This window comes from Pygocentrus nattereri, chromosome 29 (assembly GCF_015220715.1).
Source record: "Pygocentrus nattereri isolate fPygNat1 chromosome 29, fPygNat1.pri, whole genome shotgun sequence".
In the NCBI taxonomy this organism is placed as follows: Eukaryota; Metazoa; Chordata; class Actinopteri; order Characiformes; family Serrasalmidae; genus Pygocentrus; species Pygocentrus nattereri.
The window spans coordinates 3,942,597-4,070,631 of NC_051239.1; the positions used below are offsets into that span (position 1 = coordinate 3,942,597).

Sequence of the window (128,035 nt, forward strand, 5' to 3'; positions counted from 1 at the left end):
CTACAGCCATCCATCTACTGCTTCAGGACTTAGAGCTTGTCACAGGTACTTTTATTCATAGTAACGTTTGTAATGTCGCTGTCTGGATGGTTAGTGTTTCTTTACGTATATTACTACACCTGTAGCACAAGATATTGCTAGTGTTATGTATTTGAAACAACGGCTCACCTGCCTTGCTTTTTTTAACTAGCTGCTGTTCTTTTAGGGTAATTTATGAGATAAATGAGTTATCTTGTGTTTTTTACTAATATTTGCTTATTTTTTCTATTTTAGATGCAGACTTGAAGAATCCACAATCACAAGCTGGCTAGAGACCTCCACGTCTGTTAAGTGCTGAGTATTTTTAGCACTGAAGGGTAGGGATCAGATGTTCATTCTCTGTCTGCCTCTGACTCTCGCACATGCTCTGTGTACACGCTCACTGGACACTTTTCATACACCTAAATTAGTTTAAGTAGCTAAGCCTGTTTGCATATGACCACGTCACTGCACTGCTGTGGCTCGACCTGCAGAGGGAGGTAAGGAAGTGATATTGTACTTGGGAGGCCTGCCGTACTATTTAAGGTGGAACGGGTAAACTGGCGAAAAAGAGGCTATCACTTGGAGCAGAGGATTGTATTCTGCGCAGACAACGTATTAAAGATTATAGTCCATCTGTTTCTCAGCATAATTTGTTTACTCGTTCATCAATTCACAGGACCACAGAATAGGTATCATTTGGGAGGTGGTTTCCTTCTCAGCACTGCAGTAGTATTGACGTGGTAGTGGTTTGTTATTGAGGGATGTATTGATACAACTGGATCAGACACAGAAGTGCTGCTGGAGTTTTAAAACACTGTGTCCACTCCACTTGTTAGTCCTTTTAGAGGTAAAGAAATGTGAGATGTTACTGCTCAGGTTGTTATTTTCTAGTCTTTCATCAGTGCCTACAGGACGCAGTTTATTCTCAGTCCCGCAAATACACTTAAGTGTTAAAAGATACAAGTAACACTATAGTGCGACTCTGTGCAACACCACTGATGGACTAGAATGTGTAACTGTAGAACTACCAAGTGCTCCTATACAGTAAGTGGAGCTGATAAATGGACAGAAAGTGGCCACTGAGTATATACACAAAATCAAGCACAGTGGTGTACTCTACACTCAACTTTTAGTGTGTATTTTTCTTTAATTGTTAATTGGTATATGTTAACCTGTATACTTGCTATTTCACCCATTTTGTCTGTGCAAGTTCTGTATATTTTTGTAAGACAGATCCTTTCTAGTGTTATCATTGAAGTTCGTGAATTCATACAGGTGATCCTTAAGAATCGGTGACTTTTACAAAGTAATACAATTCATACTGGCTTAATTCATGATAATACATCATGTTCTGAAAACTGCAGCAAACTGTTGCTTGTTTAGCTGTGTCCACTTACATTGATCTACTTTTGAGAAACAAACCAATATTATAAGATGATTTAACCTGGATTCACAACATTGACTCAATCATAAATAAATGTTGAAATGCCGGCTGCACTGCCTGACGTACAGCCCATAACATGGCTGATGTAGGAAGTATATGGTGTGGCCCTGATCTGGCACACATCTGGCCTATTTTAGGTTAAGCTTAGGTTAAATCCTTGGCCTTGATTTGGCTCAGACATGGCCCATATAAGCTGAGCATATGGTAAATTTATTTGACCCATAGTTGGTGGACCTGTGGCTGAGTTGAGGCAGCCAGACTCACCCTGAGTCAATGCTAAATGAATCGTGCATCATCAGCACAAACTTAAGAGCAGAACGAGCTTCACTGTGAAGATCATTAACTCTGATCAGCTCTCAGCTTCATTATTAGAGCGAGATGATGGCGAAAAAGGTGAGAGGAGCTGTTTTTCCACCGTTGCCATGGTAACGCTGAATGATGGCGCATGTGCTGTGGACAAAAAGCACATGAATTCCGATCGGAGCGTCACATTAAGGTCGCATGGCCAAGAATCGGATACATATCCGGTCTAGGACCACATAGTTTTCAGGCGCCATGCCGGAATTCCGGCGTACCGACGTGTCTGCGAGAAATAAGAAAGGTTCGCCTAGTGCAGGGGACGGCAACCTTTTTGACTCAGAGAGCAATAAAAGCAAAGTAATTGGAAATGTATTTCAGTGAGAGCTGTGGACGAAACCAGTCCTGCGTGTTCGTTGATGCAAAAAAAATGAGACGAGTAGATCAGACTGAAGTGAAACAAACAGAGTTTTATTACAGAATTCTGGAGAGGTTACAAACAGAGAACATGCATCATGTATCTCCCAAGTAAGCTCTGACCTCCCAATGTGTTCTGACTCCTTTTATACCCTGAAGCTGAATATGTGTGTGCGTATAAGCTAAACCTAAATGTGTACATGTTCCTGTTTAGTGGGTGCAGTGGACATATGGTTTACCATATATGGATGTGAAAACCTCATGTTCTAACAAAAACCTCACGTTCTAACGGTTAAGCGCAGACCTACTTCAGTTTGTGGCCTTGGCCAGTTTCCTGTTGCGTACATCTCTGCATGTTTGTCACAAACTGCCTGTTGTAGCCTGCCCTGCCATGCGAATGTCATAACTCTTTAATGCTAAGCGTGAGTTAATGCCTTCTGATATTAATGGTTAAAAGTGTGCTACTACAAACATTAATGCTCAAAAGTATTCTACTAAAGATGTAAAAATCCATATAATATTAAATGGTTAGGCTACTAATCAATTCCTAGTTTACTTTGCAGTATTGTTATTGCGTCCACAAAGCCCTGAAAACATCAGATCTGACTTGATCGGATTTCTGCTACTTCAACTTGGTAATGTGAATGTTGTGAGGAAAAAACGTCCCCAGAGAAAACTTAGCTTTTTTCCTATTGGCTCAGTTAGCACAGGGCCTATGAACGCTATTGTTTTAGGATAACGTTAGATAGAATTTATTAAATTAATGAATTACTTTAGTGTTCTTCCTTTGAAATAAACAAATTTATTTACCAATTATTACTATCAGTACTAAGAAAGGTAACCACAACCAGCATAACTATTTAAAAACATGTAAGGAGAGGAAAATGCACTGCAGCTAAACAGCAGCTAAATAAACCGGCGACAGACATCGTTTCCTGTCTATCGTGGATGAAATAAAACAAAAAAATTCATGTCAGATGACGGCTGCATATATTAAACAATTATTAACACCAGCAGTAAACTATTAATGTGTTTAAATGGATTATTTTGTCGTTTCTTCTGCACCAGCCTGCCGCAGTGGACAGTGGGACATCTCTCTCAGGTCATCAGTCTGAAGACTCTCCACAAGGGGGCGTTGTCAGCTCTCAAGTAGCTTTGGAGTGCCTGGTTGAAATGGAGGAAGCTAAATCAGCTCTAACAGAATCACAAAACAGCTCGTCTGTTTGCCTCACAAACTTTGTGAATATGAAGGAAAAGGCCAGAAACTCCCCCTGCAGAGTTCAGCTTCACACACTCCATTCAGGCTGCGCTATTTGTTCTTGCTTATGTGGTGAATTTCACACCAACTTTGGCTCAGATAAACAGAATAAACTAAACATTGCATCATTGAGATTGTAGGTTTAATACTTAATTATTGTTTGCTTTAGTCTTATTCCCACTAACGAAGCTGAACTGTGAATAGTCTCCCCTTAGACAGTGGTCACTGTTTTTAGCCGGTTACTTATAAAAATTCAACAAATTAAACCACTTTAGCTGACAAGCATTTAAATGCCAACTTGATATAAACATCAAAAAATAAATGAATTCCATCAAAACATGAAGACGAGTGTTTTTACAGCAGGAATATTTGGTCAGTCACAGCACAGTCTCCTCAGAAAGTCTAATAACTTTGATATTAAGGTTCATCCACTGTTTTATGGACATCTGTGAAGCAGTTAGTGAGTCATTTGTTTTGTAGTTTTTCTTTGCATTATAATTTGTTTATTACTCTTTTAGCTGATGATGTAAACAACATTGTAAAAAGTGTATCATCACCAGGTACCACTGGATGGTAGTCCAGCTGTGCCTGGAGTTGTCTGGGCACTGCTGGGCAGAGATCCAGTTGTGCACCCTTGCTGGAGTTGTCTGGAGAGCAGGAGCCCTGATCTCCACCACAGAGCAAAGCTGGATGCCCACTGCACTGGGCACAGCAGCCATATACCCTCAACTATGGCCACTCCTGTATGGCCATCCAGCCGTGCTCCCCTGCTGAAATCGGTTGATCCTTTGTTTTCTACCAACCATTAGACTGTTTTTTATAAGGTAAGGATTTAGTGCACAAGACCAGATCTGAGTAATATTCCATCTTTTTTGTTGCAGTGATGCTGGGAACCTCATCCCTCATCAATCACAACAAACCTTCAACTCAGGTACGATGGTTCTTTACTCTGTGTGAACCACTGGACGCCGATCCAGCTGTGAACCCTGTCCAGTCCCTGCTGGAGTTGGTAAGACATTAGGAGCGCCGCTCATCATCACTGAGCATAACAGCCCAGCCATCCTGCCGTGCATTTCTGCCGGCTTTTATATTTTATACCATATATCAGACTTTTTTTACCAAAAGGTTAAGAATTGCCTAATTATTTCAGCGGACATGTAAACATCATACTGTGATTTCTTATAATGGATGAAATGAAGAATTTAAATATTTTTCATCTTCTAGATGATCTACATTCGTATTTACCTCTAAAGTCACTCCAAAAAGCCTCCAAGAGGACTCATTCAAAATTTGTTCAAAATAGTTTGTATCTGTTTTTAAAATTATAGATGAATAAATAAACATGAATAGAATAAAATAGAATTACACACAATGAACTTATCAAAAATTCCCAAAAGATCTGGTGAAAGAGTAAAAGCCATTTCTGGACAGTGTAGTTCTGTCCACTTTACAGATGATTTAATGAGAACCAAATTTTCTTGTCCCATGTCCACCTACAGGGTGAGGTTTACTAACTAGGCTCATGTTTGTATGTGGGGTAAAAGCTCCCGTAGCTGTTTTATTGAATGGTTTAATAATCCACTGTTATTGAGTTTTTGTACTGTAGCATTATTGAATCTGTTGATGTTTGCTGCCATGTTGCCTGTTCAGACTCAACCAGTTCAGATTCTGAAGTTGTGTAGTGACTACATTTGTCCACTAGATGACATGGCACACATTATCCGGACACACACCGATGAGGTACAGTGTGGTGGAAAATTATTTGCCCCCTCCCAATTTCTTCTGTTTTTGCATTTGTCACAATTGAATGTTTCAGATCAACTACTTTTAATATTAGACAGAGATCTTGTTTAGCCCAAGTGAACCAAAAAAAGAGGTGAGGAAGAGGGTGCAAGCAGGATGGAGTGGGTGGAGACGGGTGTCAGGGCTGATGTGTGACAGAAGGATAGCAGCAAGAGTGAAAGGGAAGGTTTACAAGACAGCAGTGCGTCCTGCTATGATGTACGGTTTGGAGACTGTGGCTCTGTTTAAAAGACAGGAGGCTGAGCTGGAGGTGGCGGAGATGAAGATGCTGAGATTTTCGTTGGGAGTGACGAGGATGGACAAGATTAGAAATGAGCAGATCAGAGGGACAGTGAAGGTGGAGCAGTTTGGAGCCCAAGTGAACACACAATGCTGTTTTTAAGTGATTATTTCATTTATTAAAGGAAGAATGCTTTTCAGCCCTACCTATATAGGCCCTAAGTTAACCAAATTCAATTCACTACTGGGTTCAGTTTCACCAGCCATGCCCAGGTATGATGACCGCCACACCTGTTCAATCTAAACATCACTTCAACAGAACCAGTGAAGCAGACTAGGTCTGAAGAAGCAGCACATGATGCCACGTTCTGAAGAGATTCAAATCCAGATGTGAAACAGAGTAATTTAAGTCTGCCAGCCTGGAAAGGGTTACAAAGCCATTGCTGAGAAAACTTGGAACAGTGGGGAACCTTCTCAGGAGTGGCCGCCCTACCAAAATTGCACCAAGAGCGCATGGACGGCTCCTCCAGGAGGTCACAAAAGAACCTAGACAAACATCTAAAGTACTGCAGGCCTCACTTGCCTCAGTTAAGGCCGTGTATACAAAATAGTGGCAGTGGGAGAGCTGCAGGGTGCAAATCCTCACTCCTGGCCAAAGAACACAAAGCCTCGTCTCACGTTTGCCAAAAAACATCTCGATGACCCCACAAGGCTTTTGGGATAATATTTTGATGACTGATGAGTCAAAGGATCTCATTACAAAGCTAACAGTGCATTCCATCATAAGAACGTCATACCAACAGTGAAACATGGTGGTGAGAGTCTGATGGTCTGGGGCTTCTTTGCTTCTGCAGCACCTGGATGACATAAAGGCCGAATCCTTTTCATAGTATTTCACACTGCTGCAACAATTGTAATAGGTACTATCAGAGGTGTTGGTCAGAATTTTGGGCTGCTTAAAAATTTCATGTGGGGGCCTCGTTTCATTTTCCATAGCAGAACCTGTCATAGCATTAAAACTTGACAAAGACCCAATCTTATTTCAACCCTTCACCCCTTCCACTGAGACCTTAGCCCTCTGTTCTTTGCGTTCCCGACTAGGGGTGGGGAGTCCTGTTTTTTGTTGAGATAGATGTGTAGGGCAAAGTGTTTGGGCTGCATGACCCTCCAAGCAGAGGTTTTTCAGACACTCAAAATGTGTTATGAGAAAAAAATCATTCGAAGCACGAACGACCCAGAAATGTGAGAATTTTCTCTATTAAAAGTTAAGATAACCACTGTATTATCTTAGTTTAATGTTGTTTCAGTGTATTATGGTCATTTTCTTCATAACAAGTATAAAAATTGCTAAAGGTATGTTAATATCTCTCCCGTCCATCTTAAATAGTCCAGCAGTTCCGATGGCTGAAGCGCCAGAATGTAATTGCTGCACCATTTAAAGAGGAATGAGAAAATTTGAACAAGAATATTTTTGATTCAGCTTCATATCACCAATGAATTAGCGGGGGGTGATAATAAATAATTGTCCCCCTCTTTGAAAGCGTATGTTAGACTAAATGTAACTAAAGCCCAGCAGTGAGGAGCTGAACTTTACCCTCCTCTGCTGTCACTGAAGTCGGGCTGGGTCGCCTACAGAGCAGCACTAGTAGCTGATAATGAAGCAGTGTTTTTATTCATTCATTCATTTATTCATTTATTTATTTATTTATTTATTTTTATTTGAGGGTTTTTTATTTATTTATATTATTTTTATTTAGCCATCTGGCCGTTTTTTCTGTTTTTCTCACAACACTTCATTTGGAGTGTCAGGAAAAACCTCCATTTGCAGGGCCATGTAGCCCTCATACTTCACTTGTACCCCTCCTATCTAAAATAAAATTGAGATATCTTACCCCTAGACATGAACACACAAAACAGAGGGCTAAGGACTCAGTGGTATGGGCAAAGGGTGAAATTGGACTGATTAGTCATGATTAGCCATAATTCTCTTTGCTCAGCCAGACAGTTTGTAAATAAATGCTATGTTGGCGGTTCATTGGTGCCAACCAAGGAAAGCTTAAGTATAAACGGGCAGGAACAAGATAACCCTCAGTATAATGAAAACAAACACCTCTCTGTGTTCTGCTGAGTGGCATTACTGATACACTATATTTCCAAAAGTTTTCACTCACCCATGCAAATCACTGAATTCAGGAGTTCCAGTCACTTCCATGGCCACAGGTGTATAAAGCCGAGCCCCTAGTCCTGCAGACTGCTTCTACAGACATTAGTGAAAGAATGGGTCGCTCTCAGGAGCTCAGTGAATTCCAGCGTGGTGCCGTGATCGGACGCCACCTGTGCAGCAAGTCCAGTTGTGAAATTTCCTCACTACTAAATATTCCACAGTCCACTGTCAGTGGGATTATAACAAAGTGGGAGCCATTGGGAACGACAGCAACTCAGCCACAAAGTGGTCTCTGTCACATAAAATGACAGAGCGGGGTCAGCGGATGTTGAGGGGCATAGTGTACAGGGGCAGCAATTTTCTGCAGAGTCAGTTACTACAGACCTAAGTGATCCTTAGTGTTTTGGCTTGTTATCTCATTTTTATTAGCTGATAAAGTCTTTTCTAGACCATGCACGGTGCAAGGCCGTCTGTCTGAACTCAAAGCAAACTCTGACCTTCCTCCATTGTTAGAGGTGGGTGGTGTGTCGTCGGAGGGCTTTTATGTACAGCGACTGCTCTCAGATCATCAGTTTTGTGGACATCTCTAGTCCAGGATGATGGTTCCTTCACTGATAGCTGCCGTGCTGCTCCTCCTCCACAGCGCTGCAGCAGATCTCTCTGACGAACCGTAAGAACCTTCATTTCTTCTCTTATTAGCTTGAGATTTTTCATTAGCAGAACTGAGCAGAAATCTAATTTCAAGCAAAAGTTTCAATTCCATTGTCAAATTGCATATTTTCTTGATTTTTGAGTAAAAATAAGTTAACATCATCTACAGGGAACAAACACAAAATCGATTTTTTAGGTTTTAGTGCAGTTTTTATTGATTTGCTGGGTTTAACATTTTGGGGGAAACGTAAAAAACGTAAAATGTGTTGCTTTTGCATGGGCTGCATTGCCTGCACCTCTTCCAGCACATAACAGTAATTGTGCATTGGAATATATAAAGTGTGTTCTCTGTAGAGGATGTGTCGACTTATTCACACTCACCACGGGTCATTTGACCAGGGTGCCAAAACCTTTACATAAAAGACTGGAATTTAAACTGAATCGATAATTAGGAGCAGTTCAGTTGCTAAAAAGGAAAAACTGAACGGCTCCTTTGTGGAGCCTGATAGCCAGTCAATCATCATGACTGCATTTGCACAGTGCAAACTGGTGCTAAACGTGCAAGAAAAACAGTGTGAACTGAACTGAACTACTGGCTGTCAGCTTGCGCTCATGGTTTATTAGCCATCTTAACATGTTAGCCATGTTAATTTCTTTGAGCTGTTCCTTTAATAAACACTCTAATTCTTGTTCAGTTGCCAAGAATGAATGAAAGCAGTCGGCTCTTCTGTGGAAGCTAATAATTAGTATGACTACTGATGTAAATTAAAGATTCCCAAAATTAAAATATCTTGTATTATGCAGGATAAAACATAAAGTACAACATGGCCTAGCATATTGGAGCAAGTACCCTAAAACAAGCTTCCGTAGGGCGTAAGAGGAAAGAAACAACACTTTTTAGGAGGCGAGTGAACTTATGAACTTCCCAAGGCCGAATGGTCAAGATGGAAAAACACAGGGTGTGTTAGGATGTGCCTGGTACAATGTCTTTTTTAAAAAATGATGCAGACCGGACTTGGAGATAATGGTTTCTACATGATTCCATATGTTAGACGTATGGACATCAATTTGGACATAATGGTGGTGTCATGAGATTAGGGGTGGGGTGACACCACCCCATCCTTACTGAGGGTATAAATTATGTGTACAAACCCTGTATCTGTGTGAGTGTTGCCCGAGGGCTTTTGGGAAGCATTCTCCATGCTCAAAGAAGAATAAATGACCTGCACTTCTGAAATCCAGAGTCTTCTCGTATTTTTTAGTTTGTTTGATTCTTTTAGTTTTCCTTCAACAAACAGTTAAATTCGTCTTATTTGATCAACCATAAATAATACCTAGGCTTAGTAGTCGAATAAGTGTTGAGCGACGACCATACATATCGCTGCTGTCGGAAGAAAACCTCGTATCTCCATTTTTGTTGTTTTTCAGTTTTTGACACAGTCTGAAAATGCCTGTTGCTTTTTACATTGTGTGTAAATTTCATGATGCACTGACCATAATAAACGGCCCCAAATAAAAAAATTCTGGTTCCGTTGACTTACACTGAAAGGAATGTATGATTTTTCCTTCTCCTTTGAAGTTGTCATTTTGGAGATACGAGGTTTTCTTCCAACAACAGTGACACGCACAATGCAATCTTGTGCTAAACCATTGTTGAAAAATGGCACAGCTTGTCCAGTGCTGGTCTGATACTGGTTTAGCTGGTCTTCCAGTTGGCTAATGCTGGTTGGCCAGTATACCAGCATCCAAAAGCGAGCGTGGTGACCAGCCTTTCTAGTCTATACTGGTTTTTCAAGCTGGGCTGGCCAATCAAAAAAATATTGGATATTGTCTTGCGTTCAATGTCTGTTAGCCACATTGTCATGTTTGTTCAAGCTGTTCCTCTAATAAACTAACTTCTCATTCTTGTTCAGTTGTTAACAAAGAATGTAAGTGAAAAGCTCTTCTGTGGAAGCTTGTAGTCACTAAGTAGCCTGAATTAACTCGCACAGTGCTAAATTAACTATCCATACAATATTAATAGAATTGGATTTATCTAGTGGCTTATGGCTTGTTTTCCTTTTTAGGCATGTTCACGTTTCTTTAAGATGTTCCTTCAATTAACTTCACCTCCCATTTCTTTTACATTAATAACCATTAGTGAAAAGCTAAAAGCCACCAGCTAGCATGACAGCAATTGTATGGTGTCTCATAGTTGCTTGTAGCATGTATTTTTCAAGCTTTTCTATGAATTCACGCTCTTTCTTGTCCCCAATTCAGCATTTACATGTTGGCCGTCACGTCCCAGCCATTAGGGGGCACAACAGAGAGGCTGTGTATTAATGTGTACCCCCTCCGAAAACCACTGTCTTTGATGGTGACGCTGGAGCACAACCAGAACAGCAGGATGCTCCTGAAGCAGGACGCCATCAAAAACAACTTCTTTCAGTGCCTTCCCTTCAAGGTCAGTAACGGTCATAGCTCACTATAAAGACTCAACAGTTTACCAGCGTGCCCTTCATATTAAAATAGAATCAGCTGCAACCTTAGAAAGGGTTCTCCAAGGTTCTTTAGGAAAATTAATAGATAAAACTGCCCACTTAAACTGGATGTGTTAACAAGGCATGTACAAGCCTTTTTGAACAAAAATACACACACACGCACACACACGCACACACACACACACACACACACACACATATATATATATATATATATATATATATATATATATATATACACACACACACACTGACCTGGTGGTGGTGGTGTGTTAGTGTGTGTTGCACTGGTATGAGTGGATCAGACACAGAAGTGCTGCTGGAGTTTTTAAACAACTTTGTGTCGCTGTTGGACTGAGAATCATCCACCAGCCAAAAATATCCAGCCAATAGCGTCCTGTGACCACTGATGAAGGTCTAGAGGATGACCAACGCAAACTGTGCAGCATCAGATGAGCTAATGTCTCTGACTTTACCAGGTAAAACCCCCAAAATCTCCAAAATGGTAACTTTACAGGAGAAGGAAAAAAACCTACTTTACTTTTAATGTAAGTCAGTGGAATCAGACTTTTGTATTGCCATAATAATATCACAATATTGTGATACCGTTTTTGCACTGTCTAACAATTTTTGTAAAAATTAACTTCTTTGCAGTTTTCAATGCCTTCCATATGGACTGTACTCCATTACCCACTCCCATCCCTGCTTTAATATGGGTTTATTCACACTGCATCATACTTTTACTGATATTATTCTTTCATGGACTTTGCTTTTTTAATAGGTCAGTAACTCGGAGTATCTCAACTCCTTAAAGGGCCCTTGCCCTACATTTTTCTTGTGGTTAACTTTCCCCCCTTGAGGTCTGAACATGACGTGTGTTTTATGTACCAAAACAGCATAATTCATTTTTAAACTGCCGCTATGATGCCTTCAAGACTGATGTATGTAAATGAGCTCTGTTTTGATTGGCTGGCATGGTTTATCATTTTTCCATTGTGTTTTTGCTCTTCTTCAGGTTCCTGATGTTACCATTGAGTCGGAGGCTTCCATTAACGTTCAGGTCAGTGAAGGAAGTAAATTTCTGAACGAAACCACGTGGATCCTCATCAGACCTCCCACTCTGTTCACCATCATTCAGACAGACAAACCCATCTACAAACCTGGGCAAACAGGTATCGCAAGAAAACCAGCTGCCTTCATTTCTTTTATTTATTTTTTTGGTCAACTTGAGAGCAGGCAGGTGTTTTTTTACATCGTGTGAATGTTTCATGACGAACAGACAGATCTAAATGCACATGTGAACAAAGTATTTTACAGTAACATGAGTGAAATTACGAAATGAGTTTCCACCAATTTTTCACCTATTTTTCCAAATTTTCCGCATAATGAAATAGTTTAAACATAAACATGGGCTTTATTTGTGTTGTAGTTATTGCGACCCCGGGTTAATATCACCACCACTGTAAAGACACCTGAGCTTCTACAATTTCCACCAAAGCACTCTGAATGACTGTTTACACCTCAACACCGAATTATGCAGATCATTTGAAAAATTGGTGGAATTTCTCTTTATAAACAAGCTGCTCCACCTTCTTTTTGATAGTTATAAGTAATGTATGTATTTTTCTCCACAGTCAGATTCCGCATCGTCTCTCTGGATACCAGTTTTCTCACCTACGAGCAGAACGTACGACGACTCCAGTCATTTCTTTAATTCTAAACTAAACTGTGCGCAGAGAGTAACTCACTATACTGCTGAATATAAACGCTTTTCTTTTCTTTTCTTTTTCTTTCAGTTCCCAACAATAGAGCTGAAGGTATGGTGCAGTCATCAAATCTACGAGCCTACAGACTCTATAATCCATCTATCTAGGTTTCGTTTTGTGTTCCTTGTTTTGTTTCACTTCATTTTATTTTCAGTTTTATTACTATTACTTTTTTTAACCTTCAGATGCTTCAGCACAGTGAGCTGCTACATTTACATGAATATGTACACAAGCTGTTGTGTGAATTGATGATAATAAGGATTAATGTTATTATTAAATTTTCATTTTTATTAATAAAAAATGCTGCAGTTTTCTTCTTAAAGTGCTTCACTGTTTCTGGCAGTTTTGAAGACTGTGGTGTAATGTGTGTGGTGTGGTGTGTTTTTTTTTTTTTTTTTTTTTTTTAGGACCCTAACTCCAACCGTATTGGTCAGTGGCTGAACCAGTCGACGGTCAGCGGCTTCCTGGATCTGTCCTATCCCATGAACGCAGAGGCCGAACAGGGGTCCTACATCATCACTGCCTGGAACACCAAAGATCAGGCGACCAGCCAAGACTTTGAAATCAGGGAATACGGTCAGACCAAGAAATGAGCTTGATTATTCAGATGTTGTGTTTAATTATCACAGTGTCCCATTTTATTATAAGGAATTAATAAAATTTTAATTTGTTATAAATAATATAATTTGTCATAAACTTGTATTAATATTAGTATATTAATATTACTTTTCAATATTATAGTTCAGTATCTTCCATACATTACGCAAAATTCATTTATCTACTATGAACTATTCACTATCTACTGTAAATTATTCAGTATCTACTATAAATTATTCAGTATCTACTGTAAATTATTCAGTATTTGTTCTGAATTACTCAGTATGTACTATGAATTATTTAGTGTTTATTATAAATTATTCAGTATGGACTATGAATTATTCAGCATCTACTAGGACACTTCCAAAATTTGTGTCCTTCCCACATACAAGCAACCACAGCTATACCTGTTGTTACTGAATAATTTAAGAGATTCCTTATGAATGAATATTAGTCTGTTTATTAATCAAGTTTCTTCTTAATTGTGTTTGCCCTGTTTTGCAGTTCTACCAAAGTTTGAGGTGATTCTCAATCTTCCTCCAGTCGTAACGGTTCTGGACAAGCAGGCCACTCTGAAAATTTGTGCCAAGTAAGTGATATTTAAAGTGGCCTAAATGTTCTGAAACACCTGCTATCATAAATTTATTTTATTGCTGTGTTTGTTTGTTGTTAAAGGAAATTGTGGGATGCACTACGCCAGACTGGACTGAGTTTATCTGGGTTTATCATATCATGTTATCAATGCTATTAATGTAGGTATACATAAATTTGAACACTCCTGGTCAAAATACAGGTTTTGTGAAATAGGTCATCCTCTAGAGGGCGCACACAGCATTTTTGGGGTAATTGTAACGCACAATTTGTATTTAACACATTGTAAAAAATACAACATATAAAATGTGCTAGAACTTTTATTATACAGGCCATATTTAATGTTAGATTCCTCCCCTCACCATCCCTGATACCTTTAATTCAGCCAATGTGCATTCAAATGTGCAGAAGTGTGTCTCTACAGAGGACGTGTTAACATAATTTCACCTAGTAAATCAGTAAATACATGAAACTTGACCAGGAGTGTCCAAACTTTTGCATACAACTGTTTCAAGAGTTACATTAACAATTCATAATGCATAATAAACATGACTGTAAAGTGTTTGTTATTGTTTTTAAATTTAATATTTATAGCTAAGTTTAAAATCCCTTCTCTGTGCACTTTAATATGTTATGTATGTGTTCTGTGAGATTCCTATGGACGTGCTAGCTGCTGCAGTGATCAGTGGCGATGTGTTCATTACTCCCATTGTACCTTTTTTGTTTCCTATGCTGGCAGCTATACTTATGGAAAGCCTGTGAGTGGCTCTGTAAAGGCGGAGGTGTGTCGTAAACACTTCATCTTCTGGTGGATCAGGCCTCAAATCAACCAGACAAACTTGGACATCTGCAAAACATACTCCATGACGGTTAGTCAACAAAGTTATACCTGCAGTCAAAATTTCATAAGAGAGCACTGAAAAAATATTTCTGAACAATTTATGCAACTTTAGATATGAATTTGGTTTGAGGAAATCTCTGTTCTTTGTTGTGATGCTGTTGTTGTTATTATTAATATTATTATTATTGTCATCTACTTGATAAAGAACTGAAGAACTCATGTATGTAGTTCTTTTCAAAAAAAGAGTTCAATAAAGCACCAAATACGAGTCATAGAACCTGTTTTGATGCTCTATACACTGTTAGAAATAAAGGTTCTGTGCAGGCACATTTTTTGTTCATTAAGATAAAAACATTGTAAATGTTCCCTCAAAGGTACAACAGTAGTTTTAAAGTCCGTCTATGAACGTTAAATAAGTTTATCCAGGTAAAAAGTTTGTATTTATACATTTTCATAACTGAATGTTTTAAAACAGAACAGTAAAATAAAAGCTTGGAGGCCAGACGGGGTGAGTGGAGTCAGTACATCTTAGAAAACATAATTTCAGTGGGTTATGGTTCAGTTATGTTCCCTGACTAAAGGCACTGAGATGTACCCTTGAGGGTCCCACCCCAGTGACAGAGTAACTACCTTTTTTAACATTAGCATAATTTAATAAGAGTATAATATATTTTAAATTGTATTTTATAGTGTATATGTATGTTCTAGTGAAGTACATACACACTTGTAGTATTGAAAAAATACGATATACGTCAATGTGTTGGACATTCTGCTCTGTTTTTCTCAGACTGATGAGACGGGCTGTGGCTCTACTGTTCTGAATCTATTGGAGTTCGCGGTGACGGAAACACAGTATGAAGACGTTATCAGCGTGAATTGTGAGGTGGAGGAATCTGGCACTGGTAAATTCTCAACATCACTCTGTTTAATGTCAGTGTTGAATAAATGAGCTCCAAATAAACACAGATATCCAACAGTTCTGTGTTCCCTCTCCAGGGGTGGTCCTGAAGGGGTTTGGCAGCATGACTGTCACTAGTAACATTGTCACAATTACCTTTGTGGATGCTCCTCAGGCCTTTAAGCTTGGGATGAACTACAGAGGAAAGGTAATAAAAGAAGATGCATAAGTGGAAAGACCCTTTAAAAACTTGTAATAATGTGGTAAGAAGGGCTGAGCGATAAAACCATAACGATAATTATCACGATAGAATTATTATCTTCGATAGAACAAAAAGATCTGTCCGATAAATTTGACATAATACATTCAATAGAACAATAGTTCTCAGACTCCCATGTTCTTTCAAAAGTGCTGGTTGCGTACAGTGAACGCCCCTCTTTCCATACATGCTAAGCAGCTTTACAGCACTCAGTCATATTTTAGCATTAGTGCATTCCCAAGCATTGAAAGTGAAAGAAAGAAGTGGTTCATGTGAGTTACAGCGCTGATTTAAACGAAAATATACAGAGGAAGCTGTGAGGCACTGGAAAGCAGGAGCGCTATCGCTCAACACAGCGAGTTGAGGATTCTGTAACAAATGACAAAAAAGCACCGTTTTCAGTTTAAACATACTTAAAAGGAGGACTCCTTTTGTCTGGTGTGAGAGATTCACATCGCAGTTAATGCTTTTACACAGTGAGCGGCAGATATACTGCAGTCTGCCTCTCAAACTACTACGATAGAGTAGAGAAATCCAGTCGTCTGCCAGCTGGTGTTTGAGTACTGTGATATGCTCTGATATTAATGTGGTAGGAGTGACGGCAGAAAGATGGTGTGATCCGTCACTGACCTGCCGAACCAGCAAATGTTTGCTGTTCGTACTAATTTGACGTCGTTGAGAAACTAAACAGTTTAGCAGTTTTTGGCTGCTTATTCAGCATTTATAACTGGATAGCTGATAATATGATAGATAAAATAATCTTTTCTTTCTTAAATTATGACTATCACAAAAACTGAGGCTGAGCTTTTCCAGCTGGTAGAAACAGCTCACCAGACACTCTCTCCCACTCTTCCATGACAGGTCTGTGAGACGTTCCACTGTTTGGTGAGTTTTAAAAAATCTGCAAAAATCAGCCTTTAAACTTAAAAGAAATAATGATTTGATGTTTTATCGAATGATCTGTATCGATATCGACTGATATGAATTTTGTTTATCGTGATAACGGTTATGGCCATATCGCTCAGCTGTAGTGGTCAGCTTTAGTTTACAGACATTTAAGGCCTGTGTTTGACAACGCTGATGTTTATTTGATGTCGCAGCTTTTTCTTTCGTCATATTGTCATGCAACTACATGTTGTCATTACGTTATGCTTTTTTATTAAAAAGTCACATGGTTAAAGATTGCTTTGATCTAAATAACTGGCATTTGTCCTACCTTGATTTATTAAAACACCCACAGAAGCTCATCTTTTGGTTTGTTTGTTTTTCAGTCTGTGTTCATGACGTTTGTCTCCTGTTTTATTAGGTTAGCGTTACTGGTCCAGACTCCACTCCTGTCACAGGTGCATCAGTGTTTCTAACTGTGAAGTACAGAGACAATAAAAATGTGACCTGGACACTAATCACAGATGTCAACGGTACTGCCCCCTTCAGCCTAAACACACTTCTGTGGGGCTCAGAGTCAGTTTCTTTGGAGGTGAGGGAAGTCTTTAGGTCTTGTGGCTGAAGTTAATTTTATGGTGTGACTGTGAGATTCAGTATACAGCTTCATTGTAACTTTACTGTGAAAGGCCCTGGCCCCTTAAATGGCCAGGGCCCACCAGCAGGCCCAACGTTTTAGTACACGCTTCTATAACCTAAGAATAGCTCAGCCAGTTTGCCCTGAAGTCCCTGTGGCTGCTGAGATTTAATTCTATACTGTTCTATATGTATCTAAGGTATCTCTACACAACAGGTATCTGTATACAGGTATCTCTACACGACACTACTCTGTACAACTTTTAGACATAATTCTATATTTTTATTTTATATTGTGGGTCAGAGAGGAATAAGATGCTGGAGTCATGCACATGCTCTTTTATTGAATGTCAACTACTCTACAGACCATGTAGCACCAAAAGGGTATCAACCTTGTAACAATGGAAGAACCCTTTCTGGTGCTATATAGAACCCTTTTCAAAACCATCCTATATAGACCTCCATATACAACAGATTTCCCATCAATCTGAAAACCATTTCATTACACAAAGAACCCTCTAAGCATGTAAAGGGTTCTTTGAGTGTTCATGGTTCTACCTAGTCATTTTCTCTACTAATGAGCCCCCTTCTTTTTAAAGGTTTCTCTTAAACCTTATTTAACTGACAAAGGTACAAAGAAATGACATTGAATATCTGACCAACTTGATTGTGTTTTGTAACTATAAGCAAATTTTTTATTTGATTTAACAAAACCTTTCAGAAGTAGTGTTTGTATTTCTGCCTACATGTTTGAGTTAAAGGTAGGAGAACAGAATTGTCCTTGGTGCCTGTAGTGTTTTGCCTTAATGTACGTTTTCTGTCCTTTTTCTAACTGCAGTCTGTACAGCAGTGTTCCAGGGTGCGACCTCTTAACAGAGTTTTCCTTCTGTGTTCTTAAAAAGGCTTCATATCAAAATGTGCAAAAACAAAGTGAAAGCCCTGCTGGGCGCCCACCGTATTATCCCACTGCGTACCTCTGGGTCCAGCCCTTCTACTCAAAGAGCCAAAGCTTCCTGGAGCTGCAGCCTTCATCAGACGCGTTCAGCTGTGCTAAACCCGCCGTTGTGGAGGCTCGGTACATCATACAGGGCAAAGGGACTAAATCAGGCCGGTGGTCCCTGGACTTCTTCTACATGGTACCTGCTAAAGAAATGTTTTTACATATGTCTTCCAAATGTGTATCAAACTGCAGATTTACAGTGTGTGCACCTTTAGTGCTGCGAAGTGTAAATAAGTTAACACATCCTTTACAGAGAACACACATCTGCACCGTTTAAGGCACAATCTCTGATTTTATGTTATGAACATATTTGGGGGATTTTTTTTCCCCCAAAGCTCAATTTTTCACAAACACAGTATCAATCGGCTGAGACGCTGTTGCTAAGCAGCGATTTTGACAGCTGTAGGATTTGAAGGTTTTTACTTCTTATTTTGTGCGCAAACAGAAAACGGACACTTTTAAGAACACATTTGACCGATCAGCCGATTTGGTCCGACTCTGAAGATGAGACGAGACTAAATTCAGAAACTGTCATCACCACTGAGCAGCTGTGACAGAAGAACAGCTAAACCACCTGGAATCAGCCAGAAATGAACCCAATACCATTCGCCAAGCGTGTCATCTGACCAAATCAGACTGAGCTATAAAACTGATGCAATAAAAAACAAAAAGCTGCTCAGTGGTGATGACAGTTTGGGAATTTAGTGTAAGAAGCTGGAGAACGAACTGCCAGCTGTGCTCTGATGTAGCAACAAGCTGCTTGTTAAGGAACTAAAGTTTGCCGGAAGGAATTGAACATTAAAACATATTAACATTGAGAATGTCATGAAGAACAAAGCAATATTGGAAGAAATCATCCTAAAACTTTTTACATGAACTTGGATATGGTCTTTTGTTTTGATTTGAGGTTTGTTGAGATGTGAGGTTTTGTTCCCCCCTAGAATAGCTGTACATTGGATTAACAGCTTGAGTAACTGATTAACCCCATACCTGTTTGTGCAGGTGATGTCCAAAGGCAGCTTGGCTCAGTACGGACGTCTTTCAGTAACCATGAAAAGTGGATCAGGTCCGTTTAACTTACTCTTCATCCACAACAAGATATTATAACATTTAAAATGAATAAATGCTGGACTAATCCAACACTTTATTACCCCATAAACAGGCTTATGTGTTAGCAGGCTTGTGTCTTGTTTCTACTTAGAAAGAAAACATCATTTGAGCATACACACTATACATACTGTGTTTCTCCCTCACTTTCTGTCTTGACAGAGAACAAAGGGAAGCTGAAGTTTTTACTGCAGAAGATTGATGCTTTGGCTCCGTATGCTCAGGTGGTGGTGTACACTGTGCTCCCGAGCGGAGAGGCAGTGGCCGACAGCAGGGATTTCCCCATTCAGCTGTGCCTGACCAACAAGGTGAGGACAGGAAATTCAACGCTCTGATCAGATTATTCATAGGAGTTCTAAAGGGCCATGGAGTTTTTTTTTTTTTTTTACCCAGCTTTTCCATAAAAACAATTTATTTTCATTTGTTTTATCTGGATTTTGAATTATGCACATCACTTTTACAACACGGGATTTTTTCAAGATCACAAGATATTTATGCCATTATAACAACAAACAGGTGTCATCTCGATGTAACAATGTTCGTATTTCTTCCCCCTCCATACAGTCCAAAAATGGAAAAAAGCTGGAAAATCTTTGTTTTGAATGTCCCCGTACATTAAAATCTATTTGTGTATTCAGCCATCAGGAGTTTAGCCCCGCCCACTCACACAGAAGTTATAAGGAGTGTTTTAGAACAGACTACTCTTTGAATGAGGGTAGCCAATCAGAAAAGAGGTTGTTTGCAAATATCAGTCTTAGAGGGAAAGTGACAAAGCATCCCCTTTAATTCTGAGAGATAAGAAGAGGTCATGTTGAAATTGATCCTGATTATTTGTGGATCATAAAACCACCCAAAGTTTATAGGTGGACATCAGGAAAAAAAAATAGGACAAGTTCTATGAAGGGTTGGGATGTAACTAATGCAAGTATTGGGAAAATGTATTCATAACACAAAAGTGTCTGTATTCTATAATCTGTTTTATTTAATTTTGTAAAGGCAACATTCAGAATACAGTTATGTTTTTACAGTTTTAGGATATTTTCAGACTACTTACTGAATTGAAAAGGAAAACATACATTCTTCAAAATAAACACCATTAATGCTTGTGTAGTATTTAGAGGAGAAGCTCAGTGAGCAGCTTCTTTACAAACACTGAAGTTCCTACTAAAGCCTGAGTAGACTGATGAATCAACATGAGCAGCCAGCTATTAAGCTCAGCATTAATGTCAGACCACTTTTGAGGGATGATCCAGTCTCCTCAGTAGTGGACGTGTTTGTGAATGATAAGTTTAGCATCTGTCTTCTACTGGACACCTGCTCAGGGGATTATGGGTGAAGCAGTGGACTGAAGCAGACGATGAGGGAAAATAAAGAAAATTTCTGGAACGTTATTTAAATGATAAGCACATTTTTACTGTAAACGTATTACCAGAATAAATACACACAGATGCTGTGAGGAACAGTGTGCATTAGATAACGATTACTTAAAAAAATAAAAAAAGAGAGGTTTTCTAATGTGTTTCATAAACATGCCCTCTAAATGTATTCTGAATGCATTGTTTTTTATATTTATTGTAACAGAATACAATGGAGAATACATTTAGGACAGTGTATTGAATTTTCAGCCATCAGTACATTTTCAAGGCATTTTGCCCAGCCCTGGTTGTAGCATATGAGTTACCTTAACTAGTCTCACTTTATCAGTCTCAGAACTAGCGCTAAGTCGCTTATCTATTCATTATAAATATTATTTCAATAGTTATGATTGGCGACCTGTCCAGGGTGTATCCTGCCTTTCGCCCGAGGACTGCTGGGATAGGCTCCAGCTCCCCCCGCGACCCTGACGGAGAAGCGGCTTAGAAAATGGATGGATGGATGGATGGATAGTTATGATATTAAATCAGGCCTAGGCTAAATATACTGTTTCTCATTTTGAAATGGTTGTAGGAATATTAGAGCTTTTCTAGACATGTTTGATTTGTTTTAAATTATTTAAGGTAGTTTTTTCTTTTTTTCATTTGCAAATATTGTCACTTATTTCAAGAAATAATGGAGATAGTTGTGTGTTTTATGGAATTATGCTTAAAACAAGTAGTTGTGGTACAGTCTGCTCTTTCTTGTGGTTCCTCAGGTGTCTTTGACGTTCCCCACTCCTACAGAGCTCCCCGGGGGTCAGACGTCCCTCATCCTGAAAGCTCAGCCCAGGTCACTGTGCTCTGTGAAGGCCATCGATCAGAGTGTACTGCTGCTGAAACCAGAGAACGAGCTGAACCTTGACTTTGTAAGTTCAAACTGCAATAAACTTGTTTTAAAGACAAGTAAGCCTGACATCGGGACATTTTTTTAATGACCGTTTGCAAATCTTCACCTCAAGCCTTTTCAAAAATTATTCCACAGTTAGTTTTATTTGCCACCAACCACCACAGCAAAACATGTTTATAGCAGTTTACAGTTCTGTGCGAATGTCAGAGACCAACTTTCATTTATTTAATGTTCACTCAAACCAGCCATTAAAGGGGAATTCCACAGAATTTGTTTAATGTTTCTGCACAATTCAGTGGTTGAGATATAAACAAAGCCATTCGGAGTGGTTTGATTTGACATGATTCACTGTACAGACTCAGTGGTAAGTGATAGGAACCAGGGGTCGCCATGACTACAACACAAATATAGACATTTTATTTACCGTCCAGAACCACCAGAGAACTTACACAAGACTTCTATGAGTTTTTATATGAAATGTTGTTAATGGTAAAATTTTGCCGCACAACACTCTGCATGTAAACTTCTGCCACTAATGTATTCAAATAAATGGATTAAGAAGACATTTTAGGCCACAATTCTGTCAGAAAACTATCGATTAACAGTGTTTTACACATCAGGCAGTTTATAGTTAACCATTTTGTGTAATAGCTTTCTGTGAGGGACCTTTTAGGAGTGTTAAACCCCTCAGACATCTGGTTCCTATCACCACCACTGTGAACAATTCTGACTCAGTAAGTTTCTCTAGAACACAGCGTTTCACACCAAACCTCTCTGAATGACTTTGTTTACATCTTAAGCTTTTCATTATGTGGGACTAACCTGGTGCGCCAAGAAAGCAGAAATCAAAAATGTCAGTATTGAGAAAGGGAAATAATATAACTAAACAAATAAATCTGAAGGGATGTCTGAAAAATAATTTGCAAAATGTAAATAGTAGAAATGCAAATGAGGAAAAGTAAGGACACCACCACAGTCATTACTACTTAAAATGCCTAAAATTAAAATCAGGTGCACGTCATCAGCTGCAAATGATTGGGACATCATTAGAGAGGATTTTGGAGGAGGCGGTCTCATAAAAACCTCAGACATTTAGTTTGATTGGCTCTTGATTGCTGAAGCGAGTGGTATCACTATGGCAAGATCCAAAGGGCTCTTTGAGGCTGTCAGAAAGAAGGTCGTAGAGTCTGGGAAGAGATTTAAAAAGATCCTAAAACAATTAGAAATCAACCTTTTCACTCTCCAGGCCAGGCCAACCAAGCAAGTTCAGCCTCACATCTTAAACAGCCCTAAAATGTCATCACAGGATCTACAGGTACACATGACAGTTGATGTCAGAGTACAGGCATCTACCATCAGAAAAAGACTGCACAAAACCCCAAAAACATCAGGGCAAGACCTTTTCAGATATTTATTAGAAAAACACTTGGAAAAAGACCAGGACATCTGCAACACTGCTGTGGACAGATGAATCTGAGGTTGAATTATTTGGGCACAGTAACAGTAACAGAGGACATGCAAACCAATGAAGAATCAAAACCCTAACTGTACCAGGGGACCAGCCGTATGTCTGTAGAAGTGAAGTTTATTTGTTTGTGTGCAGGTACCAGACACTTAGCCAGCCCGTAACGCATTGGACTGACAGTTTTATAGCGGTGATTGGTTAGTGAGGCACTGATTTGTTGTGTAGACGCCCTCTGCCTTTCACAGAGAGTTGTTGAGAGATCACAGTGTCAGTCCTGTGTCTGAACTCATCTCATGTGATTCCAGGTCTTCAACTTGTTGCCAGTCCAGAGGTTGTCAGGATATCCGTACACCATTTCTGATGAGGATCCGAACCCTTGCTATCGCAAGCCACCTATCTTTATGCCACGGCCTCTTCCTGTCCTGGATGCAGTGCCTCCTCAACCGATTCCAAGATCCAAGCATCGTTTTCTTCCTGTTGTCAACAGAAATGTCGACGTATACGACGTCTTTAAAGTAAGAAATCATTGTTATTTTAACAGAAAACTTTGCTGCCAGAGCCTCATGTTATGATCTTTGTGAAACTTTTTTTTGCTTGTTTTTCTCAGGATATTGGAGTCAAGATCCTCACCAATGCTGAAATAAAGAAGCCTGTGAATTGCAATGAGCCCATCTTCTATCGTAAGTGCTGTCAAGTTAATGACCTAATTGTAATTAATTTAAACTGAGCTAAATGTCTTAACATTTCATTCCATGTTCCATCCACAGCCATGATGGAGGAACCCATGGTCTTTGCCAGAGAAGTGGTTGCATTTGCTGCAATGAAACCTGAACGTGAAAATAAAATTGAAAGTGATGGTGGAAGTGGAAGTGAAGCGGTCCACACTGTCCGTAAATTCTTTCCAGAGACCTGGGTTTGGGATCTTGTTCGAGTGGGGTATGTATATGCAGACTTATGACAGATTTTCACAAAATGTATAGCAGCTTCTGAATTACTTCGTTTTTTATGGGGGATCAACAGGCCTTCCGGAATTATGGGGGTTAAGAAATCTGTCCCGGACTCCATCACTTCATGGACAGCTGGAGCATTTTGTACCTCATCAGTTGGGTTCGGAGTGGCACCAAAAGTTGAGCTCATTGCCTTCCAGCCCTTCTTTGTTAGCCTGACCCTGCCTTACTCCATCATCCGTGGAGAAATATTTGTACTCAAGGCTTCTGTCTTCAACTATCTCAAAAGCTGTGTTATGGTAAGCATATCTCTGCAAATGGCTTTCAAAGCAGTGTAACTTGACGTAGGAACAGGTATTCACTCCAATAACAACTGGCATTTACTCCAACTTGACGTAGCCAAGGGGTATTTACTCTAATATTGTCTGTACTATTGCCCTAATAACTGGCTGTAATCTAAAGTCTTCAAAAAGAATTAAAGGAATCAAAGAATATCAACAGAAATGAAAACAACTTCAGCCGCTGAGTTCTTGTGTAAGGAAAGAAAAGGCCTTCGCTATATTGAGCATCAAATGGCAAGATGGTTCCCGGTCAACCACGATGCGAATGTCATATCAGAACATCCCTTTTTATTCCCCTCTGGGGTGAGGAGGTAATCCCCCCACCCCTTTTACACAATTCCGTATCGTTTTAGTCCCCATCATATCAAGACCTTACATGGTTTTGGTAGCCTTTAAACCCAAACATGTATGATGTGTTTTTTTTTTTAAAAACCCTCTGGTGTGACTTATCAGGCTGTTCACTCCTTTCAGGGCCCTTTTATGCAACTCTCCATAGGGCCATCTTACACAACTGTCCATATAAGTACAAGAGTGAACCTCGGCTGTAACTTAAACGGTCATCTAATCCAGTTCCCTTCTATGAGCTCAGAAGCTCTTCCCCCATTAGATAATCCAATGCGTTCAGGCTCCAAGCTCTCTAGTCAGCCAATGTTTTATTCAGTCATTTCCATCAAAGCCCATTTTTTCAATTGTACTCCACTTGCGTGTCTGGGACACAGTGCCCATGAAGAAACACTGACCGCAGTAGATGAGCCACAGTCTGCCCAAGAGGCTGATTTCTGTCTCTCGTCTCTGGCCAGATCTTTAACGGCACTTTAAAATAGCATTGCTCTTAAAAGTACAAATTGACCCAGTCAAAAAGCATAGCTTATATAACAACATAGATCACGTGATAGTAAAACCGAGCAGAGTACATAAACAAAGCGCTCTAAGAAGAGGATTCTTATCGTCAAGGTTCAAGTCATGCCCTGAGCAAAACTGCAGATTTAACCTTGTAAATGAAACTGATAAAAAGACCATGCATCAGACTTGAAGGAAGGGAAAGAGACAAAACAGGCAGGGAAAAGAGACAAAACAAGACAACACAATCAGCCTCAAGATAACAAAACACAGATGTAGGAATATTTATACATCTTACTATCAATAAGCTACAGGGAGATTTATTCGAAAGCCCTGAATATTCTGTTAACTCTTGCTAGGATGAAGCAATCTGAACAATGTGCAATGAGCTCCTCAGTATATGGAGCTTCGAACAAGCTGGGATGCCCCTGCATCAGAGTGATGAGGTAGGCTCAGGACAGCAGTTGCGACATTTAACCTCTGTTTGCAACTTCCGGGTGCAGACCACCCGTAGCTCTTCATGTGTCTGGCAGAAAATGGAGATCACTTCCAGCATCACATGTAATGCAGTCCATTACACATCACATGATTTTTTTGGTTCAGATTGCTTCATCCTAACTGGAGCTATAACAGAATAGTCGGGGCCTCATTCGAATGAATGTATACTCTCAAATGAGTATACTCTCAAATGAGTATACACTGCTGAGCTTTGGTCTGTTTATTACATGTGTTCCTCACACAGGACACCAAGCATATCTATGTGTACTGAGGTGTTTAATACTGCAGCAACAATTATATAGGTACTTTCAGAGGTTAAAAATTTCATGCGGAGGCCTCATCTCATTTCCCTGCTCTTTATTTTCTACATCTGCACATTTTCACCTACTTTCTTGGCTGTCAATATGAATACAAGCAGGCTATAGCATGATCCAGCTACAGATCATGAAATTTAGTCCTGAAATAATGGAAATATTGTGGTTTAAATCTGTAGTGTACATTAATATAGCTTAATATAGCAGGAGAGGCTAGAGAGCATCCTTAGTTGACAAAATGTTCACAAATTAAACCTTAAACCAAGAAAAAATTGCACCTTAACACAAAAATGGAGCTCAAGGTTTACTATTGATATACGAGGAAAACCTCAGACATGCAAAAAAACAAAAGGTAATGATGTTTAAAAGTTCTCTTTAGACAGCCGAATCCACTACACACATACAAGTGTGATTTATACACCTTTTTTATCAGTTCCTGCACCCTTGCGCTTGGCTATTTACTAAAGACATGGTTATATACAGAACTATGACACCTCAAAGATTTGTTTAAATGCTTTAATGGTTCTTTGCATATTTGAAAATGATGATGTTTGTGCTATACAGGCAGTAATTATGTGTTCTTTGTGCTAAAGGTGAAGGTGACGCTGGCAAAGTCACAGCAGTTCACAGCTCAGCAGTGTGTGGGATGCAAGTACACTCGCTGTCTGTGTGCCGAAGAGAGCTGGACCTTCTTATGGAGAATCCAGCCCACCGTTCTGGGTAAACTGACATTTTGATATCTCAAAATAGACATTTTAACCTAAATTTAAACCTAGTCTTTTTTGCTGTTGTAGCTACAGCCTGAATTAACAAAAGGACACTTATAAACGGAAATAAACTGTCTTAATATAAACTTAAAAGGGTTCTGCGGAGAATGCATTTAAATATGGCATTTTAATGCAAATTTTGTATTGCAATTTTAATTTATTTGTTGAGTTTAACATACAGGTAAAAAATAAAATATCAAAAAATAAAAATCCAAAATGTGGCATAACTTTTCCAAAAGTTACATTTAATGTTTTTTATTTTTATTTTTTTTTGCCCAATATTTTGCACTCAGCTAACAGTAATTGTGCAGTAAAATATGCAGATGTGTGTTCTCTGTAGAGAAAGTGTTGGCTGAAAGCCAGTGACATGGCAGACATTTTAGGGTGGCATCAGATTTTGGGGTAGGGGATTGTCCCTCCGGCCACCCCTTTAAAATCACGCCTGCCTTTAAATTCATGGTTAACATTCTGAGCTGCTTAATGTTTGGCCTATGGCACCATTATAGACCTCACCTGTTGTAGGTGAGTCATATCCCACAATACTGTGTGGTCCAGTTCAATTCCACTATCACTGTTGGTTGTTTTCTAAATCTACCTGTGCTCTGTTACAGTTATTTCCTGAGATAAATTTCTGGTAGATATTGTGAAATTCTTGCAATAATTAACAGTATGTGTATGTACAAGTGTATGTGTATGTTTACGTCTATGTATGTATGAAATAGGGAGAGTGAGCTTTAAGGTGAGTGCAGAGGCCCTGAAGACGTCAGCGCTGTGTGATAATAAACCGGCCACTGTGCCAGATAAAGGACGCATTGACACTGTGGTGCAGACGCTGCTAGTGGAGGTGAGTTTCTCTGTGTTTCACTGTAATGACCTCAGAATTACCTCGAACAGTTCAGCGGTTTGACCACTCTCATGCCAAAGCATTGCTTGTTATTGCTATAACGGTTTCTTAGTAAGTGAAAAATGTGTATTATTACTTCTTATTAGATCAGTGTAACAATATTGTGATATTCTTACAGTGACCAGGTAACTGGTCAGATAACGAACAATATTAAAGATGCTTTCATTTGCCATATTTATTCAGTTATTTTTTAAGACATTATACAGTGCCTAGTATGAATGATTCAAGAAGAACTATAAATTCAGGAACTACTATAATGCATTCAGTCTAGTATCAATCATTCAGAAACTTCCTCAAATTATTCAGAAACTGCTATGAATTGTTCAGTAACGTCTGTGAAATTAATGTATAAGGCAGAAGCCGAAATGTGGACCTACGTACAGACCCTTAGGACCAGTTTCCAAGACCTCGACTAAGCCTTAACTTGGACTAAAGAAAATTTCCAGTGGTGATTCAGCACTGGTACTGTAGTTTAGTTCACGACTAGGCTTAATCAGTGTCTGGGGCCTGGTCCTTAGAGGGTACGAGGTTAAACTTTTCCATAGCATATTTGATTGAATTTGAATATGGCCAGTTCAATCATTTAGTCTGATAAATTACCTTTGTATCTTTCTGACAGTAGAGTTAATAATCAGGTAAACTCAGTATAGTCAGAATAAATCTTGGATGAAGCTCCAGTAGATCATGGCTGCTGGTCATTGCTGGTCTGGTCAGTGCAGTAATGCTCACTGTTTTCTTTCCATGGTCAGGCAGAGGGAACCAAACAGTCCAACAGTTACAACGCGCTGCTCTGCCCAACAGGTCAGACTCACTGCTCTTCTTTTGTCCTTAGCGTCTGACAATTGATGTGTTTTGTTTTGCACATTTTGAACTATTAATAGTGGTGAGTAGTTATGTAATAAATGTAATAAAATGCATTTATTTGCTTTACTTTGCATGAGTTTAAAGGTTTTCATCGGCTTCTGACTTTTTTCATTGGCTTCAGTTTCAAGACAAAAATATGGCAAATGTTTACAGGCCTGTTTTCTTTCCACTGAGCGAGACTGTGTACACAACTTTTCAAATCATAATTGTATATATCACATAAAGCTCACAGAAGTCAAATTGTCAGTGGCCTTTAGGTATACTAAGTTTCATATTAACATTTAAAGGATTTTGTAGGATGTTAGCTTTATCTCACTGTGATGTTCCCTAAGAAATCATTTGCTATATTTTGTCATTTCAAATAAAAATATTTAAAAAGTCCAGTTTTAAAGTAATGCCTGGTGAGGATCTCTGTTTGTTGCCCAACTCTGTGCCTCACTGTAATGTTTCTTTCTCTCCTGTAGGGGTCGCTGTTGAGACTACCATCTCGCTGAAGCTGCCTGCGGTAATTGTGGCAGGTTCTGCCACAGCTTCAGTGTCTGTGCTGGGTAAGCCTGCAGAATACAGAGCAACACTTTTGTACTGAAATCCTCACTCAAGCACTTTCATTACCTCCGGTTCTGTTAAAGGGACACTGTAAGCAGTACTTCAACTCGCCTCCTACAGGGGTCTCTAAAACAAGAGGAACACCCCTACTGGTTATGTTTCCTGTAAGTGGGAGGGGCTTTTGAAAGACTGCGTTAGTGTGGATATTTGAGGCTGTTTTCTCCCTGCTAGCTGCCTAATTAAGAAGCAAGCCAGAGTTTGTTTATGCAGGAAAGCTAAATATCACATCTGTGTTTAGTAGCTTTTACAGTGGCAGTCAGAATTTCTTTATTGTGGACGGGAGGTGGGGGTGATCCCTAGTGGCTATATGGAATATTTGCATAATGTATAAGGAACTCTGTGTTCTTTCTGCAGGAGACCTGATGGGCCGTGCTCTGAGGAACATAGACCGTCTGCTGGCCATGCCGTACGGGTGTGGAGAACAGAACATGCTGCTCTTTGCCCCCAACATCTACATCCTCCTGTATCTACAGAGTAGCGGACAGCTAACTGCGGAGATCCGAAATAAAGCCGAGACGTTCCTCGTGAGCGGTGAGGAACATCTCGGGTTGATTTGAGACCGCATGAGATTCATTTCTGCACTTTCAGCCGCTTCATCCATTCCTTCATGACTGTTATCTAACTTTCAGAAGACTCAGTTAGTAAAATCATTACAACATAAATTAATTTGCTTTTAATAAATTCACAAACGTTTAAATCAATTGATTTGCTTAGTTTGCTTTAATTTGATTTGCTGAACAAAGGTTGTAATTTTAAACCAATACTTTTCTGAGTCATAATTGATTGTACATTTTTAATCCATAACTCAATAGTGGGGATATTATGATTGTGATTAATTTAATGAAAGGTTATTGTAGAGTTTACGGGCTTGTTTAAAAGAAAAAATCTAGGTGATGCTTTATTTAACAGTCCCTTAAGTTCTGGTTATTAATCCAGTAAGTGTGAGAATACTAGATAATTATTTTGGGTGACACATTGGTAAGTTCCAAGTTAATCAGAAGTACCAAAGAGGTTCTAGATATATACTGGTTAAGTGTGGGGTATAAAATTCAAAGTACTAGATCATTATTTTGGGTAAAATAGGTAAGCACCCAGCCAACCTGTCAGGTTCTTGATATTATGAAGATAAAATTGTAAACAGTAAAAGTTCTTGGTATTAATCCATTAAGTGCGAGAGTACTAGAGTACTAGATAATTATTTTGGGTGATATATTGGTAAGTTCCAAACCAGCTATTAGGGGTGTACTTTGTGTACTTCTGGTGCCGGTCCCAAGCCCGGATAAATGGTGAGGGTTGCGTCAGGAAGGGCATCCGGCGTAAAACTTGTGCCAAAACTATCATGCGGATCACAAATATGTTTGCCATACCGGATTGGTCGAGGTGCTGTTGACCAGCAGGGTGCCGGTGGAAATTGGACTACTGTAGGTCGAAGACCATCAAAGAGGAGAGGAGGAAGGTGGGTTAGAAGGCAGCGAGAGAGAAGGAAAGGCAGGAGTGTGGAGGTTAGAGTAGGGACTCTGAACATAGGGACAATGACTGGTAAAGGCAGAGAGCTTGCAGACATGATGGAGAGAAGGAAGGTAGATATTCTGTGTGTCCAGGAGACCAGATGGAAAGGAAGCAAGGCCAGGAACATTGGAGGTGGATTCAAACTGTTCTATTATGGTGCAGAGAGGAAGGGAAATGGAGTAGGGAGAATCCTAAAGGAACAGCTTGAGAAAAGTGTTCTGGATGTAAAGAGAGTATCAGACAGGATCATGAGCCTGAAGTTGGAGGTTGAAGGTGTAATTTTGAATGTGGTCAGTTCATATGCACCACAGGTTGGTTGTCAGTTAGAGGAGAAAGAGGAATTTTGGAGTAAGATGGATGAAGTGGTAGATGGTGTCCCTAGAGAGGAGAGATTGGTGATTGGTGCAGACTTCAATGGACATGTTGGTGAAGGGAACAGAGGGGATGAAGAGGTGCTGGGTATGTATGGTGTGAAAGGCAGAAATGCGGAAGGTCAGATGGTTGTAGATTTTGCAAAGAGAATGGAAATGGCTGTGGTGAACACGTATTTTCAGAAGAGGGAAGAACACAGGGTGACATACAAGAGTGGAGGGAGGTGGACACAGGTGGATTATATCCTTAGCAGGAGATGCCACCTAAAGGAGATTGGAGATTGTAAAGTGGTACCAGGGGAAATTGTAGCAAGGCAGCATAGAGTGGTTGTCTAGAATGAGATTAGAAACAAAGAAGAGTAAGAGATTGAAGAAGAAGGCAGCTAAGAAAAAGTGGGATAACCAGAGAGATGAAGGAAGTAGGCAGGAGTGCTGTGAGGCTAGTCGCATAGTGAAAAGAATGGTGGCAAAGGCAAAGGCTCAGGCCTATGATGAGCTGTATGAGAGGCTGGACAGTAAAGAAGGAGTAAAGGACTTGTATCGTTTGGCTAAACAGAGAGATAGAGCTGGAAAGGATGTACAGCAGGTTAGGCTGATAAAGGATAGAGAGGGAAATGTACTAGTGAGTGAACAGAGAGTGATGACTAGATGGAAGGAGGACTTTGAAGAACTAATGAATGAGGAAAACGAGAGAGAGAGGAGGACAACGGGGGGAGAGATAGTGGATCAGGAAGTGCAGAGAATTAGTAAGGTGGAAGTGAGGGCAGCTTTAAAAAGGATGAAGAATGGAAAGGCAGTTGGTCCAGATGACATACCTGTGGAGGTATGGAGATGTTTAGGAGAGAAGGCAGTGGACTTTTTAACCAGCCTGATGGGTGGAGAAGCAGTGCACTGGTCCCCATTTTTAAGAACAAGGGTGATGTGCAGAGCTGCAGTAACTACAGAGGTATAAAGTTGATGAGCCACACCATGAAGGTATGGGAAAGTGCAATTTTTGTGTTGAGAGTGTTGGTAGAGAAGTACAGAGAAGGTCAGAAGGACCTGCATTGTGTCTTTGTGGATCTAGAGAAGGCATATGATAGGGTGCCAAGAGAGGAACTGTGGTACTGTATGAGGAAGTCAGGTGTAGCTGAAAAGTATGTTAGGGTGGTGCAGGACATGTATGAGGATAGTGAGACAGTGGTGAGGTGTGCAGTTGGAGTGACATGGTTTCAAGGTGAAGGTGGGGTTACATCAGGGATCAGCTTTGAGCCCCTTCTTGTTTGTAATGGTGATGGAAAGGTTGACAGATGAGTTCAGGCAGGAGGTCCATGATGTTTGCAGATGACAGATAATCTGTGGTCAGAGTAGAGATGTGGAAGAGAATCTGGAGAGGTGGAGGTTTGCACTGGAGAGGAGAGGAATGAAGGTCAGTAGAGACAAGACGGAATACATGTGTGTGAATGAGAGGGAGGCAGGTGGAAAGGTGAAGATGCAAGGAGTAGAGGTTGTAAAGGTGGATGACTTCAAATATCTTGGGTCAACCATCCAGAGCAATGGACAGTGTAGAAAAGAGGTGAAGAAGAGGGTGCAGGCAGGATGGAGTGGGTGGAGACGGATGTAAGGGCTGATGTGTGACAGAAGGATAGCAGCAAGAGTGAAAGGGAAGGTCTACAAGACAGCAGTGCGTCCTGCTATGATGTTTGGTTTGGAGACTGTGGCTCTGTCTAAAAGACAGGAGGCTGAGCTGGAGGTGGTGGAGATGAAGATGCTGAGATTTTCGTTGGGAGTGACAAGGATGGACAAGATTAGAAATGAGCAGATCAGAGGGACGGTGAAGGTGGAGCAGTTTGGAGATAAAGCCAGAGAGGCCAGGTTGAGATGGTTTGGACATGTGTTGAGGAGGAATAGTGGATATATTGGTCAAGGAATGTTGGAGATGGAGCTGCCGAGTAGAAGGAGAAGAGGTAGACCTCAGAGAAGGTTTATGGATGTAGTGAAGGTGGACATGGAGATGGTTGGTGTAAAAGTAAGGAGGTCGTGGATAGGGCAAGATGGAGGCAGATGATCTGCTGTGGCGACCCGTAAAGGGAGCAGCCGAAAGAAGATGATGATGATATTGGTAAGTTCCAAGTTAATCAGAAGTACCAACGAGGTTGTAGATATATAGTGGTTAAGTGTGGGTTACAAAATTACTAGTTACTAAGTACTAGATCATTATTTTGAGTAAATTGAGTAAGCACCCAGACAACCTGTCAGGTTCTTGAGATTCTTGGAAGATAAAACAGTAAAATATTTCAAAACTAAGAGATTATTTTAGAGTAATAAAGTAGCAAAAATAAACATCTATAAATGGCATAGCCACCAGTTACAGTCCAGATTTACTTTTGGTTCTAGATGACAGGTTCTTATGTCTTTATACCACCATTTCCCTCCATTACTTTGGTATTTCCCCACATAATTAATCAAATATTAAATATTTTATTTATATTGATCCTACTTATTTAGTTAGACTATCTGGTTACTTTCCCCCCATTTTACTTAAAATAATTATTTTGGAGAACATAACACACATTTCCCTATTGAATATCTAGAACTGTGGTTCTCAAAATGGTAAAATATTTTCTGTCATCCTACGTGCTGCGAGTAGTGTTGGAGCAAAATTGTGGGTGACCTGGGGGACCCTGAGGTTGGGAGCCACTGATCTAGAACCTGTTTGCCATTTCAGTATAATTTTTCAAACCTGTCGACTTACTGTATGTAGAACTTAGCAGACTGTGAAAGAAAGAATCACCAACATCAATTATATTTTTGCCATGTTATTTTAATCTGTTTTTACATTTAAAGAGAGGGAAAATAACTGTAAACCGATGGAATTAATAATGTAACCATGTAAATAAATCATGTAATTGTGTTATTACTATTAAAAGTGCAGCCAAACAACGTAATAACTCTAGATTCCTGAGGGTTAAGCTGTCTGATGCTGAATGAACTGGTTTGCTTGTTTGTCTCATGTCCTTTACAGGCTACCAGAGAGAGCTGAGCTACAAACATTATGATGGATCTTACAGTGCTTTTGGGAACAGCGATCCATCCGGCAACACCTGGTCAGTCTAGGAGAAAGAGAAGAAAACAAAGATGCAGCTGACATAAAATACTTAATACATCAGGCCTTGTGTTGCTTAAAAATGCCTAGACAAGGCCTAGTTCAAACCTAGACAGAAAGCGTTTGTTCTGCTAAAAGTCTTATTCAGGACTAGACTAGGCTCTACACAAACACACAGTGTTCAGTGATGGATGATTTCTTTAAATATAAATCATTAAATTACAGAAAGGTTTAGGATTCCTCTGGTTTGTGTCCTCAGGTTAACAGCGTTTGTGATGAAGTCCTTTGCAAGTGCAAAGCAGTTCATCTTTATAGATCAGCTGTATGTGGACCAGGCCAAGACTTGGCTGGGTCAGCAGCAGCAGTATAGCGGCTCCTTCGCCTCAGTGGGTCAGCTCTTCCACAGCGACATGAAGGTCAGGCCTTAACAGACTTGCTGCAGAGTATTTTTGCCAAAAGTGGGGTTGCAAGGTGCTTTATTAAAGGGGGTTAAATTTCCCCAAAGATTTGCGTAATTGAGTGGTCAGATGTAAAAAGAGTGATTCAGGGTGGTTTGGTGTGAAATGGCTGATGGTAGAGACTCAGATTTCTTTACAGTGGTGGTGATGGGAACCAGGGGTCACAATGACTACAACACAAATATGGCCACTTCATTTACTATCCAAAACCACCATCCCTGTATCTTTCTATCATAACTTTATGTGAGGGAAATTAATTGTAAATGCTATGTGATGATACTTTTGTGTAGAATTTGTGAGTTTTTGGTACCACTTGTAGTAAAATTATAGGAATACTTATTCCTTTGCAATGAAATCACTTGAATCTTATTTAATAAATTTATTAAATTATCTTAATGAAGAATCTTAAAGCAATCTTATTAAATATTGCACTATGTCATGTAATAAATTTGTAGTATATTGTAGGGATGGATTGAAAGGTTTGAATATTTGAAATGGTCAGGAATAAATCAAAAAGTAAATTATATTAAAATATGATTTTTGATACACAAGTTAGCCTCTCTCACACCTTATACTCTCATGTGGACCATGAGAATTAACATCTTTGTATTAACATCTTTGATCTTTATGCTCCACCAGAGAACAGAGTAGAAACAGCTTCTTGTATTTTGCTCAGACTTCCTTTCTGTTCAGTCCAATGAAGGAAGCATAGAAAGACTACAGCAGCCTGCTGAACGCACCACACTACTCTAGGATCTCTGGCGCCGGTTAGCAGATAGTACAAAGTGGAGCTATAGCACATAAGAAGCAGCAAACTGAGTTCAATTTACAATCTCATCATATAAATATGAAAGAACAGAACTTTCAACATCATTTTGTGAATTTATCAGTTGTTCATATAATTTAAATGACTCCTCATGAACTCACTGCTTACAGCTAAAAGGTATGAAGTTACATATATGTTTTGTAAACTGTCCTGTTTCAGTATTCCTGTGTGGTGCTTTGTAATCTCAGGTTTATAGAATGGATGCTATAGTTGTTCTGTCTTTAAATCTCTCTCCTCATCCCCCTGCTCTCTATTTATCTATCTGTCTTCATATCCTCCTTATCACCACCAACCCACCTTCCACCCCCTCAGGGAGGTGTAAATGATGAGGTGACCCTCACGGCGTATATCACAGCTGCACTGTTGGAGTTAGGCACTCCCCTCACAGTAAGTGAATGAATTCACCTTCCACTCAAATTCAGTGAACTGTGTATGTTTTGTATCAAACAAAATGGCTGATATTTTAAATATTTTCAGGATCCAATGGTACAAAATGGTCTGAACTTCCTGAGAAATGCCTTCACTCAGCTCAACTCCATCTATGCCACAGCTCTCCTCTCCTACACCTTCACTCTAGCTGGAGACCAGTACATGAGGATCAGGGCTCTCGTCGTCCTGAACAGTCAGGCCATAGTCGAAGGTTTGACATACTTACATCTTAGTAATATACCTACTCAACAAAATCTGAAGCTCCACACCTTAAAGCCCAAAACACATCTAACCTAACATCAACAAACCCAGATGCTGGGTTGGTGTTTAGTACCTTAGTGACTCTTGTCAAGAGTGATGTCCTCACTTCACACTAGAAGCAGCTGGTTGTTGGAGCATTAAGGTTTGTGCTATGAACTGCAGGTGATTGTTGGAGAATCCAGGTGTTTAGTGGAAAATGAAGGTGTTTGTTGGAGACTGAAGGTGTTTGTTAGAGAATGATGGTGTTTGTGGGAGAATGATGATGTTTGTTGGAGAATGATGGAGTTTGGGGGAGAATGATGGTGTTTGTGGGAGAATGGTGGTGTTTGTGGGAGAATGGTGGTGTTTGTGGGAGAATGATGGTGTTTGGGGGAGAATGATGGTGTTTGGGGGAGAATGGTGGTGTTTGTTGGAGAATGGTGGTGTTTGAGGGAGAATGATGGTGTTTATTCGAGAATGGGTGTCATTCTGTATAAAAGAGGCTGCCATGCCACTATCTGGAGACGTTCAGGGGTCTGTCCCCTCACATGTGACCTGGTAGGAGACGAGCGCCATTTGTTTTAATCAAATGTTCTTCTGGTTTTAAACAGACAGAGTTGGTGGCGTTTTTTATTTCCTTGGGTTTTGTTTTCAGGTTTAGTTTTTAAAACTCTTAGTTGTTTTGTTCACTATTTACTATCCCTGAAGCTACACCTTCCCACCCAGCTCAACCTCTTGTCATTTAGCTCTTTTAAGAAAATGCAGGATGTGGTTTCTTGTGAAAATGGTGTCGAGTGTTTGGTCTGGCACCAGGTCTGGGCAGAGAGCCCACTTTCATTTGATGTTATGGCCTAGATGTGGTTGTAACAGAATTGGTGGCTCTTTCGAGGAACATCAAAACATCCTTTTATAGTGTGGACAATAACGGTGTTAGGTGGAGAACATTTGTGGAGAACATTTGTTCAATAAGGCCTTTTTATATCTGTCTCAGCGGGCGGGCGACACTGGAGAAGAGAGAGTGATCTGAATGTGTTGGACTCTCTGGAGGTGGAGATGACCTCATATGTGCTGCTGGCTCTGCTGTCTGGACCGGTGCTACAGACCTTTGATATGAGCTATTCTGCTTCCATCGTCCGTTGGCTGGTCCAGCAGCAGAACGCCTTTGGAGGATTTGCATCTACACAGGTACATCCTGCCCCCTCCTTGACCACAAAGCTGCAAATACTGCATATGGTCTGTTCCAAATGGTCACCTCATATTCAGCAACAATTAAAAATAAACATCTTTGCAGGTTTTTGTGACTTTGTTGCTTTTGTAGTTTTTAAGTTGTTTTTATGGTAAATGTTACTATATTTGTAGATTGTAGGTCATTTTGAGAAAGATGTTCTGTCATGACTTCAAAAACACACTAACAATATTTCGGTTCTCTTTCCACTCCGTCCCTCTGACCAGGACACTGTGGTAGCTCTGCAGGCTCTGGCAAAATACAGTGCTGCCACCTACTTGCTGACAGGCACAGTTGTAGTCACTGTGACTGGCCCTTCACCTCCAAAGATATTTACAGTCAGTCAGAGTAACAGGCTGCTGCTGCAGGAGTCCAGCCTGCAGGTCGTGCCCGCAAACTACACGGTCAAGGCTGAAGGCAAAGGTTGTGTTTTTGTACAGGTCAGTGTTTGTCTCCGTTTTGTCTATTGGAAAATGATGATTTTCTTTTCTGCTCTGTTGTGGGCCGTTTCTACTGGACAGTTTATCAGGGCTGGTTTGGACCATTTGCAGGACTGAGGATATAAAGTGATGTAAAGAATATTATTATGTATGTTATTATTAACATATGTAATTGTTATTAATTGTGATCAGAAAAAAAAGTTTTTGTAAATGCTAATGTAAAGACAAAACATTAGAAATCACTATGAGAAGTACCATCAAAATGGTACACAAACATACACACTCTCTCTCTCTCTCTCTCTCTCTCTCTCACACACACACACACACACACACACACACACACACACACACATATATATATATATATATATATATATATATATATATATATATATATATATATATATATAAGGAAACACTCAAATATCACGTCCTAGATCTGAATGAATGAAATATTCTCATTGAATACTTTGTTCTGTACAAAGTTGAATGTGCTGACAACAAAATCACACAAAAATCATCAATGGAAATCAAATTTATTAACCAATGGAGGCCTGGATTTGGAGTCACACACAAAATTAAAGTGGAAAAACACACGACAGGCTGATCCAACTTTGATGTGATGTCATTAAAACAAGTCAAAATGAGGCTCAGTGTTGTGTGTGGCCTCCACGTGCCTGTATGACTTCCCTACAACGCCTGGGCAGCTCCTGATGAGGTGGCGGATGGTCTCCTGAGGGATCTCCTCCCAGACATGGACTAAAGCATCCGCCAACTCCTGGACAGTCTGTGGTGCAATGTGGCGCTGGTGGATGGAGCGAGACATGATGTCCCAGATGTGCTCAATCGGATTCAGGTCTGGGGAACGGGCGGGCCAGTCCATAGCTTCAATGCCTTCATCTTGCAGGAACTGCTGACACACTCCAGCCACATGAGGTCTAGCATTGTCCTGCATTAGGAGGAACCCAGGGCCAACCGCACCAGCATATGGTCTCAGAAGGGGTCTGAGGATCTCATCTCGGTACCTAATGGCAGTCAGGCTACCTCTGGCGAGCACATGGAGGGCTGTGCGGCCCTCCAAAGAAATGCCACCGCACACCATTACTGACCCACTGCCAAACCGGTCATGCTGAAGGATGTTGCAGGCAGCAGATCGCTCTCCACGGCATCTCCAGACTCTGTCAGACACATGCACATTGGTGGCCTGCTGGAGGTCATTCTGCAGGGCTCTGGCAGCTCCTCCTGTTCCTCCTTGCACAAAGGCGGAGGTAGCGGTCCTGCTGCTGGGTTGTTGCCCTCCTACCGCCTCCTCCACGTCTCCTGGTGTACTGGCCTGTCTCCTGGTAGCGCCTCCAGCCTCTGGACACTACGCTGACAGACACAGCAAACCTTCTTGCCACAGCTCACATGGATGTGCCATCCTGGATGAGCTGCACTACCTGAGCCACTTGTGTGGGTTGTAGAGTCCGTCTCCTGCTACCACGAGTGTGAAAGCACCATCAACATTCAAGTGTGACCAAAACATCAGCCAGAAAGCAGAAAGGTACTGAGAAGTGGTCTGTGGTCCCCACCTGCAGAACCACTCCTTTATTGAGTGTGTCTTGCTAATTGCCACTAATTTCCACCTGTTGTCTGTTCCATTTGAACAACAGCTGTGAAATTGATTGTCAGTGTTGCTTCCTAAGTGGACAGTTTGATTTCACAGAAGTTTGATTCACTTGGAGTTATATTGTGTTTGTGTTCCCTTTATTTTTTGAAGCAATGTGTATATATCGTTGCTGTCGGAAGAAAACCACGTATCTCCATTTTTGGCATTTTTCAGTTTTTGACATAATTTGAAAGTATCTGTTACTCTTTACATTGTTTGTAAATTTTATGATGAATGGCCTAAAAGAAATTATCCAAAATGACATGGGAAAAATTCTGGTTCCATTGACTTAAATTGTAAAGTTATCATTTTAGAGATACAAGGTTTTCTTCCAACAGCAGCGTTTTAAGGACATTACATCACAGTTGGATCAGCCTGTAGTGTGTTTTTCCACTTTAATTTTGTGTGTGACTCCACACCTGACTCCACTCTTTTAATCAGTCAGTCTTCAGACAACTTAGCATGTGTCCTCCTGCTTTGATGCAGCCACCGGCCCTTTGCAGATAAGACTGGACACCCCTGGTAGTTGGCAGTTGATTTGTCTCTTAAAGTATCAAGCTACACTACAGCCGTTTGGCTTGAGCCAGCTAGCCAGGGGTAGTAGCTGGCTAAGTTAACTGTAACATCAGGTCAGAGATAAAACCGAATCAACAAAAAAACTATCAAATCAAATAAATATCAAATCAAGAGGGGAAAAAAACATTTGAGAGTGGAAAAAAGGCCATTTGAACGCCATATGATGATAAATACACGAACAGGAGTTCTTTCTATGCTCATGAGTTTCACCTTTATGCTTGCGGGAGGGATATTTACACACAAGAATTTTTAAAACTTGCAAGTTTGTATTTTTCATCTTGTGTTTTTGCACCCCTGAATTTTGACATTGATGTGGCACCATACTTGCCATAATGAAATGCTTACAATGTAAAAGTCAGCTGACAAATTATTTAAAACAATGTTTGTTTTAATGTGATGGGAGCAAATGAATGGAGCGTAAATTCAGTACGGATGCTTTTTTTAGTTCTATGTGCGCTACAACATCCCTCCTCCAGCCGACTTCTCTTCCTTCAGCATCTCAGCCAACGCTTCTGGAAACTGCAGCATCCCCATTCCGTCTGTAAGCCTGTCTGTGACTGTCAGGTGAGCTTTACTTCAAAATAATAGTAGTAATAATAATAATAATAATTTTTATTATTATTATTATTATAAGAAGAAGAATACGTTATTGTGTGCAAAAGTTTTAAGCTTTTTGTTGATTTGTGAAAAAAATCAACAATGGCATTATTTATATATATATATATATATATATATATATATAACACAAAAATCTAAGCATATTATTTTAAATAATTTATCTTGGCAGAAAGTGTGTTTGGCAGTAAAAACACCAGTTATTAGAAATGATGCACATAAATACTGCAAATTATGATATAATAATAATAATAATAATAATAAAAATATATTGATAATAATAAAGATAATTAATAATCACTGGGAAAACTTGGCTGCCATGAAGTTTGCAAATGGTTAAATGGCATAACTCACACCTTTTTATATTGATGCTGTTTGTATTTATTCTTATTTAATGATGGTTTTGTATCATAGCTACTGCTATGTTGTATCTCCAGTGGTGTCTCCAGTTTTGTCCCCCCAGATCTAAGATGCTAACTGCCCTTCACATTGTGTTAATATTTTATGCTAAACATATATTTCAAGAATATTTGGGAAAATGTTTTTCTGCTAACTTTCACTTAAAGTTAAGAATGTTTTTGCCTCCTCCTGTAACGTTACCACATTGGAGATGAGTGTGTACAATATTTGTTGCAAAATAGAGCTAAGAGTATTTGTTGTGACAAAACCTTCTATCTCCAGATGTACTTTTAGTGCCACCTGCCATCAACAAAAGCGTGTAGAGCCTGTACAGATCGCAGCTACAGTGGACCCTGTTTGAGTGTTTCACTGTTTATCTGCTGCTCCTCAAACTGAACAGTTGTCTCTCATTTTCATTATTGATCAATGAAGCGTTAGAGTTTGACGGCTCATTCTAGACTTATTAATTATTAGTATTTTTTAATTGCATCCCTGCAGTCTGTAGTTCATCTGTTGATGGATAGTTTGTGTTAGTCATCCTGTAGCTTTTGACCAGTGGTCACTTTCTGACAACAAAGCTGCATCTTTGTACGAAAAATGCTGTAAAATAATGATTATTGCTATTATTGTTCCAGTTACAACGGTAAGCGGCCACAGACCAACATGGTGATCATCGAGGTCAAACTGCTGTCGGGCTTCCAGCTGGACAAGGAGTCTCTGAAACCGTCCAGTGATAAAATAAATGTAACTTTGCTCTTTGACCTCAGTTGAAGTAGCCAGCGTGATGCGTGTCCATTTGTGTGCTAATGATGATCTGTATGATCTGTTTCTGCAGTCGAATGAAGGAACAGTGAAGCGTGTGGATCAGAATGAGGGCACCGTCATCATCTACCTGGATGGAGTGAGTGCACGTTTGATCATTACATCTTAGCAGTAGCACTCAGTGTAGTCTCAACACGTTTTACACCAGGCTAAAACTAATTTTATGTACAAAACAAAAATCCTCTGATTGGCTCTTCCTTAGGCAAACAGTTACTTGTTGCATGTTAAGCCTTCAGAAATGACCGTGTAATTAGCCGTTAGGTTGTTTGTGACGCCTCGTTTGGTCTAGTACATGTTCATTGGGTGCGGCATCTCTGTCCTCTTCTGTAATCATTGTCACCCTTTGGATCACAAATGAATCTGAACTTTGTGTAAAATTAGGCCTCAAAGGGGAAAAAACAAGGCAAAGTCTGTTTCACTGTCACTACTTGTCATTCAGATGTGTTAATAGAGGAAGAAAATGTGGTCTTTCCAAGACACAGTACTACATTTAACACAGAGCAGCAGCAGACGGACAGTAAACGCAGACAAACTATACAAACGCTACAATGATTATACAACTATACAACCAGCTACAGCCACTGAATGAAGGGGTGGTGGAAAGTAGTTCAGCTGTTGGTCCACAGCTGCAATAATAGCTGTGTGTGAATTATTACAAGCCCACTGATAAGTAATAGTTAATCATAATTCACTGATCACTGATAATTATTAATGAAATTAATCTTACTACAGAAATTACTATTACAACAGGTTAAAAACAAAGAAAAAACTGATACAAGCAGCCATTTAAACACTGATTACCATAGAACACAGCTGGTAATAGAGGCTTTAGTTTTGAGAAGCTCAGGCTGGTTTGTTGTCGTGTGTCAGGAAACTAATAAAAAAATACCAACCTTCATTCTGTCAAGGAATTCTGTCAACTACGCAACAAGCCATCTACTGCTTTATTTTTTTTGTCCAATAATCTGATTAAATCAATCGTTTGAAAGCATTGATCGTTTTGCTGGATGTGATCATCTGCATTTTTATTCTTTACGTCATAAAGCTTGTTTCGCAAATGTTGCAGCTGAGTTTCAAGTGAGTTGCTTGGTGCTTTGAATTGTGCAACTCTGATGCAATTTAGTTTCATGTAGGTTTCAAACAACTGAAGTTGCATCAAAGCTTCACCATGTAAAGCCAGCCTTTAAGAGTTTTTCTTTACCCTGTTGTGGTAACACTCAGTAGGGTCTGGACACGTTTCTGGACAGGGTTGCTACAAAAAATGCCTTATAAATAAAAGTGAACAGAACTGAGCATTCTGGGACATTGGCTAAAGGATATGTTTGATGTCAATAAAATTGGATTTTCTTATCAATTGATCTGTCCAGTATATAGAAAATGATTAAAATGTCCATGAGGACAGATAATTGATGCCATTAAAATACTACTAAACTGAGCAAACAAAGAAAATCTTAGTAAACATATAAGATGGTTATTAATAATAATATTAGGCTACAATAACCAAGCCACTATAGAATATGTGTATTATTTTACATGGACCTCAGAACATTCAGCTGCCCAGCTAAGCTCAGGTTTTACATCCAGAACCATTTATCATATGTACCATTATAAACCGGGTATTATAAAACAGATCACTTTGACTTTGGTTGTGCTGCCTCTCATGGATTATTGTAGTATTTAACAGTAAAGTGCATTTGTATGCACAGGTTTGAACTTTCTTCGTTGAAGCTTTTTTTTTTCAATTATTAAGGTAATAACACATCATCAACATTTAGATCTGACGTTTTTCTGCAACTTCTAATATACTGAATTAACAAATTGAAGAAAAAAAAAACTAAAATATCTAAAATGTGCCATAACTTTTAAACAGGCCATTTTATTTGTCCCCAGTATTTTAAATAAAGAGTAATTATATATTAAAATGTACACAAATGTGTTCTCTGAGGATGTATTAACATATTTTCATTTTTTACAATCAACGGAAACCGAGAGTATCCAAACCTTTGCCCACTGTCTGTGTGAGTTGTATTTATGTATGACTTTCTTTCAGCTGCAAAAAGGAGACTCTAAGACTTACACTCTGGTCATCCTGCGGGAGACGGTCGTGCAGAACCAGAAACCAGCCGTGGTGAAGGTGTACGACTACTACGAGACCAGTAAGAACCACTTCATCACTGTTTATTAGCCATCAGAGTTTACAGAGAAGATCTGATCAGCTACGTTTAGCCCACCACAACAAATACACAACAGGGCCCATCCTCCGTTAATGTAGTGTTAACAGACACCCTGCTTTAGGCCCCGGAATAACGCCATGTGCAAAACCGTAGACGGACATACTGAAAACTTTAGAAATGTTACAGTAAACCTTAATAATAAAACACCAACATTTAAATAACTGCAAATAAAACCTTGAAATAAAAGGTTTTAATAAACCTTTTAAACAGCCCAACAGCTGTGATTGTCCTGTGAGTGAAGTCCAAAGCTCTCCTCAAGGAAGTCCAGTATTACAGTTACCGTCCCACACCTGCAAGTTTGCAGGCAAAAGTTAGAACACCCCTGATCACATGACATGATTTTGTTTTTAGGTGAAAATGTTTTGACACGTCCACTGCAGACAACCCACTCCTGCACGTTTTAATGCACACTTTCTGTTTGTTTCCTGAGTTCAAGATTATTTGCAGAACATAAAATGTGGCCTGTGCAAAAGTTATGGCACATTCTGTACTGCATGTTTTAGTTTTTTTTTTTTTGTCCAGCTCAGCAAATAAATCGACACCGTGGGTGAAAGTGCAGGAAAATGTCATATTTCAGTTTATTCCCCGTAGAGGATGTTAACTTATTATCACTGATTTCATCATTTGACCCAGGGGTGTTCTAACCTTTGCATATGACTGTGCGCTTTTTTCATATTTACTCTCTTGTTTAACTGGTAAAAACACTCTCACTGTGCAGATGCTGTATAAGACCTTTACAGCGTATATATTCATCTGTAAAATTATAAGAAAAAAATTCGGAAACATGACGTTTAAAATGTTTATCATGCAGGTTTTGGGTGTCCTGAAGTAAAAGGGAGGGAAGTGTCCAGTTAGGATTACAGGACTCTGCTGATGTTTACTGTAGCAGCAGTAATGGGGGTATCCTGGTGGTTTGAGAGCCTCCCCTTAAGCTCTGTATAATGAGCTCGTGGCAGCTTTTAAAGCCACTCTGAGAGCATCATAAGGACATAGTTTTGCTAGCTTGGCGTCATTTCACAGCTCACACAAACATAAGAAGGAAGAGTTTATATTAAATTGTTCATTAAACACATAATAAGTTTTAATAAGTCCAGTAGGAGTCGAGGAAGATGATCGAGGATTTGGGACTGGTGAAGGGAAAAAACATAGAAACAGGATATTCTGGAGATAAACTGTCCATATGGTTGTTGTTGGAAACGATTTGGTGGCATGTTAAAAAAAAGCCACATTAAAAAAAAAATACTATATATAAATATATGTACTCCAATAGTATAACTACAGGTTTGGCTGTGTGGATTTTAAGAGAGACAGTGAAAAGGTCTTTATTCTGACAGCTGCAGTGAGGAATGTCAGGAGAGACTGTTTTGGAGGGTAAATGGTAAACGGTGTGGCTGTTACATTCGCTGTAGATCACAACTTCCAATATATTTGATTTTAACATGAGTACATTTCTGTAGATCATTTCAGTGACAGCCCATCGTTAAGTTTCCTTAAGTGTCCTGTGAGCTATACATGTAACATCATATGTATGTGTTTATATATATGTGTGTGTGTGTGTGTGTGTGTGTGTGTGTGTGTGTGTGTGTGTGTGTGTGTGTGTGTGTGTGTGTTATATGTATGTATAGTACCTTCTGTACGTTAGAAGACTGAATTCACAGAGATCAGACATTGCATTAGCCGATGTGTTAAGCAGCTACTCTGCGTGTGAAAATGTGTTGTAACACTAATTAAATCATTTCTGTGTTCAGCTAAAATATAACGGCGCATGTGTGTGATTTTCTCTCACATGACTGAAGGGATGTTTTTCTTCTCTTTCTCTCCTGCAGGTGACGTGGCTGTTGCTGATTACAACTCCCCATGCAAATGACCCCACAGCTGGAACAGCGCCACCTAGAGAGACAAGGCTTAGATAGTGTATGATCACAGTGTTTCTGTCTCACCGCCGTCCTTTCTGTGAGCTGAAATCTGAAATAAATCTGATTGCATTAAAGACCTAAATGTGTCTTTCTCTTATTACTGCACTTATTGTTGTTATTTAGATTTTACAGTTGTTGCAGAGAAATCCGTAACACATATTATAAGGATTATATTACAGTCAGTCCTGAGGTTTTTCCCTTTAGATTCTCCAGGAAACCGAATCATGAGCCGTCATCCTTCATAATATCATTTTTATTCTGTAAAACTCTCCAGCTAGGCCTGAAACAGTGAGCTGCCTTATACTGATTTAACTTTTTTTATTATTTAAAATGACTAAATAAAGTTTTATGCAAAAGTTTGGACACCCTCAAACATTTTGTAAAAATAAATGAACTTCACATATATATATATATATTTTTGGTACTAATATTTATTGCATAGTTTTACTTTTGTTTGCTGAGTTTAACATGTTGCAGTGAAATAAACAAAATAAATAAATATACTTTTTTTATGGAAGCCACATGTTATGGTTATTTATGCTCATCGTGTCAAATTAAGGAAATAATCGTCATTTGACCAGGGGTGCCAAAACTTCTGGTTGTGTATCAGAGACGTGTGGTTCAGGTTCAGTCGGGTCTCCTGGTTGCATTTACTATTTCTGTCCGCAGCTCGAACTCCACCGTCCCATCATGCACAGATTTCATCCTAATTTTAAAGGCGACGTTAATGAAGGAAAGTTATTCATGTTACTAGAAGAGTTTGACAAAAACCAGAATCCTTTCATTCTCACTCCGTCACAGTCGGACAGCGAAGACGTGTTTGGTGTCTAAAGTCTTTAGTTTTAGCGCTTCAGCTCTCAGGCTGTTGTATCCGAGAAGTAGCGGCAGCAAAAATGTCAGAAACACAGTCGAGTCTTTGAGGCTTCACTGAACAGCACAGTGTGAAGTGTGTGTGTGTGTGATGACAGGCAGTTAGCACCATGTTAATCAGTGGAACATGCGCTTCCATCACCTGTTCGTGTAGCTGAGACATTTTTTATTATTTATTTTTTCCTGTTTTATTTGTAGCGCTGTCGCCTCACAGCAAGAACGGCCTGGGTTCGATTCCCCGGCCAAGTCCAAAGACATGCAGTCAGGACAAATGGACGTGCTAAATTTTGCCCCTAGGTGTGAGTGAATGTGTCTGTCTGCCCTACGGTGGACTGGTGGCCTGTCCAGGCTGTATCCTGCCTTCTGCCCGATGACCACTGGGATACGCTGTAGCACCCCCCGCGACCCAAAGGGAGAAGCGGCTTAGTAGACACGTGTGTGTGTGTGTGTGTGTGTGTGTGTGTGTGTGTGTGTGTGTGCTTTATTCGTTTTCCCTAATAATTTGGGGATATTTGTAGTGTGAACTTCTCTACAACTTCATTTTGTTTTTAATTGATGTCTTCGTGTAATGAAGAGTTAATAGTTAAACAGCTTTGCTCGTACAGTCTTTGGTTCCTCCCATATGTTCTAGCTGGGGCCTCAGGTTCTGTGACACCCAGAGTAAACAGGAGTCTCTCCACTTCCTATTCGCCCCTTATATCAAAAACAGCACTGCTGACCAGCAGAGGGCGCCCGCGAGTCAGTCCTCAATGAATGGGAGTGAATGGAGCTCAACGGTTAAAAACGAGGAGCAGTTTCTAATCACTCGCCCAGAACTTTCCTTTAGTTTTAGACAGTAGGAGGATGGATTTCACTAAAAAACACAAAAAACTAAGAAATCTTACCTGTATCATTTATTGTTTCTACAGTAAACGGGTTTCGGGCAGCAGGGGGCGGGCTTTACTGCTAGAGCGGGATGATTGATGGGCGAGCGGGGCAGCTCATTGGCTGTTCGCACTCACTGACGTCACGAACGTACATGAAGCGCTTTTATAATCTCCGATAACTCGAGTTTAAAAGCTCTTAAAAAATATAACAGTTAAAATGTTTATACTGTTCAGGAAATGAAGGAATTATTTTACATAAAAAGGTCTAAACATTTATAAACTATGATTTTGGTCAAATGCTCCATATCAACCCATTCATTTTGGACTTGGGTGCGTCCTCTAGTGTTTGAGTGGGAATTCGCTCTACAAGTTCTCTGGTTTTACCGGTTTTGTTAGAAGCATAACAGATGCTTGTACGGGTAAGATGTAGTGAATAGTAGTGATGGCAAAACGAGGCTTCATGAACCGGCGGGGCTTTCCAGCCCAAAGGTTCGCCAAAAGGTTCTTTACCCGAAGCCTCACTGAATCGTTCTCACTAGTGCCACCTGCTGTGCAAAGGGATGTATGACAGACTACATTAATCCTGAGCCGCAGTGTCCTGGGATGTCTACGCATAAAATAAACTGTTTTTGCCGCTCTGTCTCAGTGGATATAAAAGTGTGTTTGCATTGAAGTCTTATACGCTGAGTGCTGTGATGGTGAACACTCAGAATAAATACACCAGTGATGTGCACTGACACTGAATGCAAGAGTGCTTATGGAACTGGGAGTGAGGGACAGTAAACTGCAACAGAGCAGCGAGGAGAAAAGGACAAATAACTTATTGATTATTATTTAAAAAAAAGAACATGGCACTAGCCTATACTCTATAATAATAATAATAATAATAATAATAATAATAATGATAATAATAATAATGATAAAGATATATATAGGTCTTAACTAAACCTACTAAACACTAACCAAATAGTATAATATAATCTAATGCAGTATAATAATAATAATAATAATAATAATAATAATAATAATAATTTTTTTTTTTTCGGCAGCGACACTCAAAATAAAACGATCACGTGTCCCACGGAATCCGAGCCGTCAATCATCAGTCGCGTGATTTTTATGGTGGCTGTGGGGCCGTGTGAGCTCGCTACTGCCCCCTGCTGCTGTCAGTCGGGTATGTCCGTGACTGTGTGTTTGTAACCGGGTTTAAATGGAGTATTTTGAGACCTGTTGGGCTCTTACATGTTAGTTAAGGCGCTATCCGACCACAACGCGTTTCAAGTTGTACTAATGTCGTTTCCCGAGCGCCATCTGGTGGCCGTGTTGTGTACGGCACTTATACTGAAACCAAGCTGCGCAGTTAAGAGCAGCTGAAATGAAGAACTGCAGTACTTTAGGCATTTTACACTGAAACTCATCTTAGACTGTGTTTAAATGGTAAATTAACCCAATTTGTTTCATATATTGTATGCATTTATTACACGTTTTGTGAACAAAAATAAAGCCTAGTGGATGTTTGTACGGGGAGTGGAAATGCAGGAAATGCAGTCTCTGCAGGATCCCAGCAGGTCTCAAAATACTCCATTTAAACCCGGTTACAAACACACAGTCACGGACATACCCGACTGAAAGCAGCAGGGGGCAGTAGTGAGCTCACACGGCCCCACAGCCACCATAAAAATCACGCGACTGATGATTGACGGCTCGGATTCCGTGGGACACGTGATCGTTTTATTTTGAGTGTCGCTGCCGCAAAAAATAATAATAAATATAATTATTATTATTATTATACTGCATTAGATTATATTATACTATTAGGTTAGTGTTTAGTAGGTTTAGTTAAGACCTATATATATCTTTATCATTATTATTATTGTTGTTGTTATTATTATTATTATAGAGTATAGGCTAGTGCCATGTTCTTTTTTTTAAATAATAATCAATAAGTTATTTGTCCTTTTCTCCTCGCTGCTCTGTTGCAGTTTACTGTCCCTCACTCCCAGTTCCATAAGCACTCTTGCATTCAGTGTCAGTGCACATGACTGGTGTATTTATTCTGAGTGTTCACCATCACAGCACTCAGCGTATAAGACTTCAATGCAAACACACTTTTATATTTCCTGAGACAGAGCGGCAAAAACAGTTTATTTTATGCGTAGACATCCCAGGACACTGCGGCTCAGGATTAATGTAGTCTGTCATACATCCCTTTGCACAGCAGGTGGCACTAGTGAGAACGATTCAGTGAGGCTTCGGGTAAAGAACCTTTTGGCGAACCTTTGGGCTGGAAAGCCCCGCCGATTCATGAAGCCTCGTTTTGCCATCACTACTATTCACTACATCTTACCCGTACAAGCATCTGTTATGCTTCTAACAAAACCGGTAAAACCAGAGAACTTGTAGAGCGAATTCCCACTCAAACACTAGAGGGCGCTCCCAAGTCCAAAATGAATGGGTTGATATGGAGCATTTGACCAAAATCATAGTTTATAAATGTTTAGACCTTTTTATGTAAAATAATTCCTTCATTTCCTGAACAGTATAAACATTTTAACTGTTATATTTTTTAAGAGCTTTTAAACTCGAGTTATCGGAGATTATAAAAGCGCTTCATGTACGTTCGTGACGTCAGTGAGTGCGAACAGCCAATGAGCTGCCCCGCTCGCCCATCAATCATCCCGCTCTAGCAGTAAAGCCCGCCCCCTGCTGCCCGAAACCCGTTTACTGTAGAAACAATAAATGATACAGGTAAGATTTCTTAGTTTTTTGTGTTTTTTAGTGAAATCCATCCTCCTACTGTCTAAAACTAAAGGAAAGTTCTGGGCGAGTGATTAGAAACTGCTCCTCGTTTTTAACCGTTGAGCTCCATTCACTCCCATTCATTGAGGACTGACTCGCGGGCGCCCTCTGCTGGTCAGCAGTGCTGTTTTTGATATAAGGGGCGAATAGGAAGTGGAGAGACTCCTGTTTACTCTGGGTGTCACAGAACCTGAGGCCCCAGCTAGAACATATGGGAGGAACCAAAGACTGTACGAGCAAAGCTGTTTAACTATTAACTCTTCGTTACACAAAGACATCAATTAAAAACAAAATGAAGTTGTAGAGAAGTTCACACTACAAATATCCCCAAATTATTAGGGAAAACGAATAAAGCACACACACACACACACACACACACACACACACACACACACACACACACACACACACACACACACACACGTAATGGTCATTGTTGATCCAGTTTGCATTGGACAGCAAAATCATCAGGGTTTAATGGTCTTTTCAGCAGGGCTCACAACCCCCCCCTTACAGACTACGTTGGCAAGTAACTATGGTAACCGTCTGGGCGGCTGTGTCCCAGCTGAATGCTCCATCACACCCACACACTCCTACGCGGCCAAACACCGAAGCAACAGAGCGACTCTGACCTTCATCTCCTGCAGCACAGCGACTGACCGCTGCAGCGTGAAAGCCTGAAGCGAAAAGCTGCTTCTCTGACACGTCAGCTAATCACATTCTATCATGTCTTAGAAACACATTTCATTCATGAACACATAAGCATTTAAGAGTAAATATATCGCTGCTGTCAGAACAAAACCCTGTATCTCCATTTTTGAAGTTTTTCAGTTTTTGATATAATTTGAAAATGCCTATTGTTTTTTACATCATGTGTAAATTTCATAAAGAATGGACCAGAAGAAACGGCCCAAAATGAATTGGAAAAATGTCTGGTTCCATAGACTTGCATTAAAAGTAAAGCAAGTTCAAAGGGTAACATGAGCTTCCAAATCACACAAAAAATTAGAAGAATAATTGAGAACCTTTAGCCAACTGTGTTTGGTACACAGAGGAATCAGACGTCCGCATTGCGTGGTTGGTGTAGTGGGTAACACCTCTGCCTTCAATGCCGTAGACTGGGGTTCAGTCCCACCAGGGTAAGCACCCTACACTATACCAAAGAGTCCTCGGGCAAGACTCCTAACACCGCCTTGGGCTGCCTGTGTAAAATACTCAAACTGTAAGTCCCTCTGGATCAGAGCGTCAGCCAAATGCCATGAATGTAAATTTAACCCATCTGTGCAGTGAAACACCCACATACATGCACACTAGTGAACACACACACTAGGGGGCAGTGAGCACACTTGCCCAGAGCGGTGGTCAGCCCTGTCCATGATGCACAAGGAGCAGTTGGGGGTTAGGTGACTTCAGTCATGTGCTGTCAGCTCAGGGGATCGAACCAGCAACCTTCCGCTCACAAGGCTGGTTCCCTAACCTCCAGCCCACGACTGCCCTCAAAAAAGTAAACAATGACATATTTTTAACTATGTGTGGCAACAGCAACATATTTATAAAAATAAACAATATATGGTAAAACAGTGATAAGTCAAACTTTCCTATATGTACCCCTCCATCAATCAAGGTACTATAAATACACGTTTCAGGTCAAATCTACTGTAAAACAGTGTCTCAGACATCAGGTAGCACATGAGTCATTCTACAGAAACGTCCCTAGCGTTTACAGATATATTACATCTGAAAAACATGTTAGGGTTACAATTCATTTATATTTTAAAATAAAAGAAGTTATTTTAACGATTGCACCTTATTGAGCCTCAATTAAGCAACATTGGATTATAAATCAATCATATTGAATTACAAGCACCACAGAAGAGCTCATCCCCACAGTCATGTGTGAAGGCTGAGGCCATATTTTCAAGTATAAAAACGTTTTTCTGCCATTTTAACTGTAATAATCTCTACATATAAAACCAAAAATCTCTTATTTTGAAATAAAATTCACGGTGATGACGTCACTCGACTTCCCTTTACCTGTTGTCTGAGGATCTATGAAGAAAAGCTCATGGTGAGTCCACCGTGTCTTTCAGTTCTCAGAGATTTTCTCATTCAGCTCATGATCTCATATGAAGCTTCCAGCTAACGTCACTGGTGTGACCGACTTGTGAAAAAACAGAACACAAATGGATTAAATTTCATCTTTTAGTGGATGTTCCCTGATTGACAGCGTGTGGTTTGATGCTCTGTAGCCGTCCTGTAAAATGCATTTTTCATTAAAAGCGTCTCTGGTGTTTCCTCTATTATGCGTAGTACCAATGACAATCAGTAACACCAATGACCCCTAGGGAGAGATAAAAAGTGGCCGCTTCTGTAGAGTGACCCATAATCATAACCATTTCAGACAATAACTTTCTGTGTGGGAGCTTTTACAGCCAATAAATTCTCGAGACGTCTGGTTCCTATCACCGCCGCTGTGAATGTAATCATGCACTTTTAAAAATTCCTGTTTAAACCAAACAGAACAAATGTTGTGACTTTTTTCTTCAGTAAATGTAGCTGTTGGGCTGAACTGAATGGGTTTATATATAAGAACTTCACCTGAAATGTGAACCTCAGAACCTGCGAGCTCCGGTACGCTCCACTGCACATTCTGAACACGTCTGTTGTGGAGAAATCGGATCTCCGGCTGTCGTCCTGCGAGACTAACTGGTTCCTTTTGTTAGGCTAAGCGTAAAGGGTGTCGCATTTATGAGACTGAGTGAACTCCAGCTGCTTTATATGAAACATTAGAATATGCAGATTATAATTCAGAGAATGTAAATGGAGATTAGAACAGCTAAGGTTGTGTTTACAGCTGATTCAGCTAATTATGAAGGTAGGAGTGGGAAATATGATGGTATGATATTGTTATTGTGATCAATTATGGCTCAGTTCTCTCTTCAGAGTATGTAATGTGCACTGCCAGCGCTTGTAGAATACTGAAAAGCTGCATGGAGAAAAGACAGAGCATTTAAACAATTATACATTTATTTATTAGTATATTTTTACCCTGCATATTTTCATGTGGTAGTCAATGTCTGTGCTTTTACTGCCTTCTTGCTTGGGGATGAAATGTATTAATAGGTTGCTATGGCAGTAAATACTGATACATTTGATGATACTAAGCACCATCAGTTAAATTTTACTTACTTTAATTCTCAGAAAATCATTTTATTTCTGACCAATCACTCAAGGGTCTAAAAATGTATGGATTTTTACTTTGTTAGTGTCTCTAGTCATATTAAGCATAATTCACCATAAAATTCATCATCATATAATTACAATAAAATACAATATCAATAAATACAATAAAAAAGACAAAATTTGAGTTGTTTTCCTTCCAAAATGTGACTTTTGTCGTGCCTAAAAGATCTTCTGATCTTTGATGTCACGATTTGCACAGATCAGGCGTAACGTCATGACCACCTCCTCATTTCTCCACTCACTGTCCATCTGATCAGCTCCACTTACTGTATAGCTGGTCTCTGTAGTTCTACAGTTACAGACTGTAGTCCATCTGTTTCTCTGATACTCTGTTACCCTGTACTTCAGTGGTCAGGACCCCCATGGACCCTCACAGAGCAGGTGCTATTTGGGTGGTGGATCATTCTCAGCACTGCAGTAACACTGACATGGTGGTGGTGTGTTAGTGTGTGTTGTGCTGGTCTGAGTGGATCAGACACAGCAGTGCTGCTGGGGTTTTTAAAACACTGTGTCCACTCACTGTCCACTCTATTAGACACTCCTACCTTGTCGTTCCACCCTGTAGATGTAAAGTCAGAGACGACAGCTCATCTGCTGCTGCACAGTTTGTGTTGGTCATCCTCTAGTCCTTCATCAGTGGTCACAGGACGCTGCTGGCTGGATGTTTTTGGTTGGTGGACTCTTCTCAGTCCAGCAGCGACACTGAGGTGTTAAAAACTCCAGCAGCACTGCTGTGTCTGATCTACTCAGACCTACTCTTCAGTGGTCAGGACCACCATGGACCCTCACAAAGTATCAGAGAAACAGATGGACTACAGTCTGTAACTGTAGAACTACAGAGAGCAGCTATACAGTAAGTGGAGCTGATAAGATGGACAGTGAGAGTAGAAACAAGGAGGTGGTCATGACGTTACGCCTGATCGGTGTACCAGCAGTTGAGTTATGTGAAGTGTCAGCAACAATCGTTTAAATGTCTCAGATCAGGCTGGACGATGCGATGCTTCAAAACATTTATTAACCACTAGATAACATAACACAATTCCTTTTAAACTGACCAAAAGACAAATATACAGTAAAGGTGGTTTGTGCCTCAGTACATGTACAGTGTAGAGCTTTTACAACACAGAAACAGAGTGATCGGGGTGCGCGTTGGAGAAAGAAGAAACAAACATACGGGAATATAGAGAACAGAATAAGGAAGATAGAGAGGCAAAAGAGAAAAAAATCTACAACCCCCATGGGTCTCCATAGACGCCACACCTGCTACCTGCCGCCCAGAGAGAAACAGAAGAAAAAAGACTAGATCACTGTTTATCAATCTCAGAATGTGCAAAAGTGGTATGACATCATACAAGCAGTTTTTTTTGTGCTTACAAAGTACTTTAGAACAACATCCTCATAGATACTGTAGTTTATACGTGTTTATACTTTCTGTGCATTATAATCGGCCCACTAGAGCTCGCTAAAGGTACACGATATTACAAATTCAACTGCGGAACGGGTTTTAAAAACGACTACACCTCCTTATCTCCTCTAAGCTTTGGGAATGGTTCGGTATAAATATCATCTTTAAGGCCATTGGTTACTTGTGTAATGTATTTACAGACACAGATATTTACATACAGTTGGACTTCATGTCTACAACTGGCACTCAAGTCCTAAAACTCCACAAATCCACTCCAGGTCTTCGCAGCTGCTGTACAGTGATCCAGCAGGCTTTAAGACACGGAGCTGATTTCAGTGTGCAACTGGAATGATTAACAGTAGACGCAATGTGCTTACAGCAGTGGACTTAACAATATAAAATAAAATAAATACAGAGCCAGAGGGACAATTACTTTAAGTGGTCGTTTGGCCAAATATCGAATTTACACAGTTTTCCTCTCAGACAAAATATGAGCGAATCAACCAAGATGTGTTTAGTATCTGGAGTTTGACTCTTTAGATTTGCACTGGCGCTCGACGGAAACCGCAGTACTGTTACTGTTTTTAGCTGCAATTTTGTCCACGTTTATAAATGAGAAATACACAGAATTTTTCATTATTTCAGAATAATTCAGTGCCAAAGATGTAAACAGACTCATTCTGAGTGTTTGGGATGAAATGGTTCAGAAGTCTTTACAGTGGTAGCGATAAGAACCAGGGGTCGCCATGACTACAACACAAATATAGCCATTTTATTTACTATCCAAACCCACCAGTCAACCTACACGGTCTTCTGAGTATTTATATGGATATGATGGCCATATTACCATCATCAACATATGAAATAACACGATTTCTTTGGGGACTATTTCGTCTCACACAGCCTGTCACAGACGCCTCCACCATGCAAGTATTTTAAAATAGGCCCAGAGCTTCATAAAGCTTTTCCAACCTCTCCGAATAGCTTTGTTTACATGGTTCACCATTTAATTATGCAGAAATTTTAAAAAATCTGTGGAGTTTCCCTTTAAGTGAGCCTATTCAGGACTACATAACAACTCCACGTGGTTCAGGCATGCAGTTAGTGCCATGCTAGCTGCTCCACCTGCTTTCTTGACTTGTCAGCTACATTTGCCTTGTAGCTCCAGTGCAAAAGAAGCCAAGTTCAGACACCGAACACGTCTAAGCTGATCAATTAAACTTAGAATAAGGGGATAAACTATGAATATTTGATTTTTCCTCAAACCACTGGTTTAAAGAAGCGCGCAGACACTGTACAGGCAGGAAAAGTGTCGCTCGTAAGCAGCTCTGATGCAGCGGACCGCTCTCTAAGTGCAGCACAGAATAAAGCAACATTCATACACAACAGTGCAACATAATAAATGAGTAACAGTCTTTAGCAGCTGCGATGTGGGGAAATGGAACTGCAGGGCAGCAGAGGATCATGCAGGGCTGCTCAACTGGACATAACTGGCCTTTCTACCAGCCTCACGAGCACAAGGAGGGGGAATGTACATGATCTGGCCTCCCTAATTTAACCCTTTAAAGACCATGGATCTTAATATGCTTTACAATATATTTGTGACCATCTAAAAAGAGGAATTCCACTGATTTTCCAAAATCCCTGTTTACATTGTACTTACTGAATTACGCAGAGTCAAAGTGGTTTGGTGTGAAATGGCTGATAATATAGACTCAGGTTTCGTTACAGTGGTGGTGACAGGAACCAGGGGTCACCATGACTGCAGCACAAACATAGACAGTTTATTTACCATCCAGAACCACCAGAGAACCTACACGTCTGGTGATGGTAAAACAGTGGAAACATGTCTTTGGGGACTATTTCGCTTCACAACACCATGCATGTATTCCTCCTCCAAGATCAGATTCAAACAGTATGATTTAGGCCAAAAGCTTCTGAAAACTATCATAGAACAACGTTTCAGGTATCAGGCAGCGTATTCAGGTGGACGTCTGGTTCCTATCACCACCACTGTGAACAATTCTGAATCTTGAGTTTGTCTGGAAGGGAACATTTTACACCAAACCACTCTGAACGACTTTATTTACCATTTAATTGTGTAGAAAATGTGAAAAATCAGTGTAATTCCCTTTTAACACAACATTTATTTACTGTTTACCAGTCAAAATAAAACATTTGACACTCATCTGCATATTTTGGTCCTATCCGATTTCAGTATTGCAAAAGCCAATATTGTGATAATGTTTAACAATATATTGCACATCCTTCACAGCTGCTATAGGGTTGGTTTCCTAGACTCAGACTAAGCCTAAACCTAGACTAACACTGATTTTCAAAGCTTAATTACCACTCACATTGCGATGTGGTCTAAAACTGACATTATTATTGTTATTATTAATAACTGACTTTCACAGGGTTAACCATCATCAGCACTTTGTTTTCAGCTCAAACATGCAACAAGAAAACTGATACAGGCCTCAAAGGCCGTTAGAGACGATCAGAAAGCGCCGTGACTCATCATGTTTATGTTTACGTAACAGCGAGCGTAATCCAGCTTCTTTTTCACTCTCTCCTTCTATCCCTCTTTCTCTCTCTCTCTATCCTTCGCTCTCCTCCTCAATCCGCTCCTCTGGGACATGTAATCTGGGTCAATCTGCGCGGCTCTGTATAAATCTGAAGGGATTATGGGCCTATGAAGGGGGAGGAGCTATTGCCGCACTGTCCGGTGCATCATCCAATCCCTTGTCCCACAGCTGTGTTCATGGCAACTGCCAAATGCAGTGAGCATCCTGCCCCTTGGCTTTGGGCTTGTGCATGGAATGATCGTGGGTCACTTTTTATCGCCTTTTCCAATACATCGCCACTTTTTCATATATATCGCCATGGCAACGACTGCAGGCATAATCTGGTCCAGGCACAGATTAAATTCAGGACAGGGCCATAAAAAGCTCTTGGGCCAATCAGGGTTACATTGGTTTGCCAATTGCTGCAAATCATAAGCCATTAATGTTTTATAGCACATAAAACCCCCCAAAATAAGAACAGGACTGAAACCAGCCAATCATGTTTCAGCAGAGGAATATGAAATCATACCACTGTCATAGCAAAACCTTGAGTGTCCAAAAAAACGCAACTATTTTTCAAGTTATTTTATTCTTCTTCGATTGGTCCATTCACCGTGATGGTTTTACACTATGTAAAGCAAATAATAAAGCAAAGAATAAACAAAGACAGAGATACAAGGTTTTGCTCTGACAGTGGCTAAGAAACACTGTTAACGCCGCTACAGCACTGATAGGGTTTCTCTTTGCTGTTATAATTGATTTATGTTCTAATTTACTTCTGTTGCATCATTTTCATTTCCTCTGCTGAGACTTAAGCCACTTCATGTAATTGTCTGTTCATCACTTATTTTCTTATTGAAAAATAAGCTGCTCATCTTCTCACGCTTCAAGCGACAGACGGTCTCTTATGCGCTCACATGAGGATGAATCACAGCCTGAGCGTCCAGATGTGGATTAACAGAGAAAACTGTTAAACACCACCGTAAACAGAGTTAACTGTCCCTTTGTCAGGTTTTGTGAAGCTGAAACTTGGTTAAGACACTCGTCTCAAGTTGAACTCGCATCATAAGACAGGCTCGTGGGTCTGTATTCACGAAGCTTCTTAAACTAGGAGTGTTCAGGATCACATTCATGTCTTACTGACAGGATCAGAGCAGCATTTCTGAAAACAGGCCCTGGTCTACTAGATGAGATAAAGGTGGGGTCCAGGACCAGCCTTTTCCAGCTCTACCAGACCCACTTCAGCGCAAAAAGGGCGATCATACAGAGCTTATTACGTGCTCTTCTATCTGGGACAAGAGTCCCCTGACCCAAAAACAACACTCTGTCAGTGTCTTTCAACTGATAACCTTTGTCTGAAAGGGTCATGTGGTCCAAGGGACCAGACAGAGTTAAGCCTATTTAAAGAATGGTCATTTATTTAATTACATTTGAGAACACATGACCTGAATGAAAGAGACCCCCGAACTGCAGACCAGCTCCATCACATGAGAAAAAGAGAGAGAGAGAGAGAGAGAGAGAGAGAGAGAGAGAGAGAGAGAGAGAGAGAGAGAGAGAGAGAGAGAGAGAGAGAGAGAGAGTCACATAAAAAGGGCCACTCAAGCTCCCTGCGCTAATCACATGAAACGTCTGAGAAAGTGACCCTGAGAGGTGTTTAATCTCCATGGGAACGAGGAATGTCAAAGGAGAGATGAAGGACAGATCCGGCTTTCAGCATCTCACTTTAAGGTGTGTTCAAGTTTGTGTGCACACTGTCACGTCTGAATGAGTCCAAACTTTTACTACATGATATTTCACATTAACCTTTGGTTACAACCTAACTGACCTGTTCAAGCTCCGCCCACAAACAAGCTCTTTGGTAGCCACCGCTGCAATAATGCCAAGCACGCATTTGCATGGTGTCAGCGTATTGTGAGCATTCAATCCCACCAGGTACACAGTTACGGGGGGCTTACAGATTTCAGATCACTAGGAAAAAGTTCTCCGACGCTGAGGAAAACATTGCAAAATGTACGTTTGTTATGGGCAAAAAGTTCTTGCACCCTCAAGGCTATTTTCCACCTTAAATGAATAAGAAACACTGAGAAAGCTCTCCTTAGATCACCGTGGCAACGCTTATATGGCAGCATATCTTCAACGGTCTCACAAAAATTCACAGAATGATCCTTTTTTTAACGTCAACATGTAAACAGGGTGTTAGCCAGTTCCACCGTTTCTCCTAGCGATGTGTTGTTCTTTATGGCTCCATCAGGTGACCGACTCGCATTGAAGAGCATTTTTTTAAAGACAAAACAAATGGGTAGATATAATGATCTATACAATATGATATACCATATTATGACAATGTAACTGAAATTCATCCTTGTTCTCTTGATTTGTCACAGTATCCCCCCCTCTGGATCTCCAGCTTGGTACAACTCTGTCCCCTCATAATCTCCTACACCTGCTAGATGTTGTATTAACGTGGCTTGTGTTGTTTTCGTGTAACTCTTAACCGTCTGATTGTGCCTCGGGTTCTTCTGATTTGTGGCCGTTTTTTGACCTGCCTGTTATTGTTAGTGACTGGTTGATAAATGTGTTTGTATTTGGCTGCCTGGCTGTCTATCCAGTCACCCTGGCTCTCAAAATTGATCCTGTGAAACTGTTTACTGGTATGGCTGATTTTATACAGTACTGTGTGAAAGTTTTAGGCATCTAAGCAAATTTTTAAACACTTTACCTCAGCAGTGCGTTTATCACAATATACAGTAGAATAAAGTCGTATTCATAATTCAAATAAACAGAAAAACAATAAAAAGTAACAAGAATTTCTTGGGTCCATATTTTTCCTTGACACCTTCATAGCCACCACAGGGACCTGTTAATAATAATTATTATTAATATTCTATACATTTTGTTTATTCAAATATTAACACTTTTCTCAACAGATAAACACAAACAACACAAATAAATAGATTTTGAAAATGTGTCTGGGGTGCCTAAGACTTTCGCACAGTACTGTACATGTTGTCACTGTCCAATAGCCGCTTTACAGGAGTGCACAAAAGCATTCTTTACTGTCAGTGTAAGTCACCGTAATGAGATTTTATTCCAAGCTATTTGAGCATTTCTATTTGTCCATTCATCATGAATATTTTACGTAATGTCAAATGTCACCTTACTTAAATGATCTAGAAGAATAAAAAACAGAATAAACAGAGACACTCGTTTTCCTTTGGATGGCGATCATATATGATTTTCTGTTGATTAGTGCGCCTTCTAATGAACTAATCATATATTGAAAATTAAATTATGGACAATTTTACTAACTTAGTTAATTCTGGGGGGAAAACACTGAATGAAGAACTAATCAGGAACCGAAAGAGTCGCCTCTTCTTTGTTAAGCTGAGCTGATCGATAAGTGCTTTAGTGAACAGAGCTGGGAAGCTCCTCACGAGTTTCTCTTAGAAAACGAAGCTCATTACTGTGAAAAAGTGGCTGCGGTCTTCAACCACATCCCGTAGACATTAGTGCTGTAAAAGGCCATCAATCTCACCATAGTCGTGTCTCTGCACCTTAATGCATGCTAGCTGACCACCCAAGGCTGTAACCAGGCCTGCGTAGAATAGCAGGACTGCAAACCCAATATCGTGTAGTGGTCTAACATGAATAGCTCATTTTCTCAGTTGTTTAATGAAGGTTTTGACCAGTGCTCTGTTAAGCTTGTCTAGCCCAGCAACAACAGCTATGAATGGCCAGATCTGTGGGCAGAGCCTGAATTGGTCACTTCAAAGGCTACAGTATAAAAGTTGGTTTATGAACAGGCTTTGAAGCTGAACAGGCATTCCAGCTTAACATAGCATACACATTAAATAATGAGGTCTGACTAAATACTGATATATATAAAGTGAAATAAATATGACATGAGATTCTGAGACTCAGTGAGTATTTCAGCGAAAAGCTTCAGATCACACTGACTGTGACGCGGCATCACGAGTGGATCCACATGATCCACTTTGCATTCCACTAAAGCAAACGACGTGCTTGTGTGTGCGTGATTGTCCTTGCTTGCAGCTCTAGACCAAACTTAAAGGGCCCATATCATGGAAAACACACTTTTCTCAATGTTTTTAAATAAAAGGTTTTATGTAGTATGGAAAATGTTTGTGGAAACCAGGCTGCGCAATAACCAGCCTGTTTTGATTCAATGTTAGTGGGGTTTAGAGAAAAATGTAGGACATGGGCCCTCAACTCATCCTCAAAAGCACATCAAGCAGGCCAAAAACAAAGTGCTAATCAGGCAAACTAACCACAGTCCAGAACCACTGACTGCAAGTCAACAGGAGCACATAGTTCACCTGTCTGTTTCACTCCAACCAGCTAAACAGCGGAAAAAAGCTGTCAACTCCAAAAATTCAGTGCTAAACACACCGATTCTCTCCAACATTAGCAGCAGAGCGCTAAGCTCTATTCAGTATTTCTTCCAGGAGCTGTGCAAACACAACAAATCCACCAAAGAATGGAGCTGAGCTGATGGACAAGAAAGAAACAGCTTCAACGAGCATGATAATGATGCTTACAGTGAACAAAACCTAGCAGCCACCAGCTAGTAGAGGTGTGCAAATCCATCCATCCAGTCCACTTGCAATCAATTATAACTGTTTAGAACAATATTCAATAAAATAAAGTACGTTCTCATTTTTTGTCAAAATAAAATTGTATTTTAGATTTTGTAATGAAAAAAAAAGGTTGGTGTATTGGTTTACCGTTCATATTCAGTTCTCTGTAAATATTCCCTGCAGTTACATATCTGTATTTTCTCAAAGACACTTCTGAATCGCAGCAAAATAACTCAATACACTGAACAGTGGTGAATCGTCCCTTAAGAATCATCACTGAATCGAACTGAGGGGGGATTCATGTCCACAAAGATCCAGAAAAAAACACTCCAGATCGGAGCAATCAGCACGTGAGCGAACTCAGTGACCAGAGAAAACACAAGACTGAATATAATTATATCAGATAATTATACAACAAAAATGGCCTAGTTGGTGGCAATAGTGTGAGCTGTGGAGCTGCAGTTAGCCCAGAAGCTAACATAGGAGCAGTAAAAACACAAGATAATAATAGAGTCTCCTGACTGACTGTATATCATACAGTCTCTCTTGCACGTGGTTTTAATAGCCGGTAGGGAAGAAAGGTTTAATGGTTTTTGCTGAGACTCTGGTTAAATTAGCATTTCCTCCATTTCTGAGTCGATGGAAAAGCAGCATTCCTGGTGAAAGATGCGAATTTGCATTTCAAAGTTCACCAGAATTAAATCTGCCGCAAAATTTACCCTGGAAATCACGAAATAGCCTACAGGGGGAATTTCCCTTGCTTGATGTAGCAAAAACATGCTGGTAAACGCAAGTGTGACTGGGGCTAAATGCAAACCGGTGACTTTTCACTTTCAATCACAGTTAGCAACATTAGCATGGTTCGACTGAAACGCTCCTTCAAGTGGGTCACACAGCCGGCTGGAACAGCGAGGGCCAACAAACCCCAACTGACTGCACACAGTAACCGTATGAACTGAGACTGGAAATGGAACAGTTTCCTTTCAGCTTCGCAGCAGCAGCTAAACTCAGTGGCGCTGCCACTGAGCATGTGAACAAAAGCAAGTCTGTCACAACATAAAACGGGTGGATTTTGACAGAGACTCAGTGATTTAGTGTCTCCCGAAGATCATAAATAATCCCTGATATAGAAACTATTTGTGTTCTTCACAAGAAGAAGGCAGGTGAAAGGCAGAGCAGAGCACAGCAGAAAGAGAGAGAGAGCAATAAAAAAAAAAACTCATACAGACGCACGAACACACACAGGCACGCGCACACACACACACACACACACACACACACACACACACACACACAATAAACATGACTATCTGGCAAATACACTGCTGCACACATGTTCCAGATCAGAGACAGATCATCTGTTGGCTGGCGGGTCGTTGGTGTCTGGTGTGTGTGCAGCGTGTGTGTGCACGTGTCCCTCAGGCTGGACGTTCTGGACGGTCTCCACCAGGCTCCCGCTCGGCAGGACCACGTAACGCGCCGACACATCGTTACCCTGCAGCTCCCGCAGTCCCTCTTTACTGTGCCATATACCATAACCAAAATACACCAGCAGACCTGAGAGAGAGAGAGAGAGAGAGAGAGAGAGAGAGAGAGAGAGAGAGAGAGAGAGAGAGAGAGAGAGAGAGAGAGAGAGACAGAGAGAGAGAGAGAGACAGAGAAAGAGAGAGAGAGACAGAGAGAAAGAGAGAGAGAGAAAGAAAGAGAAAGAAAGAGAGAGAGAGAGAGAGAGAGAGAGAGAGAGAGAGAGAGAGAGAGAGAGAGAGAGAGAGAGAGAGAGAGACACATATTGCTCGTCAGAAAAAAACCTTGTATCTCCATTTTTGATGTTTTTCAGTTTATGACAATTTGAAAATGCCTGTTACCTTTTACACTGTGTGTAAATTTCATTAAGAATGCATTAAATGTAAGGATCCAAACTGACTTGTAAAAACGTCTGGTTCCATTGACTTGCATTAAAAGTTAAGTAGGTTTTTTCCTTCTCCTTTGAAGTTACTGTTTAGTTACTGTTACAAGGTTTTGTTCTAAAAACAGTGACATACTTTATTACACAGCATACAGTACCGTGCAAATGTTTTAGCCACCTAAGCGTTATTTAAAGCCATTTCTCTTGGCAAAATCACCATACACCATTAGAATCCAATCAATGCTCTGGGAAGGAAACCGTGTATCCATTTTTGGAGTTTTTCAGTTTTTGACATAATTTGAAAATGTCTGTTTACCTTTACATTGTGTGCAGATTTTAGGGTGAATGGACCAAAAGAAACGGCCTGAAATTATTTGTTAAGAATTCTGGTTCCATTGACTTACATTAAAAGTAAAGTAGGTCTTTTTCCTTCTCCTGTAAAGTTACCATTTTGGAGATACGAGGTTTTCTTCCACCAACAGCGAAATATAAACGCAGTAAAAAGCAACAAAAATTTCTTTGAGAATTTTTTCCAAAAAAGCATTTGATCTTGTGAACTAGTTTGAAGAACGTTTGCCTCCAGATTTCTCCTGAACACCTCCAGCCATCATATAGACTTATTAAATATTATCAGGATGCTTTATTTAACATAACCAATCACTCATTTGATGAGGGTTTGGAAAAGATTAACAATGACATGCATAACATCTAATTATCTCAGGTGCCTAGAACCTTTGAACTGTATATATTTGTGTTCACTTTCTATGAAAGTTTTATTATTTACAGAGGCTTTTGTTAGTATTGGTGGTCACAGTCTGTGCGAGCTCGAGTACACGCTGTCACTAAAGCAAGAGGAGACAAACACTAAGATATTCTGAAATCCATATTAAAATTTAGGATTTTGGATTTTTATGATATGATTTGTAATGAAATGCACCGTGTTAAATTAGAAAGGAATGAAAAGTAGAAGAAAATGACTGATGGAAAAGAAAAGCTTTTTTGGAGTCAAGTTTGAGCAAACAGTACAATTATTTTAGTCATGAAGCTGACAGACAGGCCTCACTATGAACAGCACTGTGAAATACAATACAATACAGAGCACCAATACTACAGAATACTGAATACAATACAGAGCACCAATACTACAGAATACTGAATACAATACAGAGCACCAATACTACTGAATACTGAATACAATACAGAGCACCAATACTACTGAATACTGAATACAATACAGAGCACCAATACTACTGAATACTGAATACAATACAGAGCACCAATACTACTGAATACTGAATACAATACAGAGCACCAATACTACTGAATACAATACAGAGCACCAATACTACTGAATACAATACAGAGCACCAATACTACTGAATACAATACAGAGCACCAATACTACTGAATACAATACAGAGCACCAATACTACTGAATACAATACAGAGCACCAATACTACTGAATACAATACAGAGCACCAATACTACTGAATACAATACAGAGCACCAATACTACTGAATACAATACAGAGCACCAATACTACTGAATACAATACAGAGCACCAATACTACTGAATACAATACAGAGCACCAATACTACTGAATACAATACAGAGCACCAATACTACTGAATACAATACAGAGCACCAATACTACTGAATACAATACAGAGCACCAATACTACTGAATACAATACAGAGCACCAATACTACTGAATACAATACAGAGCACCAATACTACTGAATACAATACAGAGCACCAATACTACTGAATACAATACAGAGCACCAATACTACTGAATACAATACAGAGCACCAATACTACTGAATACAATACAGAGCACCAATACTACTGAATACAATACAGAGCACCAATACTACTGAATACAATACAGAGCACCAATACTACTGAATACAATACAGAGCACCAATACTACTGAATACAATACAGAGCACCAATACTACTGAATACAATACAGAGCACCAATACTACTGAATACTGAATACAACACAGAGCACCAATACTACTGAATACTGAATACAACACAGAGCACCAATACTACTGAATACTGAATACAACACAGAGCACCAATACTACTGAATACAATACAGAGCACCAATACTACTGAATACAACACAGAGCACCAATACTACTGAATACTGAATACAACACAGAGCACCAATACTACTGAATACTGAATACAACACAGAGCACCAATACTACTGAATACAATACAGAGCACCAATACTACTGAATACAACACAGAGCACCAATACTACTGAATACTGAATACAACACAGAGCACCAATACTACTGAATACAATACAGAGCACCAATACTACTGAATACAATACAGAGCACCAATACTACTGAATACTGAATACAACACAGAGCACCAATACTACTGAATACTGAATACAACACAGAGCACCAATACTACTGAATACTGAATACAACACAGAGCACCAATACTACTGAATACAATACAGAGCACCAATACTACTGAATACAATACAGAGCACCAATACTACTGAATACAACACAGAGCACCAATACTACTGAATACTGAATACAACACAGAGCACCAATACTACTGAATACTGAATACAACACAGAGCACCAATACTACAGAATACTGAATACAACACAGAGCACCAATACTACAGAATACTGAATACAACACAGAGCACCAATACTACAGAATACTGAATACAACACAGAGCACCAATACTACAGAATACTGAATACAACACAGAGCACCAATACTACTGAATACAATACAGAGCACCAATACTACTGAATACAACACAGAGCACCAATACTACTGAATACAATACAGAGCACCAATACTACTGAATACAATACAGAGCACCAATACTACTGAATACAATACAGAGCACCAATACTACTGAATACAATACAGAGCACCAATACTACTGAATACAATACAGAGCACCAATACTACTGAATACAATACAGAGCACCAATACTACTGAATACAATACAGAGCACCAATACTACTGAATACAATACAGAGCACCAATACTACTGAATACAATACAGAGCACCAATACTACTGAATACAATACAGAGCACCAATACTACTGAATACAATACAGAGCACCAATACTACTGAATACAATACAGAGCACCAATACTACTGAATACAATACAGAGCACCAATACTACTGAATACTGAATACAATACAGAGCACCAATACTACTGAATACAATACAGAGCACCAATACTACTGAATACAATACAGAGCACCAATACTACTGAATACTGAATACAATACAGAGCACCAATACTACTGAATACTGAATACAATACAGAGCACCAATACTACTGAATACTGAATACAATACAGAGCACCAATACTACTGAATACTGAATACAACACAGAGCACCAATACTACTGAATACTGAATACAATACAGAGCACCAATACTACAACTACACCCGAATACTACTCTAGTCCTCTTTAGCAGATCATGCAAAATCACCTGTCTAGTTGCCTGTAGCTCACAAACCTGCCACAGTGTGTTCAGAGCAAACAGTAAGTATGTACACAAATGCGCAGATCTGTGTGTGTGTGTGTGTGTGTGTGTGTGTGTGTGTGTGTGTGTGTGTGTGTGGGGCGGCGGGTGCAGTCAGGTTAACTGTTTAAACAGTTTAGGCTGGAGTTAACTGGAGCTCAAGCTAATGGAGTTTTAACTGATCCCGTTTTCTCATTGACTGCTCTATAGCCAAGTATATCTCTCTCTGTCTCTCTCTGTGTCTCTCTCTCTGTGTCTCTCTCTCTGTCTCTCTCTCTCTGTCTCTCTCTCTCTGTCTCTCTCTCTCTGTCTCTCTCTCTCTGTCTCTCTCTCTCTGTCTCTCTCTCTGTCTCTCTCTCTGTCTCTCTCTCTGTCTCTCTCTCTGTCTCTCTCTCTCTCTCTGAAGTATAAAAGGAACAAAGCACACACATTAACTCAAAACTCACAGCCAGTGAAATGATCTACACAAGACAGCAAAACAGCTAGAAGCCTTCACGAAGATAAACACAGAGTACTGAATCTTTCATCCAGTGGTCATAAAGTCAGCACTGCTTCAGTCTTCAGTTGTTTAATTTGCCTTTCACACTGTTTGACTAAGATGGTGTGTCTTTGTTCACCTGCTGTAGTGTGTGTGGGGGTGTGTGTGTGTGTGTGTTAGTGTTTATGGAGCAGGCTGAGCCCCACCCCGGCCTAAAAGGACTAATAGTAAGAGGGGAAGCGTATCACTACAGGTACATTTACATCTGAATCAAACTATTTTAGGAAACAACTTTTTTCCCCCAAGTGTTAATACTAATTACTTTCTGTTGATTAACTTAAAAAACACCGTAAGTCAGGACTTAGTAAGACCCTATCAACATTTGCTGAAATTTAGTGGAATCTATGCTTCCATCTACCCACACAATGCTTCCTCAAAGCATAACAGATTGGCCCCCGTGCTTAACAGTTGGCAAGGTGTTCTTTTCATCAAATGCTGCTCCTTCTTCCCCCAAACATACCTTTGGTTTCCAAACCTGCTGATCTTAATGCTGTTTTACATAGTTTAGATGTGATGAGGTTACAGGTAAGGTTTCTCTCTGCTGACTCTTTCAAGCAGATCATGTTTGTGCAAGCAACACTGCACAGTATAACAGCGCACCACCACTCCTGTGCCAGGTAAACCTCCCTGCAGATCCTTTGCTGTCACATGGGGGGGGTGCTTTGCTTTTTGGGGCAGCACACAAGCAGTTCTATCTGAGAGTATTCTCGGTTTTCTAGATCAACTTAACTGCCATCACTTAATGACATTCTGGACAGTGGAAATTGTGAGGTGACAGCTTCATTATCAGACACAGTCAGAGAGCGTGATGCTGTGGAATTATCAACAGTTCCTAATGACAGTTCTCATCCTGACTAACCAAGTCTAATGTGTCAATTAAGGACTAATGAGTTAAAGCATTTCTGAGACTAAAGACACCTGAAGCATGTCTAAAATTTTGTATGCCACAATTATTTTTTTTTTACAGGCTGCATTTACTCTTCTCACTTCAAAAATCAACAACATACTTCATTCTATGCCCAAATTATAGTTTGTATGTTTCTCATTGTCAGCTCTTAAGATGCTTGTGTATATGCTTACAAATGTAGTATACATACACTATATATTACAACATGTTTTCTCACTTTTACACTAAACATCTTAACTCTTTAATGTCCTCACCAATAGATTTTTATTTATTTGTCAAGTTTTTTTCCAGTTTTTTGACCCCAGTTATTTGACCCAAGTATTTACGTATACCAAACGAGATGGCACTTTGTGGCGTATATAGTGACTAAATGGTTGAGCAGAACATTAAAGGGTTAAAGTATTGTCACATTACATTTTTCACCTCATTGCCCACCCCTATGTGGGCAGAAGTGTGTGCGGATAGAAAGTGGCTGTATGGTACCTGCAGCCAGCCAGATGGTGAATCGGAGCCAGGTGAGAGCGCTGAGCTTCAGCATCAGAAACACATTCAGCAGGATACTGGCCCCAGGAACAAACGGAACCAGAGGAACCTGCAGAACACACAGTCACAGTACAGTACACATTACAGTACTCATACACCTAATGTGATGTACAGGGCTGAGAGATCTAAATGCGATTTTCCTGACCAATCCTGCCTTATACTGTAATTTCCTACTTTTTTCACACGCTTTGAACACCGCTTAAACAATGATGCGGCTAATTTATGATTTTTTACCGGCTAACGAGCTTCATGCCGCCAAAACATTTAGCCTCGTCACATCAGACCAATGAAATTACCGAACAGGTCACAGTGGACCAATGAAACGGTTCGATTGAAATCAAACGCACTCACTCTAAATTCTTCAGATCAGTCATTTTGCGCTTCACGCACACACCCTCATCTTGGAAAACACACGAAGAAATGCATATGATGCAGCTTTCAAGTTGAAGGCGATCGATCTAGCTGTCGAAGATCCAACTGAAAGCCAAAACAATCGCCACCAGAAAGAAGACTGAAGATTGTAAAGGTGGACCATCGTGGTGTCTCAGATTTATGAGATGAAAAGGCCTGTCCATCAGGGCACGGACGACTCTGAGTCAGCAACTCCCCCCCGACTACGAGGAAAAAGTTACAAACTTCCTCAAATTCACTCAAACGAGGATAGCCAAGAATTCCATAAGAATTCCATCGGACCAGACGACATCATAAATATGGATCAAGTACCTCTGACGTTTGACCTGCCTCTCACTAGGACTGTTAACAAAAAAGGTGAATCGTCCGTCACAACGTGGACACCTGCGGCTTACAGACAAGTGCGGCCTACATATGTACATTTTTTTTCTTTTCAAAGTTTGTGGGTGCAGCTTCTATTCAGGCGCGCTCAATAGTCCGAAAATTACAGTAAAGCAGATGAGCAACTCATAGACACACACACACACACACACACACACACACACACACACACACACACACACACACACTTTCTAAGCCGCTTCTCCCTCAGGGTCGCAGGGGGGTGCTGAAGCCTATCCCAGCGGTACTTATTTATACATACATGTTATATTTAATAATAAAACATCACTAAATAATGAAGCACATAATTAAAATTGCAAAAAGTTGCGTCCCTCTAAATTGCTATTTCAATGATTTCGATATGCAACAAATTCCTTAATTAATTGTTCAGCCCTATTGAGGTAAACAACAAGCAAAGGTATCCAGGCACCCCCACAGATGGATTAGTGACCAGGCCAGCAGGACTCATGGGGGGCTCAGACGACTGCGATGGGTCAAAGACCCAGGAAAATCCATGGCCAATGAGATGAATTACAAAAATATATATGTATACATGCATATAAATGACTAAATAACTGAAATAAATATTAGCTATTAGATTTTATTAAATAGATGTTAGCTGTCCTCAGGCCCCTCAGCCCATACGCCGGCTGAAGAGTGGTATTCTTCACAAAAACAGGCCCTATTGGGTTGAAATGTGGCCAAAAACAAGGAGCACTTTTGATTGTTTCATATCAGAGACTCTGTGTCTGCTTTTCAACCGCATGACACTAATTGTGTTTTAGCTTCTAGAACAGGATTGATAATGGACCATAAGTGTTACCAGAGCAGTGCTTTCAGGAGAAAAGCAAAGAAAGAAGGCCTCCAAAGACATGGGGGTCTTCCAAAGACTATGATCTGTTCCTGGACAGCAACAAGTGAATTATTTTACTTTAAGGTGCACCAATTGCTGATACAGGTGTCCAACTGTCCTTGAAGCTATTCTCTCTAAATAAAAGCACTGACCAATAGAACCAGATGCTCTGGAGCAGCTGCATATGGTCACCACGCCCAAGGCCCAGCGTGAGTTAGAGGGGTGTAAAGCCACCCAGCATTGGGCTGTGGAGCAGTGGAGCTGTGTTCTCTGGAGTGATGGAGCTCCATCCAATACTTTTGGGAGTGATGCAGAACTGATTTACCAGCATCAGCACCTGACCTCACTGATGCTCAATCAAATCCTCAGAGCAACATCTAGTCTAAAGCCTTCCCAGAATAGTAGAGGCTGTTGCAGCGGCAAAGGAGGACAAACAGTGGAGGAGCAGGTGAATACAGGCCTTTAGACAGATGGTGGACATATAAAAAAACAGCAACACCTTAATAATTCAGGCAGAAATACACTTTAACCAGCCATATAAGTGCAGTGAGTGTGGAGTGGAATTAATAGCAGTGACTCTATATTAGCCTGTATATTCCAGTGTGTGATATAATGCTGCTTTTACAGTTGCAGGAGAAGTGTGTGCTCCCTGATGGAGGAGATAAAAGAGTCTGCCTCATCACTATGAGTCACTCACAGCTTCTGCCCGTGCACTGAGAGCGGTGAGAGAATGTAAGGGGGTGGTGATGCTGCACCAACAGACAAAACAACTCATCAGACAAAACAACAGTGAAGCACAAACCAGAGCACTCGCACGCTGTCTAAAGGCTGCATGAACAAATGGCCATCCGTATGGATTTTCTGAGCAACTGGCCATTTCTGGATTGTTCCTGCAGTTTTATCTAGGTACACTAGTCTTGTGAAGGTTCATAGGGATGGAAGTATCGGTTAAATTTGATTTTTCATTTTTAAAAAAGCGTGTAGTGATAGTCAGACTTTTTTATATTGGCACTGACATTTCAAAGAATTTTCAAATTGCAAGAGTTGCAATTTTAGTTACTGCCTATATTATCCACACTGTTATCTTAAGTTTTGAGTGGGAAAATTAACCTAATTAACCAAATTTAACCTAAACACAATGAAGAAGCATTACGCTGTGACGCTTCAAACAAGTGGAACAAAAGATATTAAATCTTTTCAAAATCTTTTTGGTAATGGTTTTAAAATCCAGCTTAAACTTTTCTTTTTTTGTGTCTAAAATGGAGCTCACATACTATTTATTCATCTTCACTGAGCTAACTTATGACATTTAAGCACTTTCTCTTTAATATTTCTTTTTAATGTTTTGCACTTTGCTTTAGAGTATTTCCTATTCATTGTTAGTTTTATTTCTTTAAGCTACTGCTCTTTGCATTTTTTCAGCATGTTATTATTCCATTGCACTTATTTTACTCTTATTTTTTCTTTCAGTTATTTATGCAATTATGTAATTGTCCTTGTGTATGAAATGTGCTACACAAACTCTACATAAACTCGCCTTGCCTATTAACACTGAGCTTGTAATCTGCCTTTAGATCACACTTCTCCTGCAGCATCGTTGAGACTGGATGTGACTGCATTTCTCACCTGAAAAGTCTTCGTTTTGGTCTGCTGTTCATGGACCCAGATGAGAATGAGGCCGATGAAGAAGGCCAGGCTGAAGACCACCAGCAGCAGGATAAAGCTCCATGTGGGCAGGTGCAGGTAGCTGTTCCCAAACACCAGAACAGCACAGAGGGAAACGGCGCTGACCATCAGAGCGAGTACAGAGAAGGCCACCACGTCTCCTGGCTCGCAATCGCCCAACAAACGTCCTAAATAGGGCTCCCAGCGAGCCTTGAGCATGCCTGGGGCTCGTCGCTCTCTAACTGCCTTCTGCTTTTCCACTAACTGGAGCTTATCCGAAAAGGACTCGTACTCTTTCAGCTCTCCGGCCTCCTGCGCCAGGGTCTGTGTCTCAGATCTGGTCATGCAGGGGTCTCCTTGAGACCCTGGCTGGCTGGGGGAGGCCATGGACGATGCATCTGTTTTGGTGCCACCACCACCCGAGGCACTGCTGCTTTTTTCGGGCTGGAAACGTAGCACAATTACGCTTGCTGCTACGAAGGTGTAGGCTAGAAGAGTACCGATGGACAGGAACTGGACCAGAGCTTCCAGGTCGAAGATGAGGGCCAGTAAAGCCATGAGGCTTCCAAAGACAAGGATGGCAATGACTGGGACTTTGGTGACAGGGTTGACGCGAGAGAAGATGGAGAAGAAGAGGCCGTCCTCCGCCATGGCGTACACGATCCTCGGCAAGGAGAAGAGATTGCTGAGGAGAACCGTGTTCATGGCTGGAGAGGAATCACAGAAACACAAACTCAACTTAAAGAGCAGCAACACAAAACTGAACTAATGCTATAGGAAAGACAGCCAAGTGACTCTAGGGTGTCTGGCTGTGGCTCTGAATGAGATTAATCGGTTTCTTGTTATTATGAAGAATCCTACCTTTTTTTTTTATTATTATTATTATTATTATTATTATTATTACTGTTTCTGCTCAGTTAAATGGTCAAAATGTAAACAAAGACATGTAGAGGTTCACTGATCAATAAGGACACGAAGTAAAATGGCTATATGTGTGTTGTAGACATCACAACCCATCACTTCAATCACCATGACTGAAAATAAATCTGTTGGTTTACAGACACATCAGACCTCTCAGAGATGCCTACATCTCAGTGATTGAATTATGTTAGAAACTTTAATTTTCCCTTTAAGGACAGCAAAGACATTGCAGGGTTAGGAACCATGACTAACTGCCTCAACTTCTAGTCTCTGATGTGCAGTGACTTAACCACTCAGCTACAGAGCTGACTGTATATTTTAGCATCCTTTTAATGCTTTCAACCTTATTTCACATAACAGTTAATGGTGCTTTCATAATTTTGTATTCTATTCTATTTGCATTTCTATTTTTAAAAAAGAAAACAAACAGAATCTATATTTGCAATGAGAGACATGTTATTTTAATCAGAGTTTATAATTTCTCATATTGTCAATATATGTCCAACATCGCAAACATCAAACAAAAAGTCAGGGTGTCCAGGTCTGGGAGCTTTCCCTGATAAAAAAAACAAACCAAAAAACAAAATTGTTTGTCCACGATTTTGGATTGCCCGAAGCATTTCCACCCTCTAGTCGATGTAATGGTAATGACTGCATTATGAGCTTCAAATAATTTGTACACAAAGCTTTTACTATAAGATGCAGTTTGGTTCCTCTTTTAAATAAGCCAGTTTCTAGTTCACAACATGCACTCCAGGAGGAGCACAGCACTGCAGGATTTGGTGTTTTCTCAGCTTTAATGCTGTCAGTTACCTCATCAGCTAATTATAAAGCCCTTCATTAGCTGAATTAGGGGGGGTTATGCAGTGGCCCTCCAGTGTTTCCAACATACAGACATAAATTGATTCAGGCACAAACACAAAATCACAGAGTTAACAGTTATATTGGGGCAGGGGAAATCATCTTTAATAATATTCATCTAATATTTTTCATTTTATGACTGTTGTAAGAATATATTATGATAATTATATTACATTATGTTTTACTTTTTAAACTAATTTTATCTGAGGAAAGTGTCAGAAATAATATTTTAAGAAATAATTAAATTAGTCTTATAATATTGACAGCAAACATTAAAAATGAGAATCATAATTTCACTATAGTTAATAAATAAATAAATAAATAAATAAATAAATTCCTCACCACAGATCGACCCCACAGCCACTATCAAGCCGGCCCAGCTGTAGCCCCGTCTGAAGAAGGCGTCGGACAGCGCTGAGTTTGGGTCCAGGGTGTGCCACGGCACCATCAACGTCAGAACCGTTGACACCAGGATGTAGGCTGTGGCAGCCAGGCCCAGGGAGATGGCTGTTGCTATGGGAATGGCCTTCTGGGGGTCCCGCGCCTCCTCACTGGAAGCCGCAATGACGTCAAATCCGACAAAGGCATAGAAGCAGGTGGCTGTTCCCGCCATGACCCCCGACAGCCCATAGGGGGCGAAGCCTCCTTCTCGAGCACTCCAGTTGCCTGGGTCAGCCAGCATGAAGCCGAAGACCAGGATGAAGGTGATCACTACCATGCTGACGCCGGAGAAGATGTGGTTGAGCCAGGACGAGACGCGCACGCCAAACGAAATAAACATAGAAGCCACCAGCAAGATGCCTGCCGCAAGGAGGTCTGGGTAATGAGCGAGGAAAGGCACATCCCAGCGCATCACGTGACTCTCTGTGAAGTTCTGGATGCGGTGGTTGAAGATGGAGTCCAAGTAGCCGCTCCACGCCCGGGCCACAGCCGCCCCACCAATCATATACTCCAGAATGACATTCCAGCCAATGAGGAAGGCCCATATTTCGCCGACAGAGACGTACGTGAACATGTAGGCGGAGCCTGTCTTTGGGACCCGTGCACCAAACTCGGCATAACAAAGTGCTGCCAGGAGAGAGGCCACGCCCGCAATGAGGAAAGAGAGGACCACAGCCGGTCCAGCTGTGTCCTTGGCAACGGTTCCCGTGAGAACATAAAGGCCCGATCCGACCATTCCACCAACCCCGAGCAGCGCCAGGTCCAGGGTGGAGAGACAACGCTTCAGAGACGTTGCCATAACATCATCCTCCAGTGTCTTCAGCCGGTTCAGCTTCTGGCAGAACCTCGCGACCGGAGAGCAGGCCGGGACACACAACGCCATGGTGATCCAGTAAAGGGGGCAGGAAGCGGTCAGAGACAGAGAGATAATGAAAAATGGGTCTGCTTCACACGTAATCCATCCTTCTCAGAACCGGACACAGGACCCACATAACTGAGAGGGAGACAGAGAGAGAAACATGCGTTATAACCTCATGCGTTTTTTTCCCACAATTTTATGCATGGAATCATGTCCCAAAAACAGCCGTAATTAAATTTTACTTTACCTTTTTATGACCTCTCTCTATCCCTTACGATTAAACAGGCAGGATTTGTTACTATGAATTTAAGATTGATTTATGTAAAAGAGGTCTGCTCGGATTGGCTGCCTTATATTATGGCTCATTCAATAGCCAGCCTGGGCTCCTTATAATTTCAGCATGAATGGACAGAGCTTCTCTAGGCTGAATAGGGGGATGTGTTTGCTCTCTTGACATCACAGAATCCATGTCTTTTAAGCTTATTTTCCATATATATGGACTGCATGGACTGGGCAGTGAATGGTATGTTTTGTAACTTCAGCAATGTTCACATATAACATCACACTTCTCATGCCAAAAAAGCAAGGCAATTTTTTTCCCATGATATGGACCCTTTAATGTAAACAATCAGATTTACACAATATTCCCTTTAACCCACATGTAGTCAAATATTCCCGCTTCCCGAGTTTTGCACTGGAGCTACAAGGCATGGACGTATAGACAGTAAGTAATGAAAGAATATCAGGTTTTAGTTTAGATAAAAACAGTAGTAGTATCCGTCTTTAAGTCAGAACTTCGTCTGTACCAATTCACAGAAAACATTAAGTCATGGAGCCGCAGAAACCACAAAAGCAAATCTATTAGATTACTGAAAGCTACACAGCAGATGTCACTAATAGGAGGACCGCGCTCCGAGTCGGGACCCAGACGCTGTCCAATGTGGACCTGGACCTAAAACCGATAAACTATTCATTAAGAATTATTTAATATCAACTGGTTGGTCATATTTTAAATCGGCATAACTTTTCTATCCTTTCAGTGGCTTTAGTGGCCCAGGAGACTTACAGACCAATCGCATGCATTGTAAATATTACACATGACACTACTCAGCCAATCAGATCTGTGCATTATGATGAGCACTGAGACTTGAGTGAGTTTCGCACACGAAGAAGAGGGCCGAGGCGAGAAACAGCAGTCAGAGAAGAAAGTGAGTCAGTGGGAAGCTAGATCACATGATGTGATCTAAAATGAGTCCTCATGCAAGTCAGACGGTACGATGTTCTGGGCCTTTGCTTGAGGATATTTTCTCCAAATGAATTTTAATCAAGGACCCCTGCTATACAGTTTAAGTTTAGGGGATTTGGATCTTACGGATCTCCCTTCAGAACGACTCTCTACAACAACACAACATAAAGTCTCACTTTCGCCTTCTCTCAAATGGCAAAAGACTGTAATGCAAATGGGAGTAAAATATACCGATAGCAATATTTACTACAGAGCACCACCTGAATTGGGTTCTTTTTCATTGTACCTGGTGATCCCACCACCAAAATCACCTCAAGACAACTTTCTCATCAGGTACCAAGGCTTACAATACAAACAGTAACACAATAACCTGCTGACATGCCTGTTCTAATAATAACCTCAGTGTTTCTAGATAAATAAGAGCTCCAAATGATCTACTTTGACAAATAATATGTTATTCCAGGTATAAGATGTTATATAATATGTGGAAAATGCAGTAATTCACAGATATACATGGTCTATGGGTGAACAAAGTATCTCGCTATTTATATGTGGATAATAAATAAATTATCTTTTTAGTGTTGTTCCAGTTTTAAGGCGACTATGTGGTCTCTCTGATCCATCACTCCCAACTCTACCTTCAGCAAAGGCCTGGGCCTGAATCAGGTGTGCAAGAGCAGATAAAACACTAGCTAGAAAGTCCAAAGCAGAAGCAGAGCAGGCAGATCCTCCATCCTGGGCTGCTCTCATTCTGCTTCCCTCAGTTTAGACCTACTAGACTGGAAAATCATCAGACTAGAGAGATTTACAGACCATTCCTCCTCCATACGAGAAGATATACAACGTTTAAAAACCACTAGGCTGGAACTGTTCTTATTCCCCAGCTAATTTTTCGAATTCTCCGTTCCACCTTAAATGGTGCGGCGGTTACATAGGACGCCCCAGAGCGCCACAACGCAACTGCTGCACTATTTAAGGTGGACCGGGAAATTCGTGCTCCATAGGTGATGCAGAATTAATAATTCACAACAAAATGGAGATGGGGCGGTATCGACGCCGAGGATATGCGAACAAAGCCGCATTAGTGTAATAAAAGACGCGTTTTATGGTGTTTTATCCGCCTCTCGTCGTCCGTTATCAGGATGAATGTGATCACAGTGACAGCTGCTGCTGCTGCACCGCCGCGGAGACGGGCTAGGCTAGGCTAGGCTAATGACACACACGTCTACATTACCGCTGAAATACAGAGCAACGCGAGTAATAAAGCGAGGCATCACCTGTAAAGAGACGAGTGGAGAAGGTAAAAACATCACCTGCAGGGAAAGACGGGTCCGTCTCGGGCTGTTTGATGGAGCTCAGTGACGGTTAAGGCGGAGGGAGGCGCGCGAGCTCCCAGCTCTTAAAGGGCCAGTGCACCCGAACCTGCCTCGCCACTGCACAGGTGGCATCCATGCATTTACATTCACAGCGTTTAGCAGACGCTTACGGAGATGTCAGTATAAATAAAAATAATGCGTGGCCACGCCTTATTAACGCGTGGGAACGAGATCCTAAGGCATGGGAATGAGATGGTTAAGTCATGGCCATGACTTAGTAAGGCGTGGGAACGAGATCATGGTTTACTAAGTCGTGGCCAGTCATTTGGATCTCCTTCTGACGCTTTACGAAGGCGGGACCACGACTTAATTATCTCGTTCCCAGGCTTTACTAAGTCATGGCCACGCATTATTTTTATTTATACAGGATGTCACCCACGGGGCTCCGCAGACGCGCTTATCCTCGTATGTCTTTGTTCGTCATGAGCTCAGATGCTATAAACTAAGGCATTATTTTGTTATTTTGAGAAAAAGAAACAGAATTAAATGCACTGCATTTCAGCAAGTGCAGCGCAATACATTACAATAAATACTCAACCCACTGAAGTGCTGTATAAAGAGATGCGTCTTCAGGAGAAAAGCTTGGCTTCTATGCATCTATACCTTCATATATAGGCGGGTCAAGCTGAGCTGTACTTAAAGCTTGAAGGGCTTGTTTAAGTTTAAGTTGAATAAAAACTGGCTTTAAACTCAGGATCACAGATGAGCTCCTTTACTATGTTGATCTGTAGGCGTCTGTTCATAAACATAAACCAGCCCAAACTCATTTACTATAAAATGAAATGGTGTTTGCGCTCTGACAGAAACCCAGACGCTAGCGGATAAGAGACCAGACGATTTATTCGTCTACTTATCAACAAAGGTAATAAAAAGGGGCAAAACGCTAAAGAGTAGTGCTAGTTCAGTCCAAAAGTCAAAACAAGCAATCCAGGTAACCAGAAAAAGTACCAAAGAGGGAAAGGCAACAGACGTAGCCGAAAACTCGAAATCAAGCGGTCAAAATCACGATTAGAAACAAGGAGAAACCGCTTAGTGGGTTTCCGATATAAAACAATACCTCAGCCTGACTGACTGTCAGAGCCATGCTCTGCTCTAATGAGGCACAGGTGACATTCATCAACAGACTGGAGATTGTGAGCGTAGATGGGTGCGCGAGCCTGAGTCCGGAGTCACAGGATCTCCCAGGGTGTTCTGGGAGTTGGAGTTCACTTGACGAGCTGAATGCGTGACATGGTGTTTGTAGAAATTCAGAAAAAAGCCGCGTCAGTCTCGACTGCATATGTGGACATATTTCTATATTGAGCTCTATTTACACAAAGTTAGGTTAGTTCATCATTTATGTTGAACAGACTCTCCCAAAGTTTTACGCTGCTGCGCTGACGTTGAACCGCGTGCTGCACTGGGTCGGTATGACCAACAGGTCAAAACCAGCTCTAAACAAAGTGACCGCTGGGCCCTGATTGGTGCTCTGGCTTTGCGCTTCTTTCGTTTTGACATGTTACGTTTTTATACACACAGAAACCAAAAGGAACGACAGATTTCTCAGAATGTAGGAGGAAAAAGTCGGATATTAGACTCTGAAATGTAGTGGAGTGAAAGGAGAAAGTCCAGAATGGAAAAACTTCAGTACAGATACACCAAAAAATACTAAAGTACAGAAACCAATTACATTTACTTATTTACTGTCCACCTCTGGAAGCCAGTGAAGGGAGCTCAGCAGTTGAGTGATGAATTTGGATGAGTTGTAGAGGCTTGATGGCCACATAGGAAGACCAGCCAAGAGTGAGGTGCAGTAGTCAAGCCTTGTCCATCCAGTCTTCTATCTGTGGGATGCCAGTGTTGTGGATGAGTGTGGAGCAGATGTTTTTTGTATCAGCCCTCACACAGTACTTCGTGCTTTATGCCATTTCGGGAGCAATGTGTAACTGCAAAGCCTGCATGCTTATTTAATACAATCTGGGCCAAACAATACAGTGTCCTGATTATACAAGAATTCCATCGCTGCCCAAAAATAAACTTGTATCTCTTTTTATTTAGTTTGTATTTTTCCTACATCACTGGAGCTCAGCAGCTGTTCTATAAATTGTGTGACGAATGGGCCAATAAAATGCTCCATAATCATACAGAATAAAATCTCATTACATGAACTTACACTCAAAGTAAAGAGCATTTTTACCTTCTCCTGTCAAGGTACCAGCTATGACACGTTTGAGCAGCATTATGTACTTTCTGCAGCAGATGAAGAAGCTGGGTCTTCCCAAGACGCTGTTGATCCAGGTCTACACCGCAGTCATCGACTCTGTCCTGTGCACATCCATCACGATCCGGTCCAGAGCCACAGAACAGAAAAGGAACAGGCTGCAACGAACAGTAAAGACCACTGAAGAAATCATTCATGCTTCCCTGCCCACCTTCCAGGACTTGTGCTCTTCAAGAACCAGGAAACAGGCAGGGAAAAACCCTGGGCAGCTCCTCCTCCCCGGCAGGTGCTACAGAACCCTGTAGAGTAAGACTGCCGGACACAGACACAGTTTCTTCCTCATGCCATCACCCTCATAAACAGCTGACTGGTAGCATCATCTGCAGGGCCATAGCCACTCCTGTACCTTTCTGCAGATGGTCATTACGCTCTGCTTCAGACTCGTACCACTGTGCACCACAGTTTCCCATGCATGATGTAGATTAGGCTACTGTTGCACCACCACATGGATATTTGCTTGCGCCTACATAATCTGTATGGGACTTATATATTGTGTATATGTACATATGTACATTGTGTGTATGTTACTTGTTCATATACAGTGGGTTGCAAAAGTATTCAGCCCCCTTGAACTTTTCAACCTTTTGCCACATTTCAGGCTTCAAACATAAAGATATGAAATTGTAATTTTTTGTGAAGAATCAACAACAAGTGGGACACAATTGTGAAGTGGAACGAGATTTATTGGATATTTTAAACTTTTTTTAGAAATAAAAAACTGAAAAGTGGGGCGTGCAATATTATTCAGCCCCTTTACTTTCAGTGCAGCAAACTCACTCCAGAAGTTCAGTGAGGATCTCTGAATGATCCAATGTTGACCTAAATGACTGATGATGATAAATAGAATCCACCTGTGTGTAATCAAGTCTCCGTATAAATGCACCTGCTCTGTGATAGTCTCAGAGTTCTGTTTAAAGCGCAGAGAGCATCATGAAGACCAAGGAACACACCAGGCAGGTCCGAGATACTGTTGTGGAGAGGTTTAAAGCCGGATTTGGATAGAAAAAGATTTCCCAAGCTTTAAACATCTCAAGGAGCACTGTGCAAGCGATCATATTGAAATGGAAGGAGTATCAGACCACTGCAAATCTACCAAGACCCGGCCGTCCCTCTAAACTTTCAGCTCAAACAAGGAGAAGACTGATCATAGATACAGCCAAGAGGCCCATGATCACTCTGGATGAACTGCAGAGATCTACAGCTGAGGTGGGAGACTTTGTCCATAGGACAACGATCAGTGGTACACTGCACAAATCTGGGCTTTATGGAAGAGTGGCAAGAAAAAGCCATTTCTCAAAGATATCCATAAAAAGTCTCATTTAATGTTTGCCACAAGCCACCTGGGAGACACACCAAACATGTGGAAGAAGGTGCTCTGGTCAGATGAAACCAAAATCGAACTTATGTTTGGCGTAAAAGCAATACAGCTCATCACCCTGAACACACCATCCCCACTGTCAAACATGGTGGTGGCAGCATCATGGTTTGGGCCTGCTTTTCTTCAGCAGGGACAGGGAAGATGGTTAATATTGATGGGAAGATGGATGGAGCCAAATACAGGACCATTCTGGAAGAAAACCTGTTGGAGTCTGCAAAAGACCTGAGACTGGGACGGAGATTTATCTTCCAACAAGACAATGATCCAAAACATAAAGCAACATCTACAATGGAATGGTTCACAAATAAACGTATCCAGGTGTTAGAATGGCCAAGTCAAAGTCCAGACCTGAATCCAATCGAGAATCTGTGGAAAGAGCTGAAAACTGCTGTTCACAAACGCTCTCCATCCAACTTCACTGAGCTCGAGCTGTTTTGCAAGGAAGAATGGGCAAAAATTTCAGTCTCTCGATGTGCAAGACTGACAGAGACGTACCCCAAGCCACTTGCAGCTGTAATCACAGCAAAAGGTGGCGCTACAAAGTATTAAAGCAAGGGGGCTGAATAATATTGCACGCCCCACTTTTCAGTTTTTTATTTCTAAAAAAAGTTTAAAATATCCAACAAATTTCGTTCCACTTCACGATTGTGTCCCACTTGTTGTTGACTCTTCACAAAAAATGTCAATTTCATATCTTTATGTTTGAAGCCTGAAATGTGGCAAAAGGTTGAAAAGTTCAAGGGGGCTGAATACTTTTGCAACCCACTGTATAGTCTGCATATTGCTGTGTTTACTGTGTATATTTGTTTTTCTTTTGCATTTCATACTAAAGCGACACCAACAGAAGGAATCAAATTCCTTGGCCCAATCCAAATTCTTATTTAACCCCAACTCCTACTTTTTGAGCATCAGCTTCCCCGTTGGGACAAGTTATAAAAGAGTAGTGGTTGAGATCTTCCCTCTGAGATGGGACCCTCATAATAAAAGACCATCACTTCATTATCAGCTACCAGCGCTGCTCTGTAGGCGACCCTGCCCGTCTGCAGGGACAGCAGAGGAGGGGAAAGTTCAGCTCCTCACTGCTGGGCTTTAGTTACATTTAGGGATCATGCGCCTTCAAAAGGGGGGCACTTATTTACTATCACCCCCCCCCTAATTCTTCAGTGATGTGAAGCTGAATTTTCTCATTCCACCCTTAATGGTGCAGCAGTTACATTCTGGCACGTCAGGCTGCTGCACCAGTTAAGGTGGAATGGGAAATTTAGCTAGATAGACATCAGTATACTAAATGGGCCATGATACATAGAAATGACATTAAACTAAGACAATGTAAGGGGGAGCGAGGAGGCGGACGCACATGCTGAGATAAGCAGGATTTATTAGGTGCAAATCCAGGGTCGTGGTCAAAACAGTCCAGGTTCATGTAGCCAATCCAAGCTCTTTCCTTGTGTAATTAATGTGCTCAAAGTTATTCTTTCCATCCATAAAGTGATGTCGTCCTACAAGTGCAAGATAATGCAATATACACAGTGCAGACACTGCAGTGCAATAAATACTAAAACTTACAATAAACACAAAACTGAACACAGACACACAGTACTGAGAGTGTGTAGTTGTGTAAAGGGGGATGTAACATACTGTGAGCAAACAGTCACAGATTTCAACATATCATTGCTGACAAAGCACAGCAGCCGTTTATGTCAAAATGTTATGACAAAAAAGGCAAAAATGGTCCGAAATGATGTAGAATAAATGATTACATTACTTTGCATTAAACGCCAAGGCTTTTTAGGAAGTTTTATTTCCTTCTCCTGTAAAAGTGACCTTTTTTTTGAAGGTGCCAGGTTTTGAAGAGTTCGTTCTGACAGTGATGTGATGACGTATCTCTGCTGTCAAACCTACAGTAGTAGCTTTTCACAAGGAACAATGTTCTTAGGCCCAGTCCTATTTCACCCCTCGCTCCTACCACTGAGCCTTTAACCCCCTGTCTTTGCGATTTCACATTGAGGGTTAGGGCGACCCAATTGCTGTTGAGATGGAGGGGTAGGGCGAAGTATCGGGGCTACATGGCCCTCCAAGCAGAGTTTTTTCAGACTCACGCTCCAAATGGAGGCAATCAACAAGGCATTTTCGTCCACAGAACTGACCGCTCACTGGATATTTCCTCTTTTTCGGACCGTTCTCTGTAAACCCTAGAGATGGTTGTGTGTGAAAATCCCAGTAGATCAGCAGTTTCTGAAATACTCAGACCAGCCCGTCTGGCACCAACAACCACGCCACGTTCAAAGCCCCTTAAATCCCCTTTCTTCCCCGTTCTGATGCTCGGCCTGCACTTCAGCAAGTCGTCTTGACCACCTCTACACGCCTGAATGCAGTGAGTTGAATTGTATCTAATAAAGTGGCAGGTGAGTGCATATTTCACATTTACTCTTACAGAAATATTTAGTTTTTCCAATTCTGTTCAATAGTTCATTTACATGATGAAGAATTCATGAGTGTCTTCATCCACAGATGCTCCCCAAAGCTCCCTCTACTCCAAGGACGATGTACAGCTGGGCTCTAAAAACACCCTCGTCTGTTACATCACTGGCTTCTACCCACCTCACGTCGGAGTATCGTGGACCAGGAACAACTCAAATGTGATGGATCGAGCTTCTCTCAGCAGATACTATCTTAATGATGATGAAACCTACAATCTGGTCTCCACTCTGAGCTTCACTCCAGAGCAGGGCGACATCTACACCTGCACTGTGGGGCACACGGCCCTGGACAGACCACTGACCAAAACATGGGGTGAGATTTATACCTGTTATGTACCCATTTCAGTTTAGAGCACAAAGAATGTAAAAAAAAGTCAAATTTGATAACACTAGAAGTCTTTAAAGTTAAAGACATGACAATTAATGAGGATAAAGTGATTAAACACAGACTAAAAGGAACCTTGAATGAATAATAAAGTGATAAAAATCACTTCAAAATGAAATGCAGTCAAAATGAATGTGATGAATGTCACAGTGAGTAACTTATGCAAATTAGAAGGATACACACGCATTTACTTTGGTATTTCTTTATTGTGCAGATGTGCAGGTGGCTCTGCCTGGTGTGGGTCCGACTGTGTTCTGTGGAGTGGGTCTGGCTGCTGGACTGCTGGGAGTCGCTGCTGGAACTTTCTTCCTCATCAAAGGAAACAACTGTAACTGAGAGTCTGACTGTAAACATTGCATAATACATCTTACAGAATGTTTTTCAGAGATTAAGCTTGTGTGATGCATCCTATGTAATGCCTGTTCTTACTTTCTTTATCTTGTCAGCTTTTATATGGTTCTGACAGTAACCACTGGTTTCTGTAGATCTGTTTCTCACTGATAGGCCTCTAACAGTAGACAGTGGCTGCAACAGTAACACTGTAATACTCTTCCTCACCGCTGAAGAAAGCCTCCAAATTTGATAACATTACACAACTTATTTAACTTATAATTAAAGTTAAGGTTAAAACATTTTTTTCCAAGTACTTTTGGATGAGTTCTGTTGGTCCAGTTATCATGACATTTTTAACACAATGTAAAAAATGGAGATACAGGTTTTTTGATCTGGCAGTGAGGTTTTATTAGACATAACAGTCAATGGTTTCCATGAATCTATTCTCACAGTTACTCTAAGAGGCCTCTAATAGTTGGTTAACCTGAATAGTTCTGTCCATTCGCAGGCTGGTGTCTTTTTCTTGTTTTTATATTCAGTATTGTACTAATTGTAAAATCCTGTTCTCTATTCATGTTGCAATTGCTGTGTTATTGCTTTGCTATCCTGTGTGGACCAAAGTTGGATGGGTTCCTCTTTTGAGTCCTGGTTCTTTTTCGTCTTGCTCTTAGGGAGTTTCTCTTGCTGTTTCATGCTTTGGGAAAACATGTCCTGTAAAACTGCTCTGTGAGAACAGCCTCTGTAAAAAGTGCTATATAAATTCATCCTACATTTGACTCAATTTGTGTTGTAAATTGAATTAAAACTTCATCTTTTTTTCAGGCTATTTAAATCTTCTTGAATTGTGTGATGACCAAAGAGAACATAGAGAGTTAAATTTATGCCACAGCTTTAAAATAAAGTCGTCAAGTATAATGTCACATCAAAATGTTCAAGATATCTAAAGGGATAAGGGGCAGCCCTGTCTTGTGCCGTGATGAAGCTGAAAGTAGCAGCCAATGGAAAGGTACATGAAATTCTGATCCATGATATAAATTTATAGCCAAACCTGAGCCTCTCCAATGAGCTCAAAGTATAGCCCCACTCCACCAGGACAAAAACGGTCAGAGCACTACCTCTGGTGGAGAGGGGCCAGAAAGGACATTCAAAAGGTATCTGATGTTTAAAAGAGAAAAATAATTCTTAATAGAGCCTGTTTGATCATTTCTAAATGGTGCACCAGACCTTTAGCAAGGATTTCAGCACCAATGTTTAGAAGAAAAATTGGACAGAAGGTCAAGAAGGTCTTTGTTTTTCTTGAAGATTTTCTTTAAACAGACAATGCCTGGCTTACAGTTGACAGTATGAATTTTGATGAAAATGATTCTTCTGGCAGTAATAAAGGGAAGTGTTAGGCTCTGAACATTGTTTGAAGGCGTTTGTTGGGTAACTGTCCGGTCGAAGAGATTTACTGCTTTACTTAGATCTGATTGCTAATGCTGTTTCAGAAGCTAGGTCAGGGGCAGTCGTGGAGGTTAAGGAACCAGCCCTGTGACTGGAAGGTTGCTGGTTTGATCCCCTCGGCTGACAGTCCATGACTAAAGTAATCTTGAGCAAGGCACCTAACCCCCAGTTGCTCCCCGGGCACTGTGGATAGGACTGCCCACTGCTCCGGGTAAATGTGCTCACTGCCCCCAGTGTGTGTTCACAAGTGTGCATGCATGTGGGTGTTTCACTGCACAGATGGGTTAAATGCAGAGTTCTAATATCACAGTGTGCAAAACACAGGTGGCAAATGGTTCTAAATTATTTCAACTCAGCAGCCATCCATGGGTCTATAGAAAGGACATGCAGAGCTTAAAAAAATTTCCAACATGGAAGGACTCACAGATGAGTTGGAGGTGTATAATAACTAGTAAAAGGTTTGAAAGTGGGAGTTCATTTTAAGGCTGTTCCTGGTTTTTGAGCCTTGCACATCATTGATTGCTGGAATGGCTTGGCTGGCAGTTCTTTATCACAGCTGATGATGTTCATAACACCCATGTTTTAGATTAAGTGACCCTTATTAGTCCCAAAACAGGGAAATTTCACCTCCGCAATCTAACCTATATGTCCAGTGAATCACCACATACACACTAGTTAAGACACACACTAGGGAGCAGTGGGCACACTTGCCTGGAGCGGTGACCAGCCCTATTCACAGCGGTCACGTACTGTCGACTCAGGGGATCAAACTGACAACCTTCAGGTCACAGGGCCCATTCCCTAGCCTCCAGCCTACAACTGCCCCATAGATGCCCCCTTAGGTGCCCACATAAGATGCAGGTGACGTAATTGTTACTTCTCATGTTGTGTTGCACCATAAGCCTTGAAAATCCAAATATAGTTTCTTTTTCATTCTTATGAAACACTTAACGGCACAGAACAGATGTTCAGGCATGGCAAAGATGGATCAACAAAAGTCTCTGAAAACAAAAGTTTTCAAAGAGCTTCAGAAATGGTTCCATGTTCCTAATAATAAAATTCATAATTATTTTTTTGAAAGTGCTTAATATTAACAGAACAGTGTCTATACACAGATCCTTCTCTTTCTGAGTCTGAGAGGAACAAGATCGCTATCGGAGCTTCAGGGCTGGTGTTGGGGATCATCCTGTCAGCTGCTGGATTCATCTACTGCAAGAAGAAGTCCTCAGGTCAGTGGAGATATGATATTGATGCATCTGGTACGGCGGCATTTTAGGGCCACTGTTAATAAAAATAAAAATAGTAGACTTTGTGAATAAAGTCTTAATATTTAGAGAAAGAAGTTGTACTATTTTGAGAATAAAGTTGTAATATTTGAAGAGCAAAGTGAACTTTAAGGGCCTGCCACATGTTGGGGTCTCGGTTGCTGTACTGGCGCCCACTCACGCCGGTCTCTCTGTGGATCATTTTGATCTTCATTCTCACTGTCTGAGAAACTTCATGGCATCTTTGCATGGGGGGAGATGTAGCCCCCTGATAGCCGTGTAGACGTCCCTGCCTGAGATTCTCCTTCAACAACACAGACAGATGGTTTCCTCAGAGTCCGTCTGGCTCTTTATTCCAGATAAACATGGTTCCCTGCTCGGCCGTTTCAGCCGGTTCTTATATTAATACCAGGCTGGTGCTGATGTGCAGGAGAGACTGGGAGGCTGAGTGTTTCTTTATGGGGGAATCAATACGAAAGTGTAGCTCCACCAACTCAACGCCCCTCATTTAACACGAGGAGCTGCCTCCCTTTGCAAAACCTTTGGCCAGAATATTGACGTTTCCTGGTATTAATGCCACTTTAATGTCGTAAATCTAGACTTTTTTTCTTGAAATAGTATAAATGTTTTTTTAAGTCTACATTTTTTTTGTTTTTATTAACAGTGGCCCAAAAACACTGCCGTAATCTGGTGTACCGGTGCATCGTTTTGAAATATATCACAGTTGTTTTTTGGCTTTTATAGGGCTGCTGCTGGTGCCGAATTAAGTGCAGGTAATACTTGTGATGTCCTTTTGTTTGTAATTTAAGATCCAGACTTCCTAATAAAACAAAATCAGTCACTTGATTTAAAAACCTAAACATGAAACTTCTACACATTTATCTGAATTCTTGCAGGTTCTCGTGTAAAGGACTCACCTTTAATCTCAGGCGGAGAAGCAGAGGAGTTTGATGACATTCACCCCATTTAATAATGAATTCCAAACAGCTGAATACACACACAACTCAGTGCCACGTATCTGATGATACAAATCACTATGATTTTTGTTCTAGCTCATCTGCGTATACTATTTTACTACTGTTATCACTGTGTAAAATACTTTATTATTACTTTTCTAAAGCATCCCAGGTCTGTGAAAGACACTTGATAAATAAAATATATTTTTGCCAAATTTAACATATTAGGAATAAGTATAACGTGACATATGCATAAGTTTGGACACCTAAAATCACAGCTTCCAAATCTTTCTTGCAGCCAGTTAAATGTTTCTAGCTTGATTATAATCTTGATTTTTTTTTTTTTTACACTTTACTACTTGTAGTTCAGAAACAATCGTAGGTCATCCTGCACGCTCAGCACATCTAGGATCTAATTATCACAGAATAAAAGTTAGGGCCCCAGAAGTTTAGACTTTCGTTGTTTGTTAAAGTAATTTAATGTTGATTTTGCTGTTTGTTTGGGATTTATTGTCTTGTGGGAACTTTCAGTCTCTTCTCATCTTCAGCTTCTTCACTGGCTGTGGGATAGTTGTTGGTATTTAGAGAGTCCTTTCTTTCGTCTTGGCCCTCAACAAAAAAAGGAGAAGCATTTAAAGAACTGGAGCAGTGTTTCACATTTCCTGTGAGACTGGCTGGCACACGGCTCCTGCTGTTTTAATAAAACGCTTCTCCTTTTTTACCCTCCAAACACACCTGTCTTTCTTTTAACATACCCGTTGTGACTGTGGCCAATCTTGTTTTTACAGGGAAAAGATGCCTCTGGTTAATATAAGTGTTGTTTTTCATAATTCAGATACTGGGTTGCATAATAAGATAACAGTCAAAGTTAGTTTCTGATGTCATTGGCAGTGATATGGGGGCATAATATTTAAATATGTCATATTTAATCCTTGTGTGGTGTTGATATTGTTGTTACTTAGTGGTCTGGTGGAACCTTCTTTAAATCAATACAGCCATAAAATTTTATGTAAAAACACCAGATGTTTAAAATATCACAAGTGATCAGCTTAGGGTTCTCCTTTAGCAGCTGTAGCCAGTCAGCAGCCTGTCCATGTTGTCCATCCGCACAAACCTACATATAAACACACACACACACACACACACACACACACACACACACACACACACACACACACACACACACACACACACATCAGGCCATGTAGGAGGAGAACAGACTGAAAGGCAGCACCTCCACACTTTTACTCGCCGCAGGTTCAGCCCAACACCACATGTAATATAAATGTGGTCGGGGGTGGGGGGGTGGGGGGTGGTTGGTTGTATGTGAACAGAGTGAAGGCACTGAAAATTCACTGAAAAAGAACAAAGGCCAAGAAATTAGAGGTTGAAATAATAATAAATCGCATCATTTTTTTCATTTGGAAAACACCCCACAAGGTTAAGTTTGCCCACACGGTTATTGTGATAACTATTTACTACTTGGAAGATCAACAAAGTGGAATTTGCTCAGGGATCCCCAAGCTTTCGCCTGCTCTGTGCATTCAGTGTTGACATGTCAACGGCTTGGCCTTGCCAAACCAAAGGGCTCTACTTCTGCTTGTGTAATAAAGTCTGATATCCCTTTTTGTGACTCGTTTGCTGCTTTTCACTTTCATTGATTATATCATACTTGCATTCAATAGAAAATGGTTCTTGATTTGTATGTGTTTCATTTCTCCTAATAAACATGTCTCAAACATGTTTTTTTGATGAGTAATTGATAATTTGAGTTGTCAGAGGCAGAGAAAAAGCCTTTTCTTTTGCATGAGTGCTTGTGAACTGTATCATAATCCAGCCAAAGCAATTAGCAAAATTGCTAAAAAAACAAAGCATATCTCATCTTTGAAATTTCCCCATTCCACAAAGATCTAAACCAAACTAGAAAAGCTAAACTAAATTTCTAAACAATGTCAGTTAAGACAGCATCATTTTCACAGATTGTTAAGTTGACCATGAAACTCCTTGTTTCTACACTCATTGTCCACTTTATCAGCTCCACTTACTGTATAGCTGCACTCTGTAGATCTACAGTTACAGACTGTAGTCCAGCTGTTTCTCTGCTGGAGTTTTTAAACACTGTGTCCACTCACTGTCCACTCGATTAGACACTCCTACCTTGTCGGTCCACCTTGTAGATGTAAAGTCAGAGACGACAGCTCATCTGCTGCTGCACAGTTTGTGCTGGTCATCCTCTAGTCCTGCATCAGTGGTCACAGGACGCTGCCCACTGGACGCTGATGGCTGGATGTTTTTGGTTGGTGGACTATTCCCAGTCCAGCAGCGACACTGAGGTGTTTAAAAACTCCAGCAGCACTGCTGTGTCTGATCCACTCAGACCAGCGCCACACACACCAACACACCACCACCACGTCAGTGTTACTGCAGCGCTGAGAATGACCCACCACCCAAATAGTACCTGCTCTGTGGGGGTCCATGGGGGTCCTGACCACTGAAGAACAGAGTAAAAGGGATGAAACAGATGGTTTGTCAGAACTATGTGCTACTATTTTCAGTTTAGTTCATGTCGTGTCTACATACAATTATTGAAGAACCTTTTCATTTGTGGTCCTGTAAGTGTACGGAGGTTAGAAATGCCAGTTTTTTCAGTATCAGTACTTGGTATTCTGTTTTTGTTGTAAATTTTCCAATTTTAATGTTTGTTAGTAGGCTGTGGTGCATCATATGAAAACTCATATGAATAGCTAATAGCTTAATGAAATAGCTTCCTTCCACAGGAAGGTTAGCAGTGGCTTATTTTGCATTTTAACCGTAGCTTCTCAAGCACAGGCGGCGCTTTTTCTTTCCATACTGATTTTCCTCAGAGACTGATTATAAAGCAATATGCCAGCTGTGTCACTGGCTGACTGCAAGGGATTTTCAAGGTCTGTCTCATCACCTTGTGGTCATAATTTCATTTGCTATACCAAAGCTCTGAAACTAGAAAATCAGCAGGATGGGATTAACGAGTCCTCTGAAAAACACAGCAATAGGCCTCTGTCACAGCCTCTGGAATCCCTTGTGGAAATGGACTCGATCTCCCAGAATCATCTGGGAGATCACGTGACATTACAGGTGACACAACGCCCCTATCAGTGCTCCAGGTCTCCGGAATATTGGTATCACCTGGGTGATGCACTTGGGATGGTATATATAGTCCGGGCTGTAGCTTAGAGACACTGTGGAGTATTGATTCACCCGGTGTTGATTTACTGAGCGGTTTGTCTGTTATGTCTTGCATGTTTGACCTACTGCTATTCGTTTTTGGTTTATGCTCTTTCTGCCCTGCTCTTTGTTTTTACTGCTTTCTCTGATTTTTAGATTTGAACTCGGCCTGTTTTTCTGACTACGATGTGGAACTCTGTTCATATTAGTAAAAGCCCTTTCGACTACAATCATCTGCAAGTGTCTGACTGTGCTGGAAACCTTACAGCCTCCTTATTTATTATTGATGCATTTGGAGTTTTAGCGAAGCCAAGCTGTGGATGTTCTTTAAAGAGTCATGTTCTTAGTCCTACAGTTACCTGTCACACTCTCTCAGCACACAAACACAAGAGGGCCTCTGCTTCCACAGACCTTATCTCTGTGGTCATGCAACAATCATGCAAACTTCATTCAATTCATGATTTTATTCAGCTGAAACTATTTTAACAAGCTGGATGTTTTTATCTGCGCGTTAACTGAAAAAATTAATCTGCATTTTTGTAGGTTTGGCTTCCAATTGGCCAACATTCACTTGTGGTCATGCTGTCTTTTACCTTTATCAAATTTGGGGTATATTAATAATAGGATTTCATTAGCTGTACTTTTATCAAGCAAACTGTGCAGATGTAGCAGCTTTAATGTAATCAGAATATCATTCCCAGTTCACCCCTGCCTTGTACACATGAAGTCCACCTACCCTGTAGGTCCACTACATGTATAATTACAGACTTTTGCTCTCTGCTCTACCCCGTTCATCAGTGGCCAGTTTCTGACCACATGACAGCTGTTGACCAGACATTATTAGGGTGGTGGACCATTCTCATGGTGGTGGAAATTATAGGTCATGATTACAAGTTGCCTACGCTGTACGTCATGTGACGAGGAGTGATTCTCACATTAATTGTGGCATTTCATATCTATTCTGTAGTTTTATCCCTGATTTAATTGAAAACACCTGATATAACTCTTTAAACTTAAACATTGAAGCAAAGCTTGACGTCAAATTTTGCCTAATAAGTTGAATCAGCCTCACTTTCAAAAATAGTTAAGAACAGTTTTTAAAAAGAAAGTTATCTATATGATTAGTACACATTAGTATAGTATATGTAGAGAACAGTAAACGTACATTTTTAAATTTAATTCATGGAAAAACATTGAATAAATGTATTAATACTGAAATGCACTTTTTCTCATCCACTTATGTGTGTTATTTAGCCCCAATCCCATTTCTTATTTTTACCCCTACCCCTTGTTTTTGAGTGTAACCCTCCCCCTTGAAACTGAGTTACACAGGGTAGTGGTTGAAATCTTCCCCCTATGAAACGGGACGACCCTTCAAGAATCAGTTGTCAACAGTGACTGACGTAAACAGACGGGACGAGGTTTTCCGGCCATTTCCAATACGTCTCCTCCAGCTGTGATGATCTCACTTGTGTTTAAAATGAAAAGGACAGGTGAATCCTATTTAAAATAACCTGGAAAAACAATCAGGACATGTTTTCCTGCTTTGTCTCCAGACTATAGCGATAATGATATATCACACTGGCATTTGCCGTTTACCTGAAGGAGACTGGAAAGCACTGGCGCTCGTGATTCACAACTTCAGTTTTATGCATCAATCAATCAAACGAGTCACCGAATAGAAAAGAGCACAAACAAAAAACCACATCACTTCATTAACAGCTACCAGCGCTGCTCTGTAGGCGACCCGGCCCGTCTGCAGTGACAGCAGTGGAGGGTAAAGTTCAATATATTTAGGGCATCATACACCTTCAAAGAGGTGGGCAATTAATTATGGCCACCAAGAGTTCTTCTGTGATGTGAAGCTGAACTTGATGATTGTTTTCCCGCTCCACCTAAATGGTGCAGCAACCTCGGGTACCAGAACATAACTACTGTACCATTTAAGGTGGAACGGGAAATTTCACCACATAGTGAACGAGACATCAGCATATTACATATTATTTTTATGTGTGTTATGAAGGAAATTACCATAAAACTCTATTACAATACAGGTTCTTAAACTCACAAGGACTGAGCTTATCCCCACCCCCCTCACACACACACACACACACACACACACACACACACACACAACTCTTTAGATGCTCTACCTGCACTGGATCTGGAGCATTGCTGCTACACTGTTTTCACTGTTTAACTCAGGTTTTTCTACCTCAGTAACTTCTGTGTTTATGTCTGTTAATATCTCTGCACCTTATTCCACCACCTCATGTCCAGAGTGAGCGCTGTGTCGGTGCTGCACTGTCCTGTCTGTTTACTGTGTCTAGTGTCTGTTTAATTTATCGTATTTATTGTTTCTAGTTTCATTTTTTGTTCGTACGCGATGTCAGCACGTTCACACTTTGTACTTTTGATCCTTGTTGCTCCGTGATGTTCCTGGAGGAACGTAATGTCACTCCACTGTGTACATAGACAATAAAATCTCTTGACCTCTTGACCTTGACAGCGGCTTTTAACAGAGAAATATTTACATTTATGTGTCTCTTTGGTCGCTTGTGCGGCCGTCTTGCCGATGATTCGCAGGGCATTCTGGGAATTTTCTCATAACACTCCGTTTGTTACGCCTCTGAAAAATCTCCGTTTGAAGGGCCAAATAGCCCCAACACTTCACCCCCACCCCTCCATCTCAACAACAATCGGGACACCCTACCCCTCGACGTGAAGGCGCAGAACGGAGGGGCAGGGCTGAGTGTTAGGGCCAAGGGGGGAAAGGGGACCGGGCCTTAGTATCTTTCTAAAGCAGTGACTTTTAAAAGTGCTCTAGTACATTAGTTGCAATAAAGAGTTGAAATATATACACTACACTATACATTTAATGTATATGTTTCAATTGTGTTTCAAGTGTAGAATTTGCATCTTAGATGCTGCTTAAATTGCCTTCAACACAAGTTGGTCGAAATTAGGAAACAAAAGCACTTGTAGGCCTAGAAGATTTCAACATTATTTAAATATAATCTAAGGATATGTAAATGGTGTTTAGTTGTTTCTAACACTATATGTAAGTTTATGGTCAGTTAATACCCCCAGTTGCCTGGGGGTAAGTTAGGCCAAAGGTCACACTGGGTCATACTTCGAAAACAGAAATAGGTTAATGTAGTGTTTCAGTTTCTATGGAGGCACAACAACCCTAAATATTCATAGCAGCTACTCTCTGGAATAAATACACATTTGTTTTTCTGCAAAATCATGAATTATAAGAAAGTGGCTCATCACACCTCGTCCTCCCCTAATAACTAAATATTAAATAACCATACAGAAAATAATATTCAAATTAGTGAATTAATACCGACACATATACAGAAATATATATACATAAATACAAAGAAATTAAACAAGATTGTTTTTAAATGCATACTTTTAGTTCCTGTTATTATTATTATTATTGATATTATTATTATTATGATTATTATTATTGTTATCTTGCCAAAGGACTCCTAAAAGCTTTTTTTACTGTGTATGTTTAAGTGACATATGTACTCATGTTTAAGCGCATCTTAGTCAGTGTTTATTAGCAATTCTTCAAGTCTTCTGTCTTAAAAAAACACACTTTTACTTTTATTAGGAATAATAATAATTATTATTATTATATGTATAATAATGACTATTGTTATTCTTTCCTTTCTTATTTTTCTTCTTTTTATTATTACTAGTAGTTTATTATTAGTATCTCTAAAAGTATCTCACACATACAAGCCGTTTGTGTTGGTGAGTCACACATGCATGACATGTAACACACAGACTAGACAAGCACACAGACTGTTAACAAGCATTAAGAGACAAACAAAAAATAAACAAGAAATATGTAATTATGTTTACATATACAGATATGAATATCTATACTTAGGCAGGTCTGAGGAAACATATGAAAATATATAAATATACATTTAGGATTTCAGGATATTATAAATTATTCTTAAATTAAATTATAGGCCAGGCGTTGTATTCGTTTTCGGGGGTTTCATGGTGCAGTTACATACTGTGACCACCAGATGTCGCCAGCGCGGATAACTTTAAACATGAGTCAATTTCACGGCCGATCTGTTCATTTATAACTTTAAAAAGTGTCAAATCAAATCTACTCAGGGAATCTATGAAGGACCACAGGAAGATCTCGTATAAAACACACATTTTATTTTGTTTATTTCAGGTTATTACAAGCTACATTTAAATTATGCGCCAGTAATATTTGAGTTTTCTCTTTCGGGGGTTTCATGATTCATTTACGTGATTTGACCACCAGATGGCGCCAGCGTGGATAACATTAAATAATTTTTATTATTAACATAAGCAAAAACGCTACTCCAGTTAGGCTGATTGTCAGAATTTTTTTTTCCTGGCTCTAATTTTTTCAACTTGAGCATCGTAGAAATGTAAATATTATAATTCCAGTATTAATTGTCTGGCACCCAACACAGTTAAACAGTTTGAACAAGGACTCTTCAGTGGATTGGAGAGGCCTTAGAAGAGTTCTGGGATGGGGAGCACAGTAAAACCTGTAATTAAAGAAACATTGTTAAATAAAATTGATGAATATATGACCAGTAGGACCAGAAAACCACAGTATTAAAAACAGATGTCTAGTATTTTTTTGAACATTTTATAAATACTCAGCTTCACTGAGAGAGAAAGTGGTTTAATCCAGAATCCAACTAGGGCTGGGTTACTGGTATAAAGCACTGGGATTCATTAAGTCTGATCTGAATGTGGCTGTGAATTGTCTGTTTGGCCTCACAGCCGGGAGACGGAATCCAAGCTGCTCTTCATTGACATCTACTGTAGATTAGTCAAGGCACTAATAGAGTCACTTTAAAAACTACTGTTTATTCATTTTCTCAGGACTGTAAACAGTGTGTCTGTTCATTTGGATGTTGGTCAGATTAATAAATTAAGCGCTGGAGCTTCTCTGGAGAAACCTGTGCAGTCCATCTGTAGTAAACCTACTCAAGCCTCACACCTGTATCATAAGAACACAAGACTGTTTACATTATCTAACAGTTTCATTGACATTGAAGAATTAACTTGGTCAGGATTCTGGTGGGCCTGGCTTGCAGGTGAGTTGTTCTAGCCCCCCTGTAGCTACACCCCTGGTAAAAAGTATGTTTTGGTCCTTGACCTGCATCTTCAGCTGTAGTTATAGTCACCGTATCTTGTCATAGTGATATCAGTTCACCTTATATTCCTGTTAGCATGCAGTTTTGAATCCACACATTTTCTAAGCACACTTCTCCCTGAGGGTCACAGCGGTTTTGAATCAAGTAGAGATTAATATCTTCACCTGGCGCATCCTGACACCTCATTCAGTCTAAATCTGATCTAGAATGAGGTTTTTGAGGCCATATCTGTCACAAATATGAGAAATCTGATCTAAGAACAGACATCTGACTCGGTGTTGCTCTGTAAATACCAGTCTTAATTCTGGTGTGTGCTATTAAGGTACATAGCCACTACAGGACACTACAGGACACCAGCTGGATGCAAAGGGTTTCAGAGGCCCGTCTGGTCCTGGTGAATTCTGAACCACATTACTTGCTGTTTTTTCTGCGCACACTTCTCTGAACGCATAAAATCAAATCTAAATAAATAAAGGCTTGGGTTTTAATAATGAGGACATGTGATGTGAATGTGACAGGGAGCATGAAGTGAAGCTGCAGTCACATTCACTTCCACTGCATGTCCACCAGTTTGTATTCACTCAGTCTGTCTTCACTCTACCAAGTCCTCAAGTGTTTCTTCTGAAATGAAGGGTATTAATAGTGAGTTTGTCCCTTTTTGCTTAAGTAACAGCCTCTGGGAAGACTTTACACCAGATGATGGAACATTGCTGTGAGAATTTGATAGAGCATTAGTGAGGTCATATACTGATGTTGGATGGTCAGTTCTGGACACTCCAATTCATCCCAAATGTACTGGATGGAGCTCCATCACTCCAGAGAACACAGTTTCATTGCTCCTAAGCCCAACGCTGGGGGGCTTTATACCCCTCCAGCCCATGCTGGGCATTGGACAGTGTGACCTTAGGCTCATATGCAGCTGCTCCAGAGCTTCCCATCCTTTCGGGCAATGCTTTCCTATGGAGACTAAAGCTGTGTGTGCTATCAGCAATGCTTGGCCTTAGAACAGGTGAATTCACTCATTAAAAGGCTGTCTGGATACTTTTGGATGTTTAATGTACCTTTCCTACACACTTGTGCCAGATTTGCCTTAAATCTGTTTATGGCTTTGTCCAAAAGAAAACTGACAATGACATGTGAATAAATAGGACAAATGACAGGACAAATAAATGACATTCTGGATCCAAATGACCCTAAAGAAAAGTCATTCTTAGTGAATAGTCATTTTTGTAGACATACAGTGGAGTCCAAAAGTCTGAGACCACTGGGGGAAAAGCTGAAATGCTTCTGTTTTGCATTTTTGTGTGAAACAGAGGATTTTTTATTACAAATGACATCGTCAGCACAGCAATTTGAGTAAAATATTTGCATGAATTTTATAATTTAGAATGTCCCCCTTTTGCTTAATGACTGGCTTAGAGTTCACAGGTGGAAAAGCCTCTGATGAGCAGATCAAATCCACCTGAGAGTCTGAAGTGGAGATGTGACTGATGTCTTTGTACATGACCAACATGGTCAATGCTTAACATTTGCTCACATTAGAAACAGCGCAGAATCTTCACTCATTCTTCTAGACCTCTACACAAAACAGAAGCATGATGTCAGACCAGTGCTCTCTGCTAAAGCACTGTCCAGTAGTTACTGTAATAACACATATAGACCAGCAGGGGGAGCAGTTTGATGTCCTGGAGAACAGCAGTGGTGCTGTTTGCATTGCCCTCCTTCCTGGCAACAGATGATTCTGTAATGTTGTTTCGTGTAATTGGTTAGACTATACAAACAATAACAATATAAAAAAATATTAACTGTAAATATTTAGCTTAACTGAGAGAGAGAGTGTTATGATCCAGAACCCACCTAAGGGCTGGGTTACCGGTATAAAGCACTGGGTTTCATTAAGTCTGATCTGAAAGCTGCTGTGAATTGGCAGATGGAATCCATGCTGCTGTAAAGCTGCTCTTCATTGGCGCCTACTGTAGATTAGTCAAGGCACTAATGGAGTCACTTTAAAAACTAGTTTTATTCATTTTCTCAGGACTGTAAACAGTGTGTCTGTTCATTTGGATGTTGGTCAGATTAATAAATTAAGCGCTGGAGCTTCTTTGGAGAAACCTGTGCAGTCCATCTGTAGTAAACCTACTCAAGCCTCACACCTGTATCATAAGAACACAAGACTGTTTACATTATCTAACAGTTTCATCGACATTGAAGAATTAACTTTGAGCGGTCAGGAATCTGGTGGGCCTGGCCTGAAAGTGAGCTTTCTAGCCCCTCTGTAGCTGCACCCCTGGTAAAAACTGTGTGTTTTGTGTTTTGGTGTCTGACCTGCATCGTGTGCTGTAGTGCTGTATAAGTCAACAGGATCTTATGGCAGTAACATCACTGCACCTTGTGTTCTTGTTAGCATGCAGGGACAAATAACTTCACCTGCCACATCCTGACGACTGATTCTGACTCTTCACAAACCATCTGAGGAGCCTTCACTCATTCTTCTTCTAGGTCTCCACACAAAACAGAAGCATTTCCCTCTGAATGTTGTCAGAGGAGTGCACTCTGCTAAAGCACGGTCCAGTAGTTACTGTAATAATGCGTTCAGACCAGCAGGGGGAGCAGTTTGGTGCCTTTGAGAATAGCAGTGGTGCTGTTTCCATCACAGTCTTTCCTGGCAACAGATGACTCTGTAGTGTTGTTTGGTGTCATTGGTTACTTTATACAAACAATAACAATACATTTCAAGGGACTTTCCAGAGGCGTCTGACCTCAGTGGCCAAGCTGGTTTTAGCATGTGAAGTGCTTTCGCTTTGGTACTTCAGCATTTGTGGTTTTGCCAACTTGATACTTGGCTTGGCTTCAATATCCTGTTTCTACAGGTTCTGGATAAACGCTGGAGCGAAGCAATCTATAAAAAACTGAAAGAGTGTCATGTAATGTTACAGGATATTTTTAAGATATGATAATAGGAAAATAGGCTATATTATTATTATTATTATTATTATTATTATTATTATTATTAATATTATTATTATTCTTACTTTTGCATTTGTTTTTAATATACACTTACAGTAAAAGGTATTATAGTGGCTATATAGAATGAATGCACTCTGGTGTCTGAATGACTCAGTGGGATATAGAGGATGTTAAAGTAGACGCTGCTCTGTATGAATCTACATTCACTCTGGAAACAGATGATGCTGCAGTCATGACTGGGTTTCTATTGGTAGAGCTGAAGCTTTCAGTTCTTGGGGAATTTCCAAACCGCCGCAGTGTGAGAGGGATGTTTTGGTTCCGTAAATACTTTCACTTCACTACAGACGCTTTCTGAGAATGAAGTTACTCATGAACTTTAAATCCCAGTTCTCCACTGTCATCACCTCTGCGGTTCTCCAGCAGTGTGTGGCCTGTCTGAACTTCACTCACAGCAATATGTGCAAAGAATTATCACAGATTTTATCATCATTCACCAGCGACATCCATCTGTCTGCTCCAAATTCAGGCCATATACAGAATATATTACCAGACTGTGCTTGGTGAGACCCTCTTCAAAAGACTGGAAAAGCAGTGTGTGATGAAGTGTTGAGCTTAAAAGTGTCGCCCATAAAGATGCTTTGCAAAACCTGCTGTCTGGATGCGGGACGCCTATTCTACATGCTAAAATATTTAGAATTTACTTAAGTTATTTATAAGTGAGTTAGTTTAGACCGAGTTAGTACCGGTATCAGTACTCAGTATCGTCCAGTACTTAAGGATCAGGTATCAGTATTGGAAGAGAAAAAGTGGTATCAGTCCCAAGGAACAGGACTAACAGACGCCACTCTTGAAAGATCTAAAAAGATCTTTATTATTAAAGATTATGAAGATTAATAAAGGTCTAAAAATATCTTTATTAATAAAGATTATGAAGATTAATAAAGGTCTAAAAAGATTTTTATTAATAAAGATTATGAAGATTAATAAAGGTCTAAAAAGATTTTTATTAATAAAGATTATGAAGATTAATACAAATCTTTATTAATAAAGATTATGAAGATTAATAAAGGTCTAAAAAGATCTTTATTAATAAAGATTATGAAGATTAATAAAGGTCTAACAAGATTTTTATTAATAAAGATTATGAAGATTAATAAAGGTCTAAAAAGATCTTTATTAATAAAAATTATGAAGATTAATAAAGGTCTAAAAATATCTTTATTAATAAAGATTATGAAGATTAATAAAGGTCTAAAAAGATCTTTATTAATAAAGATTATGAAGATTAATAAAGGTCTAACAAGATTTTTATTAATAAAGATTATGAAGATTAATAAATATCTTTATTAATAAAAATTATGAAGATTAATAAAGGTCTAAAAAGATCTTTATTAATAAAGATTATGAAGATTAATAAAGGTCTAAAAAGATCTTTATTACTAAAGATTATGAAGATTAATAAAGGTCTAAAAAGATCTTTATTAATAAAGATTATGAAGATTAATAAAGATCTAAAGAGCCAAAAAGATCTATAGAGATCTTCTCCAAGTGATACAAGAGGCCAGTGCACACAGTCGGTGGATAATGTATCAAAATGATAATGATGGCAAAATGATGGCATCAGAAAGCCTCTCTACACTCTTAAAAAAAGATGGTTCTTCCAAGGTTCTTTAGTAAAGGGAATGGTTCTATTTAGAGCCATAAGTTCTATGTACAGCCATTTCAGGCTTAAATGGTTCTTGGCATTATGAAATGGTTCTTCAGACTAGAGTAAGTATGTCTTGTTTATGGTTCCATAGAGCACCAAAAGGGTTCTTCTGTTGTTGAAGACCTGATAGTGTAACAATAGTGAAACCCTTTTTAGGGCTATAAAGAACCATTCACTTTACTAAAGAACTCTTGAAGAAGCCTCGTTTTGTGTGTAGTCTGATGAGCTTGTCAACAGCTTTTCTTCTCTGTTTTTTACATGGAGAAAAGGGTCCAAGTAACACATGACGGGAGTGAAAACTGGGCTACAGTTACTCGTTTTCAACATGACACTATTATAAAAGGCTCTTCACTAAAGAAACTGTTTTAAAAACTATTTGTTCCGGAAAATACGTCCACAAAACAGACCAGATTTACATGTTGAGTTAGCCAGATTTATATAGCTGCCTTATACACACTCACCGGCCACTTTATTAGGTACACCTGTTCAATTGCTTGTTAACACAAAGAGCTAATCAGCCAATCACACGGCCGCAGATCAATGCATTTAGGCATGTAGAGGTGGTCAAGACGACTTGCTGAAGTGCAGACCGAGCATCAGAACGGAGAAGAAAGGGGATTTAAGGGACTTTGAACGTGGCGTGGTTGTTGGTGCCAGACGGGCTGGTCTGAGTATTTCAGAAACTGCTGATCTGCTGGGATTTTCACACACAAGCATCTCCAGGGTTTACAGAGAACGGTCCAAAAAAGAGGAAATATCCAGTGAGCGGTCAGTTGTGTGGACGAAAATGCCTTGTTGATGTGAGAGGTCAGAGGAGAATGGGCAGACTGGTTCCAGATGATAGAAAGGCAACAGGAACTCAAATAACCAACCAGAATCTCTGGGGAACGTTTCCAACACCTTGTTGAAAGTCTGACACGAAGAATTAAGGCAGTTCTGAAGGCAAAAGGGGGTCCAGCCTTTTACTAGCACTTACTGTACCTAATAAAGTGGCCTGTGAGTGTAAATGTCTGTTAATTAACTAGCTTCAATGCCACTCTTAACTAAATTGGTACAGCCCCTGTGATGGGTCATTCTACAGAAATGGCCATTTTTGTGTCCCCTGCGTTTTTGTGTGTTTACAGATATATTACACCTAATAAACAAGTTATGGTTACAATTAATCTATATTTTAAAATAAAACTTAATTATTTTAACAATTACACCTTCTTTAGTCGTTAATTTAGCAATATTGATTTTTAAATCAATCATATAGAGTTCCAAACATCACAGAAGAGCTCATCCCCACAGCCAAGTGTGAAGGCTGAGGCCATATTCTGAGGTAAAAACATGTTTTTCTGTCATTTTAACTACAATAATCTATACATGATTATGGAATATATAAATTAAATGACATAAAGAAAACAAAAGCCAAATAAATATAATAACATATATAATGAAAGTTCCCCCGGAGTCGTGTCACTGGTGTTACCGCTTAACAAAAAAATCTCTTATTCTGAAATAAAAATCACACTGATGACATCACTCGACTTCCCTTTACCTGTTTACTGAAGATCTATGAAGAAAAGCTCATGGTGAGTCCACTGTGTCTCTCAGTTCTCAGAGATGTTCTCATTTAGCCCATGATTTCATATGAAGCTTTTAGCTGACGTCACTGGTGTGACCAACTTTATTCTTAGATAATTATGAAAAAACAGAACACAAAAGGATTAAATTGCATATTTTAGTGGATGTTCCCTGATTGACAGCGTGTGGTTTGATGTTCTGTAAAATGCATTTTTCATTAAAAACGTCTCTGGTGTTTCCTTTATGTGTAACACCAATGAGGATCAGTAACACCAGTGACTCCTATAGATTAATAGAAAAGTGGACACCCCTCTAATCTAGATTTATAAAAGAACAGACCATATAAAGTTAATAATCTGGCATAAATGTTTCACTAAATTAAAGCCACGGAGTAACAAAGCCTCATTAAACTAGATTTATACACCAGCCACAGGTACATCAGTTAGCTAGACTTATATAACCATGGAGATCCCCAGCGTGGAACTAGTTAAATAGCTGGAAAAACGACTCATTATATGTTCATATAATCACAGACCACGTTTACCCGTCACGTTAGCTAGATTTATAAAGCCAGGGACCAGATGCAGATGTCAAGTTAGCTCGCTGAGCGTTGGACTAGCTATTCAATAGTAGTGTAGTAGTATATAGTAGTATATTACTCAACACGTCACGTTAGCTAGATTTATATAGAATTAGGTGATTAGAAAGCAAAAATGCCTCATTAAACTGGATTTGTGCAGCCACATCTACACATTGAGTTAGCTAGATTTATATAGTTATCAGCTACCATTGAGTTTGTTAACCAGCTTTAAACAATTCCTGATTAAAACTGATTTTCACAGTTTCACAGCTGTCCAGGTAGCTTGATTCATACAGCCACGGAGTCGGCTCACTAGCGTTGAGCTGGTTAATTAGCAAGCAAAATGGCCATTAAACTAGTTTTATATACCCATGTTCCATGAGCACGCTGAGCTAGCTCGCTATCACTGAACTGGACAGTTAATCAGCAAAAATGGCTACTAAAGCAGATTTAGAGTTGAGCTAGTTAATTAGCCTAAACAGCCACAGACCACATGTGCATATCAACTGCACTTGCTGGCACTGAGAGAGTTAATTAGCTCATTAAAGGCCTCGCTAAACTGGATTTATACGCCCATAGACGCCCAATTAGCTCTATACCATTAAGCTAGATAACCTAGCAGAAATACCTTATTAGCTTGCATGAAACACACAGAGCTCAGCTGCTGTTGACATCAGCACAGCGGATTTGGCCCACGTACAGATAGAGCTCTACCAATGATGCATCCAAGAAACGTATAAGGGTCGAGACCACCTGCGCAGAGGTGGGCCGACTGTTACTTTACAGATCCAGGCCATCACCAAAGTTCAACCGAGGAGTAACTTCATTTAGGGCCACTGCAAACCTCAGAGCTTCAAAACGCGTTTGGTGAGTAGATACTTGGTTTATTTGATGTGCCAGCAGCGTTCAGTCAAGCATTTACTGGCGTCTAGTCCTGTTTGTTAACACTGAGCTCTTTATATGTTAAAATAAAAATGGGCATCGCTTGTTAACAGGTAGCTAGTTAGCTGGTATCTGTTATGCAAGGCTAGTGAGTCACATAAACAGAAAAAAGTTTTTATTTTTATTTTTAAAATGTTCATTTTGAGCGAAGCTCTGCTGGAAAACGGGTTTAATTCCAACTGCCTTGTACTAAATCGACAAATTTCAAGAATTAAGACAAAAATTTTAACGGTTCAAATCGATTGAATGGTGTTGGAGTGACACAAAATCTGACACTAATCAGGTTGTGTGCTGTGTGGGGCTGTTAGCGTGCTGGCTAGCAGGCTTAGGACTTCACACAGACCAGGCTTGAGGCTTAACACATAATCTTAGACAATAAGATCTGAGGAAGAGATGTTGAGTGACTGATCCTGGAGATGTAGGTGAGTTTTAATATTTGAGCTGAACTGGCTTGAAACTGAGTGAAAATTCATTATTACGTAGATCATTCTTTATGGTTGCCATGGCAATTCTTAGCATTTTCAGTTTTTACCCTTTTTTCATAAACTTTATCATATATTATGAAGCTAATCAGGCAAACGCTGTCAGCTGCTAAATAAAGTGTCCAATCAAATCTCTCACTTTCCTTTTTTCCCCTCTTAGTCAGGGAAACTGCATCAGCAGAGTGAAGAGCTCAGAGCAGCATTAGTCCAGAGGGTTCATCTGGTTAGACACACTAGGTACACTGTAATAAAAAATATTTAATGTACATTTTCAAAAAAGTTGGGACGCTGTGCAAAATGTAAATGAAAACAAAATGAAGGATGTGTCTTTAGTTCTTACCTTCCAAGCACACTGGCTGAGGTCTTCCACTTCTCTCTTGAAATGTCCTTCCATAAAATACAAGCTTGCCTCTCAGGTTACTGCTTCAGTGTCTTGGTCCCTCAGTGGTAGAACACACTTCTCCCTAAACTCTGCACTGCACCATCTCTCAGCTCCTTCTGTCATCGACTGAAGAACCGCACTCTTAACTCATCTGTAGACTTGTGGTATAAATATGTCTTTTACTATATTTAACTATAAGGTATGACGTCTTTTAGGATATAGATTCCTGCTGTCTCAATCTAGAATATTCTGTTTTGATTTTGCTTCCACTGTTCGCACATTTTGTGCAGGTTAAGAGAATCTGCTAAATGACAAAATAATGTGGGTTATGAAAAATCATTTTCATGAATCCTTAATCAAATACTATGACACTGTATTGACATTCTTATGTATGTTTTCTCTGGCCCCTAAGTGAGTTCCATTTTACAGTTTATAATGTTTTTATGAATCCTTATTCAAGTGCCATAACGCTCTTATGTATGTTTTCTCTGGCCCCTAAGTGAGTTCCATTTTACAGTTTATAATGTTTTTATGAATCCTTATTCAAGTGCCATAACGCTCTTATGTATGTTTTCTCTGGCCCTTAAGTAAAGTGAGTTCCATTTTACAGTTTATAATGTTTTTATAAACCCTTATTAAAAAACCATGATTTCTAATATCTTCAAGTATGTTTTCTTCCGCAACTAAGTGAGTACCATTTAATATTTAATGTAAAGACAATCATATGTACAAAAGGTACTTGAGCTTTAATATAAGACATTATTTGGAACTTATGGCTAAAACACTTTTTACATAGAATGCTACATATGAGATATGCTACATATATATATTTTCCAAACTAGTATCAATTTACAAATTTCTTTACCCAGATACATCTGACACTTAGAATAGTAACTTGACTGAAATTACATTTCAATAACATTCAATTAATTAGTAATTGGCTATGTACTCATTTCATGCTGAAAAAATTTAAATTAACATCATTCCATCTTTAAATCTGCAATAACAATCACTTTGAGTGAAGCCGTAGTCCATTCTACAATTGTTACCTGTCGCAAAACTGATTTTACTGAGAAAACAAACAGGAGTGTTAGTATCCAAATAGTGATACAAATGAACAAATCATCCATCATTGGAATTTTTTCAAATCATGGATCAGTCTACCCAATAGACCTTCAGGGTGTTTATTTCCAAGCCAGTACCGCCATTCAATCAACCTAAGGTGGTACTTAAGCAGTCTGGATGTGCGATTACCCCTATGACGCCATATGTCCACCTTGTATGTCTGCCAAGCACGTTCAATATGCTGAGTGTGGCTGCCTGTCCTGGCATCAACAAAATTGTCTTTGTGGCATACAGAGAAATGTTGATATCCATACTGACTGAGCTGACCCCTATACGCACGCCATTCATTACTCATTATGTAACTTCCTCGTTTGACATGGCGTCTGATCACACGAAGAAGAACACGGCGTGAGCGTGTCTTCACAAGTTTGAGGATTGGTCTTCTAGTAGTTATCCCGACCTCCAGCATACCGAAGACCCACTGCCGTTTGCGACGCCAGCTGTTGCCAAATCGTCCTCGATTGTACTTGAGGAGGAAAAAGTTTGTTTAGAGGTAGTGCACTGTAAAAAAATCTATTTACAGTAAATTATTAATAGCTTAGTTGTAAGCAAAGAAATGTAAATATACAGCAATGGACTGTAAGACATTTAACTGTTATCTTACTATATTTCTATAGCAATGAAACCGCAGTAACTATTTTAAACACACAGTACTTTCCTACAGAGTCAGACAGATAATAAGGAATTCACTTTGGGCCATTGGGCCCTCAATGTATCTGGTATTTAAAATTAAGTTTTTGGTGGGCCGTGTTTATAGAAATACTTTAATTGTATATTTATTACATTTACAATTTCAAAGTAATGCATCACTACCAAATTAATTGTCAGGTGCTGCTTTGAAATGAAAATATTTAGTAAATTTACATCAACAACACACATTCACTTGTGTCCATTATGCGAGCAGAGAGCCATTAGGTGAAGCAGTATATTCTAAAAGGATGTTGAGTTACTTATGTTATTTAATATTCAGTTTCACTGAATCAGTTAAAGCACATATAGCTTGCATGGCCTGTGTGTGCTTAACAAAAACATTATTCAAAAAATTACTGGTAATTAATTATTAGATACTGCTCAGGGATAAAACATTTTTAATTAATGGTAAATATTTGTGAATTTGTAAAAATACTGCTGATCTGGTGTTTTTAAAAAGAAAATGAAAAAAAAAAAACAAGAAAAAAATCCAAGGTCAAAGCCAATAGTTCACAGGCTCTGCATTTTTCCTGACCAGGCAATATCAATGGCTGTGTTCATGCATACCTGTAGCAATACCAGACATGTTTATACAGCTAAAAAGAACAGCAAGAGTACACAAAATAAAACTGACATTTGCAACTGACATAAGCTCACAGGTGAGGTATAGGTCAGCTTGATACCCAGACAGCCTCAATATTAAATACAAGTCATGTAGACATAGATTACGTAATTACTGATAACTATAATAATATTTGCCAACTTACTGATTCAGTGACTCCACCTCCTATATGTCTATAAGCCACTTCATTAGGTCCACCTATCTAGCATTTTCACTGTCCACTTTATCAGATCAACTGACCATATAGTTTCACTCTGTAGTTCTACACTTACAGACTGTAGTCCATCTGTTTCTCTGCATACTTTGTTACCCTGTTCTTCAGTAGTCAGGAGCCCCACAGAGCAAGTATTATTTGGGTGGTGGATCATTCACAGCACTACAGTAACACTGATGTGGTAGTTGTATTTCAGTGTGTGCTGTGCTGGTACGAGTGGATCATACAGTTTGTGAGTGTCCACTCACTGTCTACTTCATTAGACACATCTAACCTATTGGACCACTTTGGAGATGGAAAGCTTTTGATCATAATTTATCTGAAGCCACATAGATTGTGTTGGTCATCCTCAGTCTTTCGTTGGTGCTCAGTTTCAGGACACAGGACATTGTTAACTGGTAATTAAAAACTCCAGCAGCACTGCTGTGTCTGATCAAATATGCGCAGCATACATGCACAAACACTCCACCACCACGTTAATGTAACTGCAGTGCTGAGAATGATCCACCACCCAAATAGTATCTGCTCTGTAGGGGTCCTGACCACTGATGCAAGGGGGTAAAGGGGCAGAGAAACAGATGGACTACAGTCTGTAACTGTAGAACTACAAAGCGCACATAGATCTTCAGTGAAGCTGATAAAACAAGGACAAGGTAGGTATACCTAATGATTAAGTGGCTAGTCAGAGTATACTGCATTTTTATTTATGCCCAAAGTCTTTAAAATTTTTCACTAAATTTACCATATTTTGTGTTATTGCTGAAGAATTTGAAATAGTGTAAATATTTTTGGGGATTCTGGGAGTTTATTTCATAGGATCTTACACAAATGTAAACTATCATTCGCTGAAAAAATTTGCTGCATTCTTGCCAAAATACATATGATGCATCCATATATAAGATGTTCATAACCCAGTTTGAGCTGCATTTGGAGTTTCTGATCCTTTTGGCACTTGTTAAATGTTCCAGTTGCTGAAAAACAATTCATCCTCTGGTGTGTCACCATGCCAACAGCAGAGATGACTGTGATTGGTTAGAGATTGACTTTCGATGGAAAACGTTTAAAAAGAGCACATTTTCATTGTCTGAATTTGCATTTGGTGTATAAAGGCCCTTAGGAAAGGTTATTGTTTATAGCATAGGGTTACCATCCTGCTAGAGAACGATAATGTTTAACATCATGTACTAACACGCATGAACATATTTCATAAAATAAAAATGATTACAGAAAAACTGCAATGTTTTTCATAACCCAAGCTTAAGCACATTTTTCAATTTTAAAATTTTTTGAAAAATAAGTCAGTATTGGATTTGGATTGGTGTATTTATTTTACATTACCATCATAAGTTCTGCAGGAACCTTACGAACACTGATTTTAATTGTGAATCCTTTTTCTTCCAGATCACAAAACACTAATCAAACAGCATTTGATGTGAAAAAACTCTATTACCTTAATCACACATCTAGTAAAATAATACATTACCTTCCTTTTGTGAGAGAATTTACTTTCATCTAGAACAACGAAGTGATGTCGACCTCCAACCTTCATGCCTTTGCTTTTAAGACGGGAAACAGCTTTCATGCACACCTGCTAATCATAGAGAAGTACATTACAAAACCACATATTGTATAAATATTGTAGCTGGAATATACTTCCATTTCCCATTTCTAAGACCTTGCAAAATGTAAAAAATACAATTTAATAATTATGCTTTGTATTTACTTGATTTAGGTGAGTCCATTGGTTGCAAATGACTAAAATATGTTGCATTAACACAAAACAAATAAACCTAAAAAAAAAAATTGTGCTTGTGTAATGTATTTTATTTATTATCCACTTGACATGTTTAAGTAGTACCTGTTTCTTTTCACTGTATAGGCTAAATACTGTATCTGTCCCTGCCTCCCAGCTTTAATTCAGGGAGTGATGGACCACATATAACTCAACTTCTGGCTGGGTCACAACCCGATTCACCTAAATCACCAATGAGTTGTTTGTAAAACGCACAAACAATACCTGTCAAATTTGATTGACCTATTTATTTGATAGGGAACTATATATAATGAAGCAGTCATAAACAGACCTTTCTTACTGTATGTGCCATTTTGGTCAGCGTTCTTGAACTGCCAGCAATCCCGTCTTCAAGCATGTCAAGTTGTCTTAGCTGCAGACCTTGAGAAAATCTACATTAGATGTAAGAGGTTAAAACATTAGTTCAAATAACCCACAAGTTTATACACATAACTTATAAATGTCTACATTTGAGTTGGGGATGTTTCTTTTGTTCTTTCAATGTTCCACCCCATTGAAAGTAATGCCCACCACCATAACACAGTCGACCACAGTGGGATGAAACAATAAAATAAATACAATTACTCATCAGTCTGCAATTTTTAATTCATTTCAGATTAATTTTTTAATAGGCACAGTGGTTTTGTACAGATTTTAGTGAAGGGAGAGGCCGAGTTGTTTCAGGATAGTACATGTGGGGCCTGTTCTGGAAAAACTGTGGATTAAATAAATGCCCCATTAAATAATTACAGTGCCAAGTTAATATTATTCAAACTTTAGCTAAAGGGGCTGGACAATGGACTATTACAATAAAACTTTATCTCAGTAATTCTGAACTTATGTGACTGGATGATCATTAGCCAAAGTCAAACTTGGAAAATATTAATTAAACTATAATATTATATAAACTAAATATTAAATAAATAATATTAAATAAACTTAAACTATAATAACTCAATTTCTATCTGCTCAGGATCTTGTATATATGTAACTGTAATCATAAAAATGTAAACAAATGCAAGCCAGCAAGCATTTTTTTGTATTTTTGTTTCTTTTTAAACTTTAATTTTCAGGCAGAGGTCGAACCTTGAATTGATATCAAGATATCGAAATACGGAGGTAAAGTTCAATCACCCCTGACTATGGTAATCAGAAAGGTAGCTAAAGTTCACTGTGTTTGTGACTAAAGCAAATGCCACTGGCTTTTGGTAAATAAAGTAACCTAATGTTAATGTTACTTTGGATAGGCGGCAATGACAGTCAACAGTTATAGCTCTCCCCTTTCCTACTACACTGTAAAAACAAGTATATGGGCCAATGACATCCTCTAAAAGCCAGCCCGTGCATAAATAACAAGTCATGAGTAACGCTAATGATAATTTCATCGAGCTCTAGAGAAGCGCTGAGAAATAAGTGTAACTAGCTACCTGTATATGAACATCAGCCATCTCGCCAGGGACTTGCGAGATTTGTACATCACAGATCCATAACGTACTGATGTTTTCTTTGCTTTGTGGTTTGTTCCGCAAACCCTTAAGGCAAACATTAAAAGTTCAATCAGTTTATTATTTTCACTGTGTTGTGAGTCAAAATGAGTTTAGGCAATGTTATGGTGTATGAAATCTAACAAAGTGCAGTCGGGCCACTTACCAGGTAAGACCATCACTGCGCGCGCTTTCTCTCAGTCGCATGCGACGTGTGCAAATGCAGCACCGCATTGATCGTTTCAGTGTCCCCGGCGCTGCATCCACCTCACAGTTCTTCTCCTGTTGTTAAGTGTGTCCCGTTGATGTACAAGTTTAAGAATATCTTCACTTAAACGAGCCATACTAGGCAGAAGGACGCGCTCTAGATGTCTAAGCATAACGGAATGCTGGGAAATGAAGTTCGTACCACGTGTGTCGCGGTAGTTTTGTTTTGTGCGGTAATGTTAGTTGCATGCGATTATTTCCCGTTTCATGTTTTTATCGCTTAGTCTGCAGCAAAGGAAAATCATGGTAAGTAATAATTTAGGGTCGCATATAATGGTTTCTTACTATAGATACAGCGTAGTCGTATTCTTAGGGTAGGTCCCAATGTGCAGTGTCTTGTGAATTTGAGTTCCTAGATAGCCTTGCTTAACACAGTGGTAGCCAGCTTGCTAGGTGTGGCTACCAAAATGTTAGCTAGCAAGTGGTGACATGAGCCTGAGTGTGTTTGGGCTGTGGGGTCGCCAAAACAAAAACAAAATGTTTTTGTGATCTTATTTTCTTTCATGTGTGATTATGAGAAACAGAATCGTATAAGTCACGCGCCAAGTCAAAAGAACAAGTTGAAAAGGAGCCAAAGGGGGAACCAGGAACATCTCTTCCACCACAAAAGCACGGTGTGTAACAGTTACTCAACGTATTTGGCCAGCTGGCTGGTTTAAGGCTAAATAAAGTAAAGTAACTTTATTTCTCAAAAACAGATGTGGAAATAATCACGGGCGAGAGTTCATGTTCCAGACCACAGCATGGCAAAAAGAAACTGCTGCCACGGCCCCAGTCGTTATCCATCAAGAAAGGTCAGTAGCTAGATAAATTAGACCGTAAACTAACTAACTAACATGTATGTGGTTATATGTGGTTATGTGGGCTACTTAAATGGGGCTGCACAATTTTTCATTAAATTTTACTTATGATTTTTGACTTAAAACTGAAATCATGATTCTCATTTATAATTCTTTGAATAGCAATTTTGTACAGAACAATATGAATTTATGAAGGTCTTTCATTCTGTATCTTAATGTGTGTACAGCAATTTGGAGATGAAGTGTATGTAATATGCAATATAGTGAAGTAAAAATGCTTTCTAAATAAAATTAGAATTATAAAGTATAAATAGAATCGTGTAAAACAGGCAAACTACCATCACCTTACAACTGAGTTTGGTAATACACATGAAAGGTGTCTGCATGCAAAACATCTGATACTTCATCTTTCGTATTTGTTAATGTTAAAAATGTTATGTAAATGTTAAAATCAACACATCTACAGTTATAGTTGTTTCACAGAGTGGTAATATGAACTATTATGCCATTTTATGAAGATGTTTCGCTGACAGCTTTTTGTACTTAATATATAAATAGTTTACATTTTTAGTGTAAGGGATTAAAACTATGGTTACTCATAGTTCATTTTAGATTAAATAAATGTTACAAAGTAGGTAGGTTGCTTACTTTTAAGCTAAAATGAAACTTTTATTATTTAATTATTTGCAACACATGCAGTGTAAAGTAAGCAACAGGGATCTTTACAAGTTTGAATTTGTTAAACTGAAAATAAGATATAAACCACAGATTATTGTTCTGTGAAAGGGGCCTTTTATGCTCAGTTTCCGTGTTCATGATTTTATTTTTGAGGTCTACTAGAATAGATTTACATGCGTCACTGTTACTAAATCATTTTACCATGTTGTATTAGCATGCTAAGCTTGCCGGTAGGCAGGCAGTAAGAATTGTGTTATGGGATGGCATCACTTTGTAACAGAGAAAAGGCTGGAGTACCAACAAGGTATTTTGAGCAGCCAAGAAAATTGGTTTCTGTGGGAGAGATTTTCTCCCTCTGAACTTCGATTTGACAGAATTCGTGACTTTGGAGACCATTTACATGCACAAAAATACGTCTTTTTTTAAAAAAGCATAATATGTCTCTTACTATTATACTCTTGTTATCTGTACTTATTTATTGCGTATATATTTATCATTTAAGACATCCATATTACAGTCAGGTAAAAGGACAAAGCCAGGTCATAACCAAAATCAGGGTAAAAATTCTCTGTAAGATGGAGCTGTTAGCACCCAAGAAGTAGATTTAATGTGCGTTTGTTGAAAGGAAGGGAACTGACCTCATTAATACAGGTTCCTTTCAGCCACAAATTGCCTGTATGTGAATGAAAAAACTCCAAACTACAGTAAACATATCCTACATTTCATTTAACTAGGTCTAGGTTGTCAAGCTTGGTAGATTTCTGACAGCTTTTACAATTCCACTCAAAGTTAGGCTGAAAACTAAGACTTCAACATTTATTGTTGAATATTAACAGTATTCTGAGTGTTCTAATAGTAGCTGTTTATAATTTTCTTTCTATCTGTCTTTATGTATATTGTTTGTACATTTCACATGCAAGCATAGATAATATTTGAAAGCATAAATTCTCTCCTTTTATCTTGTTTTTCTTTTTCATTTAATTTCTCTCTTAATGTTTGTCTCTTCTTTTTATTTTTCTATAAAACAGATGAGAGGACATTGGCTTTGGACTCCAGCCCAGAAAAGGCATCCACCTCACTTCCTAAAAAGAGAAAGCTGCAGATGGGAAGCCCCCTGAAAAAAGGTTATTATACAAAATAATTTTTTCATAGTGGGTTACATTGTATTTACACTCTGTTTATGAAGCCCTATCAACAGTGACTTTTTGTTTCTAGCAGTACCTGAGCTCAGGACTAGCTTTCTCTCTATTTGAGCTGGATTTGTTTTCCTAGAGGAGGTCTGGTATTGCAATTTGTAAGGAATTAGAATGACCAGCTATGTAAATTCCACCAATTTATCCCAGATTGCCTATATCAAAACCTCACACCCAGATATTCACATTGGCGTTAAGAGTAAGATTACACACATACAAGAAAACAACTTCCAGGTGAAAGAAAGCATTAGGCTAGTAATGTGAGATAATTCAGCGTAACAGATTTCACAGAAGACAGAAATCATATTGCCTTCTGAGAGGTACTTTCAAGATACCTTATGTTCATTCTCTTTCTAATTGTGCCATGACTAGTGTTGAATTTGAGTTTTTTTTTTTTGCATTGCAAATGCATTTTTAAAATGCCTTCCGCTAACTTTTTGTACCACATAGCCCTAAATATGATATGCTTGTTTCCATTTAGTTATATACTATACATTTTAAATAGGGCCCAGAATCTTTTATTAGGTCTGAAGACAGACTGGAAAGTCAGTGTCTGCAATATATTATCTTAGCTTATGGATAAACTTGATCCATTAGGTCTATTCTTTTGTCTCAGATGTCTTGTAATTTTTTGAAACGGTTACCTTTTTCATGGTAGGGATGTTTCCCACAGCTGCTTTGGAGCTTCAAAAGTTGAGGGGCAAAGTTGAACTGATGGAACAAAAGATCAAAATGCTGGAACAAGTGAATTCGGATCTGAAGGATGACAAAGAATTTTTGCTCAGCCAGATAAAATCATTGGTTCCTCAACTGAGTATGTATTAAAAAACAGCAACAATGTATTGGAACACATGGGGTAAATTAATACATATAACATAATACATACATGACAACAGACTTAAACCTAATCCATATTCTTTAAAACAGCATTTTTCTTGTTTTCTTCCTCCCTTATTTATTTCATTATTGTATACCCAGAGAGGCAAACCATTCAGACTTCATCAGATGATGAATCGAGCACATCATCATACACGTCCAGTTCTTCAGAGGAGGTGCCAAAAAAGAAAAAGAAGAAAAAGTCTTCTCGTGGAAGTGATAACGAGAGTCTTCAACTTGGCAACAGCAGGACCCGTAGTAAGTGAATAAGCACACTCTTCTGCTCACTCCCTTCCTGGTTCCTTTTCTCACTCCACCTTATTACTGATTTTTCCTGTTTACTTTGTCTTTATCAGTTCTGTGATTTATTAGACTTATTACTACAGTGGTCATTTTAATGACTGTCTTATGTTGCAACGTAATGTAAGAGCAATATTGTAGAAAACTGTGGAAAAAAACAATCACAGTTCTGAAAAAAATATGCGTTCAAAAAAGTTTATTTAATTTAATAAATGAATTAGATCAATACAAAGTTCTTTGTCATTTAATGCAAAGTCTTCATAATTGAGAATAGTGTACAGCACCATTAGAAGACATTTTTAAAAACCTTGCCAGGAAATTTGTAGTGGCTTTTACCATGTGCTTCTGTGCTGAGTGTTTTTGTATTCTGATTGGAAACTGTTGAACACTAGCAAGTAACCTGCATGTCTAAAGTTAGCAAAGTACCTGCTCACAGGTAAAAAAAAAAACAAAACAAACAAAAAAAAACTTTTTGGTTGGCCTTGTTTTCTGTCAAAGCAAACACTTCTTGGCTGTAGTCAGAGGCAGGACAGAGAGTTCCTGTTGCTCTACATTAATGAGTTAATTAGCTGGAGCAAAAAGGAAATTAAGACCAGACTGGGTCTCCTGCACCAGTCTTTACTGAGCCTGTTGAACACCAAGAGCATGCTCAGATTTACTGGACTGGACAGGTTTACTTGGATTAGAACTATATGCTACCCACAACAACAATAATTGTTTATCGGTTATGTTTTCTCATTACTTTGCTGTGTTACATAATAAACTTTTTTATTAAAAAGTTTATTTAAAGAGCAAAGAGCCATATGGGACAGTGTGGACACCCCTGGTCAAAGGAATAAAAAAAAAAATTGCTATCATTGTTATTTGCTGACACTGACAGATTGGAATTTTTTCAAAAAATTGTGCCTTGTGCAGACTTTATATATGTTATGTTACAAAAGTTAAAATATATATAAATGTAATTTTTTCAAATGTGTTAAATTTAGCAAATTGCTAGAAATTGCCACATATATGCCATATTTAAGTTGTTTGTTAGAGTGGATATGTTCATTTATTTACACTTACATAATCAACAAGTCTGATTTGAGGAGGGCTATTCAAACTTTTGTAAAATACTGTAAATAAAAAGCATAATAAATAAATATTTTCCAGCAATCATACATAAGCAACCTAACAGTAAGTGATGGTAATAATAATAGCAATTATTGTTCAGTTTTTAAGTAGTATGAAAACTAGCAATACATAACAGTAAGAGTTAAACATCATGTTTTTCAGTGAATCTTTAAAGTGAAACATGTCTTGAGCTTTTCTTACTTTTGTAAGATGGATTTTTCTAAACAATTTTCAATAGTTGCAGGCCTAGACGTTGCCATAGCTGCAAAATGTGTTGATCATTAAGATTCGCTTTGTGTCTTGGACATAGGAAATTTTAACTTTAGTGATATTACCAACCACTGAAGTAATTAGACATTTTCATGCTGGTTAGGTTACATAGAAATACAGCATTTATGTTGTTGTTGGCATTTTAACTGTACAGCACAATTTATTTAAGTAATTAAAAAAAAAAAAAATCATGTTTGATTTTGCCAGCATTCTTAGTCAGGTTTTCCAAAGATACAAGACTGTAGTTTTATATATTCATGCATATGATTATTGAACAGTATTTGAGGATTATGACTTTTCATTGCTTTTTTTTGTTTGTTTTTGTTTGCAGTGAAGACGATTAAAGGGGTCATAAAGCGCTATAAGCTGGCACTGAAGTCGTACAGAAGATGTGGCTCGATGAAGAGGGTGTTTGAAAAGCAAAACGTCGACAGAAACACGATTGCGCAAACTGCTCCAATTGCAGAGCTTTACATAGCATTTCCAGATGCCTTTGCTGCTTTGCCAGAATGGAATGACACTGTTGAGAAGATGTCAGCATATGCTGAACGTTGTAGGCAAGCAATTACTAGTGACATGGCTCAGCAAATTCTAGAAATGAAAAAGAAACACCTCCTTCTACCAATTGTGTATAAGCTCACATAAAAGTTAAGTTGATAAAATATTTGTGATACAAAGGCATCTGAATATGTAAACTTCATTTAGGTTTGTGGTCATTTTCTTTTGTACTGAAAAAATTTGTTTGTAGGAAATGTTAAGTAATTAAAGCCTGTGTTTAAATAGGATGTCTTAGAATTATGGGTAACACTGTATTTGAATTCTACCTACATAAGGGCTTTATGATGCATTCACACTGAATAATGTGTTTATGAAGCACTACTTGAACATTTATTAAGTGCTTATGTCGGTTACATAAATACATAAGTATTTATGTCAGCATTCTTAAGACGACTGTATTAATATCAGGTGAAATATGCCTGGAAACCACCCCCTCTTCCCTCCATGGCATGGATAAGATGATTGATGCAATTATGTATAGGGTTTAAAATGTTTAGTGCTGTAAATATGTTCAACGTTTATTCTTATTATGTCAGGACAATGAGGGCGTTTGAATTTCATAAAACATCTTATGTCAGGTTGCGAGAACCGACATAAGCACTTAATAAATGTTCAAGTAGTGCTTCATAAACGCATTATTCAGTGCTTATGAATGCGTCATAAAGCCCTTATGTAGGTAGCCTTCACATAAAGTGTTACCGAATTTTGGAGTATCTTGGTATTGTTAACATGATTGTTACGATGCAAGTTTAATTTATATTCACTACAGTCAGTTTGTAGTACAAGCTAGTTAATATGTCCGTGCATTTAACTTTTGAGTGATAACGTAATGGAACAACCTGCCTATTAATCACAAATATTGGAAAAAAAAAACAACTTTGTATACTGAAGGCATTTTCTTTTTCTCAGTAAAGGTGTTTAATGTAAATTTGTTTCCACATTTTGATTTACTGCTGCCATTAGATATTAACAGTAACAATTTTCATACTAATTTACAAATATTTGTTTATTAGGTAGCATGTCAAACAGCACATTAGAAATTGTTAAATGAAACTCACATAAAACAAGTTGAGACTAAAGTTTATTTAAGAAATTATATGTAAAGATGTGAAACTCACTTTACTTAAGGGCCAGAGAAAACATACATAAGAGCGTCATGACACTTGAATAAGGATTCATAAAAACATTATAAACTGTAAAATGGAACTCACTTAGGGGCCAGAGAAAACATACATAAGAGCGTCATGACACTTGAATAAGGATTCATAAAAACATTATAAACTGTAAAATGGAACTCACTTAGGGGCCAGAGAAAACGTACATAAGGGCGTCATGGCACTTGAATAAGGATTCATAAAAACATTATAAACTGTAAAATGGAACTCACTTAGGGGCCAGAGAAAACATACATAAGAATGTCAATACAGTGTCATAGTATTTGATTAAGGATTCATGAAAATGATTTTTCAGAACCCACATTATTTTGTCATTTAGCAGATTCTCTTAACCTGCACAAAATGTGCGAACAGTGGAAGCAAAATCAAAACAGAATATTCTAGATTGAGACAGCAGGAATCTATATCCTAAAAGACGTCATACCTTATAGTTAAATATAGTAAAATACATATTTATACCACAAGTCTACAGATGAGTTAAGAGTGCGGTTCTTCAGTCGATGACAGAAGGAGCTGAGAGATGGTGCAGTGCAGAGTTTAGGGAGAAGTGTGTTCTACCACTGAGGGGCCAAGACCCTGAAGCAGTAACCTGAGAGGCAAGCTTGTATTTTATGGAAGGACATTTCAAGAGAGAAGTGGAAGACCTCAGCCAGTGTGCTTGGAAGGTAAGAACTAAAGAGTTGTGTCTTCTTCCCTCAACAGGATCTCAACAGAGGAGTCACTGAAAAGTACTGAAACTTGCATCCTGCACCATTGTTTACTCTTTAATGAAGAATGAGTAAAGGGTTAAAGAATTTGCACATGATGAAATAAAATTGTAGAAAGAATTTCATAGACTTACTTCCCTTTCTGTGTAGTCTGTTTTCTTCTCACTCACTACTGTGCCTGTGTAGGCCTTGAAATTAACACTTTTGTTCAGTTTAACCAACTGCCTCATTTTGTAAAGCTGTATCACATCATCAGCACTGTGTCACCCTGACATACCAAACACAAAGCCACTAAGTCAGCTGTCATAACATGCTATGTCATTTCACCTCAGAAAATGTCATGACACAACCTAATGTCACCAAAAATCTATGTCTCTTGACATAGTTGTTATGTCAACTTGACATCAAAGTTGACAAAAGCAGTCTTTATGACAACTGACGACTTATGGAATAAGTGTTTATAAATGTTTATGTATGTTTGTGTCGGTTGTCATGAAGTGCTTATGTAGGTGTCATGTAGCCTTCATTAACGTGCCCTACAGTAAAGTGCTACCAATATTTGAATTTGATGGCAGCATGTTTCAAAAAAATTGGGACCCCAGGTGACTGGGGTCCTCTCTGTGTGGAGTTTGCATGTTCTCCCCGTGTCTGCGTGGGTTTCCTCCGGGTTCTCCGGTTTCCTCCCACAGTCCAAAGACATGAAGTCAGGCCAATTGGACGTGCTAAATTGCCCCGGGGTGTGAGGATGTTCTTTTCGGATCATTCTTCATCTAACACTCATTTATATGTTTTGTCTGGTGGTTGTTCATTACTAATTGACTTTTTCCTTCATTTTAAATGCAGTCATGAAGAATCCATCTTCACAAACTGCAAGTGACAAAGAAATTGACCAGATCCCTCCACATCTGGTAAGAGCCAAGGGTATTTAACACTGTAGGGTAGGGGTCAGGTGTTCGTTCTCTGTCTGCCTCTCTCTCCCACACAAGCTCTACATGTACACTCACTAACCACATGTTATACATCTTAGTTGTGCTCCTGAGACAGTAGTGCGTCCTGCTATGATGTTTGGTTTGGAGACCGTGGCTCTGTCTAAAAGACAGGAGGCTGAGCTGGAGGTGGCGGAGATGAAGATGCTGAGAATTTCGTTGGGAGTGACCAGGCTGGACAAGATTAGAGATGAGCAGATCAGAGGGACAGTGAAGGTGGAGCAGTTTGGAGATAAAGCCAGAGAGGCCAGGTTGAGATGGTTTGGACATGTGTTGAGGAGGAATAGTGGATATATTGGGCAAAGAATGTTGGAGATGGAGCTGCCGGGTAGAAGGAGAAGAGGTAGACCTCAGATAAGGTTTATGGATGTAGTGAAGGTGGACATGGAGATGGTTGGTGTGAAAGTAGAGGAGGCATTGGATAGGGCAAGATGGAGGCAGATGATCCGCTGTGGAGACCCCTAAAGGGAGCAGCCGAAAGAAAAAGAGCCGTGCTCCTGACAATTATAGACTCTAATCTGTCTGTTTCTCTGCTTAATGTCTTACCCCTTTACTCAATTCATCAATGGTCAGGACCCCCACATGATCACCACAGAGCAGGTTCTATTTGGGTGGTGGATCTTTCTCAGCACTGCAGTAACACTGATGTGGTTTTGGTGTGTTAGTGTGTGTTGTGCTGGTGTGAGTGGATCAGACACAGCAGTGCTGCTGGAATTTTTAAACACTGTGTCCACTCACTGTCCACTCTATTAGACACTCCTACCTTGTTGGTGAGCCTACATAAAGTCAGAGATGACAGCTGTCATGAAGTTTGGCTCTGAGGTCTCCTTGAACTCCATTTCCCAGAACTCTCTAGGGGATAAAATGATTCACATGACTCCTGACCTTCCCTCACACTCCATTCATCCCAGTCCCTAGAATATCGATCTGTTTCACCTGTTGTCATTAGTAAACATTAGTATATAGCCTGGGCTTTTAGAAGTAGTATTTGCAAGTTATTGGTCCTTTATCGGGTGGCACAGTGGCACGGTGACGCGGCGGGTAGGGCTGTCGCCTCACAGCGAGGAGGGCCTGGGTTTGATTCCCCGGCCGGGTGTTTTACATGTTTTCTCTGTGTCTGCGTGGGTTTCTTCCCATAGTCCAAAGACATGCAGTCAGGCCAATTGGACGTGCTAAATTGCCCCTAGAGTGACTGTCTGTCTGCCCTGCGATGGACTGGCGACCTGTCCAGGGTGTATCTTGCCTTCCGCCCCATGACCACTGGGATAGGCTCCAGCCAACACCCCCCCTGTGAACCTAACGGAGAAGCGGCTTGGAAGATGGATGGATGGTCCTTTTTCATTCAGAGTGACTGAGCGTTTCTATCCATTGTTTGTTTTTCTGATTCTGACTGATTTTCCTGTTTTTCGACGTTGCCTTTTTGCTTAAAACATTTTTTGTGTCTCGTGTCTTTTTCTGGATTTCACCTGTGCCTGTTTGGCGACCACAATTCTAGACTGTTCTAACATTAAAGCCTCTCATTCTCTTTTTAGCCACGAGTTATTCTGCCACGTTACAGTAGCTCATCTGCTGCTGCACAGTTTGTGTTGGTCATCCTCTAGTCCTTCACTGGTGGTCACAGGACGCTGCCCACAGGACTCTGACACTGAGGTGACTGCAGGATCTCGAAGATCAGGACCCCAACTGAATAACCACAGTGCCATCATAGAGCAGGCGTTATTTGTTTGATGAATCTTTCTCAGCACTGCAGTGACACTAACATGATATGTGTGGTGCTGCACAGAGAGAATCACACGCAGCAGTGCTGCTGTTAGCTGGAGAACAAGAAGTTGATCTGGAATACTGAGACCATTGCAGTTTAGTTGAGGTCCACTGTAATTTAAGGTGTAATTTATTAGATAGAGGTATTCATTAATATTCCATCATCATCAATACACGAATGAATTATTCACTTTATTCAGTCCCGGCCATCTAAAGGAAGCACCTCATCTGCTTTTTGTCTCCTAGATTCCTGTTTTTGTTGATAGTAATTAGAAAATAGTGGGAGCTTCTCAATACCAAGCGTGGGATTAAATGGACTTACAAGTGTTTTTGAGAAGTTACCTGTAAGAAATTCATGAGAACGTAAGAGTAGAGAAGACATGAATAAGAGTTTGAGATGTGCTCTGCTGCTACTGCACAATACTCTGGGTATGGCTGTTTTCTCAGCGCTAACATTAGTAGCTCAGAATTTCCAAAACAATTTTCTACAAAACAAATGACTATACCATGTTTTTATTGTACTAAAATAAAGTCAGATTTGATACAGACTCTTCATTAGCCATGACAGAGGCAGCAAATGAGGAAACAGTGAAGAAAAACTTTTTAGCCTCTAACCACCTCCAATCAGCCTGCAACTGTTTTACTTGATTTTAGTTGACTATTAATATGATATTTGGTATGTTTTAGGAATTGTTTCATTTGTATTATTCTGTTTTTATATATTTTATGACTGTCAAGCTATGGTTTTACATCTTTATCATTAATCTTTTATTTCTTTATTGATTTCATTGTATTGTGTTTGCTCTCACATTAGTAATGTAACCCGGTCTGCGTATTTCCATCTGCGTAACATCAATCGTCTACGCCCTTCCCTCACCCCCCGTACTGCATCTCTTCTAGTTCATAGTCTTGTTACATCCGCCATTGACTACTGTAATTCTCTTCTCTTTGGCCTTCCTCATAAATCCCTCCATAAGCCTCAGCTGGTTCAGAATGCAGCTGCCCGTATTATTACTAAAACTGCTTCGTTCCATCACATTACACCTGTCCTTCAACAGCTCCACTGGCTCCCTGTTAAATATAGGATTGAATACAAAATTCTCCTCCACACATTTACGGCCATACATAATCTGTCAAATCTTCTCCAAATCGCAACTTCTACCTGCTCGCTCAGATCCTCCTCTTCCATTCATCTCTCTGTACCTTCTGCTCGTCTGAGTACCATGGGGTGGTATGTTAAGACTTTCAGCCGCTCTGCTCCCAAAGTCTGGAACTCCCTCCCACCTGACATCCGTAACATTGACTCTTTTCCTCTTTTCAAATCCAGTCTTAAAACTCACCTGTTCAAAATAGCCTACTCTCTCTGTTGATGTTATTTATTTATTTATTTATTTATTATTTTTTTTTATAACCCTACATTTTGTACAGTGTCCTTGAGTGTCAAGAAAGGCGCTTTTAAATTTAATTTATTATTATTATTATTATTATTGTTTTATGTATTTTTAAAGGTAAATACAACAAAAACAACATATCAAATGTTGAAACTGAGAAAGTTTATTGTTTTTTAAACAATATATGCCCATTTTGACTTTGATGCCAACAACATGTTCCAAAAAAAGTTGGGACGGGGGCCTGTTTACCGCTGTGTTTCATCACCTTTTCTTTTAACAGCGCTCTGTAAGTGTTTGGGAACTGAGGAGACCAGCTGGTGTAGTATTGAAAGTGCAATGTTTTCCATTCTTGTTTGATTCAGGATTTCAGCTGATCAACAGTTCAGGGGCTCATTTGTTGTATTTAATAATGCGGCAAATGTTCAGTGGTGGCAGGTCTGGACTGCAGGCAGGTCAGTTTAGCACCCAGACTCTTTTAATACGGAGCAATGCTGGTATAATACATGCAGAATGTGGTTTGGTATAGTCTTGCTGAAATAGTCAAGGTCTTCCCTGAAAAAGACGTTGTCTGGACGGCAGCACATGTTCCCAAAACCTGTATGTATCATTCAGCATTAATGGTGCCTTCACAGATGAGCACGTCACCCATTCCATGTGCACTTTTCCACTTCCCCTCAGTCCATTTTAAATGAGCTCGGCCCAGAGAAGGTGGCAGCATTTCTGGGTCCTGTTTATATGTGGTTTCTGCTATGCATTCAGAGTTTTAACTTGCATTTGATGAACTGTTTTCACAGACAGCAGTGTTTCTGAGCCCATGCAGTGATTTCCTTTACAGAATCATGTCTGTTTTTAATGCAGTGCCGTCTGAGGGCCCAAAGATCAAGGCCAGCAAATACTGGTTTTTGGCCTTGTCCCTTACATACAGAGATTTCTCCATATTATCTGGATCTTTTAATGTTATTAGTACTGTAGACGATGAAAAGCAGAAGTTCTTTGCTATTTTATGTTGAGAAATATCATTCTTGAATTGTTGCACTATTTGCAGTCTTTCACAGCGTGGTGAACCCCTCCTAATCTTTATGTCTGAAAGAATTTCTGATAGATAATCTGGAGAAATCTCTGTGTGAAATGGACAAGGCTGAAAACCAGTATTTACAGACTCTCTGAGATGTTCTTTTTATATACAGTCACATTACTGACCTGTTGCCAATTAAACACCATATGTTTTTTAGCATTACACAACTTTACCAGCCTTTTATTGCACCGTCCCAACTGGAATGTGTTGTTGGCATCAAAGTCAAAATGGGCATTTTCCAAAAACAATAAAACTTCTCAGTTTCAACACTTGTTATGTTTACAATTTGTTTACTATTTAACTGTTAAATCCCTGATTTCTGTATTGACTTAGCTACATTGTAAATGAAGGTCTCCCCCAATGTTTAAATAAAGGTTGACTCACTGACTTTTGTTGTTTTCATAAGAACTGTGACGTGACAATAAACACCTTTTCTGCTTTATGTTATTTATGTATTTTTACATTGCAGTGTAAATATATAATCTGGAAAGCAAACAAGTTTAGAAAAACAGTGGCAAACTCTGACTGTTAGAGCAAGACCTTCAATTTGGGCACTTCTGCTAGGATTCTTGTAGTTTGTTGTTTTAAGCTAACACAGACTTGCATGTGCACTTTCTGACAAGACTGAGTTAAATTACTGCTAAGAACAGTTTATTTCTGTAATGTAAACCGAGCTGGTCAGGGAATGTTAGCAAGCTATCCAGCTAAATAACTGGCTAATACCAGTCATTCTGTTATCTTGACAGGTAAGTTAGCCAGTTATGGTTTTATGAACAAAGTGAACAAACAGGACTGCACCTGTAATTATACTAATACCATTAACAGAGTAGCTACTCTGACTACACAAGCTAGTTAGCATTGTAAAGCATAGCATTTCCAGAGGCTTCATTTGTAAGTTACAGCCTGCGACTGAAAAGCTGCCACGTCTAGCTTTTGTCTTGTCTAGCTGGTTTTATTTATTCTCAGATTTTTATTGAGCTCTCAAAAAAGTGAGTGCACCCCTCACATTTCTGCAGATGTTATTCTGTCTTTTGATGGGACGTCACTGTAGAAATGAAACTTGGATAAAACTTAAAGTGGTCAGTGTTCAGCTTGTATAGCAGGACAGATTTACTGTCCTCTGAAAAGAATTCAACACACAGACATTAATGTCTAAATAGCTGGCAACACAAGTGAGTCCACCTCACAGTGAACCTGTCCAAACTGTGCCCACTTGTGTCGTCGTCCCTCCCTGGTGTCATGTGACTCGTTAGAGTTACAGGGTTCCAGGTGTGAATGGAGAGCAGGGCTGTTAAATTTGGTGTTTAATTGATTTGCACATCATTGCACTTTGTTTTTATTTACATTTACATTTTATTTTGCACAGCGTCCCAACATTTTTGGAAATAATATTGTAAATATAAACAAAAGGTGTAGCTGTCATTGGGTCCATACTGCACAGCAGACCTTTCTCAAGCTGTCTGAGGATCTGTTCTACTGTAGCCTAATCAGGAAAAAACTAATATTTTATATGTACTTAAACATATGGCAAAATGTGGGAATGTTTCTGGCAACCCACTACCAGTGTAAGACAGGCTGTTAGTAACTCATTACCAGTTTATGGACTGAACACTGAATTGTCTCTATAGTGATTGGCTTTCGGCAGTGAGCCGGGCATTTCTGACAGAGTGACTGTAAGACAGTCAGGTAAAAATGAATGAGACTGGGCCAGGTGGCTTTCAAGCGTTAATACTTCTTACTAAGGGATGTCGCCCAATGGAAGAAAATACTCAGTAGTGGACATTACATGGTCTTCATTACATGGTCTTCATTACATGGTCTTCATTACATGGTCTTCATTACATGGTCTACTGTTCTTTGATCACACTTTAAGCACACAAACACATGGACATACGCACTGCTCAGGTTTTTGTCAAAGTATTCAAAAACTATGTTTTCCACAGTTACATGGACTCCACACACAGAAGGCCACATAGTGTGTGTGTGTGTGTGTGTGTGTGTGTATGTGTGTGTGTGTATGTGTGTGTGTGTGTGCCTGTAACAGGGGACGGCTGTTAATAAAAGCTGTTAAACTTGGTTTGCTGCTCACACATACATGCGCTCACAATATGTTCATTTTTGGGGCAAAAAAGATCAGCTGTGTTTAATACACAGGCTACTGTGTGTATATTGAAACTATAAAATGATGAATTTCATTGCTTTGTCACTGAACTCACTGAACAAGTGAGTTTTCAGCCTAGTCTTAAAGATTGAGACTGTGTCTGAGTCCCGAACAGTTTCTGGAAGATCATTCCAGAGTTTGGGGGCTTTATAAGAAAAAGCTCTTCCCCCAGCTGCAGCCTTCTGAATTCTGGGGACTATTAATAATCCAGCACTCTGGGATCTGAGTGGTCGTGATGGCTCGTAATGGGAAATAAGGTCTTGTAAGTACTCGGGAGCGAGACCATGTAGGGCTTTATAAGTCAATAAAAGGATTTTATAATCAATACGGAATTTAACAGGCAGCCAATGAAGGGATGATAGCACTGGACTAATATGATCAGATGTTCTAGTTTTAGTGCGGACCCTGGCTGCGGCGTTTTGGACTAGTTGGAGTTTGTTTAAATTCCTGCTCATACATCCTAACAGAAGCGTGTACTAGTGTTTCTGCATCACGCAGGGACAGGGCATTTCTGATCTTGGCGATGTTGTGAAGATGTAGAAAAGCTGTCCTAGTGATGCCGC

General features: G+C 39.7%; 5 protein-coding genes across 7 annotated transcripts; 3 read left to right on the forward strand and 2 right to left on the reverse strand.

Moving 5' to 3' along the window:
* Positions 1-8,214: 8,214 nt before the first annotated feature.
* Positions 8,215-46,014, forward strand: LOC108415272 (alpha-2-macroglobulin-like protein 1). The gene is made up of 35 exons (XM_037535997.1): positions 8,215-8,293; positions 10,534-10,717; positions 11,770-11,926; positions 12,389-12,441; positions 12,551-12,571; positions 12,928-13,096; positions 13,622-13,706; positions 14,448-14,577; positions 15,337-15,451; positions 15,546-15,655; positions 17,013-17,183; positions 18,127-18,360; positions 19,227-19,290; positions 19,494-19,639; positions 21,463-21,612; positions 23,364-23,573; positions 23,666-23,738; positions 23,826-23,994; positions 24,079-24,304; positions 26,592-26,718; positions 27,488-27,609; positions 28,419-28,470; positions 28,998-29,081; positions 29,494-29,670; positions 34,024-34,105; positions 34,364-34,520; positions 35,701-35,775; positions 35,866-36,028; positions 37,049-37,242; positions 37,510-37,722; positions 40,392-40,510; positions 41,596-41,704; positions 41,796-41,861; positions 43,833-43,938; positions 45,843-46,014. The coding sequence occupies exons 1-35, from the start codon at positions 8,220-8,222 to the stop codon at positions 45,881-45,883; spliced, it is 4,428 nt and encodes a 1,475-aa protein (XP_037391894.1). The 5' UTR covers positions 8,215-8,219; the 3' UTR covers positions 45,884-46,014.
* A 14,570-nt stretch (positions 46,015-60,584) lies between these two features.
* slc7a4 (solute carrier family 7 member 4) lies at positions 60,585-78,751 on the reverse strand. Of its 2 annotated transcripts, none has more exons than XM_037536288.1 (5): positions 78,667-78,751; positions 75,150-76,242; positions 72,987-73,732; positions 69,656-69,764; positions 60,585-63,837 (listed from the first exon to the last, which is right to left on the reverse strand). In XM_037536288.1, exons 2-5 carry the CDS (start codon positions 76,129-76,131, stop codon positions 63,635-63,637), a joined length of 2,040 nt encoding a protein of 679 aa, XP_037392185.1. In that variant the 5' UTR covers positions 76,132-76,242; positions 78,667-78,751; the 3' UTR covers positions 60,585-63,634. The 2 variants fall into 2 exon arrangements, with proteins under 2 accessions (XP_037392185.1, XP_037392186.1); XM_037536289.1 differs by having other exon boundaries at positions 78,631-78,729.
* Positions 78,752-80,928: 2,177 nt separating this feature from the next.
* LOC108417175 (H-2 class II histocompatibility antigen, A-Q alpha chain-like) lies at positions 80,929-85,578 on the forward strand. Its single transcript, XM_037535998.1, has 3 exons — positions 80,929-81,211; positions 84,879-85,160; positions 85,447-85,578. The coding sequence occupies exons 1-3, from the start codon at positions 80,929-80,931 to the stop codon at positions 85,566-85,568; spliced, it is 687 nt and encodes a 228-aa protein (XP_037391895.1). The 3' UTR covers positions 85,569-85,578.
* A 21,504-nt stretch (positions 85,579-107,082) lies between these two features.
* Positions 107,083-112,351, reverse strand: LOC119262804. Its single transcript, XM_037536129.1, has 5 exons — positions 112,328-112,351; positions 112,105-112,209; positions 110,970-111,069; positions 110,369-110,476; positions 107,083-107,825 (listed from the first exon to the last, which is right to left on the reverse strand). Exons 2-5 carry the CDS (start codon positions 112,152-112,154, stop codon positions 107,364-107,366), a joined length of 720 nt encoding a protein of 239 aa, XP_037392026.1. The 5' UTR covers positions 112,155-112,209; positions 112,328-112,351; the 3' UTR covers positions 107,083-107,363.
* A 385-nt stretch (positions 112,352-112,736) lies between these two features.
* LOC119262805 (coiled-coil domain-containing protein 106-like) lies at positions 112,737-118,500 on the forward strand. Of its 2 annotated transcripts, XM_037536131.1 has the most exons (6): positions 112,737-113,042; positions 113,127-113,222; positions 114,935-115,030; positions 115,758-115,913; positions 116,078-116,233; positions 117,990-118,500. In XM_037536131.1, exons 3-6 carry the CDS (start codon positions 115,009-115,011, stop codon positions 118,301-118,303), a joined length of 648 nt encoding a protein of 215 aa, XP_037392028.1. In that variant the 5' UTR covers positions 112,737-113,042; positions 113,127-113,222; positions 114,935-115,008; the 3' UTR covers positions 118,304-118,500. The 2 variants fall into 2 exon arrangements, with proteins under 2 accessions (XP_037392028.1, XP_037392027.1); XM_037536130.1 differs by having other exon boundaries at positions 112,737-113,222.
* Positions 118,501-128,035: the final 9,535 nt, after the last annotated feature.

Bases quoted from the DNA above. Each gene is read 5' to 3' on its own strand.
- LOC119262805 (XM_037536130.1), top strand. From the start codon at position 115,009: ATGGGAAGCCCCCTGAAAAAAG. The intron at 115,914-116,077 runs GTATGTATTAAA...TTGTATACCCAG, and splicing joins ATCATTGGTTCCTCAACTGA to AGAGGCAAACCATTCAGACT. The intron at 116,234-117,989 runs GTAAGTGAATAA...TTTTGTTTGCAG, and splicing joins TGGCAACAGCAGGACCCGTA to TGAAGACGATTAAAGGGGTC.
- LOC108415272 (XM_037535997.1), top strand. From the start codon at position 8,220: ATGATGGTTCCTTCACTGATAGCTGCCGTGCTGCTCCTCCTCCACAGC. The intron at 12,572-12,927 runs GTATGGTGCAGT...TTTTTTTTTTAG, and splicing joins TCCCAACAATAGAGCTGAAG to GACCCTAACTCCAACCGTAT. The intron at 13,097-13,621 runs GTCAGACCAAGA...CCTGTTTTGCAG, and splicing joins CTTTGAAATCAGGGAATACG to TTCTACCAAAGTTTGAGGTG.
- slc7a4 (XM_037536288.1), bottom strand. From the start codon at position 76,131: ATGGCGTTGTGTGTCCCGGCCTGCTCTCCGGTCGCGAGGTTCTGCCAG. The intron at 73,733-75,149 runs GTGAGGAATTTA...ATTCCTCTCCAG, and splicing joins GGCTGTGGGGTCGATCTGTG to CCATGAACACGGTTCTCCTC. The intron at 69,765-72,986 runs GTGAGAAATGCA...TGTGTTCTGCAG, and splicing joins CCAAAACGAAGACTTTTCAG to GTTCCTCTGGTTCCGTTTGT.
- LOC119262804 (XM_037536129.1), bottom strand. From the start codon at position 112,154: ATGTACAAATCTCGCAAGTCCCTGGCGAGATGGCTGATGTTCATATAC. The intron at 110,477-110,969 runs GTCTGTTTATGA...CTCTATGATTAG, and splicing joins TGGCACATACAGTAAGAAAG to CAGGTGTGCATGAAAGCTGT. The intron at 107,826-110,368 runs GTAATGTATTAT...TTCCTCCTCAAG, and splicing joins AATTCTCTCACAAAAGGAAG to TACAATCGAGGACGATTTGG.
- LOC108417175 (XM_037535998.1), top strand. From the start codon at position 80,929: ATGACACGTTTGAGCAGCATTATGTACTTTCTGCAGCAGATGAAGAAG. The intron at 81,212-84,878 runs GCAGGTGCTACA...CTTCATCCACAG, and splicing joins TGGGCAGCTCCTCCTCCCCG to ATGCTCCCCAAAGCTCCCTC. The intron at 85,161-85,446 runs GTGAGATTTATA...TTTATTGTGCAG, and splicing joins ACCACTGACCAAAACATGGG to ATGTGCAGGTGGCTCTGCCT.